At 45.4% G+C, this 144,179-nt stretch overlaps 1 protein-coding gene across 16 annotated transcripts; it reads right to left on the bottom strand.

Annotated features, from left to right (window-relative positions):
• Positions 1-83,569: 83,569 nt before the first annotated feature.
• On the bottom strand, positions 83,570-143,192 carry LOC135897010 (gastrula zinc finger protein XlCGF49.1-like). Of its 16 annotated transcripts, none has more exons than XR_011507489.1 (8): positions 143,001-143,192; positions 116,883-117,320; positions 114,312-114,566; positions 110,958-111,055; positions 108,224-108,442; positions 108,069-108,152; positions 107,901-107,997; positions 90,829-91,651 (listed from the first exon to the last, which is right to left on the bottom strand). XR_011507489.1 is itself a non-coding variant. In XM_070522533.1 (6 exons), exons 2-6 carry the CDS (start codon positions 117,037-117,039, stop codon positions 84,792-84,794), a joined length of 597 nt encoding a protein of 198 aa, XP_070378634.1. In that variant the 5' UTR covers positions 117,040-117,320; positions 136,405-136,683; the 3' UTR covers positions 83,570-84,791. The 16 variants fall into 16 exon arrangements, 2 of the variants coding, with proteins under 2 accessions (XP_070378634.1, XP_065281643.1); XR_011507487.1 differs by lacking the exon at positions 143,001-143,192 and adding an exon at positions 136,405-136,686 and having other exon boundaries at positions 117,144-117,320; XR_011507486.1 differs by lacking the exons at positions 110,958-111,055; positions 143,001-143,192 and adding an exon at positions 136,405-136,685.
• Between the last annotated feature and the right edge of the window lie 987 nt (positions 143,193-144,179).

Here is a 144,179-nt window from a genome sequence, read left to right as displayed (position 1 = left end):
CACGCCGACCCTGAAATGCCCGAGGAGAGGAAAGTCCGCCTGCTGATGCGTGGTGTGAAGGAGGAACGGCTTTTACAGCAGAGCTCACCCAAGCCATTCTGCAGTACAGCCAGACAAGCCACAGGAGGACAACTGCCTACCATCCACAGACGAATGGTCTCACGGAGCGCCTCAACAAGACCCCCGCCGACATGCTAGCAATGTACGTCAACGTCGAACACAAGACGTGGCACGCGGTCCTGCCGTACGTAACTTTTGCGTACAACACGGCGGTGCAAGAAACAACACAGATCACGCCGTTTAAGCTGGTTTACGGCAGGAACCCGACGACGACGCTTGACGCCATGCTGCCGCACGTAACTGACGAAGAGAATGTTGACATCGCTAGCTATCTCCAGCGCGCCGAAGAAGCCCGACAGCTCGCCCGCCTGCGAATCAAGAGCCAGCAGAGGACCGACAGCCGACACTACAACCTCCGACGACGCTTCGTCGAGTATCAGCCTGGCTACCGTGTTTGGGTCTGGACCCCGATACGCCGACGAGGACTCAGTGAGAAACTACTCCGACGCTATTTCGGACCCTACAAGGTCATCCGACGCATTGGCGCTCTGGACTATGAGGTCGTGCCAGACGGCATTTCGCATTCACAGCGGCGCCGCGCACGATCTGAAATGGTCCACGTGGTGCGCCTTAAACCCTTTTACGAACGCTGACGAACTTCGTCATTTTTGTTCTTTTCTTTGCTACGAGTGCTTTTGTTTATTACCTTCGTTTGTTTGCAGCATCGGGTCGATGCTTTTTAAGAGGGGGGTATTGACACGTGTACTTATCTTTATCGGGCGACCACGTTTCGCCGCTTAAAAACTGTAATCGCACAGCGAGGGACGCGCCTGCATGTATCCGACGTTTCTGGAAAGTTATCGATGCTTCTACCCGGCTGTCTGTTGTCGCCGAACCTTGTGTTATCTGATTTCATCGCGTAACGCGAATGGTGTAGAACTTTGTGGAAGGCACGTGGGTCCAAACGATTAGTCTGGAACATTCGATGACTGCTCTATAAAAGCCGACGCGCTTGACCCGCTGATCAGATTTACGACGATCGCCGACTGTGTTCGCCGCTCTCGTGCTTGAAGTGTAGCCTGTTTTGTGGGCACAGGTTCGCCCAATAAAAGCTAGTTTTTGCCTTTCACAGTATTGCTACTGTGTTCTTTGACGTCACGACCACGTGACAATATTGAAAGAAACTTAAATCGCGAAAATTATCCAATGCTCAAAAATTAAAACAAAACACTTTTCACTTCTACGGAAGCTCTCTTGACCTCCCGTTCCAAACGTTTAGGTCTGACTCATACTTTGAGCCGTACCCGAGGTGGTCGCGGTTCGAAAGCTACTCTGGCTACCGAGGAACAACAAAAGGGCTGACACACAATCGGCTCCTTCAAGACGTTATAGTCTCCTGCCAATTTGTGTCCGGGCACCATGCTATCATTACGATCTCGACTGACCGCGCCACGACTCCGAACCCTCTCGTCTCGTATTGCCACCCTGCGCTCTTTCACACATGCTGCACTCCGAAAAGAACAACGGAACGACAAGGAACATAACTGCCCCGTGCCCTTTGTCCGCATCCATGCAGAACATGTTTTTCGGTCTCTTTTCGACCAGTGGCTTGAATGTGCTTCATGCGCAAATGTCGTCAACGACGACCGCACCTTTCTTTTCATTGCGCCTGTCGCCGTCTTTGGCTGCACTACCTTATTCACCGTCTTTCGGTCATTACTGCGCTTCCTTTTACGGCGCTTTCTCTTTGATCTCGCTTTCATGTCGCCTTCTCGTGCCTCGTGCTGGCCGGTACACATCTCGTCAGCCCGGATCGGTCTCTTACCCGCACAGTCCGAGTGATTCTTAACCAGATCACCCCTCTCTTGGCTACCTAGACTGGTGGAGAGCCACACCGATCCCTGAACAATGCAGTTGTCTTCCCTTGAGCTACGGAGCTCGCAGTCCTGCGAACTGCCCTCAACTGCATCGTCCTGCTGCTACTTCTCTTCGGCACGGAGATCTGACTCGACATGGAAGCTCCCATCTGTCAAGTCTGCAGTATTCTGTACCTCGCTAACGACCTCGCTACCATGAGATGCGACGCCCACGTGCGGTAACTGTGCCAATTTGTTTGCAGCTGGCCTAGCTGTCTCTACAGTCCTCTGTTGGCACAGCACCTCATCGCTCTCACTCTGGCCTTTAACAGCCTCTGCTGCCACTAAGGCATTGGTAACTGCTAGCACTTCGAGTTCACTTATGAACGTGCTGCTAATCTCGTAGGTGCTGCTACTTCTCTCGCCTTTCGACCAAAATCTGCTGTCGACTTCCTCGCACTTTCACTGCATCCCGCCTACAGATTTTGCAAGCCTCATTGCTTCTGGTAGGCCTTCTTCCTGAGAAATTCTTTTCCGTTCCTGCCTAGCCTTTTCCTGTTCTTGCTTAAATTCTTCCTGTTCTTGCCTAATTGCTTCCTGTTCCCGTTTTTTGCTTAGAATTCGGTTACCCATTTGTTCGATGAATTTCAAATCATTGTGACTTTCTAGAATAGTTTTACGAATCTCTGATTCCTTCAAGTCCTTATCTACGTTTACCTCGATCTCTTCACACAACCACAACAGGTCAGCTCTCGCTAAACACATTAGGCCCATGGTCGTTACTTTAAGCTTTGGCTCTGCTGTCACAAAATACTTGCTGCGATACCCACGCAAATCAGAATGCAAGTAAAAGATCCCCAGAGAATCAAATCCAAAAACACAGAGAAATTGAAGCCTGGTAAATCTTACAGCCAAAACCAAACGCTTACCCACTGAAGTAGCACCATATCACCAGTCCTCCGCCGTATCCAGTCAGTTGCTAGAGGTGGTCAATCCCAAGTCGCCTCCAACTTGATCAGGATACCAGTCGGTCACCATGTGCCAACGTCCGTCAGCTGCCGTTGCTGTCTCCGAGTCGTATCCGATCTAGGAGCCGTAGGCCGATCCCTCCGCTGCCATTCAGATATTAGATTTGGAGTCAGGCTTGTAGGACAATCGGAGGAACTTGGGGCGACAGGACTAGACGAACAGGGTTTATTTACATTATTTACAGTTTAAACAAGACATACATCGACAATCTAGCGTGACTCCCAAATGGAGCGCGCAAGACGAACATACAGCAAATGAGCACACAGCATGACGACGGGCACAGAGCACGACGACGAGCACACCCTAGCAGCCAACAATCGCTGCTTATAAGCAGTCCGTTCGACATCATCGTTCGACGTCATCGTTCCGCGTCACCATAGACCAGCCGCCTCTCCGCAGGACGGTTCACACACACAGACACGCACACACAAGTTTCAGTGCCCACTCCGAGCAGATGACATTTGCAGCGCGGCCGTCGTGTTATCCATTGTCCTGCGTCTCCGTAGTCAGGTGGTCACGTCCGAACCCATCCGGCACCTCTACATTCCAGAGCTGCCTTTCTCCGTGGTCGTCTCGTGTGTCGGCAGACTGTGACGAATCCTGGGGCCCCCGTACCGCAAAGCACCCTTTTGCCAAGGCGGCTCCCCGTGCCGCAGAGAGACCATGACGACTTGGCAAATTACACAACAATGCACAGGACGCCAAACATGGCCAGCCCTGCTGTCGTCACTGATCCTCCAAACGCGGCGCATGGTCTGTTAGCGTCGTCGTCCTCGCTCGTTCTCCGTAGGGCGCTGCCACCCCGGATTGATCGATGCACCTGCAGCAGGCTGAAATAGCTGCAGGCCGATCCTAACAGTGCGCAGATTTGTGCTGAGCGTCTGAAGAGCATGCGCACCTGTCTACGACGATCCTCGGAATTCAGAAAAAGTTCACGTTAGTAGGCTTCTTTTGCCTGGAGCTGTCGCTATGGTTGTAGCAGCCAACAACTGCGCACAAAGCCATATTGAAGCTGCGAGTGGTTGCGAACCAACACAATGCGAGCTGACAGGCGGCAGTAAGCAAGGAGTGGCCCGGCAGCAGTTTGCAGCAAGGCCAACAGGCGTCTCACGGTGACCAGATGCGACGTCGGTGCAAGCCATGTATTTTTTAACGACGCACGAGTTTGCTGGAGCTGGCCGCGTCTCCTCTTTTCTTTCTTTTTAGGAAGAAATGTTCAGGGTGCTACTTTTTCATCGCTTTAGTCCTTGCACGAAACTATAAATTGGACACTGAATACCTCAACAGATTGCCTGTCTCATTGGGGTTAACTACGACTGTGCACACAACTATTAAAACTTTCTTTTTCTGAAGTGTCTACAGCGATATTCTCTATATATAAACAATATTATTCCTCCGAAGAAGCCTTCCGCATTCTCAGTGAGCGACGCAGCCAAATGAAATGGCTGAAAAACCGATTTTGTTTGGCCTTAAAATTGCACACCTGTTTTTCCTCGAATAATGTCAGCCTTTTCTCTGCAGAACTACATGCAGCACGGAAGCCCCTTCCTGCTCGGGTAGTGATGATGTTTCTGAGACCGCTGAAAGCATTTTGTCAGGAATGTACAGCACACCCCTGTCACCATCAGCAGTTGGAAGTTTTCTGGACACTCCAACTGAACTACCATCACCAGCAACGCCAGCATCATTGGCAGTACCACCAACATTGGTAACCGGGAGATAGTGACGCTTTGAAAGCCAGCTTTGAAAAAGACAGCAGACAAACAGCTTTGAAAAAAACTTTTGGGCCAACTTGAGAAAAGAATGTATGGGAATGAGGCGTTTGGTTTGTCTGTAGGCCTAAGTTTGGATAAGATGCCACGTAAAAGGGCATCAAAATGTAAAGTTAAAATTATGCAGCTCGTTGCAGAACTGGAGAAAGAAATGGATTAACCTGCAAGTCAATTAATGCAGTGTTTATAGCCCCATTTTTCAGTTTTGGTGCCAAGGGACTCGTATAAGAGGTGGGCATGTAGCCTTTGTTTATGCTGATTTTTTATATTTGTTTGTTTTTATTAGTTCTATGCTTTAATACCTCGCTTATCCATACAAAAAATCCGAAATTCTCAATTCTAACATTTTCATTTCTTCTCCAGAACTGCATAATTGCTTGTGATGTGCTGTGATATGCGCGGACTATGATATGCGTAGACTGTGACATGCTGTTAACCAATTGCGATAAAATAGTACAAATATTAACGCTGCAATATTGAACCTAATTTCTACGAAGTACAAAACTGCATCCTTTTTTTTAGCTCACTTCCTTTGTGTACTCAGTGATACTTCATTTAACCATTTATGCCTTGACGGGGTCAGAATCATCCCACTCTTTTCAAGTGCAGATAAATGGACAAGGGTACACCTATGTACCATATTTTAGCACGCTGAATACTCCCCAACAATCAAAAAGACTATTTAGTGTGTTTTAATCTCTCACTAATAGGCCTCCGTGGTGTTCCGAGTGTTTTTACAGGCGCAGGTGTGCTGTTCGACAAGGCTCATACTGGCAGCAAATTGAGGTTTCTGGCTTTTTTTTTTGTCAGACTCAGTACTTCTTCAAGCAATCTTCGAGTTCAATGCAAGCTTCCTTATATGCCAAAAATACTTAGGTATGGATATGTACCACATTTGATGACATTTTACAAAGTGATTGGTACAAGTGCGTACTCCTTTTTTCTACAAAAGCAGCAGTCGAAATGGCTTGAAAGTTGTGTCATTCGATTTCTAGTCAATCGGAGCGCAGTTTTTGCACTAATTTGCAGAACACAACAAAAACAAAACGTAATCAAGTGACCTTTATTTTGCAGACCAAATCAGCAGCAATGCGACAGCAGCTGCTAACTTCACGTACTTAGATGATGGCACTGAGTATAAGCAGATTAGTCCATAAGCCATTACCACGATTCCAGCTAGGTACACCTTTGACCGTAGACAGAAAGCTGATGCCTTCTATTATTTTAAAATTTCTTTCACTTTCCTCATGGTCTGCTGCCTCATTATGACTTTGTATGTATTATATTGCTTCTTCTTGCAATTCCACCTTGCCAAGGGAGTTGTGCGGGCTGAAGCTGCTTTTAAGATCATGCGCAACGTCAAGCCAACACTTGTTGTAAAGGACATGGCTGAAGCTGTGTGGGGAAAAGATGACTTAGAAAAGAAGAGCATCACAGGCATGGTGGGGCCACGAAAAAAATGCCTAGGCGAATTGGCTAAAGAGCCACTGACACCCGAGAAGGTTGCTGTTGTTGCAGGTGAATTGATGAAAAAAAAATATTTAGAAAACGTCGAACTGTTGCTAAGTTGCAATATTTTACGGCCGCCACAAACAATGCCAACAGTTTAATTCACATACACTAGCTTAATTCCAGCTTCCATTCAAGCTTCTTCTAAGTTGTGCTATGACAGCTGTCACTGGAGAGGTTTTAATCTGTTTCTGTTTCTACATTTGCTCTTTTCACAGCCACGCAGAAGCACTGAGGTGCAGAAAAGAACATGGAAGTAGAATCGACTGTAGTAGCGCCGGCTCAAATTGTAATAAAGCCTGGCAAGCTGGACATTGTCGACTATGCATCTCTTGATATATTGAGGCTTGTGGCCAGTTGGCTGCTGCGACCAGCTTGGCACTAACACCTCGGCATATGTACCTACTGGTTCCAGTAGCTACTGGTCCCACTACCTGCTGGGAATTGGCTAATAAACCATTAGAACTGGCCCCAAAGCATCCCAGTTGCAAATTTTCACATGGGATGGCATCCGCGGACATGAAAAAGAGGAAGAATCTGGACTTCGCAAGAAAGCTTGAGGTAATCCGGCGTGTCGAGAACGGAAAAAAGAAGTTCTCCATGGCAGACGCATTCGACATTCCGCAGAGTACTTTAGGTAAATTTTTAAAAACAAGCAGGACATCAAGCAAAAAGCAGGTGAGGAAAGTCCCTCGGGACCGTCTAAGCTTACTTAGGCACTTTGTGGCCCTGGCAGCGGTCCCATTTTTCTACATTAAAACACGATCCGGCATCGCAGAACATTAGCAATGTTAATTATTGAAAACAACTGTGATCACAGTGAAATTAAATGTTGTGCCTGCACTGTGATAAACGTAAATGGTGTTCTTTTTTTTAATGTTGAATGATATGAGCGCATTTGTTGAGAGTGCTTGCCATTTTACATTGTGCTCAGAGAACCGCATTCATTGTTTGGCAGTTTGGCGCTCACAAGTTACAATGCCCACTTCTATTGTCGATTTTTTGGTGTCTCTTGGGCAGACTCAGCGACTTCAGGATGCATTTGACGAGCTGACAGAGGAAGAGTTCCGCGAGCACTTCAGGCTCTCTAAAAGCACTGTGCGGTGGCTCTGTGAACAATTGGAAGTCATGGCCATCAGTGGCCTTTGGACCGGTGGTATCACGACACAAGACAAGGTGCTTTGCACTCTCAGTTTCTTTGCGACAGGGAGCTTCCAAAGATCCTTCAGCTGTGAAGAATTCATATCCATGGGGCAGGCTTCCGTGAGCGAGAGCATTCACGCAGAAGCAATTACTGTGGTGGACCGGCAACTGGGTTGGGTGAGCTTCCCGTTGACACCGGCCGGCAAGGCTAGTGCAAAGGAAGCTTTTGCAGATTGCGGCCGCATTCCCTGTGTAGTGGCCTGTGTCGACAGGACACTCATAGCCATCAAACAGCCTGAAGGACTCAGTTCGAGCGAGACTGCGAGCTTCATGTCGAGAAAAGAGTTCTACGCATTGAATACCATGATCGTAAGCACTCGCGATCTGCCACTTCTTGCACGCTTTCATCTTTTATAGTAGCTTACCAGTTTCATGTAAATCATCGTAGTGTGTGCAATACGGGTATCATGTAACGCATTATTGGTCGTGATCGAGCCTGTTCGGATAGAATTTCTCGGTTGACTCATTTGCTCAAGCTGCGGGAGGGAGGAGCGAGCGGAGACACTCGCCTCAAAAAGATTTGTCAAGTGTACGGCAAGAAACGAAAGCGTGCATGGAACGCGCAGCGAAAGAAAGCAGACGACATCGTGCTGTCAAGATCACCTGAGGCAACCGAGGCAGTTCATTCCGACGACGGCATGCTGCCATGACCACCTGTTGGAGCCAAAGCGGTGCCAACAGTGCTGCTCTCTCCTGGTCCTAGCTGCAGCACCTTCTTGAATAATCCCGTCATCGGATCATCTGGCACTTCCAATGACATTCAAGACCGCGCCGACACGGTATTCTTTACTGCAGAGGAGACAGCTGAGCACATCACAAATGTGGCGGACTTGAAAGAGTCTTTGACACCGCAGTGCACGACTGAACATAAGTTCAAGATACTGGAGGTTCAGCTGGAGAGCTACAGCAAAGAAAACGGCATGGAATTCTCTATTATTGATATGACTGTGATTAACTCATTTTTTTTACTTGTCTGCTCAAAGTGCGGCGCAAGAAGCATGACTTTCTCAAAAGGGAAAAAAAGACTATGGGCTGTGTTCAAAGCTTGTGCTCTCGTGTAACGACTGCAACTTCCTTAAGGGAAGTTTTTCGTCTCCAAGATCATTCGATGATATTGACGCCAAGACAAGGCCTTTAGAAGTAAATTTGCATGCCATGCAAGCTATCAACAGCATCAGTAAAGAGGCAACAGCTCTATCAGACTTTTTCGCAGCCATGAATGTTTCACATCGAGGCCTTCACAGAAGACTTACCAAAACCACATGAAGACTATGTAGTAAGCCTGCAGTGTGACTGCCACGGAATGCGAAGCTGCTAGTGTTGCTTGCGTCAAGGATTTGTATGCGGAGTTGGGCAACGCACCCGGGAAGGTCGATGTTATCTACGACAGCACCTGGTTGACCCGCGGGCGCAGTTCGCATATATGTGTCGGCTGTATAATTGAAATGTATACAGGCTTAGTAATAGACCATGTTGTGTTGTCTAACTTTTGCCTAGGGTGTACCTTGGGACCTAAAGAAGACGATGAAGGACACGCTGCCTGGCTCATCAAGCATGCACTTGCGTGCCAAAAAAATGTTGATTGTAAGGCTGGCCAGATGGAAGTAGAAGCAGCCCTACAATTATTCCAGCGGTCACTCGAGATGCATAAGCTTTGGTATACTACAATGCTTTCAGATGGTGACACTACCACGCCCTCACTGAAAATGCAGTCTACAGCTACATCAAGGTTTCAAAAAAAGACTGCATAAACGATGTGCATAAACAAATGTTTGCCTGCTTATGTACCCTAATCGACAAAAAAAAAAAAAGCTCAAGGTGGGTCACTTGGTGGTAAGGGTAGACTGACTTAAGAAAAAGTCAACATCGCCTCCTACTATGGTTATGCCTTGCGCAGTCACAATCACGATGTGCCAGGCATGCAAAAGGCTGTGCTGGCCACACTAAAGCACATGCACTGACCAAACACCCAAGCGTTACCTCTGCCCTGAAGGCCCCTGAGTCGTGGTGTAACTTTAACAGGGCCATGGCCAACAATGAGGAGCCACCACCACACAAGCGTAGCCTGCCTGACTGTCTGCGAGGCATTGTAGCCTGTGTTTATGCGGCTTAGTGACAAAGCCCTTTTGGAGAGGTGCTGTGACGGGATCACTCAAAACCCAAGCGAAAGCTTGCACTCTGTGATGTGGCAGCAAGTCTCAAAGACACAGCATGCCTCATTACACGGCGTTGAAAGGGCAGTGGCTGAAGCTATTAGCTGCTTCAACCAAGGTGTCACAAAGAGCACTGTGGAAATCGCCGTGAAACTACGCTACAGCCCAGGAAGTCGCTCCGTGCTCCGCCGTCTCGAAAAGGACAACAGCAGGCTTGAGAAGTGAAAGAAAAAGCACATGGACAGCAGTTCGACAAAGGCAAGGCTCGCAAAACGAGACAACCCAGCAAGGGACTCGGCGTACAGTCCTGGCCTGCTGTAGGGCAGTCGCAGTACAGAGCAGTGGAAATTTCTTGGCAAAAGTTCGGAACGTTGTTCATAGCTTTCCTGTCTGTGGAAGAACCCCTTTACTATACTCTTCAAGTGTTTCTTTTGCTTTCTGCGTACTGGAACAGACACACAACATTGTAAATAAAGTTTATCGTGCTAGTTCAGTGGCCAGTGTGCTATTATTTTGAGTGTGCAGTCACATTTAGTATGGCCATTCTTACAAAACATAGAGCTTCAACACAGTGCCATTTGTATTGCTGTAGATTCACTTCAGCAAAAGCTACATTTATTTGAAACTTCAAACGCGTTTATTTCAGTTCGATGTTCTTGCACAACGTACTCAGCCTTACAGGTGTTTTTTCTGGGTTGTTTTTGGCCGAAAATGACAAGGGTAGTATCGTATTCTTATTGAAATGATATGGGGGGTGATGCCATTTTTATTACTCTTGCACCGTCATGAAAACTACATTCCGGTATAGTACTCCCTGCTAATTAGAAAGAAATGTTCATAATAAATGCAAGATTGTTTTGTTGTGCATAACATTCTTCCAAATGAATAAAAATAGCATCAACCCCTACAGTAGACCTTTAGCAATGGTGTCATGCATTTAGTTTTTGGTTTAGCAAGACGGAATTATCAAAAAGCCCAGCAACGAGTTTGAAATAATTTTTGAACTGCTACAGCTATCAAAATCCAATTAAAGATTTGAAATCAGCACGAAAAATTACCCCAGACAGTGGAGTTTATTAAAGATTCACACAAAAATAAGAAAAATATTTTTAGGACTCATCTCCCCCCTTAAATTAGTTTTCTTTTGCCGGACATTTCCGGCGCAGATTATATGCTGCAACAGTAAGAATTTTTTTTCATATTACGTGTTTAGTTATTAAAGCAATACAAACATTCTGCATTAATATATCGTCCCCAATTGAAGGCAAAATTGGCGACGCAAGCTTCTGGGGCTGAGCTCGCTCGTTTATTGACTGTGCTCTCCCTCCTGTTCACACAAATCTTGCAGATGGCCCACTTTGTCATGTCAGAGCCAGACCAAACAAACAGAAAAGAGAGCTGTTTGCGTGATTGCACGTTACGGTTGGTTCCACTATGTACTGAAAGGTGGAGGGAGGCACACATAGCACTTGTCTGAAATGAAATTTGCTTAGCTTGGGTAAAGTGTCCTCAAACCATGTGTCACTCCTCACAAGGCACCTCTGTTACTGATGGGTGGGAGAATAGTATGCTGCCAGGACAGCCGCGACAGCGAAATTGTTCGCCATGAGCTGATCCTCCAAGTACCCAAAAGTTGCTTCTGTGTCAAGGTCGTCGTCGAGTTGTTCTTAACATTTACGCCGGGCTCTCGAGCACAAATAGCCCAGAACTCGCTCATATTCTGTTCTAGCATGACCAACTGCCACCTCGCCGCACGCCACGTTGTTCTGGATTGGCTAGGCATTCGTCTTGGCTGGGCTTGAATTGTAACACTAATGAAAAAAATTTTTGTTTCTGTGTGGAGTAAATATAGATTAAGATTATCTTTTATAGTACAACTAAAGCAATCGCTTTTTAGAAGTTCTTTATTTTAATCTACATTTTCAAAACGTGATTTTAGTCGGTCACCATTCTTTTTCTTAGAGTACACTATGTTTTCCCGTTTAGCAGCGCTTAGCCTAAAGTGTTACTCAAGGTCCCGAAGTGCACTCCCCGTATGTGCACTTAACTTACCCACTTGACAGGGGTACAACACTACATACGTCCCTGAATATGTGCACGTGTGAGTGTGTGCAAACCCGCACATAACATTGGCGTGAATATAAACGTAACCACCCTCGTTTTCTTCCCAGTTGGCCGTCGCCTAGGCAAGTGCGAAAGCCCAAGGCTGCTTTTATGCTGTCACTTGCTTTCCACACGTCATGGGTGCAATTGACAGCACCCATCTGCGGATGCAAACTCCTGAAAAGCACGAAGACGCCTACCTCAACCGCCACTTTTATCACTCAATAAACGTGCAGCTGGTGGTTGACAGCCACTGCCGGATTATCAATGTCGCCGCATGCTGGTCAGGCGGCACTCGCGACGTGCAGATGCTGGTGAACACTAGCCTTGTTTACATGAATGCGAGAGAAGCACATCATATTTTGCGAATGCGTCGCTGTTTACATGTATGCGCACCTAACAGACTGCGTGACTAGCACCATGCAGTGTCAAATTTGGAAAATAGACGCCAACTTCCGGCGCTCAACTTCCATTGGCGGGTGCAAACCGCATGTAAAGTGCATGGCGTCTATCAGCGTAGGCAAATATCCACATTCTCTTTTACGTGGCTGCACTTGCGTGCTACCAGGAACGTTGCCGCCTTATCCAATCCTTGTACCATGAAACGGCAATACGAGCAGCCTGCCCAGCTGCTGACTCAACTCCGGCAGAATGGATGCTATTGGCAGGTAAGAACATGATTTTTTTTTTTCCTGCAAGCTTCGCAATGGTAGTGAAATTGCTCGCGAGCCAGCAACCTTTAATAGTGGCTAGGTACAAGCACTGCCATTTAAACATGAATGCAGCAGCAGTGCTCCATTATATGCGACACAAATTGTTCATTCGCGAGCAATAGCATTAAAACCACTGGCACAGAAAATTTTTCGTGTTCTTCATAGCCTAGGCATGCCTTCAGAAATTAAGTGGTACAGCCTATGTGCGTGTTAACCGGTGCAGCATACTGAAGTAATTCTAGGTGGCGAAGCTGCACTAGAATGGACTGAAATATTTTGTTGATGCCATGGTCTTCACACTTACTGCTCGTGACTGTACCTTATAAGAACGAATTCTAGGTTGACGATATGCTAGGCAGGCTGTTAACACTATTTATCAAGACATCCTTGAGTCCTTGCACGGGAAGCAGATGCAAGCCGAGGCTCCTACAAACAAATGATCATTCAAGAGCGGGCCAAGATTTACGTAATACCAGTTTTAGTTGACACCAGCAAAAGACATGTGCGATCGTACAGGTGATTTAAAACTTGCTGGTTCCAACTCTATGTACTTATCTTTCTCTCCCTTTCTTATACAGTGGTATGCTGTTGTTTGTAACTGAAACATATTTGTTTTACAGGTTTTTCATCAGTGAGTAAATGTACCATGTGGTCAAAATCACGATCTCCCGATTGGTTGAATTGCATAGTGCTTACAAAATTCACTGATGAAAATTGGAGAGAATTTTAGGATGACAAGGGCCTCATTCTATGAGCTTGTGGCTTTTATGGTGCCTTACATGCCACCCAAACCAGGCTGTGTTAGGCCACCTGTGCCTATAGACAAGAGAGTTGCAATAGTCCTATATAGGTTGGACAGCTGTTCAGAATACCGGGTTGTAGGCAATTAAGTCGAAGTGCACAAAACCACAGTGAAAAATTGCACCTACGTTTTGTGGCAACTTGGTGAAGTACCACATGAAGACATTTATGCAGATGCCATCTGCACAGGAAGCTGTAGCCATTGCTGCAAGATTTGAAGCAAAGTGCCACATTCTTCAGATTTTTAGGGGCTATAGACAGGACCCACATCCCAATTACAGCCCCCAAGAACGGGTATCGTGATTTCGTAAACAGGATGTGAACTTCTTACAACATGCTGGCTGTGGTGGAGGATCGGGCCCTCTAAGTGTATTCTTTTGAAGCAATGTTTTGTCATGCGAGCTTAGTAATTCCTACATCCTCTCTTCACTATTATTTTCTTTAACTGAGCACAGCTGAATACAAGTGTGCATACATTCCATGCAGCAGAAATCTGGCTCCAGACAGATTGTCTGTTAATGCATGAAATGGCATATATACATCTGTTGAAGTGAGTTTATTAGCATTTTTACAGATTTCGCTGCATCATGTGCAACGTCCCTGGGTTTGCACATGACTCATCGGTCCCAAAAGTGTTCTGCCCGTACTGCAGAAGTGAAGACGTCTTGCCATGTGGGGCCTGCCCTCACCATTCATGCTACTTGGTGACCCCGCTTATCCACACTTGCTGTGCGAAAGGATACACTGGAACGCTCACAGCTGAACAAGAGTCGTTCAATGTGCACTACAGTTCAGGCCGTAACATTGTGGAGCATGCCTTTGGGAGACTTAAAAGGAAGGTGGCAGATGACCATGAACAGAGCAGATATTAACTACAAGTTCATGCCTACCGTTATTGCAGCAGTATGCATACTGCACAACTTCTGTGAAGAGAGGCACAAAATCGTTGCGGATCAGCGGATTTCTGATGTGAGAGATATTGAACACAACGTCCACATGTAGCCAACAATTACCCCAGCTGACACAAACGCAGTGAACAGTCAGAGACTTCCTGAAGAACTACCTTGTACAAAAGTTTTCTTTGCATTCAGCATCGTGGTGACAGTGAAAGGAGAGGGAGAAGTGTTGCTGGCATATTTTTTTCTAGTCAATAAAACCTGGCCAAAGCCTACTTTTGCTCTTAAACCACAGCCTGAACAAAAATCCATGAATGCAGATATTACCTAGCACACACTGTCCCTGAAGTGTGCTGCAACAGAAATTATGAAGCATGCACTCATAAGTACGAGCTTTGTATTCACGAGTCTATAAGAATCAAGTTAAAATTGCAAAATAAATATTATTGAACATTGGGAGCACAACTTATTGCTACCCATTTTTACTAACAATAAACTGCGAGGCTGCTGAATGTTCCTGAAAGAATATTTGAGATATATACTATCATTGGCAGCATATGCACATATTTGCTAGCTGCAAAGGTAAACCTGAAAACAAGGGCGACGTGCACATACTTGTACACAACTTGATGTACCACACTCGTAAAGTGAATGTCACGTAAAATACTAAAAGGTTTCCATGCCTTCCCAGCATAACACAAGGCAAGGTCACAACCCATGTGCCTTAAACCGCTCAGTTATTAAAAAAGAAACACATTTTTGTCACTGAGTACAATAAATATAAAAATGGGATGGCGCATTATTACGCACTGTGAAAAGTGCGAGTTCTAGCTGTTGTGCGTCTCTCACCTCGCAACACACATTGCCGTTTTCTTTTCTTTTTTTTTGCCATTTCCATTTTGCGGTGCTCGAGCGCAGTTTCTTCACTTTTTCTCTTGTGTGTTAGCTATAATTTGCACTTTGTACTTTTAGATGCTGTTAATATTAGGTGTATTTATCTATTTGTTTGCTTATTTATTTATTTATTGAAGTGTTTGTTTATTGTAAGATTTGTCGTGGGAATGGCCATTGAGAGGAAAAAAATCAACTTTACAGAGAGGGGAATTTGGAACGACCTGGTGACGAGAGAGAGCAACATGCTGGAAAACAAGCGTGCTGATGCGGTGTCCCTAAGCGAGGACAAAAAGAAATGGCAGCAGATAGAAGAACAGTTCAACAGTTAGAACGGAGTCCGCCAGCACACGGAGCATCAGCTACGCAAGTGTTGGGACAACTTGAAAGAGAAGTGGCGCAGGGCAAAAGCCACCGACACAAAGATGCTGTTCTGAACTGGTGAGTTATATTTCCTCTCATCTTGTGTGTCTCAAAACGACATTAGGGAGCAATTAGGGAGCACCGGGTGTCGTCGCATAACCCATGAGCGCCGCGCGTCCATTCAGCCCAAATGGCTCGCCTAAGAAATGCACGGAGCATTCCGGCGCATCTGCAGTGTCACCCGCGCCTGCCATGCAATGCTGTTTTGTTGCATGAAGGCTGGCATGGCTGCGCCAGCCAACGAGACACCAGTGCCAACAGATCAAGGTGAAGAAGTCCGATTTTCAAGTCGTGTAATATATTTTGTCAAACACACATAAGGGGGAATACGGTGTCAGGTAGAAAGGAGCGATACGTCAGGCTTTTGCTTCATGTGAGAAACGCTGGCTAAGCGATAGTATATGAAGACGACAAGTCGGGCCAGTTGGTTAGGATTGATCATAAAGTTCGTAATACACAATATGGACAATTGGAAGGAAAGAACGACAAGCCGTGTTGTTGTTTTCCTTCCTATTGTCCGTGTCTTGTGTTACGCTACTACGAACCTTACGATAAGTGGTGGTAGTTAGAGTGGATGTCTAGCGGATCAGTTTTGAACTGATCCTTTAAGGACCATGCCGTATTTTCATCGAGCAGTATTCCAATATGTATTTCCTTGACTTCATGCTTTTCAGGGGGCGGCAAAGCAGCCAATTCGGTGCTCACAGAAGAGCTGCAGTGAGTTGGCGCCGTGGCATCGCATATGTCAATACGAATTGACAACGCTTTTGACAGCGACCGTGCACGACACGACGTTGCTACCAGTGAGGCCACGGCAGTACTTGCTATGCTGTTGCCATCCATGCAGCCAGCAGCGATCCCTGAAGGCGACGGTAAAATTAGAAGCGTTTTGTCTTTACACGAAAAGTGCATGTTGTTTCTGTTGCACGCTGCCTATATGATTAAAAAATGACTGATGGTGTACAAATATGGTTTGTTTTTGCGATAACGTTATTACGTAATATACACAAAGCATATTTTGGATTTAACATGACCAACATGTTCGCCAGTGAAATTCCTTATCTGAAGAACCTCACGTATCAAGTCTGTTATGTGGGCGTCTTTTATGGCGGTGCAGATGTAAACCAGAATTGTATATAACTCAGAGCGAAGTGATTTTTTAGCTACTAATTTTCTAAAAATGCACTGTAAATACTGCAATTGATGGGAGTTACTGCTGCTCAGCTTGGAAGCTTCCACTAATTGGCTGGCAGGTAATTATAATGGCAAGACGTGGTCATGTTTCAGCACCAGCCTGTGCTGCAAGAAATTTATTGGAAGAGGTTCATGACATATTTGGAAATAAAGGCACATAATAAGTAAACAAGTGGCAAGTTTCTGCAGATGTGTGCATACTGTGATGTTATTGTTCGGCAATGTCCAAATACTCAATTTCACAGGATGCACATGAAAAATTATCTGGTGACAATTAACATGACATATATGCATGCCTTAAACGTGGCAATGGTATACTGTTTTGCAGCTACTGAAATTGCAGACCATCACGCCAACCAGGATGAACCAATCTGGGAATTGGAACCACTGAGCTCTTTGAACGCTGATACCGCTTGAACAGAAATGGAATGTTTAGGCGAACCGGAAGCATCTCAAGCTCCACAAGTGCCTGTGAGCCAGCAGGGCATGAACAGACCTACACGTCCACTGCCTCCACTTGTTCGGAAACATGGCAGCACAGCAAGAACTTCACAGCTCAATATGGAAATTCATGCACGGCTAGAAGCTGTTGCAGATGAACGACTCAACAGGCGGAAGGAGCACCTGCTGTGTATGCGAATTGCGAGGGCTGAGAGAAAAAAACGCAAGGGCATCAATGCGCAAAAACTGAAAAACGCCGAAGCGAAGGCAGCGCTTCTGAAATTGAAAATGCAGCTGCAGACAAAGCAGTTGGAATAAAAATATTTTGTTCTTTGGAAGCAGTGTTGTTTTTTGTTCTTAACGAGAAAAATAGTCGCGAATAATATGCCTGCAGGCTCTGAACCCATCTTCAGTGTCTGGTTGCTATGGCTCATCAGGTGGCATTGATGGACCTGGCTGTGCAGCAGTACCCTGTTGTGTGGCAGTAGGAGGAGGTGCAACAGGAGCTGGGTGAACATAATAATATAATAATATTTGGGGTTTTACGTGCCAAAACCACTTTCTGATTATGAGGCACGCCGTAGTGGAGGACTCCGGAAATTTTGACCACCTGGGGTTCTTTAACATGCACCTAAATCTAAGCACACGGGTGTTTTCGCATTTCGCCCCCATCGAAATGCGGCCGCCGTGGCCGGGATTCGATCCCGCGACCTCGTGCTCAGCAGCCCAACACCATAGCCACTGAGCAACCACGGCGGGTGGGGGAACATCCGGAGGGATGGGGTCACTCAGGTGGCGGCTGAGATTGTCCAGTGCAGCACACACTGTTATGACCAGAACAGATGTTGTCTTTATCTGCAATTTCATGTCGAGGCACGGAAACCTACTTTTCCAAATATCGAAGACCCTCTCAATGGTACACCTTGTTGTTTTCTGGGAGTTGTTGTACCTTTGGAGGAATGCGTATTAAGATTGATAAAAATTCAATCCCTAATCATTATTTTGCCATTACTGTTCAGCTACATGCTTACCTACGCTCCGCAGAACCTTTAGGTTCCTTTAGTGGAGTCATTACATAACGCCTGCAAGCGCATCCCTTGTCTCCCAGAAGCGCACCTTGAACTTCCCCATCCTTATAGCGTGCTCTGGCATGGCTGTTGTTGAATATACGGCTGTCGTGATTGGAGCTTGGCCAACTGGCGACAAGATCAAAAAACTGCAAACGAGGTACTGTGATTGCCTGCAATAAGAGAATATGCAGCTCTCATTAAATGCTTTCATTTTGGCATGCATTATAGCTTTTGGGACCCCTTTTGGACCCCTGTCTCCTGTTCATGCGCGACTTGGGCCATTTGCCCGCACGATCGCTGGGGACACGCAGTTCCAAGCCTTATTTTGGATAGCACACATTCCCCGTGGCCGCTGGCGCCGGTGCGATGCGGAGCCTGCTGCTTGCGCGCACGGCTCACGTTACGCCGCGCATAAGAACAGTGCCTGAGGAGCGGGCCCCTCTCGCCCTCTCTTTGGCTTCTCTCTCCTTCAGCATTGGAGGTGCGTGGGCGCTTTCGCCCGGACAGATTGACTTTCAGTGCTCTTGGATGTCGTGTGGACCCACTTGGTCCCGCGCCTCTCTGAGCAAGGCAGCCCCCTTCTGTGTGGCGAACCTACTCGGAAGAGCCAGCGTGGTGCAGCAGACTTCCTGGGAGCTTTTACTCGTAAACTGCGACTGCTACCCCAGTGCCGTATTCCAGTACTGTACGCACATTTTGTACATAAAAGGGAATAAACCCCCATTCGTTAGTGCCACGGCTGGAGTCGTCTCTACGCCTTGCTGGTGAGTCAGCGAACCCACCGTGGCGCCCCTTTGCATGTGCTGCGTGTGGGGACGAGCTACGTGTCTCCTTAGACCTTAGCTAGCCGGGTCCGGGCACGCTAGCCCGAAGCCCCACATATTTGGCACCCAACGTGGGGCCCGAACCCACTACCCTGAGATTAAGAATCTCATGCCCGCACCAACCTGGCGAAAGCACGCGCTGGACAAAAGGCACAATACGACTGGTCGCATGGAGAGATACATTATCAAGTAGGTGACCTCGTCCTCTGGCGCAATCGTGCTGAGTGACGCAACAAAGGGCATCTCAGCCTATCGGCCAAGTGGTTGGGCCCATACCGAGTGGAGACCAAAATGTCACCTCTTGTGTATAAGCTGGTGGACTTAAACGGTAGACCATCTGGCGGTCCAGTGAACGTTTCTGACCTCAAACCTTTCGTTGCCAGAAGCAGCAACTGGGAAGAGGAAGAGACACAGCAAGCACAACCGAGCAAGACGGTGAATCTCAACTCGCGCACTCGCCGGTATAACTCGTGAAAACGCTCTTAGTCACCGCTTCTCGCTGTTGTGCAGAGGGACCTTAGTCACCGCCGAGCTGGCAAGCAGACAAGTGCGACTATAGCGTGAACGCATGAGTTAAAGCGGAAAAAAGGCACTCATTAGCCGAATACGACGCTTTTTAGTAGTGCGCAGCTTCTGCTGAGGGCCGTGGTAAATCAAAGTGATCTGCGAGCCCGCCGGTGTGAGCTGTGAAAGCGGACCTAGCTGTTGCCTTACTGCTTGCGCCCGGGGAACTTTATCCTGCAGTGGCGCTTGAGTGGCATGAAAGGCACGGTTAGCCTTTCAGCGCTGGCCGGAGGGACGCATGAGGCTGCCATAAGCCCAATATGCCCCTTTCCGTGAGCCTCCTCCTTCCCTCTGGCAGCCGCCTGCAAAGGTGAATGCGCCAGAATGATGCGTGATTGCCAAGTCCACGGATGCAGTGTGACCTTCGTGTTCTGTGTATGAACATTGTCGGCGGACTGTGAGATTTGCTGTTGGTGTGTTATTATCATCGGAGTGCGGATTAGTTGTGTGAAGTGTTAATTGTCAGGCTGGTGCTACACAGACGCCTACAATGAACCCGTCCCAACACGCCTCGAGGACGTCGACCGACTCGTCCAGGTCTCACGGGAGCTGTCGCCGCTGCCGCAGGCACCTCCAGTCGCAAGCTGTTCGGGAAGCCACTGCGGTCGCACTCGCTCCTGAGACCACAGCACGACTCGTGGTCCGATCTAGCACTTCTACCATCTCCGCATCCTTCCAGGTGCGGTCGTTGCCTGAGTCTCCACAGCCAAGTTCCCGTTTGCCTTCACGCCGCCATGTCGCTAGTGGGCCTTCCAATCGGGCTCCAAAGCGCCACTTTGCTTCGTGTCGATGAAACGGTGGAAGGAACAAAGAAAGGTGGAGAATGACATGAACGGGCGAGAGATCCCACGCATCTTTCGTGGCCGCACGGTATCAGCCATGGTCGAGGCCTCGGGCGGAGCAGTCACGGCCCCTGACCCTTCGGCAGTGTACTGCGGCGTCTGCGGTGTGCTGAGGCTGTGCCTGTCCCACGACTCCAGCAGGGTAGGGTGCACAAGCTTCATGTGAGGGGGACAGAGCCAGCTGCCGGTTAGCCCGGGATGGACCCAGCCACACAGGTGCTGCAGAACACGGACCCAGACGTCAACCCTGCCTTGCTGCGTTCCGTTGTCGGTGCTCTTGCCTCGGACCCTGTGTTCGCGGCGACCATCGCAGCAGCTGTCCAGCAGGCGACAGCGCTGGCCCCCCTCCACAGCTCTGTACTTTTGCCGGAAGCCAGAGGCACCAACCCTGCGGGAGGAGTCTCGACTTCGATATTTTCATGCGAGAAAATAAAACAGGTCAGACGTCAGCTTCGCCATTGATTCCGGTCGGCTTCCTCATGGGCCGGCCCGAGTCTTCAGGAGAGGGGGGATGTGGGGACCCCCTTTGGACCCCTGTCTCCTGTTCACGCGCGACTTGGGCCATTCGCCCGCGCTATCGCTGTGGACACGCAGTTCTAAGCTTTATTTTGGATAGCGTACATTCCCCGTGGCCGCTGGCGCCGGCGCGACATGGAGCCTGCTGCTTGCGCGCACAGCTCACGTTAAGCCACGCGCCGCATGTAAGAACAGTGCCTGAGAAGCGGGCCCCTCTCGCCCTCTTTCGGCTTCTCTCTCCTTCAGCATCGGAAGTGCGCGGGCAGTTTCGCCCAGACAGATTGACTTTCGGTGCTCTTGGCTGTCGGACGTGCGGACCCACTTGGTCCCGCGCCCCTCTGAGCAAGGCAGCCCCCTTCTGTGTGGCGAACCTACTCGGAAGAGCCAGCGTGGCAGAGCAGGCTTCCCAGGAGCTTTCACCCGTAGTCTGCGACTGCTACCCCAGTGCTGTATTCCTGTACTGTACGCGCATTTTGTACATAACAGGGAATAAACCCCTATTCGTTGGTGCCACGGCTGGAGCCGTCCCTACGCCTTGCCAGTGAGTCAGCGAACCCGCCGCGGTGCCCCTTTGTGTGCGCTGCGGAGTGGGGACGAGCTACATGTCTCCTTAGACCTTAGCTAGCCAGGTCGGGCACGTTAGCCCGAAGCCCCACAAGCTACGTCCCAAAATACCCTTGCTGTGATGTGAGAGTGCACCATCACTGCAATGGATCAGTAATTCTGGGGAGCTAAACATCCTTGCCATGATAAAATAAGATACTGGCATACAAGGCATACTTTCACTCCATAGCCTTTTAACATGCTTTTGTGAAGTCATGCAGTAGAATAAATCCATAAATTGAAAAAGAAAAACCCTACTAAAATTTTTAAAATTCAGCCCTCGTTCGTTTACAATAGCTGCCAATAAGCGCATTTGGAAAATTGCGGCTAGTGCTCAAAGCGATGTGCCATAATATGTTTTTTGTACACAGAATAGCTTTAAATAATGCTCAAAGTGTGTTTAGGATCCACACGATGACTCGTAATCAGCTTGTGAATGTATTTCGACTAATAATTGTAACATGAACTCTCCACATACTTGCACATTAAAAGAAAAACATCCTCTCCTGCAGCAACGCTCCGTGTTCCATCCTTTACGTGGGCGCCGGCTACAATGGCCTTCGGTTGGCAGGTCCTGACAGTAGCTCGTCAGGATTAAATAAAGTTCATTGTCTGTCTGTATGTCTGTCTCCTGCAGCAAAAGACTTCTGCGTCTTTGCCTCCAGGGCTCTTGATCCTGATGTGCGTGCAGTCCATGCACCCTGTCACACCAAGAAACTTCGCTATGCGATAAAATTCGTCCAAACTCGAGATGCTTGTGCGGCATCGGGGAACTTCACGAGTGCTGGGACCAACGTAGCTGCGATCACCGTCATCACACGTTCAATGATGAGAGACACTGTAGGCTGGGATATGCTGACCAAGTCACCAGTGACCACTTTAAATGTCCCGGCGCTGTAGAAACGGAGGGTCACAAGGAGCAGTAGACCAGCTGGCAATATAGGCCGGAAATCTGTCACTGTACTACGCGATATGGGAAGCAACATGGTAAAAGTCAGAAGAAGCCTAGTCAACAACAACCAACTCATAGGGGAAAGCAGTCCAGTCTAGTAGATGGTACCGTGAAGATGCTACCTGAAGCTCAAATCCACATCGAGACCCCCTGTTTCTGTGGCAACATCGCAGCCCTTTGTATGCAAGAGCCTTTGTATGATGTAATACTAGGGAACATAGAGGGTGTTAAAGCACCGGACAAGCCCACAAGCCGTCTAGCGTGGCAGCAAAAGAGACAGATGATTTACCGACAAGAAAAGAGGCGCCCGGTGCCACCGTAACGAGAGCCCCCCCCACCCCCCCGCCCACAGGCGAAGAGCGCTTGAAAGAAATTCGAGAGGCTGAAAACGCTTGACGCAGAAACTGACCCCGGAACAGTGGGCACATACACCGAGGCACAAGAAAGGGACGAGCCATTACGACACTGCTTGTTGCAGATCGGCAAAAGGCTAACCTGCAGAGATAAGCAGAGCACGATTGAATTTAAACAAGAAAACAAACTTCTGTATCGTACATAGGTACGTTCAGCAACTAGTCGTTCTCAAGGAATATCTCAAGGAATCTCAAGGAAAGCAGTACTAAAAATGGCCCATGATGGGATCATGTCTGGGCATCTGGGAGCTCAGAAAACAAAAGACTGCATCATGGAAGAATTTTTTCGGCCAGGTCTTAGTGCCGACGTTAAGAGCTTTGTGACCTCTTGCGATATCTGTCAGTGCACGACGTCTAAAGGAAGAGTACTGCATGTGCCGCCAGAGGAGATACCAGTCACAGACACTCCGTTTGAGTGGGTAGCAATTGACATTGTGGGGCCCATACAGCCACCATCCAGAAGTGGGAATCGCGATATATTGACCCTTAAGCACGAGACACACGGTGCGATTTCGCGTCCGATTGGACGTGCGGCGCACCAAAACGACATCATATCCGGCTGTTTTCGCGGGATCGGAAAGCTTTATCGGACGTCCGGCATGCGGCTGCCTGGCCAGTTTTTCATTGTGCGACGGCCGGAATGTCGAAAGGCAACAGCCAATGACAGCGCGGATGGCGTGACGTAGCCACCTCGGATTGGGAAGACGGCCATAGCACAGAACACCTATGGCCATAGCAGGGTTTACATCAACGAGTGAGTGAACTTTCGTGTCCAGCGCGCACCCGGCTGAGATGAACCCAATAATACCGAATGAGCTCCTCATATCGCTGGTCCAATGCGAACCAGCTGTGTGGGACCAGAGATCCGACGTGTATAGAAAGAACGGCGCCCGGCTCAACGCCTGGAAAAGGATAGTGCAAGCCCTAGGCCTCATCGTGTCACAAGGTAGGTAGTCGAGTGATTTTTGAGTGCAGTGTCCTCGCGCACTGTGTTACATGGCGCATTTGTTTGTTTTCACTGCATTAGTGTACCATGTTGTCTAGTGCAAGCAAAACACGCAATTTGTTTCATTCGAATCGTTAGCTTCCTGATGCGGCAAGGTTCCAACTGGTGTTGTTGAAGTCACGGGAGCGGTTTTTTCGTTGCGTGGTGTACGTCGAACCACATTTCTCGCGCCTGCAGGGCTCGTGTTGAATGAATCATGCCAGATTATATCTTTCTCGCGCATTACGGCGCTGTACCTTCAATACAACATCACTGATTTTCCCAGAGGAGCAGTAGAGGCCGTAGTAGAGACCGGGCCTGCTCTCCTGGAGAGGTTTCGTTGATCATGCCAGGCTTTTCATATGCTGCTCTCCGTGACCTCTTGAAATCATGTTTAATGATCTGCTTTGAGTTCAATAAACATCCTTCTGCAAAAATATGTGCAAAATGGGTAGGTGTGAGCTGCGGAGTTAGCGAAATGGAAGCACAGCAGCTACATGCGATGTACCTTAGACACGGCGTTATTATAATCTCAGGTGTTTTCCTGAGGCCTCCATTTGCCGGTTACATGTGCCCTCGTAGAGCAGTACCAGTAAAAAATTCAATACATCGTCGCGAAGAGAAGCACCGAGCAACGAAGGTGCGGCGACTTCAACACCAGTCAGAACCTTGCCCCTCATTCCTGGTAGCTCACGCCAGCTTGACCAAAAAAAAAAAAAAAACACGGTTCGCGGTATACGAAAGAGCGAGAAAAAGATATACATTTCAATCAGTGAGCACGCAAGATGTTGCGCGTGACACGGTTGCATGCGTCCGGGCTGCTTGTTTGGAGATGAACGCATTTATCGGCCTCCTTTGCTTGGGGATGGCTGAATGCTGCGCGCGCGTAATGTTTTTGACAAGAATCCAGCTGCATGCGACGCGGCTGTGAAAAACGGAACGAAACAGGATAAGCAATATCTGGGATTCTAGCGTGAATGGCATGCATGTGTGCAGCCGGGCACAGTCTTTCAGAAGGCTCCGTTTGCGAAGTTTTCGGCCGCGCTCATTCGTAAGTGCGCTAGTACGCGATAGTGTTACCTATGTGTACACCTGACAAAAGAGCATGCTTCATGTGGCCGCACTTTCCGCATTGTTCTTTAAATTGCGCCAAATTTTGTACTCAAAATTTTTGAACTTGAGTTATTCCATGTGCACAAATAATGCGAAATTTATTGATAGCTGCAGCACTCAAATCATATGCGGTTGTGAACTTTTTCAGAGAACATCGACCTGATTGTGCGCCGCTGGCGGAATCTGCGCGACAAATTCGCCAAGAAGATAAAGGAGTTGGCCAAGAAGAGCGGAGCAGAAGCAGGAGAACCTGTTTCAAAGTGGAAGTACTTCGACCTCATGCTCTTTCTGAGGGACATTGTAGAACCACGCACGTATGTTTTAAATTCCTGTTCTGCATGAAACACTATCTTGTAAGGGATTTTGAATGCAGAATACGAATGTATACTGTTGTGCAGCATGCGAGTGAGCAAAAGGTACACTGTTAACATTTGTGAAGCCACAGCAGTAGCTGTTAATAACACTTGTCGTTGGGCTAGTTGGTACATGCTTTTTAGCAACCAAAATGATGCAACAAACCAAGGAAGCCAGGTGAAAGGAAAGAGCGTCTACTATTCCCCGATCATGTAAAGAGTTCATACCCTATGATGTGGCCCACTAAACAGTCATTAAGAGAGGTATTGCCTCTGTGGTTTTGTAAGGCGCACTAGTGAGATCCTGCCCTCACAGGATGACAGAAAGCTTTAACAGGTCAACTGGCTTTACTCAGCCGGGTATCTTCGCTCCATCATAGGTGCAGTAGCTGAAACCTTCCTTCAAAAATTGAAAGGAAAAAAGAAGTAACGGCATTGGATGGAAAAAATGCCAATAGCACCTTACGTACGTAAAGTTGCACATTACCTGGAGAAGGTAGCCAATTGGTACAAGGTATCTCTGTCTTCTCTACGCAAAGGAAGCTGTTCGGTCTGTGCCCGCGGATTTCAAAAGCACTCTAGCTATCTATATGTGGTAAGAGGCATGCAAGGCCCCAAGTCACCTGTGCGGCGGGTGTGGTTGACGAAATTCCACTCAGCTGCAGCAAGGTTTACATTGGCCAAACGGGGCGATATGTTAGCGTCAAAACTCTGCAACATGAACTTTCCGTTAAGAATAACCACTCAGGACATCTACCTGTTCACTGTGAATACTGTCATTGTAAGGCAAGATTTCAAAAGATCGCCATTACTGGCAGAAGCAACGAGCTACTGGCATGAGAAATGTTGAAGGCATACTACATAAAAAAAAAATCTGTATTAGCGATACGTCAAAAGTGTTGCACAGTGCTGAGCTTGAATTCTTCAGATGCTTTTCAATCTAGCACATGTCTGATATTGACAGATTTATGGTGGTATGATGCGTCGATCTTTGCTGCGCATGTAAGGCATGGCTATACATTGCGATGTTTTCATGGAGTAAAGTTAGTTGAAAGTGACGCTCTTTCCTTTCGCCTGTCTTGGTGTGTTGCGTCGTTTTCATTGCGAGAAGCAGGGACTATGGCTTTGAATGCTTTCAGTACACACAGGTAATCAAAAAATGCTTTTGTTCTGCTTTTAAATGACATCGTGCATCAGAACACAACAAAAATATACAGGTGATCAACAGAAATTTCCCCAGCAGGCAGCAGAAAATAATGGAAAGCAGACACCGTAGGAATAGCTGACAATTTCTGGTCAAGTTGGCCAGAAAACAGGTACTTGAACTTTCCATCAAGCAAACATTGCGTGTCTGAATGGATGTTTGCATTGTTCAAGTTGTAGTGATTGTACTGCACATGTTTGAAAGTCCCAACTCTCTACTCGGATAGCGAAAACTTACTCATTTTGACATTACAGAATATTCTTATGACCATTTTCCCCCTTCTTGGCTCTATGTGATGCCAAAACAACAATTTAATCCACTTCTTTTTGCCCCACTTAGGACAAGCAACTTGGATGGTCCAAATTCACCAGACGAGGTCCTTAGGGATACTGAAGATGACTCGTCAGCGCTATTTGGTTCCATGCTGCCCCACCAAGGTGCCAACAGTGAAGATACGACAGACATTGAACTCCCACACAAGGAAGACATAACACAAACACGATCATCTACACCGCTTTCAAACATTTTGCCCCATGACCCCGCTCAATCTAGACAGCCTTCCTCCCTTTCTTCACACTCCCCAACACAAACACACGAAGCTGCATCCGCTAATACACACACTACTTTTCAAACAAAGAGACACAAGAGAAAATCTCAAACAGACGCTATGATATCAAGAGTGGATGCCCAGCTGCAGGAGGAAATACTCAACAGAAGTGAGCAATATCTGCTTTCACTAGCACACGATATGGACAGTGTTCCAGTGCAGCTTAGGGGACAGTGTAAGGTGCACCTGCTAGAAGTGCTCCTCCATTGCCAAGCGGGCATCATCCCAACAATGCTTAGTCCCGGAGTGCGGCCACCTTCGCATGATGGAGACACCAATTAATGTGCCTGCACATGCACAAGCTGAATAAATGCATCTAAAAAAACTTGTGTGTGCCCGAATTCTGTCCACAACTTCGGTCCACAATGTGCTAGACACATTGGGTCGATATAGGTAATTAAAACAGTAGAGCTTCATTGTAACCTCAGTATGCAGGCCATAATGTATGCATTACTTATTCATTCCGCCTGCCATACCCATTAGGAATATTAGCATCATGGGAAACACATATATAGGTTACATATAGAACTATAGGAAGTAAATAGATTAAAGCAAGGGCATCTATTATGTGAAATGCAACCAAAGTATACCTGGTATTTCACGTAACTTGAGCCAAGAATTTTAAAAAGGTAGTAATCCGCAGCTGGATGTATGAAAAGGCATATTGCTTGCCGTTACATTCTACTTAATATGAACCATGAAAAATTAACCTTCACTTTTGTATCACGAGTGTTACATTGTAGATGTAATTCAGTAATATCCAATCCATGTTTTTGTTGCAGTGTGTTTTCCTTCTGCATTTAAAGCCAGCGAGATGTAAAAAACAAGTCGATGCACTCACGATATCTTGTTAAGATTAAAAGAATAGCAAGAAACTGTTTGGCTTGTAAAAATCGTTTATTTCCAGCCACAAATTAGTCATATAGTGATTTCAATAAGGAAGGGAAGCTTGAGCGCAGCGATGATGTGGCTGGTGATGTGAGAAACCCTCTGTGCCCCACGATTATCCAACCTTTGGAGATCGAAGCGCCTCGCACACCACGACCAACTTCTTATCGCATACCTTTGTCCCCTTATCCAAACTGAAAAATTTCGTCCAGTGTTACATCAGCTTCGGCACGCAATTCTTATTTCGAAGCAGCCTAGGCAGCTTGTTTTGAAAAACCTATTTTCTCTTAGCGACAGCTGGGTGAGCAGATTGTGCGCCCAGGCATAACATTTCCCTAGTCCCACCAAGTACCTACAAGCATCTAGGGCGCTCGCCATGGAGCTTTGGGGAAAAAGTACCTAGAAACGTGGTACACGCGAGCGACCCTTGGTGGCGCAGCGGTCGAGCGCTGGGCTTGGGCGTAAATAGAAACACGCATGCCGATCAGAGTCGGTGCATGATGCCCTCGATCGAGTTGGCTCAAGGAGTGTCCGAAAAATCAAACGAGAGGTTCCAAGGTGTCCGAACTTTCAGCAGTTGTTATACATTATGGTCTATGGGGAGAATGGCGGTGCCGCGAAGCTGACCGAATAATCGGGCATGTCCGAATTTTCGGAGTCCGGAAAATCGGTCGGCAACTGTATACCTGAAGAGAAATGCTGCAGCCTCTGTTGAAAATTGTGCTCGCGCATAGAAGAGGACGAAAGTGGGAGGGGCGCGCGATCGGCAGGATGCGAACATAAGTCTTGTAATGATGCGTTTGCCATGTTTGGATGGCTCAGCGCTCTTGTGCCAATAAACCCCGCAAACTGTCTTTTCTCGCATCGTATTTCTGGTGCTAAACGACCCAGAAAGCCAGCCGGTGCATTTGCACCTTGTGGCTTCGTCTGGCAGAGACATTTGCAGTCAAGATTGTCGTGGAGCACATCAAGAACAAATGGACTTCTCGCGAAGCATGGATGATTCTAAGGATTCTAAGGATGATTAACAATGTGAATGAGACGATTCAATCCAGACACTTCGACCTTTCAACCACATCGTGTCCTGCATAGCCAGTTAAAGGCGACGAAGTCAGAGTTGTCCATACTCACCATCAACTTGAAATCAAGTGGCGATCAGGCTTCGTTTGTATGTATTTGGCCTTACAGCAAATGTGCAAAAGGCATTCCTTCAGATATCCATCAAGGAAGAAGACAGGGATGTGCTTTGCTTCTTGTGGTTTGAGGAAGTATTGACCAAGAATAAAGCCTTTCCATGGCTCGAGGAGCTCAAGATGACTAGTCCGTCTCTCCTATCAGCTACACAGCCCAAGGAAAGCTATGCGGATGATTTGGTATTTGGCACTTCAGCATGAGGAAATCCTGAACACTAGCAGGGATGAATATGCAGAAGTGGTCAACTAATGACACGCTGCAACAGACACTATGAAAAAAAGAAACACCAATGACGGAGCATATACTAACGAAGGTACTCTGTCTATACCAGAATATGGAAGAAGACACTGTGAACCTTGACTCCATTCTTAAACGCGACAAGTCAAAGCGTTATGGATGTGAACATATGAAGGCAAGTGCAATAGTAGGAGAAATGACATCAGAGGTGCAGAGCAAGATGCTGGAGACCATCAAGCACTGTGCTTTTGCTGTTGCGGTTGATGGAAACAACACTACTGCACAGCTGTACCCAATTGTGGTGACGTACTACGTCGATGAATGCTCTCGCATTGAAAGTAGGTTACTCAGCATTCAAGAACTCCACGGGGAGGCGATGGGAAGAAAAAATCGGGAACCTCGTGTTGAAGACAATGGAGACCTCTGACGTGCCCGTGTCAAACTGCATTGCGTTTTGTGCCGACAACACAAACATTATGGTAGGGAAAAAAAATGGCGTCACCGCAGTCTTAAAGGAGGCACAAGAACACTTGGTTATGACTGGCTGCCCCTGCCATCTAATTAACCTTGCTGCCGAGAAAGGAGCCGCGTGCTTGCCGGCTAAGTTTGATGAGGTTCTTGTGGATATCTTTTATTACTTGGAGAAAAGCTCTAAACGCAAGGTCAAGCTGTCTGAATTTCAAGAAATGCACAATGTAGAAATGCGCAAAGCTTTGAAGCATGTACCAAGTCGTTGGTTTCACTAGGTGCCCCAGAAGTCCTCATCACCGACAGAGGAACGGCCTTTACAGCGGAGCTTATCCAAGCCATTCTGCAGTAAGACAAGGCACAGGAGGACAACTGCCTACCACCCACAGACAAATAGTCTTGCGGAGCACCTCAATAAGACCCTTGGTGACATGCTAGCAACGTACGTCGACGTCGAACAAAAGACCTGGGATGCTGTCCTGCAGTACGTAACCTTCGCTTACAACATGGCGATGCAAGAAACAACGCAGATCATGTCGTTCAAGCTGGTTTACGGCAGGAACCCGACGATGACTCTCGATGCCACGCTGCAGCACGTCACCGAACGAAAGAATCTTGATAACAGCTTGCGCACCTACAGATCAAGAACCAGCAGCATACCAACAGCCGACACTACAACCTCCGATGACGCTGCGGCGAGTACCAGCCCGGCAACAGTATTTGGGTTTGGACCCCGATACGCCAACAAGGACTCAGTATGAAACTATTGGGACAGCTATTTCGCATCCTACAAGATCATCCGACGCATTGTCGAATTGGACTATGAGGTCGTGCCAGACGGCATTTCGTATTCACAGCGGCACCACAATCTGAAGTGGTTTATGTGGTGCGCCTTAAGCCCTTTTACGCACGCTGACGAACTTCCTGTTGTTGTTTGTTTGCTACGGGTGTTTTTGTTTATTACTTTCATTTGTTTGCAGCATTGGGTCAATGCTTTTTAAGAGGGGGGTATTGACATGTGTACTTGTTTATCTTTATCGGGCGACCACGTTTCACCGTCTAACAAAGGTTATCGCACAGAGCAGATGCGCCTGCATGTATCGGAAATTTCTGGAATGTTAACGATGGTTCCATCCGCTGTCTGTCACTGAACCTCGTGTAATCTTATTGCATGTATGCGCGACGCAAATAGTGCAGAACTTTGTGGAAGACATGCGGATCCCAGCGATTACTCTGGAACATTCAACGACTGATGTATAAAAGCCGACGCGCTTGACTGGCTGATCACATTTCGACAAGCACCGATTGTGTTCGCCGCTATTGCTGTCCTTTGAGTTTAGTTTGATTTGTAGACAACGCTAGTTTCACCATTTACCGTTTTGCTTTCTTCACAATACTTTTGATACGGCACGAGCGTGACAGTGAACAAAATTATTGGACAGAACCTTCTGCCAGTGTCTCCTCATTTTAGTTTTACATTTGTATATTTACAGAGTTGTAAATTTACTACCCCCATCTCACATTCAAATCTTCAAGAAATTTGCTTTAAAAAGTCATTTTTTAACGCAGTTTTCGCCCTTTTTTTGCCAGCACTTGAAGGGTAAAGAGAGGTTGTGAAACTTGCTCTAAGTGACCTGTTTTCTGCATTTATCAGCATTTTATAAAGCTGCATGTTAAAGTCCCGTGTTTGTCAAGGCCTTCATTTCTTACCACAGATACTGTAGACCTTTGTTTCATTGCACAAGTACAGCAGTGCAAATTAAATGGGCACAGTGGGATCACATGCAATTACATGGGTAACAGAATCTTGCCTCTTCAAGGGAAAACACCACTCCAGGAAGTAACAACAACCTAGGTGGCTCATGACACTGCAATGTACTTGAAAACTCCTTGAGAAAGGATCTGACCAAGTGCCTGCACTAAGTAGCAGTCTTCAGTTGACTGTGACAAGACACTTGACTGCACCCTTTCTAGGACCTGTTTCAAAGCTCACTGACAGAAGCACACAGAAGCTCACATACTTTATTTTATTTATAGATTTACCGCACTCTCAAGTTATGACAAGTTCCTGTTATAAAGTGTCTGCATATCTTACAGGTTTTTCATATGTGGTCTCCAGCTTTTACAAGATGGCAAAGGGTGATGGCATCAAGCTCCCACATCCTGCACATGCATTCTAGCCTTTCTGGGTGTCAAGTGATACACAAGTAGATCGAGAAGGTGTGCAACAGTCCCATATAGTTGTTATGCGCACTTCCAAGCAATACTTGCAACACTGCTCTGACTAAAGTAACTAGCCACTGTCATCCTTACGTAGCCATAACAATGACAAGTGCCTTGATATAACCTTTGACAGCAACACCTAGGAAAATAATATGGCAACACCAGGTCCAGCAGCACTGTTATTGGTGCACTGTGCACGAGACCACCTATAAAAACAAAATGTGTGCTGACACAAGGAAAGTGATGCACAGTTGTAAAAAAAAAGTGAGTGAGAATTTATTAGCAGAAAAGTAAACAGGTTGGTCTGAGCTATATTGTATCGTGGGGAACGGCTATTTGCAGGGAATTCCACACGGACCCTGCTCTACGCATTCTCTGCAAAGTGAGGTGTCCCCAGTTTACTGCCTTTATCACGATACAGTGCCAGTGTACCTCCACGGGCGGCCCCCTGCTATCATTGCGCATGTATTCGAATGCCTTGCCCCAGAGTATAGCACCCAGGATGAAGCTGGGAGTGAAGATGGCCAATTTCTATTTCACTCTATGAGTCAAAGCACTGCTTTTCATAAAGTGTGACTTTAGAAAGACAAGGCTACCAGTGTAAGCATTTTCAGGTAGCATGGGGACATTTCGCAGACCGCTGCTACTGGTACCTTAGCACTCCAACCTTCACCACCACATGTGTACTGTGTAAGGAGAGACACCAGGGAATAGGGAAGATTTTAAAGCCCTTGCAACGCTGATGAAGTTGTGCTATTAAAGTGGAGGGCGTGAAAACAGTTTACAGTTCTTGCTGCATTTCTCGCCGACAGTGCTAACGAGTTGGGACAGCCACCAATTGGACGGCGGTGAACATGGCCGAGCATTGAGGCAAGTGCAAACGGCTAAGTGGGCTCTGTCGGCTTTGAGAATTAATATTTTCTTCACATTTGGTGTCATTGTTGCATGTTTAATAAAAAATAAAATGAAGGCTGCTTATCCACATACCTTTATGCATGCAGTTACAATGCTACAAAACCTTAGTAAATCGCTGTGTATGACAAAAACAAACGAAAGGCCCTGCTCCATCTTAGTCCATTAACGCAAGTTTCAAAGTGGCACATACTGCTACGCCATGTTACTCAGCTGCAGCTTGAGAATTGATACGACTCACTGTATAGACCTCTGCACTGAGGCTTCCACAGGCACCACCATATTTGGACTACCGCCACCACCTAGCATCTGCTTGGTGGCTATGCCATACTGGACTGTCGTTGCTCAGCCTCAGCCGTCTCAGCGCAGTTGTTGCTATCAACAAACAGACCTAAAAGTGCTGGTTGCTATCTACATCTGTGTTTCTTCATATCTTCGGCCTTCACAGAGTCGTCTTGCCACTTTCATGCCATTCTCACCAGTGTCGAGAGGCATCCGCTACGCATCGAGACAGAAACTTTCCTGCTGGCAGCGGCCGTCCAACTGCACGCAACTGCTGGATGGCGCCGGCAAGCGTGAGCTCTGTGCTGCAGCTGCTTTCACCTATGATTCTCCATGTCTTAAGTCTCCTCAGCATCATTTTGGAGCTTTAGTGCAAGTATCACCAGTCTTGAGAGGTGTCGCTTTACGCATTAAGGCGAATACTTTCCTGTTTTGAGCACCTGTGGCTGCGAATCGGTCTGTGCGATTGCGGAATGGCGTCGACGTCAGCCACTGTCGGCTTGCTGCCTGATTCTGAGGCACCCATTGATATCAGAGGTACGTAATTGTTCAGGCCACCTAGTCATGGCTAAGTGTGCAGAATTCATGATGTTGAATGCAGTCAACATCGTGTGGTGCAATGGTACCGTTACTCGAAATGCGGATAGTGCTCCTAGGATCTTTTAAATTTGTGCGAGACAGTAACGACTGGCTTTTGAAGCTTTGTGTCATTGCACGATACTCATTCGCGATGAGCTGCTGGAATCCATGCTCGCAAAAAGCGATCAGGATCCTGTTTCGCCCACTCTGTGTGACGCCTAAAGAAACTGCTTCAATTTGTTGTAGGTTACAAATTACTTGATGGTTTAAATACAGGAAAAAGCGAAGGGGTGCTTTCGCTAGCAAAAATGCTAGCTTGTGCCTACGCGATAAGTGCTTGGGTTCTAGGTAGCCGATTACGTATATTACGTACTGGATGCATTTCCGTGCGGTAAGGTACTTCACCAAAGCTATAAAAACACACTTACAATGCGTTTAATGTCGGCCGTCTTTTCCTAGCTTATGTGCAGAGAGCACGCGGAAATGCATTCAGACTGTGGATGCAAGTTCTTCCGAACACTGCTGTCCGGATAGCATACGCACTTACTCAAGGTAAACCGCCAACGCAGGGAAACATCGAGTAGTTACCTGGCGTATATGCCTTCCTTTATAAGGCATGAGGTACTGTTACTTTTAAGGGCACGCAGATGAGATTCTTAGATGTTAACGTCAGCCCAGTTATCACCCGATTGTTTTTGAGTGCTAGTGTGCATGTGTGCGTGTGTGCGCATGCTTCCCTGCATCCAAATTTGCTTCCCTGTGAGCACATTTTTTTGTATTTTTGTATTAAAGACAAACTCATTAAAATTGCATACATTTGTTATGGTTTGTTTCAGACAATAGCACATACAGCCACCCAAATGGAGTCACTGCTTGGTCTGAAGACATGCAGGAGTGGCCAAGTGTGAATGCTGCAGACATCATATTCTACCTTGTGAACTCCAAGACATGCGATTTTCAGCAGATGAAAAACTTCAGGGCCCTCAAGTCGTATAATTACTTGCAAAGTGGGTGGGTGGGGAAAGTTCTCACTCACAAGATATCCAGTGACCTGTATTACGTGAAGGGCACGGTAAGCCCATCTCAGTCTCTGAATGCAACACCAAGGACTGCTTGGGTGTGCGTAAAACAACACGGAGAAGTTGTAACAGCTGGATGTACTTGCATGGCAGGGCAAGGAAAAGCCTGTAGCCACATCGGTGCAGTGTTATATGGAGAATAGAAATGACTGTGTCAAAAGGCTACACTACAACTGCCCAGACGTTCGCACAGCCTGTGCGGATAAGCTTAAAATCGCGAAAACGTCGTGCAGTCAATGCGGGAACTGCGCACTTGATAGTCCAGCAAGAGAAGGCAACTATGAGATGCTAGCTACTCTCGCTACTGAGGGCCTGATATCCGTTTCTGACTCTGGTACAGGCTTCCAGTACAAAGGTCTATAGACCAATTGATAATTGTTACAATAATCAGCTGAACTAGCAGAGAATCAAAATCACGTCTCACACATGAGCCATGAACATGGCCACTGTTTCCTACAAATTTGAACTTGGTATCACATACCACTGCATATGGCCCATAAACATGGCCACTTTTTGCCTAGGGATTGGTACACCTAGGATTACTGGTACATCTGAAGTGCAAATACTTCAGCTCACATTCAGGCACTGCATTCATCAAGCTTTTAGTGCCTTGGAGGAATTGCCCCTCTACAGTGTACAAGAATCAATCTATCATGCACCTAACACAACCAGCACTTCTGGATCAGAGCTGTTGAGAGCAGTTGATTGGCTAGCTTCCTCACCTCTTTAACCTCCTATGCTGAATGGATGCTGCCACTCAGTCCAAGGCTCCAGACAGTGCCTGCTCCTGACAGTTAAATATTCCGACATTTTATCATGCATGGATGAATGCATCATAAAGCCACTTTTGCTCCTCCCACGGCTTTTCGCGCTTGGCCGCGGCAGTGCAGCCAAGGCACCCCGTTCCCTTCTTCCCCTTTCTTTGAACCAGGAAGACTCCTATGCTCGGGAGAAACACAGTTCCCCCAATACATGTGTATCTTTCAGCTGACAAGCTTGCAACTGGCCACAACTCAACCCAGTCACAGAGACTGCCACATGCAGTCTCCCTGCAGCACCTGGCCTTTGTGAGCAACTGACCGCACCAGGGCCCAAGCATGGATCCATGCTAGGTGAGCTGAGCCATTATCAGCCTCTAGCATTTCGTCCATTTTGCAGTTTTTGTCTCAGCCATGCGGACCACTCCACCATCATGGTTCGTTTGTTCTCGATGCCACTCTTGGTGTACATAACTAAGGTGGATAAATGCATAAGTTAAAACACTCAACCTGTCCCCCTGGCCTGAACCCATTGAAGTCACAACTGATTGCGAGCTGAGGGTTAGAGGTCATGAATGTTCGGGCTGCTGCGAAAATGCTAGCGAGTGACTGCCGCAATCCAGAGAACGGTCACATACGCACATGCAAATTTGAGTATAATACCCGTATACACTGGTGATGGCAGTTGATTGATGGAATGTGCAGAGTTCAGAAATTGATCTCGGCAGTTTACTTTACTGCACAGGCCCTTGCATCAATTCTTGTCAGGGGCATTTCAGTCTGTAGGAGAAATGTGCAGCCACCTAAGACAGCACTTCAAGGCGCAGTGCGCCCCATCACAACTCAGCATGCTTTACCAGCCCCTTTCAAGAGCTAGATAGGTAGGTGCATGTAGCGAGAACTTTTGAAACAAGAAGGCTTCATAAGCGATGCTCTGACCAAAATGGGAAAGGAAAAGGTGTAGGCTTACTATGTTTGGTCAGGGCATGTGTGTGAGTATGTATGAGGAAATGGGTAGTTACAATTTCTCAAATGCCAAAGAAACAAGTGCTGTCACCGTGACTGAACTCCCCCAATTTTCAAAGAAACATAGAGACTTAAGACATCTTGGAGATGGTCCGCATGCCTGCAACGTTGTCGAGTCGGTCCAACCTTTTCACTGACTGCAAGCGTCTCTCCACCTGGAACCCTGCATTCTGTGCCCGTGTGTAGGCTTTGAGGCAGAGTTTCATGGTGCACAGTCAACTCTCTGCTTCCAGTCCACAGTCCACAGAGCCTGTGTACTACAAAATGCTCTGGTCAATTACTGCACCAATTTTGGAACATGGCAAATGTGGGCTGAATGCCCAACACTGTCACAACGGAGAGAGAGAAAAGTATCTATGAAATGGCAAATCCTGCACTCATAGAAGAGCTGCTGAACTTTTGCAAGTGTTGGCTTTTTGCACAAAAGCCTAACAAGTCTAAAGTTCATTCAAGCGCACTGAAAAAAAAAAAAAGATACTGTCCATGCACCCTGTACAGATGGCAAACCAGCGAAGCTGAAATGTGAGACCCCAGCATTTATGTTGACGTCAATGCTGCTTTAACTCTGCTTTGCGAACTAGCTCAGCTGCAAGAGCCACAGGATCGGCCCGGCATTGCCGTTTGCACTGCGTATCGCAGGCCCGATCTTCTGTCGAGGCTCGTGAGGATGGCAGTAGATATCAGCTAAGACTGTGCTTATTTCACTCTTGTGAAAGCACTCTTGTATCTCAGCATGCAACTTCAATGAATGCAACTGCAGACAAGTTTGATGTGAGCAAGTTCACAGTACAAAGCTCAATCCGCCATGTCTTTGGCTTCTTGGTGTCTATCAGTGCAAGTGAAATCATGTGGCTCGATAAAACGATGTTGCATGAAGAAATGCCTGCACTTCGAGGTCTTTATTGCCACTCGGGCGAAGCCAGCCAGCCAAACATCTGCATTTCAAGACCCTTGAAGCCGGAGGATAGTTATCGTATTCACTTGATTGCAATGAGAGTTTTCTCATGATTTTCATTGCTTGAACTTGAACCTTGCGTTACATTAAAATAATGGCAAAATTTATTATTTAAAAGAAATATGTAAAGGAAGATAGACACAACACCCATTCCTTGGGCAAGCTATTCTATTTTTACATCATCGTCTTCCCTCTGCCCGCGCCCGCAGTCTGAGCGCGCGAGCACAAGTGTGTCTTTATCTTCATTACACTCGGCCACGCTGCTGAAGATAGCTCAAGTGGTTACGAGGGAGCGCTGGTGATAGAAAACCATTAAGTTAAAAACCGTTAAACGAAAGTCATTAAGGCCATCATGTGCTCAACCGTCGCGTGCTTCTTTGCAACGTTACCATTGACAGATAGAGGCTCACCGTTGCACTTGAATAAGCCGAGCTTGACAAAAAATCACGTGCCTTGCGCCTCTTGTCTTTTGCACATCTTTTGTGGTGTCCTGTACGTCTTCCTCGTACAGGCAGGTATTTGATGATTATGACCTTATGCAAGGCCTCCCTCAGCACTGTGTAAATGAGCACGAATTCTGCCAACGACTGCGAGGACATCTAACAATGTGGCTGCAACGAGTCGGGAAGCATCTCCCTGCCACAATCCATGGACAGGTCGGGTCCCTGGAGTGGTAGCGTCGGTGGCTCCGTGCGCCCCGGCAATGATGTGTTTGGGAGCAGTTTCACCGACTGCTGTGGACCGAACGTGGTCTCGGTCTATGGAAGTGCTGGTACAGTGTTGGAAACTGACACAGAGTCCAAGACCTGTGGTGGTAAGAATGGCTTGCATGTGGGGTCTAGAGTGAGGGAAGTGGCGAAGCAATCTGCCAACACCTTCCCGGGTGCAGCTACAGTAACAAGATGCTGCAAATTCTGAGCTCCGCACCATTTTCGCCACAGCAGCTCAGCTGGTGTAGACTGCCGTGTCGAACGAGCAGCGGTGACTTGCTGTGTGTTTAAAAGTTGTGGCAAAGCCGATAGTGCCAGTTTGTGATGCGCCGCCCGGTGGTGGGTTGATGCGGCAGTGGTGGTGGCCAGTACTTCCCACCATCTTTGGTGGAGCCAGCAGCGATACCCGGTGAGCTGGCATTTGCGGTGGAGCAGCCCACAGCTTTCCACAGCAGAAGATCTGACCGCAGAACAGTGCTGGTCGGGCTCATTGCAGGCATACACGAGCGGGTGCAAAACAGCCATCAAAGCTGCAGACCATTCTGCCCAGGAGTGGTACTTATGACCGTCGTACTTGTCCCATGCCTTGGCACCACCTAAAGCCACCCCGCTGCAACCACCCATATCATATCGTCAGGCCACGCATGGTGAGTGCTGAGCGCGCATTGACTACTTCCACCCACAGAATCGGGTCATTATGAAAGCTGTGGAACTCCAGTTGTTCTGAGGCAGCCAGGGATGGTAAGGTTGCAGGTGGGAAACTGGACGCGGTTAAAACAACATAGTTCAGCTGCTGCAACAGCAGCGAGATCATTCATATGACGTCCATCAAGCTACCAGCTGAGCTGCCCGGTGAGCCAGGGTTCACACCAGTGTACCATGAGGTAGTGGCAGCAGCCACAGTATTTGGGCCAGCCGGACCAGTGGGCACGGGAGCATGAACAGCATCCGCTGAGCCAGGACCGGTGGTGGCCGCAGTAGCCAGAAGCATGGCAAGGGGAGCGGAAGCACAGTAGCCGGAAGCATGGCAAGGGGAGCGTCTATGGCAGCCCTCGACAACCCAGAAGTGGATGGGACGTTCAGTTGTTATGTCAGCATGGACAAGGACAAGGCAAGTTCGGTGGTGAAGTCCTGCCGCGAAGTCACCGTGGAGGCTTGGATGGCGTCTCCGAGCAGTAGTGACTGCAAGCCCGAAAGGACTCGGCCACTACGAAGGGTCGTGGACAGAGGTGGATTAGGAGGAAGCTTTAGCTCGGATGCTACTATCTGAATACATGTAAAAGGAGAATTTGTCTTTCTCGGCAACCATTGCACCAAATATGGCGATGTTTGTTGTATTTAAAAGAAAAGCTTAAAATGTATTGACTGCTCGTTTCATATTTTTGATTTCGGTCGTCAATTTTTTTATTAAATATTGGCAAAAATCGAAAATTTTCACAAAACGAAACCTACCAAGTTATCACAATTCTGTGAATTGCATATCATAGTACAGCTAAAGGAGACAAAATTGATATGTTACATACGAATAAAAACATTAATATGACAATACAGCTTTTGCAGAATTCCTTCACACAACGTAACAAATTCACGTAAGATATGAACTGACATATGAAATTTGTCCGCTTTGAATGGTCTAATGGGTGCCGGTTACAGAACCACAATATCTATTCATGATGCAAAGGTACTAATTTGTAAACTTCGTGCTTCTAATTTCTTTCCAACTTTTGAATTCTTGAAAATCTTTTTAACAACAGTCATGCCCTAAACCAAAATTCCACTTGCAACAGTGACTAGAATTTAGCTTTCTTTCTCAAATGCAACAAATTTCATCAAAATCGCTCCAGCGGTTATCTCAGAAAAACTTTCTTGCATTTCACATGTATTTGAATAGGCTGCATCGGAGTTGGGCCAGGGCTAAAGCTTCCTCTTAAAACTCTATGGCTCGCTCCATGCTTCGCGACTACACCATTGTAAAGGACGAGATAGACAACACCCATTCCTTGGGTAACTGTTCCATTTCTGCCTCGTTGTCTTCCCTCTGCCTGCACCCGTAGCCCGAGCACGTCAGCACAGGCGCGTCTTTCTTTTCATTACAAATACTCTAAATTCCACGGTTTTTATACGCTGGCTATCTGTACCTTTATGTCCCCATTCAATCCATAGACAAGACAACCATAGTCAAAATTTATTTTTTGTTGGAATTGATGGCATTTTCTCTCTGCTTGTGACTGGTGTTTGGTTTACGGTGCTTCATTACCCTGTGGCCTTTTGTGCTTCGACTATGTTCAATCGCAAGATTATGGTGACGCAGAGCATTCGGTGTAACGGCCACTTTGAAGGACAAATAATTTTGATGGCCGAGGAGATGGGAAACTCCCCCGCAGCTCGACATCAATGACTTGAGAAATCTCAGTTAGTGGCACCTAGTGTAGTGCTGTCAATGCGAGGCTCTTTGTAAATGAGGGGCCCGTCGGAAGGGCCTCGTAAGGACCTGGCACTGTCCTCGAATGAAGTGATTGTGCAGTCTTTTAAGAAGTACAGTAACTACTTCAGAAGTACTAATAAGAGAGTTTTTTTTTAAATTTTACCATGGCAGATGTCTGCCTCGTATTATATTCCTTTTGGCCCTGGCTGTGTCAACTGACACCATTACACAAAATTTCCTCTAGCCCCTCGGAAACAAAACCAAAACTGCTAATTCTTGGGAGAGTATTTCTTCCAAGGATCCCCACTGCAATCGACACCACCATTGTGGCATTTTTGCAGAGCTGGGAGCCACAAAGAAGAAGCTTGACTGAAGCCATGGGTGACGCTGAGTTGGGTAAGCACCCTTTTCTCGTAAACATATTTCTGTGTGGATGTCAATTTATGCACTGGGATTTTCGGATATTGCATCAAATGTTGGTCTGCAGGCACAGACTTGAAAGGGACAATATTGCATGCGTAGGCGCTTTGTTAGGGCTCATTTTTCACAGGTGCAATTTTGACACCATCAAGGCTCAGCGGTCGTGGTCAGCAGCCATTGAGCGATGACCGGCATTCTGGCCTGCCTGAATTTTGTCCTTAATTTATGCAGGTGCACCTATACCGGCGAGTCTGTTTTACTGTTTCCATCAACGTCAATCCCAGCACCTGGAAGAAACTACCGACCAGCTCTTTTTAGGGCAGCAAAATGGAAATCTGCCCATCACTGAAGGTGAAGATGAGGAGACAAATGATGACGCTGTGAATGTTGAGGAACCAGACAGTGAGAGTGAAAGCTCCCGACACTGAATGCGCAGTAACATCGACCAGTGGTTGGAAGAGAACGCCGTTCATCCCAGTGAGTACAATATTCAAAGGTGACATCTGCGATGGTTTATTACTCAGAGAAGACATGCCATTGCCCTATGGATATTTCAGTCGGTATGTTCAAAAAAATGTGTTCCTTGACCTTGCGCTCAGAACAAATCAATATTCCGTTCCGCAAGAAGGCACATGTGTGAACACAAATGAGAGAGATCAGGCACCCTGTTTCAATGCATTTGGCAATGGGTGTTCTGCAGTACCCCTGACTGTGGGTGTATTGGAAACCGAACACGAAGTCTGACCTCATAGCTTCTGCAGGGTTATTGCGCAACCATTTTGAGAAGTTGCACAATAATTTGTACATTGTTGATGTGAACAACCCCAGCCTAAATGACAGTCTTTGGAAAGCAAGGCCGCTGCTCAACCAGTTTGCAGCACGGTACCACGAACTCCAAGAAGAAGAAAGGTAGTGTACTGACAAGCAGATTGCGTCATTCAAGGGTCACCTCGATGTCAAATAGTATGTAAAAGGGAAGCCACATCCATGGGGCATAAAAATATTTTTGCTTTGTGGGGAGTCTGGCTTTGTTTATGATTTCCTGTTATATCAAGGATCTACGAATAGGCTTGGAGACTACTTGATGCAACAGTACAGCATCACAGGAGCGATAGTTTCTGACCTGGCTTCGAGCATTTCATCTGATGTAGGCTATAAACTCTTCTTCTACAACTGTTTCGCATCACTGCCTTCACTACCTGCATTGCTGGAGAGAAAAATATTTGCAGCAGGAACTGTGAGGCCAACAGATGCGAGAAATGTCCCCTCAAGACTGAAAAAGAAATGAAAAAAAAGGGGGGGCCATGGCTCTTCTAACTGCATGCTAACAAGTGATGGGACAATTGCAGTAACGAGGTGGATGGACAGCATGGCAATAGCAATAGCCTCCAACTTTGTTGCAGTGGAGCCTGAAGATACACTCGCCGCTGGAGCAAAGCAGAGAAAAGCTATTTGGTTGTCACACGTCCAGCGATCGTCAGGGAATATAATCGCAGCATAGGATGTGTCGACAAGATGGACTTTCTTGTTACATTGCACCGGACGACCATTCACTCAAAGAAGTGGACACTATGCATATTTCATTTCATTAACTCGTCGGTCGTTAATGAGTGGCTTGAATACAGGCGTGATGCTGATCTGCTGTGCATTGCGTCTGCACAACATGACCTTCTTGACTTTATATTGTGTATAATTGAGGCACTTTGCAAAGAAGGTGGAAACCACCAGTACAGATTAGGGGAAGGCCTTCATGCTCTCCACTGCTACTATCCAAGAAAGTGAAACATGCAGAGAAGAGACCCGTTCACGATGTGAGATATGGCCAGGTCGGGCACTGGCCTCTGCATGACGACAGCAGGGAAAAGCAATGCAAAATGGAGGAATGTACTGGAATGAGTCGCATATTTTGTGAAAAGTGTAGTATTCACCTGTGCTTCACTAAATCCTGGAATTGTTTCAAGGACTTCCACACTGCCAAATATGACGTTGGTTCAGATTTTGTGCACTGCAGTGGGCAGCAGGAATAAAGAAGCCATTTTCTCATTTCACAACCACTGAGCCTTGATGTCCTAATTTGATGCCACGTTTGTAAATCGATAAATACTTGCATTACTGGCTCAATTTCTTGTTTCTGGTCTTTTGAGGTCCTATCTATAAGGAAAACATGCACAAAAAAATTATCCGACCAAAATAACTCCAGGGCTAACAGGGTATATGGATTCTAAGGTTTCTAGTCCAAAACTTGCAGTTCCAGTTTCGTTGTTCGCCAATGCTATTATGATCAAGACTCATACCGGAGGATGCATCATCGTGCAGTAGTGTCAGTAGGCTGCTGCTTCTTTCAAACGCCGTCATTTTGACCACCCCATTAATCGGCATGCTCACCTAAAGTCTATCTCGCACGATGTTGGGACCGCGAAAGCAGTACCCAGCTGTCTTTAAAAGGAAAGTTATTTTCGCTGCTGAGACCATCAGGACTTGCACCGCAGGACGGCACTTTGGCATCACCGAGGGCTACATTTGCAGTTGGAGGAAGAAAAGGGAGGCAATGTTTTCGTGCAGTGGCCTGAGAAGAAGTTTCCGGAGGCCACAGAATGGAGTCTTTCTCCAGATCGAGGCCAAGGCCGACTAACCTGTGCCAAATGTGCCCATGAGCCTCTATCTGAATCTTGCGAGAACGCTCTACATTGCGCAATGGGGAGCACACCATCTGCTCGCGCTCCTGGCCATCATGGAAGGAGAAATAGATAGTAACAATTAAAGTTAAAGAGAACATATCATTCAAAGAGGCACTAAGGTGGGTATTTAACCTGCCAAAGAATAACTTTGCTGAAGTGGCGTGTCAGGGGGCAGTGCCACAACTGCCCCCAGAGGCGGTGATGCTATCTGCCTCTTCAGCAGCTGCGTCTAGCACTGCTCTGCCATCCCAGGAGGGGCCATTAACCTCTATGCTGGTGGCCTCAAAGGTGTCGTCTCTTCAGAAGAGGCCCTCTCGTCAAACAAACCGCTCACAAGAGCAGCTGTCCAGAGCCCCACAGGAGGCGATGGGTCAAACTCTCAGTCAAACAGCGTCACCAGTGCCTAAGGAGCGGCGAGATTCTCGCGATCGCTCGAAAAAAGAAAAATCCCACAGCACAGGGCCCGACAAGGGCTCTGTAGCCTAAATTTAATTTCCTTAACACACAGCACAAACCTTTTCAATATGGGCGTGCAAATATTACAACAGAACATCAGCGGTCTCCTCGATAACCTTGGCGACGTTAAAAAGCTCCTTTGTAAATATTGTCTGAGGGTTCTATGTGTCCAGGAGACGCATCTGAAATCAGAAAACTTTCCGAAGCAATGTGCCATTTTTCGCAAAGACCGTGACGACGGTAACACCTCATCGGGGGGGTGTCACTATAATAGTGTATAAAGGCATTGCTTGCTAACAGAAAAAACTCTGAACAGCACTTGAAGCAGTTGCTGTTCGAGCGTGTCACAGAGTTGCATGCCCGCGCCCGTCTCAAGATGGCCGCCATTGCTGCAGCAGCAGCAACGCCGCTTGCACGGCGATGGGGAAGAAAGCTTCGTATTGTCCCCGAGCTCGCCGGACCGGTTTGGACACGTGTGTCGCCTCAGCGCGGCGGAGGGACGAGGTGGCTCGGCGAGCGGCAGAGCAGCTTGGAGGGCGAAGGAGCGAGGTCGTGCACCGGGGGACAGCTGAAGATGTGGTCGGCAGGCTGAGATCTCCAGGCCGAAGCCTTCGCCGGTCGAGCGACAGACGGTACAAGTCCGTCAGGATCTTCGGCAGCGAGGTTGCAGCAGCCCGACGCTCTTCAGATCGGGACCTCGGCAAGCACGCCCCAGATAAGCCTCGTGTTCCAGGCCGCTCTCAGAACTTTCCACCGGACTGTCTTTTTTTTATCGCGTTTCATCTTTCGTTTAATTAGCCATCGAGTGTTGTTTCTTATATGTTCTGTTAGTGTAGTGCTTGCCATACTTATTGTCGCGTGTATTTTTCATTTGTGTCGCGTATTTTCATTGTATTTCGCGAGTGTTAATGGTTCCCACGTGGTGGGCTTAGTGTCGCGCGAGTGGCGTCAGGGCGTGTGTTGTGTGACCCGCACGCCTTCCGCGAGCTAGGACCCACTACTGGAAGTTGTATGTTCTTTTTCTTTCATTATGTCTCGCGCATGATTTGATTTTATTAAATTGAATGTGTGTCTTTTACGTCGCCTCCCGTCTCATGCCTCTGGTTCACGGTCGATCAGGCGTGGACCTTATCGCCGGTCAGCAGTCGAACCCTCACTAAACGCACGCGGGGTGGGTTTGTTGTCGCCCCATCCCCTCCGGTTTGGAGAGTGCGAATTTACTCACCACCAATCTTTGACAGAGCGGTACTGTTTGATAAACCAGTTACAGTTAGTAGCCTGGTTTGCTGGGCCAGTTGGCGCATGGTGAACGTATAGGGGGTTCCAGCAAGACCGGACGCAAGCACAAGTAAAAGGAACGGACAGGACGACGCTCGTTGTCCGTTCGTTCCTTTTACTTTTGCCCGCGTCCATACTTGCTGGAACCCCCTATACGTTCACTAGTTACAATTACTTCTTTATACATTCCTCCTGGCTATCAACTTTCCAGAACAGAGTTCCATAATTTTATCTTCTAACTTCCTCAGCCTTATGCAGTCGTAGGAGATTTCAATGCACGTAGCAATCTGTAGGGCAACTCTCAGTGCGATACAAGAGGTCGCCTAATAGAAGGTGTTGCATTTTCCTCCGGTACATGCCTTCTTAATAAAGAACAGCCTACATTCTATACGGCTGCACATAAAACATACTCTTGACCCCCGCATAGTGTCAAGTACACTCATGCCGTACCTATAGTGGGGCACCATTGATAATTCCAACGGAAGTGACCACTTCCCTATAGCCTTCAGTCAAACAAAACAGGATGAATGCTCCCCACATATTCCCTCATGAAAGTTGGTTCAGCTAACTGGGAACTTTTCAGAGAATTAACATACTTAAGCCAGAATGATATTGCCACTTTTAATATAGACGATGCTGTGGTGTATATAACAGGCTTTATAACTGAAGCTGCCCCAAAATGCCTCCGTGACACTACCGGACTGGCAAATAAACGTCACAGGCTGTGGTGGACTGGAGATTGTCAAAAAGCATGGAAAAATTAAAACAATGCCTTGGTATTTGGTTGCAACTCTCCAAATGCTGAAGACCTGATTAATCCAATACTGAGAATGAAGCGGCACCTCAGCCGGTTGCTGAACAACTCGCACTCTCAACGATGTCACTACAGATGCTACTCGAATGTGCCCTCCACTCTCTCCACTCAGACACAGCGAGTTGAATGACTAATACATCCAACTGCTCCAAAGTCATTGAAAAGCGCCAATGTATGCAAGAAGCCTCATACTCTCAATTAAAAGCCCAGGCAAGCGAGCTTTTCCCCTGCCCTCCGATCACTCCATGGTCACCCAACATTGCTGCGAAACATCACAGCATTAGAGTGTGGCAGTGGAAGTGCAGGAGTTTCTGTGCTAAATGGGACGACCTACAATTCCACCTTTAAAACCTTCCCCCCGCCCACCTCCGGAGAAATCCCAACGGTCATTGTCTTACAGGAGACTCTGGTCTCTGTTAATCTAAGGAATTACACCGTGTACAAACACAACAACCAAGCCCAAACTAGAATAACAACCCTAATCCACCATAATTTTACCGCTATTGAGCACCCCCTGGAGGCAGTCGACCTTGAAAGCATCCTACTTGAATTCCTTCCCCACACACGCAAGACCCCCAGCTTCTACATTCTCAACCCCTACAGCCCATTAGAGTGTTGGGCTAGTTGGTACATGGTTAATGCCAGCAAACTTCAAAAAGGGAAATAATTGAGAGGCAGGCATAGACAAAGTGACAGAAAGGTGCCACCTTCCTGTCACTTCGTCTGTGTTTGCCTCTCAATCGTTTCCCTTTTTGAAGTTTGCTCACCTCTCTGTCACTTTGTGTCTGCCTCTCGTTTATTTCCCCTTTTCAAGTTCGCTGGCATTCTCTTGGTATAACCTTTACAGCCCACCTAAAAGTCCTACCAACCCCCCTCATTGAGGCTATGTGCAAAGCCCCTATCCTAAGTTCAGGCAGCCCCCTCCTGGTTGTAGGTGACTTCAACGCCAATCACACCAATCAGCACTACCGCAAAAATTGTCGCAAAGGCAGAGCCATCTGGGACTTTTGTCCAAAATGAAGGCTTCCTACTCCTCAACGGCATTTCCTTCCCCACCTGCATCGGATCTAGTGTCCAACACAATACAAGCCCCGACCACACACTCTCGAAACACATCAGAGACGGTTGCTGAACCAACACCATACACTCCCTCAGTAGCAATCACTATATCCTCTGCCCCGAGTTCAGTTTCTCCCCTCTCATGCCACCCAAACAATGTGCAGCCTGCGTGGTGGATAAGTTTTGCTGACTCCAGCAGATGGCCCCAGACACTGTCGCGAATCTCGAGGCTTGGGCAACCTCGCTCACCCAATATGTGGAAAAGGCAACATCCACCATTCCTGAGCCAGGTGACGAAGCAGCAGCAGATAGCCGACTCCTTCACACATGGGAAGCCCATGCCAGCCTTCAAAAGCGTTGGCTAGCCCAAAAACACAACCAATCCCTCAAATAGCACATAACCCACCTTGTTATTGAGGTTGAGGCACATGCCAGCAATCTTCCTCACCAGCAACGAGGGCAGGTCTTTGTTCGCATGAGCAGCAATCTTGGTCTCAAACACCCGGTCCTCCCTGCGTTTTCTCTTACATCCAAGTCACACAAAGACCACTCAATGCAAGAACGTCCCCTGCATACTCCACCAGCTACCTTTGGAGGACGACACCCTCTTTCAGGCTCTCAGAGACCAATATCTTACCACTACCCCATCCCCGAACCCCCTACCCTCCTACACCGGTGCTCTTGACTCGGCCCTGGACGAGGAAATCTTCACATGCGAGTTCTGGGCGGCAATGCACAGTCTTCGGACAACATCGACTCAAGGAGCGGACTAAATTACAAACAAGGGCCACATTCTGAAACGATCCACTTCGGCGATAGTCATGTTCAATAAATCAACTAGCTGCTTACCCAAGACGACAGCATGCACTACCAACACACGCTGTCGAACGCTTCACAATGCACAAAAGAATGCACCGTGCGAGTGCAGACCAGCTCGGGTGTCCTGTTTTCGAGTGTAATGCCCGCAGTAGGGTTTTTCGCAATGACTACGCTTGGCTATGGCCGCCCTAGGTAAAATAAATAGAAAAACAAAGTGTGAAATGTTTTATTTTAATGAACAAATTGTGCCACAACTCGTGTGGTTGCAAAACACATTTCTGATATTATAAAGCGACACACTATTTCTGTGTCTGTGCGTCAGCCATCGTGCACTGCCAGAGCAACATCGTCCAACTTTTCTCTACTACACTTCACCAACAACCGGTCAGCACCAACCACACAAGCAACATGTTGTTCATGGTGTTGCTGCCACCTGTTCCAAGACACTGTCACTGAAAAGTGTCACTTACACAAAGCAACACAATTCAATCACCGATCAACTATCAACAAATATCGCTGCACAAAACTATGTGCAAACTGCCATCAAAATGTAGTTTAAACTACAAATACTCGTCTCTACCACCAACCAACTGCGAATAGGCGCGTTCATTCACTCAATATATGTTGGGAGCACACAACAACACCGTGTCATCAAATTGACGTAGGCCGAAACTACTAGATAGCGTTACTCTTTTTCCGGTTTTGCTAAAACAGCCAATCAGCACATGACGTTGGCGTAGGCATGGCCAACGCGATAGTATTGCCAGAGTGGATTGTTTCAGGATACGGTCCCAAGATGCTCCACAACCTGGATAACAAATCAATTGAAGCAGTTACGGACCCTTTCAACCAATGCTGGCATGATGGCACACTCCCAGCACAGTGGACTGCATGCCCGTATCACTCTCATTCCCAATCCAGGCAAACTTTTCGAAATCAAGAACCTCAGACCCATCTCCCTCATGTTTAGGCAAGCTCTTCGAACACGTCATCCTTGACAGACTCCAGAGCCATATGGGCGACAACCTTTTCCCCAACACCATGATCGGTTTTTGCCAGTACCTGTCCACCAAAGATGTAATGCTACAACATTCGGAGGATGCCCTGCACCCCCAACCTGCTAAATGCACTCGCGCCATCCTAGCTCTTGACCTAACCAAAGCGTTTGATAATGTACACTATGCGGTCATCTTGGAAACACTCTCCTCACTCCAGGAAGAGTCCTTCAATGCTTTTCTGGTCTCGAAACTCCGCCGCAACACTATGGGAGAGCTTGCTATGATGCCACAGCGGACGCGCAGCAGCGGCGGGAGCATGGTGGGGGCTAGACAAAAGCTGGGCGCTCAAGGAATTTGCTGGCATCGGCAGTTTGTTTCCCTCGTTTCAGCAGACAATTTGTTGATCTGACGGCTAGAAGCATTGTGTATGAGGACACAGGAATAGTGCATGTGAGCGAAAATGCCCAAAACTTCCTGTGTACCATGTTGTCACCGTTGTTGTCGGCTACAGAGGTACGAACGAAAAGGTATCATTGTTTTGTTTGCCTAGTGATGCGATGAGCGGGAGAAGTGAAAACGGGCCATACAACGACAGAAAGCTGGCGGCTTTACCATCGACTCCCAACACGCCAGAGTGTGCGAAAAACATTTTGACACCCCGGATGTTGTTCGAAGCGATAAGCTTATTGTGAAAGGAGACACTGTGTCCTTGCAACGCGAAAAGGCTAAGCTGCGGCCCGGCGCCATTCCTAGGCTCTTCGAATGGCTGCCGGTTTATTTGAGCAAGCCGAAGCCTCGATCCCGGTCAGCAAGGATTAAGTCAGCAGCAAACAGACGTCGCTTGTCGTCATCTGAGTCTGACTCTGCAGAAGAAATTCTACCCTCTTCAAGCACGAAATAACCCATACAACCGAGGCTGGCAGTAGAGGTAAGCTAAACACCTTTTCTTGGCCACACTGCTCATTTTGCCCATTTGTTTGCTGCTCTCAAATGCCTCAGGGGTACTTAAATTGGATTTTGCATCGTTCCGCAGGTGCGACAGTGGCCATCTGTGTGTGCATGGACACAGCCTGTAAAACGGAAGAAGGCATCTGCTCCTTTTCAGAGTTACAGGCAGTGAAGGGCCAGCTCCAGAACACAGCGCAGTAACTCTGCCGGTGCGAGATGAAGCTCGCGAAGATGAACATGTTAGCAAACAGACAAAAAGGAATGGATTAGGTCATTCAGAAGCTGTCTGCTCGCAATAAGCTGATATTTGATCAGTGCTTAATGAAAGTGAATGCGAAGTCTTCAACAGCTCTGAGGTAAGCTACTGAGATGCATGCAAATGCTGTATTACTCGTAATGACCTCATCATGTGTTCTGCGTCCTTCAATGCTTCTGAAGGACTCAGATGTGACCAAAGCTGCATCTCAGCATGCTTATGAATGCAAAATGCATGCTTTACTCCTTTCCTAGGTACAAAAAGGAGCGGCTATATGATTGCTTACTTCTCAAAATAAAATCGACAGCTGCTTACATTTTTCTTAAACAGCTTCCTTCCCCTTCATAACCCTCGCACTCTACGGCTACGGCTACCTGAGAAGCCTCAAGGCCGATTTCGGCTTTGAGGCAAGCTTGTTTGCTGTCTTGCAAGAAAAACCTCAAGAAGTTCCTGAGAGAGAATGCCGAGGTTTGACACCATTTGGAATTAACTTACAGTTCTGTTTTTGAATTAGCAGCGTAACTAAACAAAACATTTTTACAGGTGTGCTCATGTTTGATGAGATGAGTGTGTGGAAAAGTGTTCACGTCCGAGAATCTAATATGTCCTTTTTGAGGAAGGTCGATTTTTCTGAGCCTTGGGACCAGCAGACCACGGCAAGTATGGTGACCACGTGCTCATGTTTTTGTTCCGGCCCTTTCTTGGTGGCTGGTCCCAGACAGTGGGCAGTTTCTGTGCATCTGGTGCTACACCAGGCTCAACAGTGGCAAAATTGCTGCTTCAGTGCATCGTGCACCTCGCAAATGCCTATGCTGTGGTGGACACCATCACATGTGACAATTCTACATCCAATCAATCAGCTCTGAGGTTCCTGGGTAAATATATAATTATTATACCTGCAGTTCTGAGTTGTATAGGGATATAACTGGGCTAACAAGCAAAATTTCTCTTCAGGTAGCAGCGACGACATAAACAACACGAAGAACACGTTTCAACATCCGTGTGCACCATCAAAAGTTGTTTACGTGGCGATAGACCCTCCACATGTATTCAAGTGCATTGGGAACAATGTGCAGAAGGTTGGGAAAGTTTCTGGTAAGCATTAAAGTGCTCACATCTGCACTGCTTGTACTGTAGATTATTATTTCTTCTCATAAAATTTCTTATTGTTTTTGTTGCAGCTGCCCCAAGGTCAAGAGATATTTCATTGCACTGAGCAGGCTAGGCTTCGCGCAGTGCCCAAGCTGACTAAAGTGCACAATGCCCCTAATGCATTTCGAAAAATGAGTGTGCGGCTTGCTTTCCAGGTAAGAAATAATCTCGACTAACTATTACGTCGTAATCAAAACACGTTCCCACAACCTTGGTTAGTTTGTGCCCCTGGAACCAGGGAAGCATGGCGGCCTAAAAATTATTTTGTGCATATTACAGTTGGTTAGTGAAAGCACTGCTGCAGACATGGATTTCTACAGCAAACAAGAGGCATGCGAGAAGTTACATTACTCAACAGCAATGTCAGCCCTCACAAGACGCACGAACAAGCAGTTTGACAGCCTTAATTCTTTCAGGCCTGAGCATGTAAAATGCAATGAACCTGAACACATTGCTGTAATTCATATTACTACTGTATTAATAAGTATTTTTGCTTATGCTGAAATATTATTGACTTTCATACATTGAAGGAGAATACAGCTTGGATGTACGATCGGCAGATGTACATCGAGTCGTTGCCTGTGCAGAGGCGAGCACGTTTTCTGACCAAGCCAATGCGTGCAGCGCTTAGAATAGGACTGCGCAGTACAGTAGCACTAGTCGAGAGCCTCCTGAGCTCTCTTTTCCGCTATGCGCCCATAGGAAACTTCGGACAAGATCCTTTGGACGTAACTGTACTTACATTTTAAGCTAATGTGTTTGCTATAAATTGTTTTCTTCTTCCAGTGCTTCTTTGGGATAGTGAGGCTCGTTACTGGCGATGGAGGGCAGCCTACCCTGAGCACTTCTTATTCAAATGCATGTCTCAGGTTGATGCCCTGGCCATCCTCTTCGACGACGTTTTATTGGAGCCACCAGCCAGCGTTCAAAGTGCCTCTGCTTCAAGCCAAGTGCTGTCACCGAACTAGTGCATAGTGGACTACCTCGCAGGATATGTGACCAAAAAGTTTCTCTCTGAAGGGCTCGTCTCGGCAAGCAAGGGCCCTAATACTTGCCAAGAGGTATCCTGCAGGTGCCGCCATGCCGACTGCTCGGCCCCTTGCAGATTGTAGAGGGCTATGACGAAGAACTCACTGTTAATAGAGTGGCTTGTGCAGGCATCTACATGAACATTGTGAAGAGAGTTCTGTTCGATAATCGCACTTCAGCTGCTGCTGTAGGTTGTGGCTCCCACTATGTAGGCCCCACAGCAGAAATAGTGCTTTTTTTTTCAGGTGCCGTCTGCACTTCTTCACAAGGGAAAACAACAAACTTGCACGGGCAAGTAAGCGCACAGCATGCCCAGCCAGCGGGGGCAAGAAAGTGATGTGCTGAATTGCTTCCTTAAAGGGCCCCTCACCAGGTCTTGCCATTTTGAGCTGACAAGCGCAGAGCTTGCCAACGATCGTGTTTGAAAAGAATTACTTCACTACGTGCCACGGAAAGGCCTGACATTTCAATCCGAACCACGGTGTAAGAATAGGATAGGTGTGCGAACGGCGGCCGCTAAACATGGAGCGGCAGTGCCCAACACTGGTGCATGTTTTGTTCACTCTCCGACAGGTGGCGCGACATTGTTAGGGGCCTACATTGGTTATGTTAGCGCCGCTCGCTCCTATCCCAACGCGGCTCGGCATTTCTTTTTCTGGTGTCAGGCGTGCACATGCGAGTGTGATGGGCAAGAAATGTTTTGTTCCCCGCTGCAGAACGGGTTACAAAGGCTGTACGGAGAAACTGTCTCTCTTTTCTCCACCGAAAGACGAAGAACGCTTGAACCTTTGGCGTCGAGCTATCCCAAGGAAGGATCGAGTCCTTCAGCCGAATGATCACGTCTGCGAAAAGCACTTCGAGCCTCACCTTGTGTCCAAGACCTGGACAGCGCACTACAAAGGACACGTCTTGGTGAGTGCTCCGCGAAAGGCATCGCTGGCGAGCGATGCTGTTCCCACAAGATTTCCCGACTGCCCGGCGGAAAGACAACCGTGGTCGCAGTCGAAAAGAAAATGCGCTTCATCAAAAGATTGTAACGAGCAAGAAGCCTCGTGTAGCAGTGACAGTGGTGGCGTTAATGGGAGCTCGTTTCAAGCGTTGCCGAGTGCACCGGAGCACGACATGGATGCGTTTGAAGAGCAGACATGTGATAATATGCCTCAATCTGCTGGACCTAGCTCATCCCTGGAATCTGCGTTCGCAAGCTTGTTCGGCGATTTACCACGGTCGTTTCTTCCGTCAAAATCATGGGGATACCACCTGCTCGACTTTGGAGAAGTAAAAAGCGTCGTCTTCTCCCAACTGGAGCGCACCAAAGTACCTGTAAGCCGTTTACTGTCAGATGCAGGCCTATCGCCAGTGAGCACCGCATCTTCGTTCGTAACCACTAAAATTGTTGAAATTCATGAAGATATGCTGGCAAACATAACCGTGATGGGCAGGTCAGTTTCAATGGCAGATGTGCACTTTGAAGGTACTTTAACAACTATGGATGACGTTAAGGCTTTCTTAGAGCACGTTGATAAGACAAAACTGTGCAGTGGTGGACCGAGCACTCTGGAGTACCCGCACGCTGAAACAAAATGCGCATATCTGGACAACAACCAGAGATGGCGGCACAAGAGATGCTCTATTGTTCTTGACCCTAGTGACTCGAACTTATTAGTATGTCACAAATGTTCTGGCCTTTCAAACGTCCTGCGAATGCACCAGAAAAGAACAGAAGAAAGAAAGCGCAGGCTTAGGCCTTCAGGTACGCGTCCGTTGACTTCATACCAGAGCAAGGACAAAGTTGCAGCACTGCGTCGGGCAAATTATGCTCTGAAAAGGTCGAAAAATCGTCTGCTCAACCGCTTTAAAAAAATGTCGGCGGAGCTTGCAGAAGCTCGTATCCACATGCAAAAAATGTCAGAAGAAGAACTGGGTGAGAAACTACGCAGAATAGATCTCCCTAGTGCTCAGCTGACTGTGGTAAAGGAGTGCGTAGCAGCAGCGAGGTTCACGAACAAAAAAAGCAGACGGTACACAGAGGATTGGCTTCTGATGTGCTTGCTGTTGCACATACGCAGCCCATCTGCATACTCGTTCCTGCGAGATAATGAGGTGCTCCCCCTTCCTTGCGTTACGACGGTGCGCAAGTACCTGAGCATGATAAGAGTCAGGTGTGGCTTTGACAAGAGGTTTTTCACGGCCTTTAAGAAGAAGATGACCACTAAAGACGATTTTCAACGCCACGGGATACTTGTTTTCGACGAAATGCGCGTCCGAAAGGAAATTCGAGTTCATTCGAAGACGATGACATACAGTGGCTTCACTGATTATGGAGACTCTTCAGAGGCCCCCGACGACCTTGCTGACCACGGGCTTGTATTTACCTTTCGGTCATTTGGCGACAAGTACTCTCAGCCGATAGCTGTGTTTGCAAGCAAGGGCCCCACAAAGGGAGCTGTACTCGCTCAGCTCGTCTTAAAAGCAATATTTTTGCTTGAAGATGCGGGAGCCTTAGTCGACGCAGTCGTCTGTGATGGCGCAAGTACGAACCGTGCGATGTGGAAGGAATTCGGCGTCACTGGAGCATTGCAACATACCCGGAACTACTTCATCCACCCCGTTGATGAAAAACGCAACGTATATGTGTTTTCTGACGCACCCCATCTTTTGAAATGCGTTCGGAACCGTTTGCTTTCACAGAAAGTGTTGTGCGTAAATGGCGATCGTGTTCACTGGGCACATTTTGACAGGCTGTTTATGGAGGATTCTAAACAGCCGGGAAATTTGCGTGTTTGCCCCAAATTGACTCTGTCCCACATCAACCCTTCAACGACCGAAAAAATGCGGGTGAAGTTGGCCACTCAATTGTTCAGCTTGAGTGTATCGAAAGGCTTGGAATTCTACTCGAAGAGAGGCACAAAAGGGCTCGAAAATGTCAAGGCAACAGTAGAATTCACACTAAGGTTTAATGATCTTTTTGATGCTCTTAACCGAAACCATCCAAAGGAAAGCATCACTGTTGGCAGCCGAGATTTGAGGGTCCTGGCCTCATCGTTGCATTGGTTAAATAAATGGGAAAAAGAAGTCGTATCAGGAAAAATCTCAAGAGCAAGTTTCCTAACCGAGCAAACCGCTGAGGGCCTTCGTGTGACTATTTTGTCCGCACTGGAACTATCAAGATACCTGCTAAAGGAGTGCGGTTTCAGATATGTTTTAACAGGAAAACTTAACCAAGACGTGTTGGAACGCTTTTTTGGCATTATCCGACAGGCTGGTGGCCAAAATGACCACCCATCTATGCCCACATTTCTGCAGCTTTACAACATGTTATCAGTTTACAGTTTGATTAAACCCCCTAAATTCGGAAACTGTCAAGTTGAAAATGAATCTCGGCAAGGTGCACCTGTACTCACGCTCAAAGATTTGAAACTTGCTTTTGACGACAGTGTCAAGTCAGAAGGACACCTTAAGCAACTCAAAGAGAAGCTAGATGGCCTAGTTGCTGCTGAAGAGGAAGTTGACCATGTGTTCGACAACTTGCATGAAGCACCGGCAGCTGCAGATTGCATAATTTATTATTTAGCTGGTTTTATATGCCGCAAGTACTTGAAAAGCACAACGTGTGCAAAATGCCGTGAAGGGTTATTGGAAGAAAGCGCACTTCATCATCAGCCGGAAAGCAGCCTTGTTCTGTGTAAAACCAGGGGAGGTCTTTTGCACCCAAAGCGAAGTCTTTTTCAGTTGCTTCATGCAACGGAGATGGAATTCCACAAGCATGCGGCTCTCAGAAATGCCTATGAATTAACATTGGAAAACATGCTTGATAAGTACAAGTTTCAGTTCTCCTGTGCCGACCATAAAGAAGAAGTTATGGCTGGCGTGCTACACAGTTATGTAGCCATGAGAATGAGGCAGTTCTGCAAACAACAGAAATCTGAGGCAAAAAATAAGTCGAAGGAGCTGCGAAAGCTGTCGAAGCTTCAGTAGGTGAAAACTCTACGTTTAATGTGCTGAATTAAATGATGGGCGTCATGAACTTACCCGTGTGCGCGACATGTGTGCCAGTGTCCGGTTTGTTTATGGAACATTAACGCTTGTACGAATAATTCAGTTTATGGCATGTTCTCTGTACATGTCAAATAAATGTCAATCTGCTCAAAACTTTACTGCTTTTGCGTCCGTGGTTTTTAGATGACAGTCGTCCATATGATTGACTCACGCGGAGGAAATGCCGTCAAACCAAGGCTAGGCCATCCTGCACACTAACATCACAACAACCTCTACCAGAACATTCAACTTCAGTTATTAAAAAATGCGGCCTTCGAATAGCCACATTGGAAAGTTGTTTTGCAGTCCATTACAATTTAACTGCGAGCTTATATAGGTTACAGTACACGTAAAACTAGTTTTCGTGCGGACGTTTTGGCATTTCATCATGGTAAGGTCTGTGGTTGGGTCATGTATCGTAGCCACTAATATTTCACAAAGTTCGCTGCAGCGTCAAGGAGCCTGATCAGTATTGCCAACTACCGTTGCGCTGGACTCATTGTGCCATGCTCCTATACCGGCATGGATGAGCGCGTGCACTACATAGCTCCCGGAGAACGCTTAATGTCGTGAAACGTATGCTTCGTTCATCGCAAACAAGTTTCCGTCTCAAGCTCGAATAACATACGCATCTAGTTTACCGTAAGAAGCGAATTCGAACGTTTTATTGACGCTTTTCACATCCGCAATGACTCTCGTCCTGCTTCTCTGGTTCAAAACCAAGGCCCTTGTGTCTGTGGCGCCATCTGCCGAGGGCAAAGCGATACATGCACGACTTTTTTCCGCCGGGACGGCCTTCGTTCAGCCACCTATCCTATTCTTACACCGTGATCCGAACGCAGTTTTCCTTTTCACTCGCGGTGAATCTGCCCGGAGAGGGGCGGTGACGCAGTCGAGCTCCTGCGCCTACGTAATCGTGTCCGCAGTGTGACGTCGCTCGTGGTGACACATGACTTCGAGAATTATTCAAGACAACACCTGTTATCTGTGCGATATGTTGCTTGAATTGACGAATTGAAGTTTAGAGAAACAATAAAACCCACAAACGGAATGTAGGCGTGTTTTTCGTTTTACTTCGCACCGCAGCAAGAGAGATGTGCTTCCACTTCGTCTACCGTGTTCTCACGGTCGTGCGGTCACGTGCGCAGGAACCGAAACTATGCCATTTTCTACCGTTCCAGCGCATGATCATGCTCTGCAATCTGCTTGTTCTGCCGCAGTATTCATGTAGCACTGAATTATAGCACTAGTCATGTCTCCTTATGCACAGTGAGCAAAACTGTGCGCTGCGCAAACGAGACAACAGCTCGCATGCGGTGCGGTCAGCAGAAATGCATAGCACAGGAAAAAAAAGCGAGGAGAAAAAAAAGGAAGACGTATGCATCACATGATCCTCGAGACCTGGTATGGGAAAACGCAGAGAAGGAATTTTGCTTGCGAAGGCTAGATGAGGCGAGCGAAGAGAGTGTGTTGCTTGGCAGTGGAGTCCGCCTGCTGAAATCATGTGTTCGCGGCACTGAAATATTTATATCTCGGCTATTAATGAGCACTTTTGAAAAATTTTTGCGGCAGAACGCTCCTTAGAGGACACGTAAGAACTTCCAGCGTATAACCAAAATTTGCTATGGGGCCTGTGACAGGCCCATGCAAACAAGCAGCAGTTTTTTTTTTTTCACTGCTTTTTCTCAATGCGGTAGATAATCGTAAATATGCATTTTCCTCTTTTCATTCACTAATATGTCAACCATGTTCATTTTTCTATTTTAAACTACTTCATTACAACTACTTCGTAGCTTGCTGCTTTTTGAGGTGCTTTCCACCACATTATGTATTTTGCATTCTTGCTTTGCTCACTGTAAATTTTGTTGCGCAACAGTGTCATGTTCACAAACATATGTATTGAAATGTGCCATTATAATGAAGTTTGTGACACAATGGGCATTAGTGTCTCCTCAGCTTGACATGTTTTGGGGTATCTCGCCCCATGTTATGTGGTTTACATTAAGGGGACAGGGTAAGCGAATATCATGAAAAAATATGAAAGTGCATTCTTTTCTGCATCCTTTTCAGTGTCATACTTGATTTTGCGCAATTTATACCAACCCACAAAAGCATTCTGAAAGCAAAGCGACCAGCGACACGCCCCATTTTACACACGCTCTGTTTCCGTGGCTTAGCTTAATTAATGTTGAAGTAGTTAGGATGGCGACAAGGCAACAAGGAGTCATCCTAACTCCTTCAAAATTACCTGACTCATTGCTGCTACGCTAGTCAAGTTATTCTTTTTTATTCTTTTTTATTACTCGCGCATAGACCGGCTGATCAGCTCTACTAAAGCCACAAATGCATGCTGCCAACGACACGCCTGAATGCTCCCTAATCTCTCGCTCCCCCCGCAGCCTCCTATGCCCTTCATTTTCTTTTCTTGTTCTGTTTTTTTTCCCTCATGGTCTCTTTCTTTTTTCTCCCCACCTTCCCACTCTCCCCCTCTTGTCCCCTCGCCTTAGGAACTACGCTTACAGACATCAGGTGACAGCCTTATTTTCTTTGCAGTCTCTCTCTTTACAACCAGCCGCCACCAACAACTGCAAGTGATGTCGCTTACTAACCCGCGAAATCCAACACGCCAAGGACGACGAGGTGGCCTTTCTGAGGTACCTTACCCTTTTTATAACCTTTATACCACAGTGTGCTACTCCATCCGTCAGCCCCATTCTTGATTCTGGACTAAGTAGTGCAGGTTATTAGCTGTCATTTGCAACTGTTGCCACTTGTTGCGCTTGGATCTGTCTCACATGCGGGAGATAGATCCAAATGTGTTTACTGTATGTACCTTAAAGCAGAACTGACACAATTTGTCTGAGTTTTTTTGCTCTTGATAGCCAACTCCGAAATCAGGGTATGACACCTCAATTCCTCAAATGTTCAACACATAACAAGTAACAACATCTGTTAATGGACGAATTCAAAAAGTGTGATAATATATTTTTTTTAGTGTTTGTTTGCAAGTGATCTCTGTATGTCACAAAATTTGGGGGTTGGTAGGGTCAGTATCACTGATGTGTGGGTGAGTGCAGTAGTCAAAGCTGTATTATGATCGCCTTTTTTGAGAACCTTAGACAACATGATAATAGGGGAAAGAAGATGAGAAGAATGAAGGGGACTGCACGTATGAACAGAAGCAAAACCAAATACCCCATAGGGAGTGTGAGCCACAATTTCTGTGGACAATAAAAGCAGGAGACGAAGCTTATTATCTCTTGGAATGTGGAGAAGTGCAGAGAGAAAAGGGGAAGAATTGCATCTAGCTTTCAGCTAACACTGTCATCATATGGCTTATCAACTACTAGATTGGGTTGAATGCTTTGTGTCAGCAGTTTGTGACCACTACCTCCAATTTTTGTGATGCACATGAGATAACTTGCAAAGAAACCCTATTTCAAGAAGTTGTACTCTTTTAGGTATGCATTTTGTAATTGTCACCGCAAAGAGGAAATAATTTTGCAGTCAAGGAATTTGATGTGACATGTAGTGAGGTGGTCAGAAGTTATCTGATAAAGGAAATAAGTAGGGTAGTCTGAGTGCGTATTGATGACACCAAATTTCTGGCTGTATTTTGCTGGGACGTTTATGCTACTTGAATTTATAAGCCAAATTTGTTGCTGTAGACATGTGCTCAATGCAATGAACGAAATTTTTGTAAGAATGATATACACAAATGACATGAAAGTATTCGCAAGTGATTAAGTGCAATAAAAGCATGCCCAGTACTCCTCTCAGGATATTTACGACACATGGGTGTGGCAATGGTCAAAATGGGGGCCTGAGTAACAATATGGGCTACTGCTGTTAAACAAGGGATGGTATTTTCGGCTTTAATTGCTATTGAAATACTCAGTGAAGTAAACTTCATGAAGTCTAGTATTTTTCAATACTTTCAGCACTACCTTCACCTGAACCTTTCTTAGTAAACAAATGACTTCTCAATAAAGCATCACATGTTCTCAGTACTTGCAAACATTGTTGTCTAGTTATGTCTCTCTGCACTACAGTACTGCTTTTGCAAAGGTAATTAGTTAACTTGTTTTCTAGGTCGCAAATATGGCAGACGGGGAGGATGAAGAGTCCATTGCCGCCCATATAGCTGGGATGTGCAAAGAACTCCACAAAGCTAGCCCGAATCATGAATATTTGTCTGACTGCATGAGGCGGACGTTTGCTGACAGGAGAGGATGGATTGCCTCTGAAATTCCAAGTGTGAAAGACGTGCTGGAAAAATATCCTGCACTTTCCACAAGCGCTATTGTAAGTATTCATGATGGTTTCTTGCCCAGAAAAACAGCTATTTGTTCTTGTATTGCAGGACTCACGCCTTTAAATATAGCTGTACAAGAAATCAAGTATGGTTACAGTACCATCATAGTAAGCATCATAAAGAAATTGAAGGTTATTGCAAAGGAGCATGGTTGACACATGGTATTTTAGGTTTCTTGTATAGTCCTAAAGGTGTGCTGCTGAGAGGGCATTTCTTACTTTTAAAGAAATTATATATACAAAATGCATGAAATGCTTGGAACTCTAGAAAGAAATATACTAGCAAGCCTCCAATTACCTAAATAATTTATTCATTGTTGTTTCCACTAACCATTTTTAGTTTAATTTCCTAGGAGATGTGTCATGATGTCATAATGCAGATGTTTATGATGTTTTTTCATTCGATCCCTTCGGCTCATTTGATCATTTGCTATGCTGCTACTCTACGATCCATGGTAGCTGCAGAGCAGATGACTGAGCAAATTGGAGCAAGCGGCAAAACATCACACTGTTGTTACGTGACCACCTTCTGTGTTGTTGCATCATGACACATACATTTCCGGGGAAGTAAAATGGAAATTGGTTTATGTAAACCACTATTATAGTAAAGTGTACAGGGTGCCCCTAGGCCTGTTAGTATTTCTTCTCATGTTTTCATGTCGACTTTTATGTAGCTAAAAAAAAAATGAGTTTAGAAAATGCCCATGTTAGTACTCCTTTAAAGAGTTTCAAATAACTGCAGAAAATTTGCTATTATTCAGATGCAATTACATGCACTCAGTAGTGGAACGAAAAGTATGTTTTGATTTGTGAAATGATAATCTGTTACAGCTATTTGTTAAATGTCTGTTCTTACAGAAATTTGCTAGATCTTCCCATGGTTATTTGCATTCATTGAAATTCCTTGCAACATTAAGAAGGCATCCGTGTAGTATATTGGAAAGTGTTCTCAATGACTTGGCAAAGGAACTTTCAAAATAAAAATTTGTGCATAAGCAAGAAGGTACTACAAAGAAGGATTGTAAGGCAGAAAAGAAATAAGGGTGGAAAGTTTATGCATGCAAAAAAGTGCGCATGACATCTGCAGTGCTACAGTCCTTTGAATTGTATTATGCGACACCCACAGGAATACTTAGTTTTACTCTTTGCCTTTATATTTTTAGGCTCACTTAAGAGTTTCAGCTGGTGAACAATGCGCAGTTGCTGGAAGCTCTCGAGAAAGCTTTCCAGAACTCCTCATCAAAAATAATCGCTGCTGTCCGGAAGAAGCGACACTTGGACGCGCTCAACAAAGAAATAGAGAACACATTCCTTTTCAGGACCCCGAGTCCAAATACGTGTTTCCGACTGTCACATACCCAGCGGGTGGCAGCATTTTTGATGCCCCCAAGTTTGTCGTGCAGCTCGAGGACGTGGCCACTCCTGAAAGCACCTTGCTGGCGGCAGTGGCCACACTAATTGCCCTCTACTGGGCTTTCGATATTGTTTTTGACTTAAAGGCAAAGAAGTCGCTGGACTTGATTTGCCGGGCCATTAGTGTGGACAGTGGAGTGAGCGCTACACTCCTTGTTCGACTGACTGCAGCACTATTTCAATGAGGAGGCTGAAAATTATATACTATCAGCCTCCTCAGTCTCGAGAAAACTTTCCAGAACGCCGCATCAAAAATAGTCACTGCTGTCCGGAAGAAGTGACGTTTGGACGCGCTGAACAAAGAAATAGCGGACACATTCCTTTTCAGGACCCTGAGTCCATGTACGTGTTTCAGACTGTCACATACCCAGCGGGTGGCAGCATTTTTGATGCCACCAAGTTTGTCGTGCAGCTCGAGGACGTGGCCACTCCTGAAAGCACCTTGCTGGCGGCAGTGGCCACACTAATTGCCCTCTACTGGGCTTTTGATATTGTTTTTGACTTAAAGGCAAAGAAGTCGCTTGACTTGATTTGCCGGGCCATTGGTGTGGAGAGTGGAGTGAGCCCTACACTCCTTGTTCGACTGGCTGCAGCACTATTTCAATGAGGAGGCTGAAAATGTTATGCCATCAGCCTCCTCAGTCTCGAGAAAACTTTCCAGAACGCCGCATCAAAAATAGTCGCCGCTGTCCGGAAGAAGCGACGCTTGGACGCGCTGAACAAAGAAATAGCGGACACATTCCTTTTCAGGACCCTGGCTCCATGTACGTGTTTCCGACTGTCACATACCCAGCGGGTGGCAGCATTTTTGATGCCACCAAGTTTGTCGTGCAGCTCGAGGACGTGGCCACTCCTGAAAGCACCTTGCTGGCGGCAGTGGCCACACTAATTGCCCTCTACTGGGCTTTTGATATTGTTTTTGACTTAAAGGCAAAGAAGTCGCTTGACTTGATTTGCCGGGCCATTGGTGTGGAGAGTGGAGTGAGCCCTACACTCCTTGTTCGACTGGCTGCAGCACTATTTCAATGAGGAGGCTGAAAATGTTATGCCATCAGCCTCCTCAGTCTCGAGAAAACTTTCCAGAACGCCGCATCAAAAATAGTCGCTGCTGTCCGGAAGAAGCGACGCTTGGACGCACTGAACAAAGAAATAGCGGACACATTCCTTTTTAGGACCCTGGGTCCGTTTTCAGTGTATCGCACTGCTAGAGCAAGAAGACATGACAAGGCAGAGCATCTTGCAAGACCCGGTGCTACTCAATCAACTGAAATGGAAGGAACTGGAAGACATTTTGCTGTGTGAAGTTTTTGGTAGCACACGAAGAGACACGCTTTCGGCCAACGGACTTCTGAACGCGGATGCCATAGATGCTGGTATTTTCAGGTCGTATTTCCGATTCGAAAAAAATGATATATCAAGGCTTCATAATGCCTTAAGGATGCCAGCTGTCATCACAACCGCTCAATGTTTGACTGTGCCAGGAGAGGAGAGTTTGTGCATTATATTACGCCAGCTCTCGTACCCCAACAGGCTGTGCGATCTAGAGCACCTTTTTGGTAGACATTATTCAGCTATATCGTCAGTGACAATTATCGTTCTTTCACACACAGAAAGTAACTTCAAGCACCTTTTGAAGGACATGAACAAAAAAAAAAGAGTTCCTGTAAGAAACTTCTGAAAGAGTTTCTGTAAAATATTTTTCTCGCGCCAGGAATGAGAATACCCTGGACTACATCGAGCTAAAATTCAGCAGCTTTCAAGGCTCATATGTTTGTAACACATGTATTTCAAGAAGGTAATAATTATGCTGAGTCATCATCATCAGCCTGGTTATGCCCACTGCAAGGCAAAGGCCTCTCCCATACTTCTCCAACTACCCCGGTCATGTACTAATTGTGGCCATGTTGTCCCTGCAAACGTCTTAATCTCATCCACCCACCTAACTTTCTGCCGCCCCCTGTTACGCTTCCCATCCCTTGGAATCCAGTCCGTAACCCTTAATGACCATCGGTTATGTTCCCTCCTCATTACATGTCCTGCCCATGCCCATTTATTTTTCTTGATTTCAACTAAGATGTAATTAACTCGCGTTTGTTCCCTCACCCAATCTGCTTATCCCTTAATGTTACACCCATCATTCTTTCCATGGCTCGTTGCATTGTCCTCAATTTAAGTAGAACCCTTTTCGTAAGTCTCCAGGTTTCTGCCCCGCATGCGACTACTGGTAAGACACAGCTGTTATACACTTTTCTCTTGAGGGATAATGGCAACCTGCTGTTCATGGTCTGAGAATGCCTGCCAAACACACCCCAGCCCATTCTTATTCTTCTGATTATTCCAGTCTCATGATCCGGATCCGCAGTCACTACCTGTCCCAAGTAGATGTATTCGCTTACCAGTTCCGTGCCTCGCTACCTATCGTAAACTGCTGTTCTTTTCGGAGACTGTTAAACATTACTTTAGTTTTCTGCAGATTAATTTTTAGACCCACCCTTCTGCTTTGCCTCTCCAGGTCAGTGAGCATGCATTGCAGTTGGTCCCCTGAGTTACTAAGCAAGGCAATATCAGCGAATCGCAAGTTACTAAGGTATTCTCCATTAACTCTTATCCCCAATTCTTCCCAATCTAGGTCTCTGAATACCTCCTGTAGACACACTGTGAATAGCATTGGGGAGATCATATCTCCCTGCCTGATGCCTTTCTTTATTGGGATTTTGTTGCTTTCTTTATGGAGGACTATGGTGGCTGTGGAGCCGCTATGATATCTTCCAGTATTTTTACATACGGCTCGTCTACACCCTGATTCCATAATACCTCCATGACTGCTGAGGTTTCGACTGAATCAAACGCTTTGTTGTAATCAATGAAAGCTATATATAAGGGTTGGTTATATTCAGCACACTTCTCTATCACCTCATTGATAGTGTGAATATGATCTATTGTTGAGTAGCCTTTACGGAATCCTGCCTGGTCCTTCGATTGACAGAAGTCTAAGGTGTTTGTGATTCTATTTTCAATTACCTTAGTAAATACTTTGTAGGCAATGGACAGTAAGCTGATCAGTCTATAATTTTTCAAGTCTTTGGCGTCCCCTTTCTTATGGATTAGGATGATGTTAGCGAGACATTGCATATACAGGGTGGCCAGTTTTTCTAGAACTATCTGCTTACTATCCTTCAATAAATCTGTTGTTACCTGATCCTCCCCAGCTGCCTTCCCCCTTTGCATAGCTCCCAAGGCTTTCTTTACTTCTTCCGGCGTTACTTGTGAGATTCCAAATTCCTCTAGACTATTCTCTTAGCAATTATGCTATGTAGGCAGACAAAAACAAGTATGTTTACAAGAAATACCAAACTACTGCACGGCAACATTTTAAAATATAACTCTAAACTCTTTAGAAAAAAAGGGCACTGAAACAAATTTGTTTTCATAATTTGTAGCAACATGTGGCAGGGCAATGTTATTTAATAAAGCAAATGTAGCTATACAATGAGTGTGTATTAATGAATGCGTGATAAAATGAGAAAAGTGTAGCAATGATGAATACTGAACGAAACTTAATTAGGGCTCTCATGATAAAACCAGTTTATTTGCTAACGACTGAAGCAATATGAAAATAGAATTTTATTTTAAAACCTGCAATGACTCCCCTCAGAGCATTCTATGGTTAAATTTTTATTTCAATCTTGCTTATCAGTAATTGTAAATTCAAAGCAAATACATTTCATTTTACAGGACATGTAATGAGGAGGGAAGATAACCAATGGTCATTAAGGGTTACAGACTGGATTCCAAGGGATGGGAAGCGTAGCAGGGGGTGGCAGAAGGTTAGGTGGGCAGATGAGATTAAGAAGTTTGCAGGGGCGACATGGCCACGATTAGTACAGGACTGGGGTAGTTGGAGAAGTATGGGAGAGGCCTTTGCCCTGCAGTGGGCGTAACCAGGCTGATGACGATGACATTTTGCAGGGTGTGTGACTGTCACATTTGTGAGGAGTAATTTGTTAAACGAAATTCTGAAACGGTGCAAGCAGTGCAGGTTGTCTGCTGGGTTGCACACGCTGCAAGGTCCAAGGGTGCACTGCACCGTCGCAGCACCTTGCCTAGCACCCCAGGCAATCGAGGACCCAGTTGCAGGCGGCACAGCTGTACTGCAGAGTATAGGGACCTATGTGCAGAGAAACTTGGCTGAATAAGAATAGACCTGTAGGTTGGTTTACCTTGTGTACTTTGAAACAGCACAGATAATAATAACATGCAAATGTAAAGTGAGCTGATGCAACTGATAAAACTGTCTACTATTGCCTATTTTGTCTTGGTTGCAGTGGTTTTAGGAGATTTCATCATATTCTGAGTGCAAAAACCACTTTATGTTCTTGCAGGTATGCTCCGAACAAGTAAGACATATGAAAAACTAGAAAAGCTCGTCCAGGGCCGTAGCTATTGCATCTGTGGTGATCCCGCATATCCTCTGAGCCCACTGTTGCTGAAGCCCTACAGCGGAACGTCTTCTAGTGGGCACCAGTTGCTGTTCAACAAGGAAATGAGCAAAGCGGGCCAAGCTGTTGAATGGGGTTTTGGCAAGATTGCAAGCTTATTTGCATTTGTTGATTTTCGCAAAAATCGAAAACTGTACCGTCAGCGTTTGCCGCAAATGTATAAAGTAAGTGCTCTTCTGGCCAACTGTCACACCTGCCTCTATGGCTCACAGGTGTCCACTTACTTTGGTCTTGAGCCACCAGCCTTGGAAATGTACCTGAATTTGCAGTGAAATCCCCTAGCCAAAAGGCGACATGATGGGGTACGTGCTCAAATTCTGACTGACGTGCCCAGTCAAAATGCTCTGCTAGCAGCGTCGACTGTTGAGGATCTGAGGATTATATTCAGGCACCACTTATAGGTCCAGCTGTGGTGCCCAGCCAGCATGAAGTTAATTTGCCTGATAGGCGTGTAACTGAACAGACTGGTTCTGTGTAGGCACCTTCACAACAAATGACTGATGTGTGCAGTCCCCATGCTTTCTCCGAAACACCTAGCGGCGTTCTAAGACATGTTGTTAATAGTTTTGAACATCCACTAAATGCCTCAAGAAAAGTGTATGTCATGGCAGACACACGTCATTTATTCAAGTGCATTCGGAATCGTCTCTATGACAAGAAGATCTTGCAAATAAATGGGTGGCTAGTGAAATGGTCATGCTATAATGCACTTATTGTAGCAGATACCAAAAATGCAGCCGAACTTAGGGCATGCCCCAGGCTCACCTATTGTCATGTAAATCCTTCGCATATGCTCAAAATGCGGGTGAAGCTGGCCACACAAGTTTTCAGCAACTCACTTACCAAGGGAATATGTTTCTACGCACAAAGAGGTGCACCTCAGCTTGACAATGTTAAGCCAACTGTGGACTTTAACTTCTTTATGAATAACCTTTTTGATGCTCTCAATCGTCACTTTCCCGCAGAAGGCCTAACGCACTCGGATGTAAAGATTTCCAGGTCCTCGAGTCTGCGTCTTAAGTGGTTAGATAGCTGGGAGCAGGAAGCTGTGAGGGGTGACATTCACAAAGATCTTTTTTTAACACAATCTATAGCCGAAGGCTTGCGTGTTACCCTTAAATCTGTTCAGGAACTGTCAGCATTCCTTCTGAAGGAGTGCGGTTTTAAGTACGTGCTGTCAGCCAAACTGAACCAGGATCCCTTGGAGTGTTTTTTTTTTTTTTTGAAATTTTATTGAACATGACGTATACAATTGGAAAGTATACACTTTTGGGACCCAACAAATTGGTTAATGGGTCCCTACTGATTGTTATTAGGGAAAAACACTTCTATGGCAGCTGTTTCTTTTTTATACTGTAAAATCACATCAAACTGAAATAGCCGAAATAAGTTAAACAAGAAAATACAGTAGTATGGTAAATTTCACAAATGAGATATGTTTTTTCGAACAATTTTCTTTTTTACATCATCAAAAACATTCGCACAGGAAAAGAAAAGAAAAAAAAAGGAAAGTGAGGGCATGTGGAAGCATGCGCAATGTTACGCAATGTTAATAAGCGAATGCTTTAATTGTTTAAGAAATGTATGCAATGTTTTTAGAGTGGTTAGGTCACTATCAAGCTTATTCCTAACTGAGGTGCCTGTAAACTGTAGTGTAGAGCGACCGTAATTAGTACTTACCTTAGGCAATAAAAAACTACAGTGAGATGCGTTTCCAACATTGCGAAGTAAGGGATGGAGCCAGATTGTTGTCAAGGCTAGTTTTTCATGAACTATTTGATGCATGACGGAGGCGATGTTGTATGTTGTCCCAGTAAAAAAAAAAAATGAAACCATTTGAAAATATCAATGGGTCCAACTGGCAACGGCAATTTTGGGCTAAGTGTTATCACCAACAGGACCAATCGGACCAGTTAGATCGGCGAATTGCTTCATATGGAAACCCTCCCTTCCAATTGTGCCAGATGGAGTCTCCAGCAGGACCATTTGGGTAAATCTGAATTGCCACATGGTCCAAATGGAGTTATCAAAGCCATTTGGACAAAATTTAAGTGAGAAAATGTTAAGGTCTTTTGCGTACGAAAATTGCAGATTTCTCTTTTGAGATTTGAAGGTGAGATTCGAGATTGGAAGACACTATTTGGCATTTGGAGGGCAAGTAAATGTGGAACGAACGTAAAAAAAAAAAGAGTGGTCGTTCTATTGATGATGTTAAACAGTAAAAAAAAAAAGGCTTGCACACTTTCATGTGTTTCTTAAACACACAACTCAAACAACTTTTAGGCATAAAACAATTTGTAATTTAGCAATATTGTTTACATATTATATTTCACATCTATGAAATAATTCTTCCTTGGAATTAAATTTTGTTTCAGCGTCATTTTTCCTTGGCGACCGCATGGGACAGCATAATCAACATCAACAGTAGCAACATGTGCGTGTGCAGCAACCATGGCAGCAACAAAAACAGTCGCTGACAGTCGTGCATGCGTGCTGCACTGCATTCTGCGCTTTCTCCTGATCGCCTTGCGTGCTTCGTGCGACCTGCTGACAGCACTATCATCGACGCGTACGTGCGGTACGAAATCGACAAACATTTGGCAATTGTGCCAGTGACAGACATAAAGAACTTCAAGCCCGACAACGACTTTTCAGCGGCTTTTTATATGGTGAAGTGGACGAACGCGGCCAGCACGTGTGCCCACTACCGTGCCAGAATTTTGCAGATCGGAGGTAAGTATTTGCGTTTCCAAAGCTCTTGTAATTATTTTGCATTACTGCACTACACATGAGTGAACGGGTCACGCACACTCGTTTGAGTTAAATGATTGCATACATATATGTATACACTTTTGTGTAATGTAGCAAATATGCATGATGCACTGAACTAATTTCGACAAAAAGGTTTGAAGTGTATTGCGTGAGCGTTTCTTTCAAAGCAAGGTTTCCCTGAGAGCGTTGTGACGGCACTGGTGAAACGTATGAATCACTACGTGGGGGAGAAGATGGCTGACATTGACAGAACAGCGAAAAGGTATACTAATTAGAACACTTTTTTTGCATTTGCTGCTTGAACCTTAGCTATATAAGCCACAAATTGTGACTCTCTTAAACCTGGTTGGACTGCTGCATATTAAAGTTGAGGTGCCTTTTTATTCAATTTCAGCTTGCTAGTGTTGCCAGCTTTTGTGGGCAACAGGTTTTTCAGGAGTCCATACACAATGCTGTCTTTCTTTTTAATCCATTTCTGCAAGTTGTGGCGCGACTAGACCGGAAAGGGGCCATGAACAGTATCCCACATTGCATTTTTCTTGGTAATAAAGCTTTAAATCCTACTTTTCACTTGTTGCCTCATTGTCACATGTAGTTATCATCTTAAGGAAGTAGTGGCTCCTCGTTGTGTGATATATGATGTGAAGAAGAAAAGCATGGGAAAGAGCATTAATGAAGAGATTCTCTTTTTGTGCTGTTCATATTGTTTTGCATCATATTAGATCACAATATATATGAACCACCTTGCCAAGCAACATGTAACAATGTGGTTCCTTATTGCTGTGCCAGTTTGCCAGATTCACACAGCGCAGACTGTGCAGTCAAAAGATAGTTTTAGTATTGGGGACGCAAGGCATTGGGGCCCCAAGCTCTTGGGTGCGTTTGCGTACGCAAGCAGAAACGTGTTATAGGTTAGCGGCCCCAAACGCAAACCACAATGAGGTCGCATGCGCTCGCAGCACCACCAACGTCTGATCGTTGCTGCGTTATCATGTTATAAAATATGAAATGAAGCATATGAAGTAAAGTACATTAAACTCTTTTTATTAGAAGCAGTTAATAGAGAGGTTTACAGCGTCCGGTAATCGGGTAAACGCAGGCTGGGGCGGAGCCATGAACTAGAGCGGCCTGCATGGTGCTGCCACCTGGTGGCGCAAAGCTCAAACATACAAAAACAGCTAATATTGCAGTAACCAAGTGTATTTTACTTTGCTGCGGGTATAAATTGTTGGCAGCAACACAATTAAGCCAGTGCCGATAATTTACACCAGCAGCGAAGTAGAATAGACTTGGTTACAGCAATATTAGCTGCTTTTGTCGATTTGAGCTTTGCGCCGCCAGGTGGATGCACCAAGCAGGACGCTCCCGTTTATGGCTCCGCCCCAACACCCCAACTGCGTTTATCCCAATACCAGACACGCTAAACCTCTCTAATACACATAAAAACGATGTCTGTCGACACTTGGCGAAAGATTTATTAGATTATCTACCCGCTAGCTACTCGTAAGTTCTCCTACACCGCAAGAGTCACGTGGGTAACGTGACCTCTTAGGGGCAGCGATGTTTTCGGCCGCTCCAACAACCCAAGGACGCAAGTAGACGTAGCGGTCTGCGCATGCGCAGTAACGTCGCCCCTAGCTCTTGCGTACGCAAGCCGCTTGCGTCCCCAACACTAAAACTCCCTAAAATCATTTGACCCGTCGAGCGGCTCTATTTGGACCATTTGGTTCCATGCCAATTAGCCCAATTGGTTCTATGCTACCATGTGACCCAATTGGCAACAACCAATTGGTTCTATGCCGAATGCACCATTTCATCCAAATGGCATACAACCAATTGGCCCAATTGTGTACTAATACACAAATGGAACCAATTGGAAACAAGTGGAAATTTTCCAATTGGGTCAAATCGTAAATGTTAACGATGTTCAGAGTTTCAAATAAATCTTCAGTCTTAATATGCATACTGTTGGGTGCTATAATGCGAAGAACTCCTTCTTCAAGTCTAAGCACCGGTGACTTCCGAGTTTTGTATGTACAACCCCAGATTGCTAAGCAGTAATTAATGTGAGAGTGAACAAATGCGTAGTAAAGATTCATAAGTATGTGGGGAGATAAGTATGTGGTATTATAAGACAAGCAGGTGGCCGAATGCACGTCCCACATTCCTGCAGCTTTACCGCATGCTTTCTCTTTATTGAGGCCACTGCAGTTTGGCAACTGTGTAGCGTCCGAGAAACAGCAGTCTGCTTTTCTCACCCTCAGTGACTTTACAGAGGTGTTTAAATCGGCAGGTGTTCAGCACACCGATAACATTCATGTCCTCAAGTAGAAGCTGGATGACCTTATCAGTCAGGAAACCTGGCAGTGCGATGGATGTGTTTGAGCATGACTATTCGAATGCTGCAGTTACGACTGCATTGCGTATTCAGGAGGACTCTGCCCGAACTATTCTTGCACTGTGAGCGGCATGGAGGAAGGAAAGTTTTTCTTCGTCCATTGTGCAGCAGCGACCATTGTTGATCGCGATCGAGAAATCCAATCCGGATCAGCCCCGACTGCGATCAGGAGTGCACGTGTGGCACCGGTACTACACCACATGGATTCACATCCTGTATTACCAAAATCAACCATAAAGCTAGTAATAGTTTGTGCACTTTTTACGTTTACTTATATTGCTCTATGCTATAATCGCGGCTAGGTGGCGTGTGCCGCCGCTCGATTTATAGGGTTCAGCCTGATCCATGCATCCATCCATTCATCTATGCACGGGACAAGGGCGTTTTTGCATTTCGCCCCCTTCGCAATGCGGTGAGATTCTTTTGTCTTAGCCCCGACAGATTCGTAGGCTGACTAAAGACAAAAGCATCCTTACTGAATGACGCTGAAAGACTAAGGCGTAGTTACGTTCGCATGAAATTGATGACAGACAATGAACACAATGGAACGACATACGCAAGACGACAGCCATACCAATGTTAATTTAAAAAGAATCGTGCTGTCGGCATGACAACTACGTATACTGAATGCCGCCACGAATTTTCGGAATTCCCGGCGTCGTCATTGTGGCTGGGGCTTGGTTGTGCCGTAACGGCGTGCTTACGCGCTATTATAGCAGCGCTCACATCGATTTACCAATATAACTCTCAGCGAAAACCACGTTTCAAAACACCACCGCCACTCACCGGCACCGCGCGTGCTGCAGGAGTTTGAGAACGGCGTCGAAAGCTTTCACCAACGGCTGCAACCCGGCGGGTGACATAGTTCAATATGGTCTAATCACAGCTACAACTCTCCACAACCGCACACCAGAGGACTGACACAGAATGCGGATACAATAGAGGAAGCACGTGTAAATGCATGCCTCACACCATGCTCACACTACCGCAATAAAACAATCGTGGATGAAGGAGGGCAACGATGATGATGATAATCTACGCGGCCTTCCATGGCCTTCCTCTTTGCATCGGTGATCAACGAGCGTTCGGATCTGGCACTCATTAGAAAAATCCGGTTAAAAATAAGACAGCATATAAACCCAAAACTAACAAGCAATAATGAAAAAAAACTATTACTTAGCGAAGAAAGGGGAAAAAACACGAAACAAAAAAAAAAAGAAGGGGGCTTTATGCCTGCCGGCACGGAGGAAGGATATGTTTTCTGCCGGATCATCGGCGATTCCACAGATAGCGGCCATCGTCGGAACTATGGCGGTGGCGCACTTACGTAGGGTTGTGCGAACTTTTTTACGCTTTTGGTGCTCATACATAACAAAAAATACGTAAAAGTGAATAAGAATTGTGTAAATACATATATAAGTTAGTGTGGTAATAATATAGCAGTATAAAGCGGTCATCGTCGAAACTTATGATGGGGACGCCACTTACGTACTAGTCTAAGGCGCGCTTTTTGAAAGTTTGCGAACTGCGCGCTCATCGCGCTTCTCTATTAAAACAAAGTATGAGTGATTGTCGTGCTTGGCATGAAGATTAAATCCCTTTTTTTCGTCGGTCAGACTTTCATCAGCAAAGACTGTGTATTTTGAAAAACGGCTCCGTAAGCAATCCGGTTCTCGGCAGCGACGGGTGCGTTTCAACTGGGGAGAAATTTTAAAAATATAAGTGAACTTAAATTTAGATGCATGGTGTAGAACACCATGCGGTCAAATTTAATCCGGAGACCTACCATACTGCATCCCCTATGATCATGTCGTGGATTTTGCACGTGAGCTCCCATATATCCTCCTTAGTATTTAATTGTGATCTTGGACAGATGTACCAGTACGTGAGTGCGTCGTCTACTTCTGAAGCTTTGAAACATATTTATTCACTGTTACATACTAATTAAAAACTCGCCGCTCGTCATAGTAATGAAGAAATGAATTGACTTGACCATTTGTACAAAGAATGCTTTATTACAAGGTCGATCGTCGAAGTTGCTCACTTCGCACCACGGACAGCCGTGTTCACTGTGCCCGCTCGATTTACAACTTCAGGTACTTCCTCGACAGCGGTTTCCGAGCGAAGTTTTTGCATACATCGCTTTTGTCGGTCACAGCGGAGGCGTAGTTTCTGAGCAGGGGCTTCATTAATCGGGAGCACACAAGTTCATCCAATTTTTGGCGGTGCTGGTCGTCACCAATCGTGCATCGCAGAAGGGCTGAATCTATCAGCGCTGGTACAGCTACATTGAGTAGCGATGCCAGGGGCCTTCGGAGATTTGGTGCCTCCGTCAGTGCACTGTTAGTGAACATTCTTAGCGTCTCTAGGACGCAAAGAAGTTCTGTCCTGATTCTTGGTGAGCTGTTGAAGTGGCTGGCTGCTGGGAACTTTGCTTGTTAGTTCACCGCAGTTATCACATTCCATGTGCTCCCTTACCACTCGTGCTATGTATCCGCCCATGTAGGCTGTTGCTGTTACTTGCAGGGTCGACAAACTTGCTGGCACGGTTTGCACTTAGAAGCGCTCCAGGATGTGAATGGCAGCTGAAAGCAGAAATGGACGGTTCCTTGCGTGTGCGAACTGCAGCGGGGAGCGCCTTGCTTTGTACGAGCTCTTGCTCGTGTAGGATGTTGCTACATTCAGGCACGGCTACGATGCCTGTTTTGAGCAGTTTCTCAAGGCCACTCATCGCGGAGCGCACGTCCAATTGGTCATTAGAGCCCAACGTGCCAAAAAGAGATTCGATGGGGTCGCTATTAAATTTCCTTGTCAGCACAAAGCAAAATATTTATTTTGCAAGCAAGTGCCGAACGCAAGCGACCGTGGAGTAGGTCGTCAGGAGAAGCGCCTCGTAGGTTTCTGCCGCGAGAAAGTTGTGCGCGGAAGGCGATCTGTTTTTCAATTCTTCCACATTTTTCAATTCTTCCACATACATGGAAAAAGTTAGTTCAAGCCATTCGAGGCGGCTATCGTTGGGGTCATCATAGTGTCTGACATCGGGATTATTTTGGTGGATGTATTGCGCCGTGTTGCTGGTGCCGTGAAATATGAACCAACGGTAGACGTTCATGAAAGTTATTGTTGGTCCTGCATGCTGCAGCGACGGAGTAGTCGCAGCTGTGACTTAAAAATTGCAAGGCCGCCGTTACCCTTGGAGAAAAATTTTTTTTACAATCATTTCTTCGATGTTGTTCGGGAAGATATGTTTTCTAGTAAGTTTTCTCACGGGTTTAGCGATCAGTTCTTTCTGCAAGTCGTATATTTTCTTCAAGTAACGAAATGATATCTTTCCGTCCGGGCCAATTTCTCTTTCCAAAAATTCAGATCTTACATTTTTCAGGACGTGGCAGCAGTTGAAGCTGCGAAATAAAAGTCCGGCGGGATCAACCGGGTGTTCAATTCTGTAAGTCAGAAATCCGCCACAGAGGTCCCTATAGGCAATCACGTTTATCTTGTGGTTGTCAGCAATGAGTCTGTCTACTCTGAAGCCAGATTCTTCAACGTTCTTGATAACTGATCGCACCAGCTGCGACAGCTGAGAACCAGAGAAACTCTTCGTGAAAAAATAAGACTCTAATCCTGTAATATGTTGACAGGCCATTTATGAGGAAACATAACGAATTTGCCAGCAAGGGCTCTTTCGCTGGGTCGTCCACTTCGCCTACGTCAGCATGGCCAACAAAACAATCTTGGCTCTTTCGGCCATTTTCGTGGTTGCTGGTGATGGTGGATGGTTGGATTTGGCAAAAAAAAAACATTGGTTCGCTCTCTCCCTTGCTCTCTCTTTTGCCATCTCGTTCAATTATTCATTTGCATTGACAATCATTGTCGATGGTTTCTGCACAATTTTATTCAGTCTTGACGGAGTTACAGGTGAATGGAAAGGCACTGTTATTCTGCAAGCAGAATAGCACCTGTGTAATGTCAGCAGCCACCGATCGATGCAGCAGATGGAGGGTAAGGACCGAGAAAGAAGGGAATGTGAGGCATCAGAGCACCAAGCGTCACAAAAGAGACGGTTGATCCTGAGACAAACTAGAAACGACGACAACTGCTTTCAACAGGAAGTCTGCTAGAATAATGAAACTTGATAACATTCTGTTTGGATTACTTGTTGCCAACATATGATGATCGGCCATTTAAACGACGAATACAGGTGTGACATAGCACACTTTTCATTGCAGTAAGCCTGAGCAGGATTGAATTTTTTTGGTCGCAATTGGCTCCTTTCTGAAGGTTGCTGCAGAAACGAGCCAGTTGCGACCAAGAAAGTCAGTCCCAATTGGGTTCGAGGCCTATAGAAAGTGGCTGCATGACACCAGAATTGCACCTGGCCTGGCATGTTCACATGCAATTTATAGCACATGTGCGCTGGTGGTGGTATGGCACATATCCGTACAGGCTCATTTGCTTCCATACTGCTCCGAGTAAACCTTGACATCAATGTGCGCTAGACGCACAGACATCTCTCACTTGGGCAATGCGGCCCTTTAAGGTTAGCATTACCTATAACAGACCACTCCGCAGTGGGAGCAACATTCTGCGCGCAAAAATAAATAAACTTTTATGTGTATGACATAGACTCAAAGAAGCAATAGCATAAATTCCTGCTCTTCATAATCTCAGGAAATTGTCCAAAATGTGCAGAGGTTCCAGATAAGCTTCACATAGCCATGTTTTATATTTCAGATTATTAATATACAGGACCATCTTGCAATCCCCTTTGAGTTCGATATATCTGGGTTCAACTGCATAACGTTATTGCTTATAGTATTGCCGAGTTTCTCGGCTTTGCATGTTTCATGCAATGTTTTTCTATCAAAACACTGTGTCCTGTCTCCAGAGCACTGAAATTAGTGACAGCGTGAGCTATTTGCTCTCTTTGCAATGTCTAGATGGGTCACTGCAAGCATACCGTATTCAAGTGTTTACAAGCTCCATTTCATACAGATATATTACTACCATGGTACAAGAACAGCGAGCAATGCACAGCTACTATTTAGAGTTTAAGAACACAAAACAGATGCTGTCAGATGATGTTGCAGCTAAGAAACTATGCTATTAGAAACTGGCACAAGTGCAGTTTGGGAGACTTTATAAATAATGCGAACTGAAAAACAGGACAGACAGATGACTCTAGCTGCTTGTGCAATGATGTTTTGCACAGTTGACACATTTGCATGGTTGAATCAAAACGAAGCTTCATACAAATATAGTTAAACCTCAATATAATGAATTTGGTAAACTTGACAATTTGCTTCGTTATATCAAAATTATATTCTATGGAAATTCAATCTTTTATGCAAATAAGTATAGTCGCCCATTTATTTTTCTTGCACAGAAGGGGCAGCAAAATTTTCGAAATTATCAGTCAATCGCAAAAAGGAAATTTTTTGAATGATAATAAATTTGATCGTGTGAACTTGAGAGTCGGCGACTAAAGGTATTGTTTCACGTCGTGTCAACGATACCTGCACATTGGCGCTACGAAATGAAGCCAGTCATGCTTTCTCACGCACTCCAGCCCCACGGCTGGTAGTGTCGCCTGCAATGGGATGGCATTAACACGAAAAGCACTGCTCAAGATTACATAACTGCCAGCACTAAATGCGCAGGAAGACAGTGTGCGATGCCACGCCATCTCGGCTCGTGCAGCTTTCCACAGGTGGCAGATTACTTCCAAAACAGGGCTCGCAAGTTGCGTATGCGCTCAGGCATGCCGACAGCCATGCCCAGCCACAGCTGCGCAAGAAAAGGACACTCGCACCAACCTGCCCCCCACTCCCCACCCCCCCTTCTTCCCCAGTCCTCGCACCCGCTTCATTGCACTGCCACGAGCTTGCTCCCCTCCCTCCTTTCCCCATTGTCAAGCGGGAAGATGGCGCTCACCAGGCAGCCCTACTTCTCGGCTCATTCTCGCACGCTTTCACTTGCACCCAAAGCATACAGTGCCCGGGTTCGATAGGATCTTATTGCAGTTGGATTTTATGCAGGATACAATGCTGCTCTGCTTCGGTCAGTCATGCGGCATGCGATTTCCGCCACATGTAATTCAACCATTTGACCATCTGCGTCTGTGGAAGTTCTAATTTATTGTCTCAGTGTTTCCTCATGGCTACAGTGAAATTTCATTATACTGATATTGTGTATAAACAAACTTCGTGTGTATTTGGTTACCCCCCTTCGCATCAAATAGTGAGACGGTCACAGATGATTTCAGTGTACAGTGTACTGTTATAAATCTGTCTCTCTCAATGGACAAGAAGATATAAAAAGTTAAATACTGCATTATATAATGCGCATTCCATTATATCGAAGCTCGTTATATCGAGGTTTAACTGTATCACACTTGAGTTTATGCTGGCTTGGAGATGTACATGTACCCGTCTCAAAGGACTTTGTCACGCCTATGTTGTCATTGTTATATTAAACAGAAATGAACTTTTAATGCACATAGCAAAACAAAATATTAAACTTCAGCAACAATGCACTTTTGGTTTTCAGTAGTAATCGCGAGTTTAATACTGAACACTGTTTCCACTGTTACCTGCTTAGGACTGAGAATAAAGCTCAGTATATATTGCATCATCTTAAAAAAGGTCAAGCAAGAACTAGTCCAGGCTGCCTGCACCCTTTTCAAACCTTGAGCTTGCATTTACAAAAAAGCTAAAAAAGCAGTGTGTATTTGGCATCTCTAGGGTTCCTTCACATCAAATAGCGAGATGGTCACAGAGGATTTCAGTGTATGGTCTGCTGTTATCTCTCTCTGGCTATGAGGAGGCTATTCTCCAAGTGCCTGAGAGCCATCACATGTGAAATGCGAGCACGACATTCCATTCAATGCAGAGCCATCGAATCAGGATTTGGTGTTAGACACTGGCAATATCTTCATCTTGACACTGGGTGAAATGTATTCTGGCCTGTTGTGCACTAGGTGAGGCACACATGGCAACGCAATGAAATCTTTTTAATGTCACTTTCAGAATAAAAGTACCACGAGTTCTTTCGAGTCCCGACATATTTTTTAATGAGTCTCCCCATGTGAATATTCATTCGGCAACTGTTTACACAAAATGGAAATTCAAGAATTTTAGGGCCCATAAAAGTTTCAAGGCATCTAAGGCCTTGAAGATGTGGTTTTCAGAATAGAGGCTTTTCTAGGTAATTATTTCTAGGTAATGCATCTGTATGAACTCTGTATCAGAGAAAGGTGACCAGCAGTGGCAGTACAATTGACATTGTCTTAACAGAACCAATGTAGAAACACCCCGACCCTAAAGGACACTAAAGGCAAATACTAAGTCGACGAGGACTGTTTAAATACCATCCCAGAAACCTCGTAACGCTTGTTTCGTCCAAGAAAAGACTTAGTTTACGAGAAAATTGCATCTGAAGTGTCTGACTACCTGTATCGCAATTCAAGTCTTCCGCCACCCAACCAGGGAATGGTGATAATGCATACTTTGCTGCTGTCGATGAGTACGATGGCACCTGACAGATGGTGGTATGGTTTCTTTTTTTTTTGCACAAAATGCAAATGCGCAGCGCAGCCATGGAGAAATCGAGCCAAGACAGAGGACTGCATTCGCCACTGCAGCTGCTTTTGGTCAAGTGGCGAGGCCTGTTTGGGCATCCCGGAACATCACATGGAAGTGGAATTCTCAGCTACTTGCAGTTTGTGCGAGTTTTCCAAGCCAACGAAACCAGCGCAGCACTAAGTGATAATGAAACTACTGAAACGCAAAAGTACAGGCGGTGCAGAGTCAAGCAAAAACGAAACCTGTTACTTAACTGCCCGGATCGTTGTGGAGGGTTCTTTTTTCGAAAAAATGAAATATAACTAGACAAGTAGCATTTTCATTCGTCTTATATTGCAATGCGATGATGTTTTTACAACGAGTGGTTAAGTACTATTGACAGAATTTAAGTGAGGAGTGCCTTTGTCATCGGGCAAGTACTTGAATATTTTGAGGGAGTCTCTAATTGTGTCCTGCATTTAACTCAGTTTCTCGATTACTAAGGTACTGCTTGTGATAACATTGGCACCTTAGAGATTCTTGAGCATTAATCAATCTTCTGTCACTTTATCTTGACTTAATATTTGTCTTTAGTGTCCCTTTAAGAACTGACTGGTACAATAAATTGCCGGTGAATATCTGTCATAGCAAGTGCATTCAATGACAATAAGCAAAACTGCAAGTACCCTCACTGAAATTTTGTTGCAGCATGGAAAATAATAAAATGCTAAGGAGACTGTAAACATAAGAAAGGGAAAGATTGTTTATAAACATATGAGTGCGATGAAAGTTATTGCTAAATGTGCAGGCAAAAAGAAAACAAACAAATTTAGCAATGCACTAATTAAGCACAGTATATCACATAATCTTTCAGAAAAGAAAATGCCAATTTTTCGTAAGGACAGATTATTCAATTTTTGTCAAAAAATGCTTACATGCACAGACAAAGGCAGGGCTCAAACCGAGTAAGCGAAGAAGAAATGCTCCAACATGGAGTACACATATCAGATCCAACAGAACAGAAATGTGATGGGAATAGAAGACCCCTTATCTTACTTCCAAAAGTACCACTCTGTACACAGATGAATGAAAATTCACGAAGGTACAGCCACTAACAAAAGCTATCACACATTTTACAAATCCTACATAGTGGGGATGTGAATATAGCATTCTTCATCTCCTGGTGATACTCACGTAGGCAGAGAAAGTGGAGAACAAAAGCGTTGCCAAGGCTGCCTCTTGCACCAGTCGCAAGGCTCACTAACAAATGTGTAGGCCTTGTCGAAAGAAACACAGTGACTATGTTACTGACGGGAAATGAATATGAAATGTCCTGTTCACCTCCTGCTCCACTGGTCAAAGCATTAGATAGTACTGCAGCTCCTAACAGTCCTCTAGCACCATAAACTCCTAAATAAAAAAGCAGTATTTGTGCTCCTACAGTCTTTATTTCTTTTACCAAATGCTGTACATAAGATCGTATGAAACTTTGCACAGTATGACTCAATAAAGATCCATATGCCAGCTCAATGTCCTCACACAATCCGCAGCAAAAAGAGCAGATTAGATTCCATGACAGTATGAATCAATGGATATTTGTTCTTTCGTTGAGAGCATCTTAATCCATTCAGATATTTATAAACGGATTGTGTGGAAAAATCATCACTATGAACAAGATGCTACCTGGTACTGATGCAAAAAGCACAATTTAAGATAATGTTTTTCTGTCAATACTCTCTTCAGGAAGGCGAGTGGCATAGCAAGGTGAAATCTTACGCAGACTAATCCATTAATTAGGGAAAATGAGACACCCACCCAATCGTAGCAATTGCAATAAAGGAAACCCATATTTCTCCACCACTCTTTTTTCTCCCCACTTTTCTCCACCTTGTGGGTTCCAGCAGAACTGTTATGTCAGACTAACTTGTCTTTCAGGAGAGAGAGAGAGAAAGAAATTACATAGTCAAGCTACAGTGAAAAATGAGCGCTTCAAATGCCTTCTTTAGAAAAAATTAGAAAATGAGGTAAGCAAGCTCTCCTATGAGTGCATCTATGTTTTTGACAACATGGAAATACTGTTCAGCGCCAAAACAAGGCACCCACGCACTGGTTGTACCTGAGCGTACAAGTTTTTCGCATACCAGAAAGCATTAAAGGGGCTCTGAATCACTAAATGATCATAGAATGACCTCACTGTTAAGTTGCATCGCCTCACGAATCTCCTGCCGCAATTGTTTTCCAAATCCTTCAAGTATAAGAGAAGTTGGAAGTAGTTATTGCACCCGATGAGCAACTTTCTCTTTCCTTTTGTCTTTACTACAGCGCCTTGCCCAAAAGTTCAGCATCTCGGCGGCGAGAGGGATGGTCGCAGAAGCCCGTGGCGGCTGCAGTATACAGTGCCACGCAGCATGCCGTTGCTATCTAGGACGCCACGTGCAGCATGCACAGCTATGCAAGTGTTGTGTGTAGACCGACAGCGCAAAGATGTAATACCTTTTCTGTCTTTTGGAGCTCACAGGCATACGTACATTTCATTTACTTAAGTCAAAGTTAGCAATTATAGCATTAATACTCAGAATGGTCTCTCAATCTCGAACGCAGCCAATAGCTTTTGGTGGGTGCAGCTGCTTGCGATTATTCTGCATGATAACATTGCAGAAGTGAGAGAAAGCGATTTTTCTCTGCATTTGACAAGAGATTATAAATTCCCTGCTTCATGCAGTGTACTACATAATATGTGGCTCACATGTTCACAGGAGCCTCTTCTACAGATCGGCAACATTTTTGTACAATGTTCAAAAGTGCTTCGGGGCCCCTTTAACGCTTCATAATAACTACGAAAGGGAAGTCATCTGCCTGGCTGTAGCATGAAGCTCCAAAGGAAACCTGTATGGCCATCTCAAAGGAAGCTTCACAGTAAATGAAAAATCCACCTTGGTCTGGGATAAAAAGTGCATGCAGTTAGCTTTTCCGGGGCACATGTACCATTAGGCTCTATCGGAAATTTTGCTTAGAAACCAGAACTGTAAAGTGTGAAGAGCATTTTAATGAAATAATTTCTTAAAACTGGTTCCTTATTTGAGGACATAGAAGGAATTCAAATGCCAGGTTACCGTGCTGCCAGGAGGTAAGCTTCACTCCGAACGTAGGCATCCTCTTTACCACAACTAGTGTCCATAAGTCAAATTCCTCTCCTGCCTTTTCCGATATCCAAGACGAGAGACCGCATCACATGTATACCATGAGCCCAGCCTCCTTTTTGATTCTTCTTTCTCTTCCGCCTTTCACATTCAGATACATTCACAGTGGTGCAGATTTGAGACATTGTGGACTAGTGCTAAAAAGGCATGGAACAAGGACAGAAAGCACGCAGCACACAACACCATCTTGTCCTGTCTGCTTCGTGCTCTCGTCCCACGTCTTTGTAACTCGAATTAGCAATGTCTCAAGTCTCGATAATGCATCAACTTCTGTCTCTAATTGCACTAGTGGTTCCGCACATTCTGCTTTTGAAGCTGTACCAAAGTCCCATGCAATACTTAGTCATGTATTTTGGTGTGGTATTGTGCTACAGTCAACGACAGATTTTTCAGGAGCCTGCTTTTCGGACGCCATCGTAGCACCACCAAGTACCCCTTAGAGCGAACCGGAAAGAACGTCTCAAATGTAGGACGCTCAATTAAACCCTTCACCACTTAAATTTTCAGACATTTTGCTGTGTTGCAATGTTGCTGAAATGCCGTGCTTTCAGCACCATTGCTGAAAGCACGGCGAGTCTCATTGCATAATGTCGGGTCAGGAAAGTCAGCTTCGCCGCAATACAGCAGTGTTATGCGATCAAGCATATATAACGTACTGTGGTGAAGCATACCAAAAGTGGAAAAGGGGCCACTGTTAGAGGACAGATGTATATATGTTTATTAATGATTCATGTGCGCACCCGACATTTGCTGTCACAGTCCAAGCACTAAGATGCCTAAAGTTCACTGGCAGGCCTTCGGAGCAATTTTAAATGAGACTGAAAATTTTAGTTCTAGAGGGCAGTAAAAGCCAAGTATTCACAGCCCCTAAGGAGGAAAAAAATTGTATGGTGACTATAATGGCGAGGCATTTAAGCGAGGCCACCTCTAGAGGAAAGGCACACAGGCTTTTAATTAAAATTTGAGCTGTTTTCGTGCCGCGGAACGGTTTCATAGTTAGCTGAATTGTCATATGGCACAACTAATGCACCATGTTTGTCTGTTGGCAATGCCTAAACCTGCTGAGGGGCCATTTAACTTGAAGAATGTTCACTTAGGCAGCAGTATATTTGGGGAAAACCAATAAATCCCAATGGTTGGCCTAACATTCAGAATTTATACTGACTACTTCACTGCAAACAAGTGCTTTGAATAGATGAGGGATGATCGCTTATAAATTTGTTAGGCCTGCACATGAAGGCATATCACATAAATATGGTTAGTGCAGTGTAAAGAATATCAGTAAACAAATGTACCTACAACTTGCTAGATTATGCCACATCTTGGGAAGTTTCTTGGCAATTCAATAAATAACACATCAACACTTGCTTCCTGATGCACCAGAATGCTATGCAACGCACTGTGCAGGTAGGCAGATTCAAAATGCTGTACTCTGCCTAATACATAACGCACACCTACATGGCTAGACAGGGCTGTCGTATGATGCCATGTTTTTATGGCGCTGATGTGGCCGCTTGACTGAGTGGACTGGTAAGTGTTTGTTTAGGGTGGATCTGCGTGAGAAGCTCAGAAAGCATGAAGGGCACTGAAATGGCTTAATGCCTGTGTGGGTGTCTAAATGACTCCTCAGGTTGGATTTGTGTGAGAAGCTCAGAGAACATGAAGGGCACTGAAATGGCTTATTGCCTGTGTGGGTGCGTAAATGACTCTTCAGGTGGGATTTTTGCAAGCAGCTATGAGGGCACAGATGGCAGTGAAATGGACGCTCTCCTGTGTGGACCCTGATGTGTGTTTTCAAATCGAACACTCTTCTGGTTTCGTAGGCACAGAAGTCGCAGCGGTGGAGGCGTCTCTGCTGCAACTTGTCATTCTTGGTAGTTGTTGGAGAGGAGGAATGCTTTGATCCTGCACAATAAAAACAAACCTGCACTTATAAAATGCCAGAATAAGAGCACAAAGGTGCTGGTGCTAATGATGAACCTTTTGTTAGTTCAGTAGTTCTTGAGGGTTATATAAAAAAATACCACACAGAGCACTGTTTTGATTTTCTCAACACTTATATTTCCTTCAGGCACCAATTAATTTCCCCCCCTAGAAACTGAGTTTCAGGACATTTTTAAAGGGAAAATTGTCATCCACCTGAATGTACAACAGTGCAGATAAGTGTTATGCAACGGTTGGCTATTTAGGATACTTTCTGCCTAAATGACACATTTGTTACAAAGACATTTGTACACCATGGCATTTGCATGTGTTACCCATTGTGACCATGTCAGCATTGTCACTCAAGTTTGTGCATTTTACAACAGCCTATGCACTAGTAACACTTGCAAAATAAGTGAAGGTGCAATTATCGAAACAGTACAAATGGTGAGCATCTGGTGTTGAGAGTGGAATGACAAAATAATGCTTCTCTTGGACAATCCTCTATAAGACAGCTGTTAGCAACACAAACTTAGAAACGTGAGCTCAACCCATTGCACTGACAATACAAAAATTACCCCCCTCCTCCCTCTTTTTCAAACAGATGTGTTACCACATGGTTACTGAAATAACAAGCAGCACACTTGAGCAATGAAGTCTTGAAATGAGACCAGATGCCCTTTGTCCCGAATGCATCATTATTAAAAGTATTTTTATACTGGTGTTTTATCATCTCAGCCATTTACTACATACGTAATACCCTGAACACATAGCAATTTGCAATAATTATTATCTCTGCATTGTGTGGTCAGATGCTGTTTCAGCGTTTACACTTGTTTAGTTTCATCATTAGAGCTGTTTTAATCAGTCACCCTTTGCTTTGCTAAGCATAAAAGACATCAATAATTAATAAACAAGTACACGAATTTAGTACATAACCAAGTACACAAAGCAAGTAATACACAATTTGCACCATGCATACAATCAGATTATACACGCTTCGTTGACAACAGACAATGCATGCAACCATCAATAACATTTTAGTAAGATCGAATTATGCATGTGCATCTTGTGCTCACTGATAACTTTAGGTTGTTAGTGGGTGAAATGCAGTCCACGAGAAAAGGATAAATAAGTACATGTGTCAATACCCCCATCTTAGAAAACATTGTCTCGATGCCAGAGGCACAAGTGCAAGAAACTAAAGAACATGCAGTGAAGATAAATAACAAACAAAGAAAAAAACACTCCCCACAGTTAGTTACTGAGGGTAAAAGGGCGTAAGGTGCACAACATAGACTATTTCAGTGAGCTGAAATAGCCATCACCACAGTGGTTGCGAAATGCCGTCTGGCATGACCTCATAGTCCAGTGCACCAATACACTGGATGATCTTGCAGGGTCCAAAATAGCATTGCAAAAGCTTTTCACTAAGTCCTCGTCAGCGTATTGGAGTCCAAACCCAAACACTGGTACTGGGCTGGTACTCGACAATAGCGCCGTCGAAGATTGTAGTGTTAGCTGTCAGTCCTCTGCTGGTTCTTGATCTGCAGGCGGCTGAACTGCCGGTCTTCTTCGGGGCGCTTAAAATAGGTGTCGATGTAGAGATTCTCTTCGTCAGTGATGTGCGGCAGCATGGCATCGAGAGCAGTCATCTGGTTCCCACTGTAAGCCAGCTTGAACAGTTCGATCTGCATTGTTTCTTGCACTGCCATGTTGTAAGCGAAGGTTACGTACAGCAGGGTGGCACCCGTCTTATCTTCGTCGTTGATGTACATCGCTAACATGTCGGCGAGCATCTTGATGAGGCGTTCCATTAGGCCATCGGTCTGCAGGTGGTAGGCAGTGGTCCGCCAGTGACTTGTCTGGCTATATCGCAGTATGACTGGAGTAAGCTCAGCTGTGAAAGCCATTCCACTGTTAATAATGGGGACTCCTGGTGCACAATGTCATAGCAGGATGTTTTAAACGAAAAATTTGGCTACTTCTGCTGCAATACCTTTGGGCAGGGAATTTGTTTCAGTGTAGTGGATAAGGTCGTCGGTGGCCACGACAATCCATTTGTTCCCAGATGTTAACATTAGAAGGGGTCCCAACAAATCCATCCCAATTTGCTGAAATGGTTGGCAAGGAGGCTCGATCTGCTGAAGTAAACCTGCTGGCCTTGTCTGTAGTGTCTTGCGTCGCTGGCAATCATGGCATGCCTTGACATAGTGGGTTACATCGGCGGTCAGGCGTGGCCAACAGCATTTCTCTTACCTTCTTGCAAGCGTACGAGAAAACCTAAGGTGCCTGGCTGTCTGATCGTCATGCAGGGCATGAAAGACTTCTGGTCAAAGTGCTGCTGGCACAACAAGAAGGTAGTCTGTGCAACTGAGGAGAAGTTCTCTCCACTCATTGCTGTTCGGTGAAGCTGTCTGCAGTTATCGTTCCTAGGAAGGCATTGTCATCCAATTCATCTTGTGGTGCCGGGTCAATAGGGGCATACGTCAGGGAGTCAGCGTCAGAATGCTTCCTCCTGGACTTATACACCACGGTGTTGCCGAATTCCTGAAGTCTGGGACTCTATTGTGCTAGGCAACCTGAATGATCCTTTAAGCTTGCCAGCCAACACAAGACATGGTGGTCACTTACCGTTTTAGTGTACGTGCTGTATATGTAGTACCAAAATTTCACCATAGCCCAAATGAGCGCTAGGCACACTTTCTCGGTTGTAGAATGATTCACTTCCGCTTTTGACAGTGACTAACTGGCGTAAGCTACTATGCTTTCAACTCCATCCTTCCTTTGAACTAGCACACCACCGAGGCCTACACTACTCCCATTGGTGTGGATTTCCATTTCAGTGTCTTCGTCGAAGTGTGGAAGCACCGCTGGTGATTGCAACCATCGTTTCAGCTCCTGAAAGGCGGCGTCCTGTCGTGTTTCCCATTTAAAGTCAGCATTGGCTTTTGTGAGATGAGTTAAGGGTCCCTCAATTCTTTAGAAGTTTTTACACAACACCTGTAATAGGCACACAGGCTAAGAAATCTGCGCGCTGCCTTCTTGTCGGCAGACCGCGGAAACTTAACTATGGGAGCTATCTTCTGTGGGTCAGGACGGACTCCAGACTTACTGATGATGTGGCCTAGGAAGAGAAGTTCTTCAAAACGAAAACGGTACTTTTCCAGCTTCAGGGCAAGTCCAGATGACTTGATCACCTCCAGTACTGTCTGAAGCCGCCTCAGGTGATGTTAGAAATTTGTGGCAAAGACTACATCATCATCATCATGTGCTGGAATGTTGCAGGCGCAGAGCGAAGTCCAAATGGCATCACCTTAAACTCACATAGGCCGTCAGGCATGAGAAACGCGATGTTCTCTCGATTCATTTCGTCAACTTCAATTTGCCAATAACCAGGCTTGAGCTCCATCAGTGAAAAGTACTTAGCATAGCAGAGTCGGTCTAATGCATTGTCTACCCATGGGAGGGGGTATATGTCCTTCTTGGTGACTTTGTTCAAGCTAATATAATTGACACACAAGCGCACTTTCATACTTCTTCACTAAGACCACAGGAGATGCCGATGAGCTTTTCGGCAGGTGGATGATGCCATTGCACAGCATTTTGTTGACTTTTTGCCTTATAGCTTCTCATTCTCACATTGACACTAGGTAAGGGCTCTGGCGGAGTGGTCAAGCAGATTCTTTGGGTATTTATTATGCAATGCTTTGCGACTGGTGTTTGCCGAATTTTCGATGACATTGAAAAGGAGTTTTTGTATCGCCGGAGAAGACTTTCGTGCTACTGTTGCTTCCTTATGGGGAGGCTCGGATTTATTTTGAAGACTAGGTCTGGAACTATGATTGTCAGGGTAGACGAGGCAGAATTGGAGAGGACAAATGCATTGCTGGTTTCCACAATTTCCTTAAGGTATGCAATCATCATGCCCTTGTTGACGTGCTTGAACTCCTGGCTGAAGTTCGTCAGGATCACTTTTGCTTTTCCTCCATGCAGTTGAGCCATCCCTTTTTCGACGCAAATATCACGATTTAGCAGTAGACCTTGATCACCCTCGATGACGCCTTCTACGTCTGAGGGTGTTTCGGTGTGAACGGAAATGACACTGCTGAAGCAAGGTGGGATGCTCACTTTGAGCACACTCAAGGTGTAGTGACTATGAGAGCTCTCTGGCGTTATGGCTTGATTTTCAGACAACATTATCGACTTCTACTTCAGGTCAATGACTGCGCCATGTTGGTTCAGTAAGCGCACGTCAAAAAAGACATCTCGTGAACTCTGTTGGAGGATAACATAAGTGGCCGGGCAGGTCCCGTCATGAATGAGAATTCTTTCCGTGCAGATTCGAGGTGGTGCTATTAGGTGCCCTTCAGTGGTCCAAATTTGAGAGCCTTCCCATGCGCTGTCAACTTTGTTCAACTGGGTGGCGATGGGTCCACTCATGATGGATCAGGCAGCTACTGTGTCCGCTAAGGCGGTGACAGTGTGGTCATTGAGAAGCAAGTCGAGGTCAGTGGTTCTTGCACTGCAGTTAGGTCTTGGCGCTGGATCACGGGTGCGTCATGTTGACCTGTGGCTGGAACGTCACGTCATCAGCTCTTCTTTTGTCGGGCTATTCTTTGCTTCTAGGCTTTGTGGGGATGGCGGCGTCTCGTTGATATGTTGTTGACATAGTCTTTTCCCCGTCTTCGACATTGGTGGAGGATGTTTGTCAGTTCAGCAAACAGCAACCGCACCTACATCTGTTGTTGCTTTTAGCTTTCCAGAGATGGGCTGAGAGACCAGCCCCGGGCTGGGCCAGTGTATGTTTGGGGCTGCGGCGACAGATAGCGGCCTGGTAATGTCGAACGGGATGGTTGTGGAGGGCTCCACTGAGTGGTAGCGAGGTAGTTGGCAATATCGCGAGGGTGTCGATCATGCTGTGGGTGGAGAGCGTTGACGGCGAACCCTCATAGTCCTATTTCGCGGTATGGGCACCGGCGGTAGACATGACCTGCTCCTCCACAGTGATAGCAGAGAAGATGATGGTCAGGTCGTGCCAAATGTCGGTCTTCCTTGGAATGCTGCACTAGGCGAATGTCAGGCTTGCTGGCAGCGGTGGCGGTGGATGAAGGAATTGCGGCGCTGCAAGGCCCTTGCGTGGGTGTGGAGGGGGACCATGGCAGTGGATGGCAGTGGGGTCTGCCATCGCTTCATCATCGACAAGCTACAATGGCAACAGACAATGCATGTAACCATCGATAACATTCCAGTAAGTTCCAATCATGCAGGTGCCTCTTGCACTGATGAATAACTTCAATTTGTTAGTGGGTGAAATAGAGTCCACGAGAAAAGGCTAAATAAGTACACGTGTCAACGCACCCTCTTAATATGCATCATCCCAATGCTACAAACACGAGCGCAAGAAACTAAAGCACATGCAATGAAGAGAAATAACACACACACACAAGAAAAGTCCTAGAGTTGTTAGCATTGGTAGAAGGGGTTAAGGCGCACAACATAGACTATTTTAGGCCTTGAGCGGTGCCACTGTGATTGCAAAATGCCATCTGGCACGACCTCATAGTCTAGTGGAGAACAGTGTCGTCAAGAATGAACATCTTATGCCGGCCACATTGACAGCTTTTGTTGAAAGAAACAGAGCCACTATGTTGATGATGGCAGCTGAATACAAAATGTTTTGTGGGTTTCCTTCTGTGTTGGTCAAAGCATCCAGGAGCACTTTACTCAGTCATCACAGAATTCCAGCAATGAGAATTATTCAAAAACAAATCAACACTTGTGCTTCTATTGCCTTCATTTCTTTTGACAAAGGCTGCACATGGAATATCTTATGAAACTTTGCACAGTATGATTCACACGATAAAGGAATCATACTCATCATCATAACCATAATCATCATCTGGAAGCATCCAGGAGTACTTTCTCGCTCATCACAGAATTCCAGCACGGAGAATTATTGAAAAAACAAAGCAACACTTGCACTTAGTTCATTTATTTTGACAAATGCTGTACACTGAATATCTTATGAAACTTTGCACAGTACGATTCATATTACAAAGGAATCATACTGTCACTGCAAAAATTTCCTTGCAACTTGCTAGAGTACACTGAAACAAAAGTTACTTGGCAGTTCAACAAATACCAATATAGCAAAAGTTGCACTTTCCCTAATATACAAGAACACCACACAGCCCACTGTGCATGTTTTAGGTAGATTCCATATTCAGACTACATTTATCCCCAAAAGTACACCAGCGTGGCTGCTGCCTACTCGTCAGCATCATCGTGCTGTATTTCCATATCTTTCCTCAAGTGATTGGCCATCACAAAGGGCTTTGAACAGATGGTGCAGCGGTGTGGTCGCTCGCCTGTGCGGGTCTAAAAGTGTCTCTCGAGGTTGCTGCTTTTCACAAAAGTTCGAGGGCACTAGCGGCACTGATATGGTTGCTTGCCTGAGTGGCTTCACAAGTGATTATTCAGTCCGAGCCTTTGTGAAAATCTCCGAGGGCACAAATGACACTGAAACGGCCGCTCACCCGCGTGAACATGTAGGTGTGTTAACAGTGCCCTTTTGCGAAAAGCTATGAGGGAATGAAGGGCACTGAAATGGCTTCACGCCTTTTTGGACCCCGACATATATTTTCAGCCAGAATAGTTTTCTAGTTTCAATGTAGCAGAAGTCACAGCAGTGAAGGCATAGCAGAAGTCACAGCAGAAGTCACAGCAGTGAAGTCACAGCAGCAGTGAAGGTGTCTCTGCGGTTCGTCTTCGGTAGTTGGTGAGGATGGATGCCTTGATCCTGCATAATGAAAATCAAGCTGCAATTATGGAATGCCAAAATCAGAACACATAGACGTTAGTGCTAATATTGAACCCTTTGCTAGTCCAGTGCCTTCAGGTGAATTTCAGAAAACATCAAACAAAGAACAGCTGCTCAACGAATTATATTTGCTCAATATTTATATATACAATTGGACAGTGACAAGGTTTCTAAAATCCGAATATTTCTTCACAAATAAATGCTTTGAACTCTTTAGGATTTATTAATGTGAAAGAGATAGAGTGTAATGCTTGCATGGGTTGCCACTTTAGCCACATAAAATAGGAATGTTCTCAATAAGTTGTCATGGCAAAGACAAAATGTTCACATCTTTGATAATAACATAAAAAATACACACTATGGAGCAGCAAAGAAATTTCTTATGGTTGATTTCACACTCTGTTGTCTCAGTGCAGTAGCACGATGTGCTACCCATTCGTCCACAGAGTACCCAGTGATCTAGGTAGGGGGGAAGATGGTTAGACACAAATGTACATACATAGGTAGCTGGCCCCAGGAAATGCTCTAAGAATGCTAGCGCATTAAGAGATGCCAACAAGACAATAAAACAGCTTATTTGAGTTCACCAACAATGTTCACTTTCACGACTCCGTAACACTTTTTGAGCGCCACTGACGTACCGATATGTTTTCATGTTTTCGTCCCGCTGTGTCACTGACATTAGGTAGAAATGCGAGGACCCTACCAGGAGGTCATCTGTCATTTTTGCCCTTCTATATAACCAAATTAAACCCTTGTATTCGTTTGCTAATATCCATGAAAAAAAAAAGACCCTATGCTGGAGGTGTGTTACCTCTAAAAAAGCCCAGCACTGAAAGGGCTAGATATGCTGTTAGGACAAACAAAAGGCACCCACATAATCATGTACATCAACAAATGGGACTTTCCTACAAGTGAAGCCACTAACAGCTTAGAAAGAGAACACACAATTAGCTTTTCTTGTTCACTGTAAACATTAATGAATTCAGAAAAATGTTTAAACAGGCAGCAGTTCATGTGGAATTCATTTGTATCAGCACGACCCAACAATCAGAATTTATCACAACCGAACATTTTGCTGTATGCACAGGTCTTCTGAAAGGACTGTTGATGGATGAGCTTTGTTGTGTCTACACATAAAGGAATGCTACATTAAAAGGGTTACAGTAATGCACTGCAATGTCCCTGCAACTTGCTAGATTACGCTGAAGCATGCGTTCAAGTTAATTGGCAGATTTACCAGAACATACTATGCAGATTCCCTATTCAGATTGTGAATAGCACATATAGTACACCTTCATGACCAGTGACCTAGTCAGTGGTATCACCAGTGCTACATTTTCATATTTCTCCTCAAATGAGCAGCCTGCACAAAAGACTTGGAGCAGACAGTGCAATGATACAGTTCATCTCCCGTGTGAATGCACAGGTCATCCTTCAGCTTGGGCCTTTGCAAAAATCTTTGAGGGCACAAACAGCACCAATACGGATGCTTTCCTCTGTGCATTCACTTGTGCACTTTCAGGTCAAGCAGTGTTTCAGTCTAATTGGGGGAGGTATGGTTCATTTTAAAGGCTATTCATAGACAGCACAACCGGCAATATATGCTCACTTGAACATGTCAACAGATAAAACTAGTATTGTAGCAGATGATAGTGTTTTTTTAAATATAAATTTTTAGTAATTAGTAGAAACATCAGTAGCACTCATACAGGGCCAAAATAATCGGTTTTGGGGGCCTCGTGGTGTGCATATTACCTGGCAATCAATTGGTTAATTCAGGCCACCTGGGGTTTTTTAATATGTGCCAAATGAACTGCACGCAGGCGTTTTTGCATTTCGCCCCAGTCGAAATGCAGCTGCCAAGGCTAGGATTCAGTCCCATGTCCTTGGACTAAGCAGCGCAATGCCAAAGTCATTGTGCCACCACAGCGGGTCTTTTTTACTTTTCTCCATCATTAGGGGTGCATAGATTTTGAAACCAAATTGGGTATGAACCAAAAAGAAATCAAATATCGCCAGAAAGAAATAAAATTTTTTTGAATGGCTTTCTAGTTACACAGTACAAGCATTTCATTTTAAATAGAAAACAATTTTGTCCTGGCAATTTAGAACATTGTAAAATTTCTGTGATTACACTGTGCAGTATGAAGCATGCTTTATTAAAAGCACAACATTAGCTGTAACTAAGCAATTCCCTTGCGAACTCGGCAGCTCTTCGGAGCATGTGTGCTCATTCTTTATCATATAAAATATAAAAAGATAGCCTTGTTGGCCAATGATCAGTGCATAACATGACCAAATCAAATACTGATTCGTTGTTCGAAAGTTTCAAATAACTGCGCACCCCAATCAATAATCTGATATGCGACTGCACAACGATAGCATTATTTAAACCCACACATATTTTCCCACAGGTAGAAATGATTTGTATGTGAGAAATGGTAAGCTCATGGAGGGCTGACTGTAACCAATGTGCCGACTACGCTAACGGCCATCTGCACGAATGACTGTTGGCGCAGCCGATTCGTGCTTAGGAAAGGTGGGAGAGAAACGAGAGAGATGCGCGAGAGGCTGGTGGTATCGCGAAGGCTCGTGGCGAGTGTGGCACCCACAAAAATGCTGCGGGTCACTTTTTCCCTTTTCCAGGATTTCGCTTTTATTTTTCTTTCAATGTAGAGACCCTGTAGCCAGAATTAATTGTTACAACCGATATATCGCAGCATGGGGAACAGTGTAGTAAGCAGCTGATTTTACCATAGGACACACATAAAGTTTACATAGGCATAGCTGCTCTTTGTTAAAACCAGCATTGTTCTAAGTAGGTTCAACTATATAACTTAAATAAGCGAAGAATGGACTCGTAGATCTTTATATTTGGCTCATAATGTAAGCTATGGATGAACATTAACATCTCTGTGATGTCAGAAATGACACTGAGGAAGATTACATGGTGTTAGCGCAAGCATTACAATATATCAAGAATAACGCCACATTCAGAAACACACACATTTACTCAGAGCAGCGCAAGGACATAGCAAACAGATTTTTTATTTAACAGATAACTGCTCCATTCCAGTAAAGTATGTTGCATAGATTTTAATCTATTCAAGCAACAATACTTAAGGCAGCAGTCACACTGGTATATAAAAGTTCCCTAAGGTACCAACACTAACCAAAACTGACATCACACATTCTAAAAACGGTGCATAGTGTGTTTGTGTACATAACATGCTCCATCAAGCAGTCACTTAATAGTTTGTAGAGAAAGAGAGGAACCGACATTATATTAGAAAACAACTCCAATGGAAAGCATGAAGGCATGATAGAGTTGATTCTCACTGACTTTGCCTATAGTGTGCTTGATCAGCACACAATACCAAGCGTCACGCCCCTGTGAACTGCACTTTCTCTCAGTACTTTGGTGAAATCCCATCACGCACGAAACTTGCAGGTTTGTATATGCCACAGTCAGGCCAAGTTAGCTTTTGGGTCTATGCTACATTGAATAGTAAAACACCACCTGACATTGCAGTATAAATGCAGCTGGCAGCTGTGGCATCTTTAAAGGGCCCCTCACTCGGGGTGCAAAGCATTCTATAGTGGCTCCTTAGTCACATGTTTGAAAGTTAAATGTTCTTGGTTCTGTTCCTTCGTTGGGTTCGGCTATTCCTGGCTGTTCTGGCGCATGACATGCTGACCTGCTGTGGTCGACCTATGTTTGCAGTTTGAGAGGAGGAACAGCTGTGAAGATTGGCAAGCAGCGCCTCGGTGTCCAATCAATGAACCGATAAGTGCACACTTCTGCAACACGTGTATGCCAGTTGCGTGGCAGCTTCACCTCTAGTGCTTTAAGGGGGCGGAGCTTTTGATTCTGTTGCGGGTGAAGTGGCCTTTGTGCCCAGAGAAGCCATAGATTATCGCATCGTAAGGTTAGGCACTTTAAGTGAGCTGATACTATATTCATAATACAGATTGGCTATTTTAAACACCTTATTTATCTTATTGTTTCACACTGCTCATAAACCAAAGAAATTGAGTTTTACCTTAAATTTCAATAATTACCTTCTGTGTGTATCATGATTTCGGGATAATATGTATTATTGATGATGATTAGAGGAATTTATTGGCTGAACGGCCAGATGTTGCCAAAAACATGAAGGCCATGATAATAGGCTGTCACTGATTTGTGAACAATATTGAGATGTGGATGAAACGTGGCTCTATAATGGCCCAAAAATATTATTTGAAAAGTTTGCAATTATATATCCATTAAAACTAGACGATGATACATGACATAAGCTATGAAAAAACAATGTATTAAGAAGAGGTGATATACTAATATAAGTCACTACACGTAGCACTACTGCCTCACCAGAGCCCTTAAGCACAAGGGCTTGGAGGCATGTGCTATACAAGTCGCTACTATCATAGCAGCCTCTGGTGAGAGGATGGCTACGAATCTTGTGGGCTTATAACATGCAATAAGTCGACAACTTGTAAAAAATTTTAAACTGATTTATGGTAAAAAATTGGCTCTGCTCCAAGAAACAATACAGGATTAATGGGGAATGCGGCATCAGTGTGCTAGAGGAAAGTGCTTATTTTGTTCAGCCTCTGCTTCCCAACACTCCACCAAGATGTGGAGAATGGTCAGTCTCTCGCTACATATATCACAGAGGGGAAGTTCACCACTAGTCAGCAAGTACGAATGAGTATCGCATAGCATGTCCTATTCCCAGTCGACAGGACATGGCATCAGTTTGTCACGCTTTTGTTACCGGAGCCCAATCAAATAAAGTTCATTAGAGGTTTTGCGGCCCCAGATGGATTGCGAAAAGTTTCTCAGCTTATTGCACAAGGAAGACTTCAAGCATGTAGGAGGGATGGTTATGGTTGAATTACAGGCTCTCGTTGTTACAGCTGTATCAAGTTCGTCTGTAGGCGTATTGCCCACTATGCCTGTGTGCTCTGACACACAACATATATTGCTTAGATGTGTTGATAGTACAAAGAGATGAGTAGTGGTCATTGGTTACTAGATTTTTATGTTTCTGTAGGCACTAAAGCTCTTACTAATATTTGGAAGTTTGTAAATACGACAGCTTTTTGCAGTTTTACTGCCTGCCTTTATGTGTTTTACAACCAGCAGTACTCGATAAGACTGCCGTAAAGATGCTCTTCTCTGCCCGCAGAACAGTGCATTCCAAGAGGGATGGCCTGACTTTCACGTACGATACACCATTAGGCGACTTTGACGCGTTGGTATAAAATTCTGGACAGGAGTACTTCAAATGAAGCTAAAAAAAGTGCATAAGGATGTGCATCCCTGAAGCACGCTTTGTAACTTCAACAAATGACGGCATTCTACCAGTTGCCATAACCACAGTGACAACAGCCTTGTTGGAGCCATCAGGAGATGCACATGTAGTGGGATATTCATTTCCTCGCTCAGCTTCCTCACGTGTAGCCAGAAAGGCTTTCCCATTAAAGGTAGGCTTTGAAATATTGTGGCAGACCTCAAATCGTTAAAGGTTTTAGGACATGGGTCTTCAGGATTAGCATACACTTTGAGGAAGTATGTGAAGCATACATATGTTCTTTGCAGATGGAGTGACCACCCACTGGAACCTATGTATAAACGCTCAATAAGGCTTGTTCTGAAGGTACCTGTCACCAGGCGAATACTGAAGTGGTGAACCAGATCCAAAATCTTCAATGCACTTTGAGCGGCAGAGTGACACACTATGGAACCATAATTCAGACGCGACTGTATGAGGCTCCTCTGCAGGTTCATTAAGCAGCCCCTGTCACTTATTCCTGAAAAAAACCTCTCCCAGCTTACTCTCCTACCTCATGTCGTGTGTGGAAGAATTGTTTTTAAACATTGGGCTTTCATATACATGTGAAATGAATGTAGGTTGAAAGACAAGTATGACAGGAAGAAATCTGTGCTGTGTTCAAAGGTAGGCTCTGACCATGAAATCAATACTTGGCTCTGGGACAAGGCCCCTCTTTCTTGTAAAGAGGACGCAGCAGTTTAAAGCGATTTGCCCATGTTGAGATTCTGATCAGCTCAAACTGAATTTGTCGCTCGCAGACTGCGAGGTTATACAATTTAAATCCAATTTGCACATCATCAACATATGCTCAATAAAACACTGTGGGATGCACGAATGTAAAGAGTTCATTTTAGCAATAAAAAGGATACAGTTAAGTATGTCACCCTGCGGTACCCCAGTTTCCTGTGTAAGTGACCTAGGCAGATCATTACCAATTCTAACTTGGAAAGTACGGCGAGAGATAGCTTTTCAATCAAGCTAAGCATGTTGCCATGGATACCCATTTGCAATAGGTCTCTGATAATGCTGTAGTGCCATGTGGTGGCATAGACCTTTTCCATATCGATTTATCATCTTTTCAAAAGCCTACATAGGCAGCTCGTTACCATAGGCGGGCCTTTGCCTTGTTTTAGAACTGGGACAGTAGCCAATTTCCATGATGCTGGAAAGTGTCTGGCTGTCCAAAAGAAGGGTAATTTTGTCCATGTGCACGTTGTCGATTATGTCATACACGATCCTGTCTGCTCCCGGCACAGAGCTTCTGCCGACGTTCCATGCTGCTTTAAGCTCGGTAATGTTGAATGGGTGGTTATATAGATTGTTTCCTCTGCATTTGTGGTCTTTGCAGTGTCTAGCATTCTTCTATTTCTTTGTATTTTAAAAAATGTCTGAATAGTGTGCGGAGCAAGATACATACTCAAAATGTTTACCAATAGTGTCTGGCTGGTCTTCCAACCCCTTTTCTTGATCATTTAAGAAGGGTAGAGGATGTAGTTGTTTTTTTAGCCGTCTGAGCGCATTGCCTGCTTTTGTTTCCTGGGTATACGAATTGATTCCTGAAAGAAACCTCACCCAGCTTGCTCTCATACTTTGCCATTATGTGTGCGTTCGCTGTGATTTTGTCTGTTTAAATTCAAGAAGGTTTTCTGCAGTTGGGTTCACAATGCCCCATGCTCTGTTTTGCCGTTTTCGAGCTTGTCTGAAGCCATCGTTCCAAACGGGAACTCAACTTCCACGTGAACAACTTCTTGTTTGAGGGATGAACTTTTTCTGTGTCAATAATAAGAGCTGTAAAATAAGCCAGTGCATCATCAGAAGTAACAAAGCTTATAAACCTAGTGACAAATTGATTCTTTAAAATGATCCCAATTGGCGGAGGCTGATTTCTACAGAGGAGCATGTGGAAGACGTTAATGTTGCTCTATTATGTTTAACATTACAAGGAAGTGGTCATTACCAAAAGGATTTGTTATTAAACCCCATTTTAAATTAATATAGAAGGAACGTAGAGCCAATCACTAAATCTGTAGAGAAATATGAACTATCAGACATTGTAATATGTTGGCTCTTTCTTGTTAAAGTGACTTGAAGTCAGAAGGAAGTTTTCAAATATTCGGTCTCTTGTGTTGCACTGGGAGCCTCCCCAGAGGTTCTTATGGGCATTAATGTCACCGGTGATAATGCAAGGTTCTGGGAGCTGGTCAATGGGGCTGCAAAATTTTGTTTTACTGAGCTGATAGTTGGCTAGTATGTAAATGGAGCAAAAGGTTGTCAGCTTGCTAAATAAAATTGCTTGCACAGATACAGCCTCGAGAGACATCCAAAGGGCAAACTGTTGGCAAGCAACAGAATTATTTACAGCGATAGCTACAGCTCCAAGCGAGGCAGAAGTGTCATCACGGTCATTACGCAAAATGGCATATTGCTTAAGAAAGTTTGACTCTGTAGGCTTTAAGTGTGTCTCTTGGACACACAATACACTCAGATTAAATATGTGTACGAGTTTTGCGATGTTGTCGAGGTTACGAAGTAGTCCTCTGCCTTTCCACTGTAGGATCTGCGTATCTATATTACCGAAGATGTTTGTGCTGTGTGTCAAGTAAAAGAAGATAAAATTAATTCACAGGGCTCCTTTTGGCCCCGTGATGCGGTGCTTTTATTTTTTAGAGCGGTCGCAAGAATCTCCCTGCTCCTTAAGGGCTGACAGAGCCATCTGGTTGGTTATGTTCAGAGCTATGTTTCACGTGACGCCCTGTTCTTGAGACATGACTCGAAGTCACCAGCTCGGAGATGAATGGCACCTTCTGGGATGGCAGCGTGGCGCTAGCTGCAGCCGCCGAGGAGGCAGATGGCGTCACCGCTGGCTGACTGCGCGTAGGCTACACAGCCGCCGGGGGCTTTTCTGGCTCTGCCCCCTGACGCGCCACTTTGGCAAAGCTGTTTGCTGGCAGGTATGATACCTAGCTCCAAGCCTTCTTGAATTTTTTCCGGCTTTGATTCTGATTATTTCTTCTTTCTTCCAAGATGGGCACGATCGCGAGTATGCAGCATGCTCGCCATCACAGTTCACAAACTGCAGAGTGTTCTTGCATGTTTCAGAGGCATGGTCACAAACACTACATTTAGTGCATGTCTGTGGGCTTCGTACGTTCTGGGAACTGTGGCCGAAACGCTGGAATTTAAAGCATCAAGGAGAGCTTGGAACACATGGTCTGATACGGATATTTAAATAGCCTAACTCAGTTTTCTCGGGGATGATGGTTGAGCCGAAGGCGAGTATTAGATGCTTGGTTTTGATCTCCATTCCATTACGTTGTAACATAATTTGCTTACCATTGATCACATTTTGCTCGCTCCAGCCTTCTAATAGTTCAGCTTCTGTTAGCTCCATCAGGTCATCATCGGAGACAACACCACGGCTGGTGTTCATAGTTCGGCACGGGGATATTCTAACTGGAATTTCACCGAATGCCACAAGGTATGGAGGCTTTTGATGTTGTTTCACATGGTGGAGTTCCAAGAGGAGATTGCCGCTAGCCATCTTCGATGCTTTGCAGCCTGCACCAAGAGCTTCGGTCAGATTTCAACACGAGAAAAGGTAAACTCATTCTTATCGTCTTTTCCAGTTTTCCAGTAAAATTTGAAAACGTCTTCAGTGCACCCTTGTTCATGCGGGCGATCAGGGAGTTTAGAGAAAGTAATGTCAGCCGCTCACCATGGAGTTCAACCAGAGGACGCCACAGGAGTTATAAAAAATATAAAAGTCTTGCAAAAGCCAACTGCACATTTCCACTTAAATTCTAACATGTACAGCTAAGGTTAGTTGCTCCACAGAAGGTTAATTCTGCTGTCAGAAAGATAGGAAGTAAAAAAGTGAAGGCAGGAATGATTGTGAGACCGAAACACGAAAGTTGGAGAGGTTAGAAAAGGTTGTAAAAAGCAACTACCGATTTCCCATGGGTGGGTCAGTTCAAAGGTGCTGTCTACGTGAAGCCGAGGCCAAAGGGGTGTGTTGCCTCCGCCGAGGGCCTGAAGGTCCAAGCAATCAACATTGGCTCAACCCTCAGGATGAACTTTTCTCCACACACGGCTAAGCCGCACAGGGCTAGATGTGGGAGGTTCCAACCTTCATGTGCTCGGGTACATGGTGTTGCAACACACCGAAACAGGAAATGCAGGAAACGGGAAACAGCAGGAAATGCTTGCTGACACAGGCGCCCCTGCGGGGTATTTAGTTTATTAGGTCTAATTTATACTGTACTTTACTTCGCCGAATTCATAAGCGAAAAATCTTTCTCTTTAAGGTTGACAAAAATATTCATAGCAACCTTGCCAAGACTGCGTGTTGACGTGCGTCCTGCACGACCTTTAATAAAGTTTATCCAATCCAAATCTAGCCGAGAGCTTTCTGTATAATTCCTCGCATTAAAGATTCAGAAGTATTGAGAGGCATGCAAATGCCATAACTAAAATTCTAGGAAGCATCCCAAGAAAGGAAGATGCCAAGAGAGAAAAAGTAAGAAGGAGAAGGATTAGGTTTATTGCCAACACTTACAAGGGAGGTTATTGCAATAGGTGTAAGCAAAAGGCGTTAACAATGCTCTCACTAAGCACCGTAATTTAGACAATACTCAAGAAAAGACAGTGCATTCCTAGTGAAGAGAGTTTATTATATTGCTATAAAAAATGCTAACATGCAAGACAATGACAAAGCTCAAACACAGTAATAAAAAGTCTAACAAGGAGTATTATGCAGGGTGTCTACCAAGCTGACATTCCCAAATTCCATGAGTTTTCCAGGTTTTCCTGAGTGCCTTTGCAAAATTCCTAGAGTGACAGAAATTTGACTTATGTCAAGACAAGCTGACACCAAGTCGCTCGATGCTGTCACTCTCTAGTAAGCATGTTTAAAGTTAAGAAAAAACGAGTTTATCCAGTATGAATAGTAAGGAGTAGTATTTTATTTCAAAATAAAACAGAAGGGAGGGGTAAGTAATATTCACAGCGAATAAAATATCTTCGAAAAACAAGCCCATTGCAAATTGAGTAAACATTTTCAAATACGAATAAAAAGAGATGCATGCAGAAGAAGATATCATCGAATATGAGCAATTTCTATCAATTGATAGCAAGCTCATTGCTATGAGGCCTGAACTTTGTCACAAGTGGGATTCTCTCTCAGCAGCTGGAAAGGCAACCTCAATTGTCCCGACATATTCTCAGCCCACACACAATGCCTCATTGCTGCATCTCACTGCTTTAAAGAGTTTATTTTGGTTTGGATGAGGGACACCTGCATCTTGGCGTCAGCCAACACTGTTTTTTGAGCTCGGGCTCCTTCGAAGAAGCGGTCGCGTACCGCATTCCCCGTTCATTGCTCAATGCGTCGGTTATTTCTTTTCTCGTCCTCCTTCCACCGCGCGTTCGCCCCATGGACCGTTGAAGTATACTTTTGGTCAATTTACAGTCAACGTCCAATTTTTCGGACTTCCTAGGGGCCGCGAAAACTTCCGAAAACTCAGGCAGTACGAAAAAATAAATGCGAGGGAAATTGTGGAAGCACACTGGATTGAAAAACAAAAAGAAAAATGCATCAGCCATCCTTCTGCTTCATTGTTAGATAAAGAAAATTCGCTTCTATCATTACATCTTTACCGCATTTTATTGTAGGTGGCTGTTTCATGCACCTTGCTGTTTTTATGTTGACTGGGTGGCTTTCGTCCACATTGTTTTATCACAAGTGTTATATGTACTATTGACGTGCTCTCTTGATCGCGCAGATCTGCGGGTATCATATGCACTATAGGCGTGCTCTGTTGACTAGATCGCGCAGATCTGTGGGTACTTAAGCAGGTGGTTCTTCAAAAATAGAACCAGTTGTTAGAAAGTGCTCGTCCTTGTGTTGCTCCTATTCTTCGTCCCTGTTTGTTTGCGCACAAAAAGCTGTAAGATGAATCTGTTCCAACTAGGCCGACTCGCAGTTATGCTTCAGTTAAACACCTGGAGATTTTGTGTCGACTGCCGTCACCTTAATAGGATTACCAAAAAGGATGTGTACCCGCTTCCATGTATTGATGACATGCTGGACTGGTTACACGGTGCCAGTTATTTTTCGTCAATTGATTTGCGCTCTGGTTACTAGCAAATTGCAGTGGATGAACGAGATCGTGAAAAGACCGCCTTCGTCACCCCTGATGGTCTCTACCAATTTAAAGTGATGCCTTTCGGACTGTGGAATGGCCCTTCTACCTTCGAGCGCATTACTGACTCTCTTCTGCATGGATTCAAATGGACCACGTGCCTCTGCTACCTTGATGACATCGTTTTTTCACTGACGTTTGAGAGCCACCTGCACCGACTCTCAGCTATACCTGCTGTTTTTCAATGGGCTGGCCTACAACTCAATTCTGCCAAATGCCATTTCAGCCACCGCCAAATACAAGTACTTGGTCACTTGGTTGAAGCTGCAGGCGTCCAGCCTGATCCTGATAAAGTTAGTGCCGTTGGTGAGTTTCCACTTCCATGTTTTCCTACCGATGTCCAAAGTTTCCTAGGGCTGTGTTCCTATTTTCGGCGATTTATTCAGAACTTTGAGGAAATTGCTCGTCCTCTGACAGACCTCCTCAAAAAGGACACCACTTTTCGTTGGGGACCTGACAAGGCTGCAGTATTTTCAATGCTTATCCATCGCCTTATTAATCCACCCGTGTTGTGTCATTTTGATCCGCATGCCTACACAAAAGTTCGCACTGATGCAAGCGGCCATGGCATTGGCGCTATCTTGTTCCAACGACAGTGGGACACCAATCACGTGATCGCGTATGCTAGCAGTCTTCTTTCAGCACCAGAGCGCAACTACTCCATAACAGAACGTGAACGTTTGGCCCTTGTTTGGTTCATTGCTAAGTTCTGCCCTTACCTCTTCGGTCGCCACTTCACTGTCGTGACAGACCATCATGTTTTATGTTGGCTATCCTCACTCCAGGATCCGACAGCCTGTCTTGGCTGCTGGGCTTTATGCCTGCAAGAGTATTCATTTTCTGCGTCCTATAAATCTGGGCGGCTACATAATGACGCCAACTGCCTCTCCTGCTATTCTGTCAACCTTCCCGAGGGAATCCGATACAGATACCTGCGTTTTGTCGATCCCAGACTTCTCACGCATCACCGACGAGCAGCGTCGAGACCCATATTCGTGATCCATCATTGAACGCCTTACCTCGGAGCAAAGGACGTTTCCCTCCGTATGTTTGTTCTCCAGGACGGGACCTTATATCGACGCAATACGAGTCCACATGGTGCTGAACTGCTTCTGGTCGTTCCCCAGCACCTGCACTTGACAATACTCGCGCAGTTGCACAATGTGCCCCACGCTGGTCATTTGGGTGTCTCCCGTATGTACGACCGTGTGCGCAGGCGATTTTTCTGCGCCTGGGCTATATCGCTCTGTTCAAAGTTACGTCACTGCCTGCCAACTTTGCCAATGGCGCAAGAAGCCTCCATAGCTCCATTGTCTCTTGCTGGGCACCTTCAGCCTATAGATATCCCCAGTGAGCCATTTTACTGTGTCGGCCTGGACCTCCTTGGCCCATTTCCAACTTCATCCTTGGGCAACAAGTGGGTGGCTGTTGCAACGGACTATACCACGCTTTATGCCATAACGTGGGCCCTCCCTACGAGCTGGGCAACTGATGTGGCTGATTTTCTCCTTCATGCGGTGATCCTACGTCATGGTGCCCCACGTCAGCTACTCACTGAAAGGGGCCACTGTTTTCTTTCTAAGGTTGCCGACGACCTTCTTCACTCTTGCTCCAGGTCCCACAAGTTAACGACAGCCTACCAACCACAGACAAATGGACTCACCGAGCATCTCAACCGTACACTCACGGACATGCTCTCCGTGTACATGCCTGATGATCACCGGGATTGGGACTGCACCTTACCCTTCGTGACGTTTGTGTACAATTCGTCCCGTCACGGTATAACTGGTTGCACTCAGTGTTAGCTACTATATAGCCATGACCCACTCCTGCCTCTTGACTCGCTGCTCCCTTCTGATAATACCACTACCACGTTCTATGCTCACAAAGCCGTTGCCCGTGACCATCTTCTGGCATCTCAAGCTAGCCAGAAGGACCGTTACGGCAGTCGTCGTCGGGACGTTCATTTCAGCCCTGGGTCACTTGTCCTGCTTTGATTACACTCCCGTCGGGTCAGCCTTTGCGAGAAACTGCTGCCGCGATATGTCGGGCCATACCGAGTTCTTCACCAAGTCACCAGCCTCACATATAAGATATCACCTGTGACTTCAACGTCTTCTACCCCACCAAAAACTGATATTGTGCACGTTTCGTGACTAAAGCTCTATAACTCGCACACTGATTCGACACCCTAGGAAGCATCGAGACGATGCTTCTGCTGCCGGGGGTTAATGTCACGTACGAGTTCGTGCCGCTGTGGATGAAAGGGCGCCGTGAAGTGAAGGGTAGGTTGAAGTGTCTCGACGATCGGTAGATGGTGGTACCCTGACCACTGAGCTACAGCCTCTTAACTGTATATAATGTAAATACACATATTTTATTTCCCTGTAACAATGTAATACTGGCAGTAAGCTAATGGGCCTATAAATTTTCAATTCTTTAACGTCTCCCTTTTTGTGGATTAGTATAATGTTTGCATTCTTCCAGTCTTCTGGGACCCTTGCCGTCGATAGAAACTTCATATAAAAAGCCGCCCGTTTTTCAAACACTATGTCTCCTCCATCTTTGATTAAATCGACTGTTATTCTATCTTCTCCTGCCATTCTTCCTCGTTTCATGTCCTGCAAGGCCCTTCTGACTTCATCGCTGGCTATAGGAGGAGTTCCTGTATCCAGTTCCTTACTGTTTCTAATTGAGGTACCCCGACTCCTCTGGGTACTGTACAGATCAGTATAGAATTCTTTCGCTGCTTTTACTATATCTTCAAGACTGCTGATGATATTATCCTGCTTATCTTTCAGTGTATACATCTCGGTTTGTCCTGTGCCACATTTCTTTCTCACCGATTTCACTCTGCGTCCATTTTTTATGGCTTCTTCAGTCTTTCTCACATTATAGTTTCGAATATCCCTTATTTTCACCTTGTTGATCAGTTTTGACAGTTCCGCGAATTTTATCTTATTTCTTGAGTTGGGCGCTTTGATTTTGTCTTTTCTTTATTAGGTCCTTTGTTACTTGGGAGAGCTTGCCTACTGGTTGCCTTGCTACCTTGCCTCCCACTTGAATTGCTGCCTCTCAAGTCAACCTAGTTACGGTTTCATTCATTAGCTCTATGTCATCGTCGTCTCCCTGTTCTAAGGCAGCATATTTGTTTGCAAGTACCAGCCTGAATCTGTCTGCTTTTACCCTTACTGCCTCTAGGTTGTGGTGTATGACCCACATACTATAACCAATATATATTAAAAACCTGAAAGAACTAGAAGGAAATCAGTAAGGTTTATGTATTCAAAATTTTCACAGTTCAATGCACCATCTGAGCTAATGAAAAATAACAGCATCCAACCCCTTGAAACCAGAAGAAAAAGAATGTGTTGAGAATTTCTTTCCTTGCTGATAAGAAATTGGCGCTTTATCCTGCACCCTATGTATCATTTCTAACTACATGCTGCATGCATCATTAGCAATCCAGTTCACTAACCCTTTACTTTGCTCACACTGATACATACAAGTTTTCCTTTTTCCCACATACCATTACAGAGTGGATGCGAACACAATAACTGACAATGCATTGTGTTGCTGCATGTTTTCTTTAGTTGCTATTACTTGCTACCTTCGAATGTTATAAATTTCTGTATTTGATCTGCTTGGATCTGTAACATGATCTGCAGTATGAAATAAATAAAAATAAACGTATCACGACAACAAGGAAATACTGCTAATGTCCAGAATGACGAGGAACCCACATACTGGTCTTACACCAGCACAGTGTTCTTTCCCACCTCTGAACGCCTTAACACTTAAAAAAAGGCAATATGCAGTTAGCTTTTCGTAATACACATGTAAATATCTCTTGAAGGGTCCCCCGCCAGAAATTTTGGCTACACATTGGAACTTAATAGATACTGATCGGCTAGTTGGTGAACCTTGACCATGTGCTTTTTCATGCATGCATGAATGAGTGTTTTTAGTGCACTGCTTCATCAATATTAAGGACTGGAACTTGTAAAGTGCCATCTAGGGAGTGTTTTACAGCCTGCATTTTTTAAAATTGGTTAGTTATCAAAGGACATAAGACGAATTTGAAGTCCTTGTTGCTGTGTTTCCAGGAAAGGAGCGTCACTGACAACATAAACAGAACCTTCACTACAACCAGTGTCCACAAGCGACAATCCTTCACTGACATTTCTGATAATAAAAACGAAGGATCACATCACAAGTATATATCATGAACCCAGATTCCTGTAGTCTATTTATTATTCACTTTTGCTTTTCACATTGTAGTACACTCCCAAGAATGTTCATTTAGGCAGCAGCACGTTTGGAGAAGACCAATAAATCCTGATGATTGGCCTAGCATTCTGAATTATTAATGCCTATTTTACGGCAAGCATGACTATTTAGGGGGCCTAGCTGACAGACGATTCCTTCAACGTCGTTGTGCCTTCACATGAAGGCATACCACAGGAATGTGGTCAGTGCCACAGAAGGACAACAAATCTCCCTGCAACTTGCTACATTATGCCAGAACATCTTGCGAAGTCAATTGGCAGTTCAACAAATAAGAACATATGAACACTTGCTTCCTGAAGCACCAGAACGCCATTCAACGTACTGCGCAGGTAGGTAGCTTCATGATTCTGGACTCTGCCCCATACATAATGCATACCTACAAGGCTGGTGACTTACTTGGGGCTGCCATGGTGCTGTGCTTTCATGTGTACCTTCAAGTAATCGGCCCTCCCATAGGACTTGGAGCAGATGGTGCACTGGTATGGTCGCTCACCTGAGTGGACACGCAGATCATTAATCAGGTTGGATTATGGTTGATAAATGTCATTGTAAAAGGCTGCTCACCTGTGTGGGTGAGCTGATGTCTTGCGAGAGTGCCCTTTTGCGAAAAGCTCAGAGGGCATAAAGGGCACTGAAATGGCTTCTCGCCTGAGTGGATGCGTAAATGACTCTTCAGGTTGGATCTCTGAGCCATAAATGGCGTTGAAAAGGCCACTCACCTGCATGAATGCGCTGATGTCTTGTGAAAGTGCCCTTTTGCGAGAACCTCAGAAAGCATGAAGGGCACTGAAATGGCTTCTTGCCTGTGTGGACCCTGATGTGTGTTTTCAAATTAAACTCTCTTCTGGTTTCGTAGGCACAGAAGTCGCAGCGGTGGAGGCGTCTCTGCTGCAACTTGTCATTCTTGGTAGTTGTTGGAGAGGATGAATGCTTTGATCCTGCACAATAAAAACAAACCTGCACTTACAAAATGCCAGAATCAGAGCACACAGGTGCTGGTGCTAATGATGAACCTTTTGTTAGTTCAGTAGTTCTTGAGGGTTATATAAAGAAATACCACACAGAGCACTGTTTTGATTTTCTCAACATTTATATTTCCTTCAGGCACCAATTAATTTTCCCCCCTAGAAACTGAGTTTCAGCACATTTTGAAAGGGAAAATTGTCATCCACCTGAATGTACAACAGTGCAGATAAAAGTGTTATGCAACGGTCGGCTATTTAGGATACTTTCTGCCTAAATGACACATTTGTTGCACAGACATTTGTACACCATGGCATTTGCATGTGTTACCAATTGTGACCATGTCAGCATTCTCACTCAAGTTTGTGCATTTTACAACAGCCTATGCACTAGTAAGACTTGCAAAATAAGTGAAGGTGCAATTATCGAAACAGTACAAATGGTGAGCATCTGGTTTTAAGAGTAGAATGCCAAAATAATGCTTCTCTTGGACAATCCTCTATAAGATAGCTGTTAGCAACACAAACTTAGAAATGTGAGCTAAACCCATTGCACTGACAATACAAAAATTACCCCCTCCTCCTCTTTTTTGAACAGATGTGTTACCACATGGTTACTGAAATAACAAGCAGCACACTTGAGCAATGAAGTCTTGAAATGAGAACAGATGCCCTTTGTCCCGAATGCATCATTATTAAAAGCATTATTTATACTGGTATTTCATCATCTGGTTTACCATTTACTACATACACACAGCAATGCACAATAATTATTTCTGCGTAGTGTGGTCAGATGCTGCTGCAGCCTTTACACTTGTTTAATTTTATCGTTAGAGCTGTTTCAATCAGTCACCCTTTGCTTTGCTAAGCGTAAAAGACATCAATAACTAATAAACAAGTACACAAATCAATACCGAGCACTAAAGAATTAGATGATGCACACATAAGGTAAACCAGGTCTTGCAATGCAAGAGCTAACTCGGAAGAAGCAATGCAGTCCATCAGTGCACTCCACGGTCATGTCCACTCTGGCGAATACAACTAAGAATGTGCCATAATAAACCATTGCTTTTACCACACACAAGAATAAAAAAAACAACATGCATTGCACAGCACAAACTGAAGCGCACAAGGTATCTGTCTAGTACTTCATACAGTATCTCAATGGTCCACTGGGCTTACGGTGCTCATTAGCCCGCATGTTTATTTTACTCAAGCAGGTCCATTAAGTAAGCAAAGCACAGCTAATTGTTGGTGCTTATCAACGAAAGACATTTGCTGCGAAGTGATTTTAGTGCTTAGAAATTTTCCAACAAGAGGCTAGAACCACTGTGATTCTGGAAGAATCATGATGAGAAATAGAAAACGATACAGGCACATAGTCTGACTGCTTGTACAACAGTATTGCATACAGTGCATTTATCGTTTCGTGGCTGTGAAAATATGACTCTGTACAAATATAACACACAACATATAGCCCATCGGTGCCAGCAGGACTTCTTGTACAATGGACCAATGGAGGAATGAAGTAAGAACATGGGTCATAACACTGTGCTCAAAATTTTAACTATGGTTGAATACGTCATAAAAAGGGCATTCAAAGGCAAAAAATAAATGAACTTCCAAGTGCTATTACTAAACTTCTCTGGAGCAGCCAATAGAATGAAATGCAAAATATAGTAATATTAAGAAAGGGGAAGGATTGGTTCTTTAACAAGCAATTGTAAAGGAGGGTATTTCTACATCACCACAAATAAGCAGAAAACATATAAAGAGTAACTAATACAATCACTAAGTTCAATTATTTACATATTACTCAAAAACAGACACTGGCAATTCGTAATAAATAAAGAGCATTCAATTACTGTAGAACAATGCTTACATGCAAGAAGACACTGACATGAAAAAAAGGAGGCTCCTAGAAGGACTACGCCTATTATATCCAACAGGCAATAAAAATGTGAGATGAATATTTGCATTCTGGAGTATTATGTGCCAAAACCACGCACGGATTATGAAGCTCACAGTAGTGAAGGACTCCAGATTAATTTTGGCCACCTGGGGATCTTTAATGTGCGCCCAGTGCGCAGCACGCGAGTATTTTCAAATTTCACCCCCACAAAAATGTGGCTGCCACGGCTGAGTCAGCGCCACTCAGAGCCCGAGTGGCGCTGGCTAAGATTGCTAGGGCTAGATCCAGTAAACATAAATAACTACCAAGTTTTGGACAAAGTGATAGCCATTGCCACAGCCTAATTGGTAGTGCAAAGCACGCATAATGCTCAGATTGTGAGTTCGGCTCCTACCGGTGACAAGTTGTCTTTTCGTCCACTTTCATTTCCTTTCTTTTTTTAAATTATTTTCTACATACCGATTTTAACCACAGTGAATTTTTCCAATGCGTTCCTTGGCTTCATTGTCTGTTGGCTTTATGTGGTCATGATTAACAAAATCGAGCCCCTCAGTTGCCCTTATCTCTATTCAGACACACCAGTCTTCTAGTTTCAAAGTCACAGAAGTCACACGGACAGAGGGGTCTCTGCTGCGACTTGTCTTCAGCAGTTGTTGGAGAGGATGGATGCCTTGATGCTGCATAATGAAAACCACACTGCAATTACGGAATGCCAAAATCAGAACCCACAGATGCTAGCGCTAATAATGAGCCCTCTGCTAGTCTACCATCTTGAGGGAGATTTCAGAAAAAATCGAATAGAGCACAACTGCTCCGTCTACTGGGTTTGCTCAGCATTGGCCAAAGACCAGATTTCTAAAATCCGAACATCTTTCCACAAATAAAAGCTTTGAACTCTAAAATTTATTAATGTGAGAGGATGTGGAGTGTAGTGCTTACATGGGTTGCTGCTTCAGCGAAATAAAATAGCAATGTTTTCAATAAGTTGTCGTGGTGAAGCCAACATTTTCCTATCTTTGACGAAAGGAAAAAAAAATGCACACACTACAGTGCAGCAAAACAATCTCCAACTGCTGGTTTTGAACCCTGTTCCTTGAGCACAGCAGCCCGATGTATTATGCAGCGTATCTGAGCCCAACGAAGTAAGCTGCTCATTGTTATGAGTAGCATTATTAAAAGTGGGTTTGACTGCATAACTTAAATAAGCGAAGAATGGACTTGCAGATCTTTATATTTGGCTCATAATTTAAGCTACAGGTGAATATTTATCACAATTACCATCAATGGCAATAATAAATTAACATCCCTGTAATCTCACTAAAGTACTCCAAATATTTAACACAACATAACAGAAACGACACTGAAGGAAGATTACATGCTATTAGAGCAAGCATTAAAATAATGTTACCCAAAGGCAGACACAAGGAAACGTATTTACCATATATTTACAAGGAGAGCAAGCAATGAACCGTTTGGACGAAAGCGCATGCCAGATCAAAAGGTTCTTTTTCGTCAAAGCTCTTCGAAAGAAAACTGTCGACTCTCATTACAACGAACTGTGATAATCCAACAAAAAATGCCTGCTTTATCCGAAGTCTAATATCCAAGGCGCCTCACTTACAAAACTTTCGTCGCGATTTTGAACAACTTTATTGCAAAGAGCTAATGGCAAACGTCCAAAAAAAAATTGTAGTTTTGCCCAAAAGGTGAAGCATCGAGTGCAGTAACAAATTAGTAGACAGCTATGCGAAGAAAGGATGGTAGTTTTATCGGCCATTAAAGTTGTAAACATTCGCTTACTAACTAAATTAACAAGCATGGTGTCATGCGCGCAGAGGTAAACAAGGACAAATCTCTCTCGATGACTGTGGAAAGTCACTGTCAAAACATTGGACTGAGGAAGCCTGGAAGCAGCAGCAAACAACTGACCTTCATGCTGTCTCTCGCTTCAATGCAAACTAAACGTCTAAAGCACAGCACATGTGAAGCTGCCGGCACTGGGTGCACATTGTCCACATCGCAGATCGCTTTCAAGATACAGCACCTGCGCAGGCTGTGTGGGCGAGCACTTTGTCCCCATCACAGATCACTTTCAAGATATGGCGGCCACGCCGTAAGCAGCAGCTGCCGGAGCAGAGTAGAGTTTTCGGCCATTTCAATCATTTACTTGGAGCTTGTATGGCTAGCAACGCGCACCTATCTGCCCTTTCGCATGTCTGTGCACAGGCCACACACCGTATCAATCTCAGAGGTAATCTCTCTGTGGCAGAATGCCTTCACATGCATTTTGTGCCTATGCGCCTAATGTTGGCGGTCGCGTAATCTCAAGTCTACGAGACATGGTGCGAAGCGCTCACTTGCATTGTGACTGCGAGTTCGTGGTCATTGAGCAAGATCTGTTAATGTTTGCTTGAGCGCGCATGACACTGATAAAACTACGAATCTTACTTCATGTAGTCTCTGCTACTGCCACCAATGCTCTGCCTTTCTGACAAAATTGACATTCCTTGGGGGGGGCTCTAGACCAACATTTGTATCTCTTTACAGTTTCGTTTTTAATTTATGAGCACAAGATGCGAGCAGTGGGCTCGGTCAGCTATGGCATAAAGATCGACGGGGCTGCACGACGCAACGCATGCAAGTCTAGGACACCGTGAGCCACATCAATGCATTGCTATCGGTGTGATCTGCACCGCACATGCTGGCGCTCATACCCGCGCTATGACAGAGCCCAACCTTCTTGCAATTTGTTCACAAGTGCATACTAACAAGATATTATCCACCTGGAATGCTCCGAGAATTTGTGAAGTTGTTCTTGATGCTGAAACTTAAAAACCTCAAAATAACAAAATTCGCAATATAACAAGGTTTTTTCTCTGCAAGTACAACTTCTTTATGTCGAGGATCGACTGTATCATGCATCACATAATAACACCAAAAGAATGAGTCACAGAAGTGTCAGAAAACTTCCAAAGATACAGCCACTAACAAACAACTGATATCCCAAGCTGTAAATATGTTGTATATAGCAGGAGTGTAAATATCATGTTTTTCAATACCAGTGATGCAAATGCCGATACAAATGCCAAAGAGGGGGAACAAAAAGGTATAATCAACAATTAAATTGTCAGGCTATTAAGGCACAATAATACATGCACAGCCTTTGATAAATGAAAGAATAAACAAGTGCAATGTGGACAAAGGGCAGGAAAAGAAAGTCTCATACACCATGCGCTTATCTCCCTTTTTTCTCTCTTCTTGGCCCCTGCTGTGCACCAAATGTGCACTTAAGTTTTTTTATGCCTTCATGTAAAGAAGTATGACATTAACAGTCTCATCAAACATACATAATCTAATTAAAACATCTGCCCTTCTATTCTCCACTGCTGCCAGTCACAGTTACACTTTAACATGATGAAACACATTATTGAACTCTGCTGGAATATCCTTTAACAAACTTTACAGTGCAGTTTATGACAGCATATAGCCACACTTGGCCTTCTCAATGCACATGAATCTTAACGTGCTTGTACAGCTTATCGCACATGTGTGTATGGTGGCGTTCAATGTGAGCTGCATCCTGGTGCCCGTGGTCAGAGGGGCTGCAAAACTGCACCTTTCGTATGTCGGTGGCACCAACATACGAAAAATTGGTTCAATAGATACCAGTAATACAGACCATCTTTAGTTCAATTTTTGATATGTCGGTGCTGCCGTGCGGTCGTGAAGCACTATAGACCAGGGGCGCCGTGTTGCAGCTCATGTCGAACCTGACTGCACAGTCCCCAATACAATTCTATTTACTCTGCGAGGTTTACCTAGACAGCTCGTTACCTACTCTACATGGTGCCAAGTTCCCATAGTGCCTATTTAGGTTAGTGACCCATCTCACTCTGATAACGGCAGTGTGTGTTTAATCAAGTGGCTGCTCACGTGGTCAAAGGATATGAACTACTGCAGATTGTGTGTGCGCGCAGGTGCGACTTGGAGTTGTACTTCTGCAAAAAGCTCTGAGGGTAGCACCAGTGGCAGCAAAGCAAATTCCCACACGTCTGCTTGCACTTGTGTATGATGAGAGCAGACAGCTCTCATGGTGGTTGCCTAGTCGCATTGATTTCGACAACTGATAGAGGCACTTCTGCTGCAACTATCGGCTCTTGACTACTGCTCAGCAGCAATGACATCTTCCTGTGACAAGAGTTAAGAAAACATAACCAGATGAGCCACACGAACACCACTTTATTGACAACAGAGAAGCTCTAAAAATAAAATTTTCAAATATAATCGAGCACAAATATTTGACAGAATCCACCTCCGAACACCGATTCAAATACCAAATATTTCCAGTTTATAAACACGGAAAAATATAAAGATATTGGTGGCATCTGTTTGGCAACAAAAGGGTTAGTTTACTTATCTGCTACATGCAATGCTGTTACCACCTTAATTTAAGCTCAACTGGAGTTTGTAAGCCAGGAACAAATAAAAGGTGGCCGTATCTATATTGCATCGTGACAATGACAGCAATTAAACAAAGAAGCAGCATGTGTGTAGATGCACGAGATATAGTGGAGCACTTGTTGAAGGAGCTAAGTGCAATATACTAACGCGCCGTCACATCAGTTTGAAGGAACCCAAACATGTTGAGACATGGCAAATGATAAATCACTTCGCTTAAATTGAAATGGCAATTTTGGAGGTTTTCTAAGGTGCAACATGCCTATTTATTGACTGGGAACTACTGCACAAAAAAGTGAGTCCCTTTATGAATTTGCATAAAAATGAGCTGTCTGCACAAAACCTTGGTTGTTGTGCAGACTGTAAGTGGAGACTGTTGGGTTCACTCAACAGTCTCCACTTACATCAATTTTTCTGCCTTTAAACTGAAAAAAAATTGTGTTGTCCTTCAGAGTATTTGAAGAACAAATACATGTATTTGACAATCTTGAACAGTGAATTCCTAAATCTAAAAGAACTGCATAAAGCTATTTGATTGGTATTCAAGATTTCAAATTTTCCCGAACCCTTATGTACCACATTATTTAAGCTCACACTACGCTAATATCAGGCCATTATTCTTTTATGACAAATAAACGAAAGTTGCAGTGGCATGTACAAAAAAAAAAAATCCTTTGCCAGAAGACAAACATGGTCACAGGAGATCATTCATGCATTATTTTTCTCTTTGGCTACATGGGCTAAATAAAGACAGTGAGAGAGTATAATATTTACCTCTCTCGCCTTAGAATCAAATTCTGACGGGCTGCTACTAGCTTTTAATTTGCTTATCTTTCAACCAGCATATCTAGCAGGATTTCTTAGTTATCAGTTTTAAAGTCCTTAGATTGTTTCAACCTTGGTAAATAAATTTTTTTTTTTACTTTTTATAACAGAGGCTACTCAACATTTTTTCAAGGGGAGATGCAGGGCTGAAAGGTCAACTTTTGAGCCTACATGCCAATTTTAACAAATTTGGCAGGAGGTTTTGTCTTCTTGTCGTTAAAACATGCAATAAATTTGATGAACATAGCACAAATATAAGAAGGTTCTGGGTGTCTCATGTCCCATCTGGGCAGGGTCTTGCCCTTTGCCATTCTCTCTATGCAGCTTCCAGTGCAGTAGCGAAGACTAAATGATAGAGAAAGCTGCACATCAGTGCAAAAATTACCTCTAACTTTGCTTCTACTTGAAGGATTAAAAATTGTTTATGGCAGGAGATTCGCGAGGCCACATCCTTTATATTGAGGCCATTCTATGATTAGTTAAAAAAAAGTGTTTCACGGTCCCTTTATTTATTTTTTTTTGGTCCTGTGAACACGGCTTTGTTCAAATGTCTTTCTTCGTCTCTTGTATGTTTGTTTTGTGGGCAATGGTTCTGCAGTCCATGCCGGCAGGCCCCAGTCCTGGCCAGCTGTGCCCAGCAGTGCAAAACCACGACTTAGTGCCACTACTCATGTGTCCATTATCTTTTCCCACAGCTGGCTCTGATGCCATTGGTGCTCCCATACTGCCCCTCCCTCTGCGAAGGTGATGATGGCACTGGCCCACGGTGGCTTGCAGCGACGGCACAGCACTCCCACCTGTGGGTGAACCTTGTAAACTGTTGTACCAAACGTGCATTGGCGGACCAGGCAACGTCTAAGTCTGAAGGTCTTCCAGGAACCCAAAGGCCCTAAACCTGCCGGCTTCTTAGGTGCAGACCTCGCAAAAATGCAGCGGATAATGTGGTGCAGCCTCCAAGTTGTCGAGGTCTTGCAGGAACCCTAAGGTCCTAAACAGTTTCCGGACTCACACCTGGCCTGGTCTTTCTCCCTTACCTTGTTCTGATGAGTGTGCACAGCCGGTCGCCAGAAGGTGCCGGTGTCTGCTCAATGCGTTGCCACTGCACGAAGACCGCACCGCACCACGCAGGTAACAGGAGGGGAAGATTGCAGATTGCCCCCCCCCCCCCCCCCCCCCCCCGACCTACTATAGACAACTGTCCTTGAGCTCCCGCGGTCTCACCAGAACACCGGATTCGGGTCACCATGTACTTCCGAGCTGAGTGCGTGGAAATCTGCACCCTGTACTGTGGAGGAATGCAGCCATTCCCGGAGGTAGTGTGAACGCCATCATGACGATGTTGCCCTTCTCCAGGTGCCACCAGGTGCTGCTGCAGCATGCAGGAGACAACACCGCCCCCATGTTCCACGCCAGGGCCGGTGATGGTGACAGAGGAGGAGCAGGCAGAAGTGCTTCTCAGCAAATGCCAGAGGTGTAGCTCACACTAGCTGGTCACACACAAGGCCTGGGCAGGAGACGCTACTGGCTCTGGAACGGGCGCCACCTGGCTTCGCAATGAGGATGATCCGTCCTGGAAAGCAGCTGGGGCCCCACATTGAGCAGCAATGTGAGCATGGCATGGTCCTGCAGTCCACACCAGCAGACCCCAGTCCTGGCCGGCTGCACCCAAGATTATTGTGAGATTACTGTGGAAGAAGACAATGATTGTCTTCTGCCACAGCTAGCTCCAATGCCGCTCACCGTGCCGGCGCTCCCATATTCATTCCTCGGCAAAAAGGGAAATAAAAATAAGTAAAACAAAACCCAATGTGAACACGTGTAATTCACAATACGGTCGAACTAATTGGTACTGATACCAGTTTTCACAATATGTCGGACATAACAATGAGCAGTCATTGCACTATCAACCTCTGTATGTATTTTATGCCGAAATAAACCGCTTACTACAATGCTCCCATGTCGTGTTATCAATAATAAAAATTAAATGTGGTTACTGGGTGTGTGCACCATAAGGAAAAAGAATGCAACATCCTAGGAGGGAAAGAAAAAAAAATGAGTGCGAAAAGTGCGACTTGCTTCGTTACACTCGCCCCTGTGCCGTGCACCTTGTGACCCCACAGAGCATGCGTGGCATTTCCACTCCGGTCTCACACGTCCTTTTCTCTTCTGCCTTCATCCTCCTGCCGACGTCGCAGGTGTGGGTTGTTCGGCACAAAGGTACAGGCACCAAGTGGCCAAATTTAATTGTTATAGCCATTAATGCAGCATGGGAACATATCAGTACCAAAAACCTCGTTAATACGTAGTTGGCGGGACGTAGGAAAAGTATGCATTGACCGGTAGTACATCTAAACTGAAAACCACAAATTAGTAGCAACTAACCTCTCAAAAGCAAAGAAAAAGTAATGAGCAGCTATTTTCACACTACACAGCTTGCTTTATTTTGAAGCAATAGACCAAAAGTCGAACAGTTTCAGTTGCCGCCACAAAGGCCTTGCGGCAACAACAGCAACCTCAAATTCCTAGAGACCTCGGCAAACTTTGCCATAGGGCTTTCTTCTCGGCAAATTTCTAAGCCTATTCTTCAACTTTACATGAGTTGTAGTTGCACTGTTTAACTATTGTATGCAGTGCAGAGAAAGATATGTTGACAGTGTAACTGGGCTCTCGAATGCGGCGGTGGATGTGGTATGATTTCTCAGGTTTGTTCAGCAGATGAAGTGATCACTGAACGTCCTTTTTACATATGACAAGTTCTGAAGAGTGGCATCTGAGTGGCTTTGGACGACAATATGACACTCACTTGAGAGCCATGCCATAAAGCAAGGAGTCTACTTGCCCCTGCCGTTCCACGGCAACTCTTCTACAGAAAGTACTGCAAAGCAGTTAGGGTCCTTGCATATTTACCAGTCAGCAGTTGTGAGGATCCAGCATGGAGGCTGTGAGAACCGCTGACATGAGCTGCTTCTGGACAACACTTGCAGTAGTTGCAGTAAGTAAAAGATGAGGAATGCAAGGCTATAGAGTGGATGACAATTGGATGATGGCACTTATATGACGATGCTGGAATGATTCTGGAAATGACAATGACAATGGGACGATGATACCAGACTAATGCTGGAATGACAACTGCTAGACAACAACGGGATGACAAAGCTGGAATGGCCACAACTATGTAGTGACCACAAATGCATGACTACAATGCAAAAATGAAAACAGCATGACTGGAACTAACATGGCATGATTATGATGCAGTGACAATGGAATGACAAAGGCATGGTGAGGAAATGACAGTGCAGTGACAATGTCAGAGTGTAGACAGAGGAACAATGATGATTGCCTGACAATGAAGAAATTGTAATGACAAAGATGGCACAAGCATTACTGAGGCCACATGGCTTCTGAAGTGAGGAAGACAAAGACCAAAGGGCTAGTGTCGCTGCTTTTGCTCACGCTGTCACTTAGATAGAACTGCTCGGCTACTCTCTGCACCGGAGCCGACGTGACTGGGATTCCCGCTAGCCGTAAATAAACCTCGTAGCAGAATTATCACAACGGAATGAAGGCGATGGAATGACAACGGAATAATGACAAAAGCATGACAACAGCATACTTCTGTTGGAGTTCACATCAGCACTAACGCACATCACCTGCCAACCATGGCTGCCTTGGTTTGTACTATTTCTGGCGCCTGCTACGACTATGTTCGGTACCATGCAAGACAACAGTCAACGCCCGAGAAATGTGGGAAAGAAGAAACAAAAGCACCGTTAAAAAAAAGCACGCAGAGCAGGACAGGGAAAGGTGACTGCAGGTTTACCCCAGCAGGTTTTGTCGGAAGGCGACGTTTACCAGAGGCTGAAATGGAAAGTTGCCTTTGGTGAAAAGCCTAAAAGGCCCAAACAGTAGGCATTGACAACCACTAGGATTACCTTTTGCCCGAACGATGCTCAGCCACACACAGCTACACCCGGGAGAGTCCGATCACATTTTCTTGGGTCTGTGGTGTCGCAACACACCATACAGATAAAGGCTGCAGAAGCATATGTGGGGTGTGTCACAAGTGGTCTTGTTTCTTTCAATGAATGCTATACACATCACATGCACATTATTGTGCACACTTTACCTAACAAGAGTCTAGTTGCTAATACAATGTTCGTACCTATTTCCTGGCAACATCAAACCTGGCAATGCTTAACATGTGAACCCTCTCGAGTGAAGCTAACTTAGCAGGGTTCTTTGAGGTATTATCATGCATTGCTTGGGAGACCACTGGCCTTAGTGAGGTCAGAATTGGTGAGGCTTCATCATCATCATTAGCCTGGTTACGCCCACTGCAGGGCAAAGGCCTCTCCCATACTTCTTCAACAACCCCGGTCATGTATTAATTGTGGCCATGTTGTCCCTGCAAACTTCTTAATCTCATCCACCCACCTAACTTTCTCCTGCCCCCTGCTACGATTCCCTTCCCTTGGAATACAGTCCGTAACCCTTAATGACCATCGGTTATCTTCTCTCCTCATTACATGTCCTGCTCATGCCCATTTCTTTTTCTTGATTTCAACTAAGATGTCATTACTCGCGTTTGTTCCCTCACCCAATCTGCTCTTTTTTTATCCCTTAATGTTACACCCATCATTCTACTTACCATAGCTCGTTGCATCGTCCTCAATTTAAGTAGAACCCTTTTCGTAAGCCTCCAGGTTTCTGCCCTGTAGGTGAGTACTGGTAAGACACAGCTATTATACACTTTTCTCTTGAGGGATAATGGCAACCTGCTGTTCATGATCTGAGAATGCCTGCCAAACGCACCCCAGCCCATTCTTATTCTTCTGATTATTTCCGTCTCATGATACGGATCCACCGTCACTACCTGCCCTAAGTAGATGTATTCCCTTACCACTTCCAGTGCCTCAATACCTATTGTAAATTGCTGTTGTCTTCCGAGACTGTTAAGCATTACTTTATTTTTCTAGAGATTAAATTTTAGACCCACTCTTCTGCTTTGCCTCTCCAGGTCAGTGAGCATGCATTGCAATTGGTCCCCTGAGTTACTAAGCAAGGCAATATCATCAGCGAATCGCAAGTTACAAAGGTATTCTCCATTAACTTTTATCCCCAATTCTTCCCAATCCAGGCCTCTGAATACCTCCTGCAAACACGCTGTGAATAGCATTGGAGAGATCGTATCTCCCTGCCTAACGCCTTTCTTTATTGGGATTTTGTTGCTTGCTTTATGGAGGACTATTGTGGCTGTGGAGCCGCTATAGATATCTTTCAGTATTTTTATATATGGCTCGTCTACACCCTGATTCCGTAATGCCTCCATGACTGCTGAGGTTTCGACAGAATCAAACGCTTTCTCGTAATCGATGAAAGCTATATATAAGGGTTGCTTATATTCCGCACATTTCTCTATCACCTGATTGATAGTGTGAATATGGTCTATTGTTGAGTAGCCTTTACAGAATCCTGCCTGGTCCTTCGCTTGACAGAAGTCTAAGGTGTTCCTGATTATATTTGCGATTACCTTAGTAAATAGTTTGTAGGCAACTGACAGTAAGCTGATCGGTCTATAATTTTTCAAGTCTTTGGCGTCCCCTTCCTTATGGATTAGGATTATGTTAGCGTTCTTCCAAGATTCTGGTACGCTCGAGGTCATGAGGCATTGCGTATACAGGATGGCCAGTTTCTGTAGAACAATCTGCCCACCATCCTTCAACAAATCTGCTGTTACCTGATCCTCCCCAGCTGCCTTCCCCCTTTGCATAGCTCCCAAGGCTTTCTCTTTACTTGTTCCAGTGTTACCTGTGGGATTTCGAATTCCTCTAGACTATTCTCTCTTCCATTATCGTCTAGGGTGCCACTGGTACTGTATAGATCTCTATAGAACTCCTCAGCCACTTGACCTCATCCATATTAGTAATGATATTGCCGGCTTTGTCTCCTAACGCATACATTTGATTCTTGCCAATTCCTAGTTTCTTCTTCACTGCTTTTAGGCTTCCTCCGTTCCTGAGAGCATGTTCAATTCTATCCATATTATACTTCCTTATGTCAGCTATCTCATGCTTGTTGACTAATTTCGAAAGTTCTGCCAGTTCTATTCTAGCTGTAGGGTTAGAGGCTTTCATACATTGGCATTTTTTGATCAGATCTTTCGTCTCCTGCGATAGCTTACTGGTATCCTATCGAACGAAGTTACCACAGACTTCTATTGCACACTCCTTAATGATGCCCACAAGATTGTCGTTGATTCCTTCAACACTAAGGCCCTCTTCCTGAGTTAAAGCCGAATACCTGTTCTGTAGCTTGATCTGGAATTCCTTTATTTTCCCTCTTACCGCTAACTCATTGATCGGCTTCTTATGTACCAGTTTCTTCCGTTCCCTCCTCCGGTCTAGGCTAATTCGATTTCTTACCATCCTATGGTCACTGAAGCGCACCTTGCTGAGCACGTCCACATCTTGTATGATGCCAGGGTTAGAGCAGAGTATGAAGTCTATTTCATTTCTAGTGTTGCCGTTCGGGCTCCTCCATGTCCACTTTCGGCTATCCCATTTGCGGAAGAAGGTATTCATTATCCGCATATTATTCTGCTTCGCAAACTCTACTAATAACTCCCCTCTGCTATTTCTAGTGCCTATGCCATATTCCCCCACTGCCTTGTTTCCAGCCTGCTTCTTGCCTACCTTGGCATTGAAGTCGCCCATCAGTATAGTGTATTTTGTTTTCCCTCTACCCATCGCTTATTCCACGTCTTCATAGAAGCTTTCGACTTCCTGGTCATCGTGGCTGGATGTAGGGGCGTAGACCTGTACAACCTTCATTTTGTACCTCTTATTAAGTTTCACAACAAGACCTGCCACCCTGTCGTTAATGCTATAGAATTCCTATATGTTACCAGCTATATTCTTATTAATCAGGAATCCGACTCCTAGTTCTTGTCTCTCCGCTAAGCCCCGGTAGCACAGGATGAGCCCGCTTTTTAACACCGTATATGCTTCTTTTGACCTCCTAACTTCACTGAGCCCTATTATATCCCATTTACTGCCCTCTAATTCCTCCAATAACACTGCTAGACTCGCCTCACTAGATAACGTTCTAGCGTTAAACGTTGCCAGGTTCAGATTCCAATGGCGGCCTGTCCGTAGCCAGGGATTCTTAGCACGTTCTGCTGCGTCGCAGGTCTGACCGCCGCTGTGGTCAGTTGCTTCGCAGCTGCTGGGGCTGAGGGCCGGGGTTTGATTGTTGTGTTCATATAGGAGGTTGTGGCCAAGTACTGCACCAGAGTGGCCAATCCTGCTCTGGTGAGGGAGTGCGTTACTGGTTCTGGTCACAGGGATCAGGCCATACTCCGGGCCTGTTTATGCAATTTTATCAACACGCGGCTTTTTTTTTTTGATCCGGTGGAAAATTGCGCGGCACCGGGATTTGAACCACGGACCTCTTGCACGCGAGGCGGGTGTTCTACCTCTATGCCACCGCTGCACCTATCCAGCGGTGGCGTAAGTGCTTTTATGCTAGTAGACAACTCTGCCAACTGGGTCGGTGCAAGAGCCTAGATGGGCAGACTCAAGATGTCTGAAGTAGGCGAAGAACAGTTCTTGCATTAAATCTTTTACCAATTTCCCTTGAACACTGAACTGTCACTGCTCTAGCTCCGGTGAGATGCCAATATTAGGCTCTGCTAAGCTGTGGAAGAACCTACGTCACGCAAACTGGTTGCAGCATTAATCACCAAATTAGGGAACACGCAAACAGTTTAAAGCAGTGCTTGTCAAACTGAGGGTCCTGGCCCCCAAATGGGCTATCTATTAAGGTTCAACTATCACGATCACCTATGACGTCAATGCTTCTCTTAATAGGGTTTAACCTCAAGCTTCAAACGATCCACTTCTCTCTTCACACTACTTCATTTATTGATGCAAGACAGTGAAATTTCTTGTGGGAAGTAGCCATGCAAATAATCTTATTCCTAGGCTACTAAACCTCCCTTTCCTGCCCAGTGTGTCAAAAAAGTGGCCAGACACATGCGATAGTTGTCGTTTTTATGGCTAAACACTTGGATCATATAGGAGGTTAGGAGGCCAAAAGAAGCCTATACAGTGCTAAAAAGCGGGCACGTCCTGTGCTACCGGGGCTTAGCGGAGAGAAGAGAACTAGGCGTCGGATTCCTGATTAATAAGAATATAGCTGGTAACATACAGGAATTCTATAGCATTAACGAGAGGGTGGCAGGTCTTGTTGTGAAACTTAATAAGAGGTACAAAATGAAGATTGTACAGGCCTACGCCCCTACATCCAGTCACGATGACCAGGAAGTCGAAAGCTTCTATGAAGACGTGGAATTGGCGATGGGTAGAGTGAAAACTAAATACACTATACTAATGGGCGACTTTAACGCCAAGGTAGGCAAGAAGCAGGCTGGAGACAAGGCCGTGGGGGAATATGGCATAGGCACTAGGAATATCAGGGGAGAGTTATTAGTAGAGTTTGCGGAACAGAATAATATGAGGATAATGAATACCTTCTTCCGCAAGCGGGATAGCCGAAAGTGGACGTGGAGGAGCCCAAACGGCGAGACTAGAAATGAAATAGACTTCATACTCTGCGCTAACCCTGGCATCATACAAGATGTGGACGTGCTCGGCAAGGTGCGCTGCAGTGACCACCGGATGGTAAGAACTCGAATTAGCCTAGACCTGAGAAGGGAACGGAAAAAACTGGTACATAAGAAGCCGATCAATGAGTTAGCGGTAAGACGGAAAATAGAGGAATTCCAGATCAAGCTACAGAACAGGTATTCGGCTTTAACTCAAGAAGAGGACCGTAGTGTTGAAGCAATGAACGACAATCTTGTGGGCATCATTAAGGAGTGTGCAATGGAAGTCGGTGGTAACTCCGTTAGGCAGGATACCAGTAAACTATCACAGGAGACGAAAGACCTGATCAAGAAACGCCAATGTATGAAAGCCTCTAACCCTACAGCTAGAATAGAACTGGCAGAACTTTCGAAGTTAATCAACAAGCGTAAGACAGCTGACATAAGGAAGTATAATATGGATAGAATTGAACATGCTCTCAGGAACAGAGAAAGCCTAAAAACAGTGAAGAAGAAACTGGGAATTGGCAAGAATCAGATGTATGCGTTAAGAGACAAAGCCGGCAATATCATTACTAATATGGATGAGATAGTTCAAGTGGCTGAAGAGTTCTATAGAGATTTATACAGTACCAGTGGCACCCAGGACGATAATGGAAGAGAAAATAGTCTAGACGAATTCGAAATCCCACAGGTAACGCCGGAAGAAGTCAAGAAAGCATTGGGAGATATGCAAAGGGGGAAGGCAGCTGGGGAGGATCAGGTAACAGCAGATTTGTTGAAGGATGGTGGGCAGATTGTTCTACAGAAACTGGCCACCCTGTATACGCAATGCCTCATAACGCCGAGCGTACCGGAATCTTGGAAAAACGCTAACATAATCCTAATCCATAAGAAAGGGGACGCCAAAGACTTGAAAAATTATAGACCGATAAGCTTGCTGTCTGTTGCCTACAAAGTATTCACTAAGGTAATCGCAAATAGAATCAGGAACACCTTAGACTTCTGTCAACCAAAGGACCAGGCAGGATTCCGTAAAGGCTACTCAACAATAGACCATATTCACACTATCAATCAGGTTATAGAGAAATGTGCGGAATATAACCAACCCTTATATATAGCTTTCATTGATTACGAGAAAGCATTTGATTCTGTCGAAACCTCAGCAGTCATGCAGGCATTACGGAATCAGGGTGTAGACGAGCCGTATGTAAACATACTGAAAGATATCTATAGCGGCTCCACAGCCACCGTAGTCCTCCATAAAGAAAGCAACAAAATCCCAATAAAGAAAGGCGTCAGGCAGGGAGATACGATCTCTCCAATGCTATTCACAGCGTGTTTACAGGAGGTATTCAGAGACCTGGATTGGGAAGAAATGGGGATAAAAGTTAATGGAGAATACCTTAGTAACTTGCGATTCGCTGATGATATTGCCTTGCTTAGTAACTCAGGGGACCACCAACTGCAATGCATGCTCACTGACCTCGAGAGGCAAAGCAGAAGAGTGGGTCTAAAAATTAATCTGCAGAAAACCAAAGTAATGTTTAACAGTCTAGGAAGAGAACAGCAATTTACAATAGGCAGCGAGGCACTGGAAGTCGTAAGGGAATACATCTACTTAGGGCAGGTAGTGACTGCGGATCCGGATCATGAGACGGAAATAATCAGAAGAATAAGAATGGGCAGGGGTGCGTTTGGCAGGCATTCTCAGATCATGAACAGCACGTTGCCATTATCCCTCAAGAGAAAAGTGTATAATAGCTGTGTCTTACCAGTACTCACCTACGGGGCAGAAACCTGGAGGCTTACGAAAAGGGTTCTACCCAAATTGAGGACGACGCAACGAGCTATGGAAAGAAGAATGATAGGTGTAACGTTAAGGGATAAGAAAAGAGCAGATTGGGTGAGGGAACAAACGCAAGTTAATGACATCTTAGTTGAAATCAAGAAAAAGAAATGGGCATGGGCAGGACATGTAATGAGGAGGGAAGATAACCGATGGTCACTAAGGGTTACGGACTGGATCCCAAGGGAAGGGATGCGTAGCAGGGGGCGGCAGAAAGTTAGGTGGGCGGATGAGATTAAGAAGTTTGCAGGGACGGCATGGCCACAATTAGTACATGACCGGGGTTGTTGGAGAAGTATGGGAGAGGCCTTTGCCCTGCAGTGGGCGTGACCAGGCTGATGATGATGATGATGACTTGGATCTAGGAGCAAGAGCACACGAGGCACCCAGTATTTCTCCGGCTGGGTGCATCTTGGAGAAATCACCGTCGATGCAGAAAAATCATGCTTTCTGTGCTTCCCCAGTAGCCATGCCAATACTTCTAGCCGAATTTGCAATCATGCCGTTTTTTTTTTAACGGCATCCTGTTGAAATGCTGACAAACAAAAAGAAGTGTTGGCGATATTTCTTACTTAGACTTAAACGTTACTTAACCTCTAAACAACCTCTGCACAGAATCAAAAATTATTTCCTGCCATTACTTATATCTGCTTTTATTATCATATGCATCAGCCATTCAGTGGCAAACATTTCTGAGCTTTAAGTATGCTTCAAAACTCATCTCCATAAAGCGCACGCTCTTACTCCCTATCACATGCATTCCATAAAACTTGTGCAGAATGCACATAGTTGCGAGTCAAGCACCTGCCCAGTCACTTTTTTTGTCCTGTCTTGTTTTCGTACTCATAGCTTTTAGCTAATACCATGTACCAACTAGCACAGCAGTCCGTTTTATTATATCACATGTTCTCTTAGAAATAGCTAGGTTCCTTCTTCAAAAATGAACATGCCACATGGGTAGTAAATACTAGATTAGATGTTTTATGTTTTAGTTCATGTTGTGCAGTATACTGGATGAGCACAGGAAACCAACAATCCTGGATCATTACATGTCCATGAAAAGGGAAGCAGTATGCAGTAGCCTCACACAGCTAGTAGCTAAGGGAACCTGTGTTTCTCTAAATGCACCATGTCATTTTAAACTGAAAGCATGCAAATGTTTTTAAATGCATAAGCATTTCTATGCCTACCCAACGAGGAAGCCAATCAGTCCATCCGTCAAGCAAGACAATCGCTATAAAGAAATTAATGTATAAAACAAAATAAATTTCAAAGGAAAAATGTTGGCGGTGGTGAGTTTCGAACATACAAGTTTATGCTCAGAAGTCGAGTGTCTTACTCAGTGGGCTAAACAACCATGACTGCACAAGTTGAATATATCTGAACTATATGATAAACGTGTTGTACCAGCAGCACAAAACAAAACGTCTTGTCACGGTCGAATGAAGGCCATCTCTACGACCACATGTAGAGCTGACTTGGAGCATTGTAGACATAAGGAAAATTCTGATTTTCTGAAAATTTAATGTCAAAATGGCCACACCCCCAATGCATTTTAGTGGTCACTGGATGCGCCTTCCGTTGGGGCATTCCTTCACCAACCAAAATGCCACAGATTTCTGAGGGTTCATGTTGATCACTTTGTGCAACACGCACAGATAAACAGTCAATGAGTTGATAAGGTTGACAAGGAGTGATGACGGGTTATATGAGTCATCGTTGTTAACAGTTCGACACTGATGGATAAGGTGTTAAAGAGCAATAACGGCTCATTATGGTCGGAGGAATTCTGATAAGGTTAATAAGCATTGATAAGGGTTGGGTCAAATCATGTCCAATAAGACTGATAAGGCTCGGATCGATTGCAATGATGTTGATACCGACTGATAAGGGTTGTCAAGGCTCGGATTGAGTATGATAAGATTGGTAACAACCAATAAGGGTTGATAAGGGTTTATACTGGTTGAACCAAGTTACAAGATTGATAATGGCACCAAGCTGCATGGAAATAGGCAAGCAAGCTTTATCTCAATCCCAGTCACCATTAATGAGTGCTAGAGCAAATTTACTAGCAGCAAGCCTCCAATGAATGCTTGCCATTTGGCATCACAATGTCCAGCAGTGAGTTTTTGTGACGACCACCACTTTGCTACATTTAAGCAATGGTGTTTCATGGGAAGTAGACAACAAAGAGTAAGGTTTGGTGCCGAGTTAATGAATGTCTCTTTGAATGGACATGAATGGACATGCAAAAGGAAAAGAAATTGCTTCACCAATGACAGGAATATGGCCTATTGTCTGATTATCTGGACAGTGCCAACTTTGTTCAAGATGAAGACTGCCATGTTTGTAATATTTCGAGCATTTATTATTCCAGTGAAACACTGTATGAAGTTTGAAATTCAGGTTGCCATTGCACAAAACAGAAGAGCAGGCCCAAAATATACGGAGTTCCAAGGATGATTTGGTAGCTGCGGTAGTAAAGCACAAAATCTGACACAGACATATATGAGCCCTTATCATTGAAATAGCAAATAAATGACCAAACATGAAGCAAGGTCGACAGAAGTGCGCTTAAAAACATTTCACTTGCTACTGCTTGGCTCATGAGCGACAAGATGCCAGGACAACTTCATTCACATTCGGTGGTAGGTATTGCACATTTGGCACTGGCTGCAGTTCCACTTGGCAAAGTAACTCTCTTCAGCTTTAACAGAATCACGGAGATTGGTGCAAGTGGTGCAGATTTCACACCACTGCAGATACATCATCTGAACAAAATGTAGTTTAACCGAATACAAGCGGAATACTGTGACCAAGGTGTAAGAAGAAAAGGTGAACCAACGACGCGGGAGCCAGTGGGGAGAAACGCGTCTCACTAATGGTGGTGCTTCACGTCTGCACTGCAGCACGGCAGCACACATAAGGTGGCTAAAAAGGCGGGAAATTTGAAAGGGTAAATAGTTATAGCTGCACATAAAACGTGTTGAAGGAAATAAAAGCTAAATGATTTAGTGCGTCTTTCATTCACTAGAATTATTCGAGTTCCTCAGGCGCCGTAACAGACGATAATGTCTCCAACATTGTGGTCGCGTCACTTGTTCTAGCAGACGGCGTTTGACGAAGCCTGGCAGCAGTCATGGAAAAGCGGTGCGGGCAAACAATTTCTTTCTCTCTCTCTCTCTTTTTGCAATGTTTGCTTTACTGTTGAGCAATCAGTCATCCTTGTTCTCAGTAGACGCTTAATAATGGAAATAATGGAAATGAACGAATAAGCAGAATTGCAAGAGAGGGAAGAAGAGAGATTTGCCGTTTAAGCGGCGACGTTGCCTGGCAGAGACAGATCGAACTCGACTATGGGCAAAAAGTTTTTTGTTCTAAACTGCAAAAGCGGATATGACTTGTGTAAAGAAAGTATCAATGTTCAGTGTCCCTAAACAGTCGACTGCAAGCATGGCGGGATGCCATGCAGCGTGAAGACCAAGTCCTGCAGCATGTGCGAGAAGGACTTCAACCCAGTGTGACGAAAACATGGACGGCAGTGCACAGCGAAGTTGTTTTAGCGAGCACGACCCGAAGAGCTTCTTTAGCGAAAGATGCTGTGCCGAGTAATTCTCCTGCTTCTTCACACTTCACTTTTAAAGAACAGTGTTCCGCGACAACTGACGCTTAAAAATTAAATTATGGTGTTTTACGTGCCAAATCCACTTTCTGATTGAGGCACGCCGTAGTGGAGGGCTCCGGAAATTTCGACCACCTGAGGTTCTTTAACGTGCACCTAAATCTAAGTACACGGGTGTTTTCGCATTTCGCCCCCATCGAAATGCGGCTGCCGTGGCCGGGATTCGGTCCCGCGACCTCGTGCTCAGCAGCCCAACACCATAGCCACTGAGCAACCACGGCGGGTGCAACTGACGCTTGCAAAGCACTACCGATAGAAGGAGCAATAGGCAGAAAACACAAACAAAAATGAAGAAACAGAAAGCAAAATGTAGGAAGTCACGAGTTACTGGAGTTGGGAACTGATGTGCCCATAGAAGGCGGCCAGAACCAGATTAGCACTGCGAAAACAGGACACTCTCCAGTTGATGGCAAGTGCAAAATGAAACCTGAGGGCAGTGAAGTGCAACAGCAGGCAAAAGTAGCTGTCATGCAAGAGACAAGAGCTCAAGTAACTTCTCGGGTGGACAAGGAAACATTAGCATAGCAGCTCAGCAGTCTACAAGACCTCAAGAAATTCAAGACTTCAATGCAGCGTTGCATGACAGTAACACCAACAGCATCAACTTCATCACGCTTTTTGAAAATCTGTCTCGCCACGCTGCTTACAATATCCTGGTCCTGCAAGAGGGTCGACATGGCCAGTGTGAGAAACTTAGTTTTTCTTCATCTTGAAGAAGTTTTGACAGCAAGTTCCAGTGGGCCCAACGAGTCTGCTTTGAGGTTTATGAAAATGTACCTTTAAGTCGACGACCAGATGAATGCCCGTGTGATTATTATGGGTAGAGCTACACCTCCAGAAAAACTTGGAATTATGAGTAAGCTGTCAACGCTAAGTGCTTTGAAAAGTTCCTTGAGCTGAATCGACAAGGTCATTGTGTGCAAAGGTGGCCCTGGCAGACGTCTTTTCCCTGACGTGCACTGAAAGAATGCCTACGTCGACGTATCCTGCCACTGGAGGTACAGGGAATGTTCCATGTGGCTAGAACCCAGCGAGAAAACTTGCAGTCGCTGTGAGAGGTTGCCAGATACACTTCACATTCACCACATGAGGCTTCTTGAGAAGAAACAAGAGCACAGGCCGTACCAGCGATTTCATATACCATCTACTGTCATCATCATCATCATCAGCCTAGTTACGCCCACTGCAGGGCAAAGACCTCTCCCATACTTCTCCAACTACCCTGGTCATGTACTAATTGTGGCCATGTTGTCCCTGCAAACGTCTTAATGTCATCCGCCCACCTAACTTTCTGCCGCCCCCTGCTACGCTTCCCTTCCCTTGGAATCCAGTCCGTAACCCTTAATGACCATCGGTTATCTCCCCTCCTCATTACATGTCCGGCCCATGTCCATTTCTTTTTCTTTATTTCAACTAAGATGTCATTTACCCACGCTTGTTGCCTCACCCAATATGCTCTTTTCTTATCCCTTAACGTTACACCGATCATTCTTCTTTCCATAGCTCGTTGCGTCGTCCTCAATTTCAGCAGAACCCTTTTCGTAAGCCTCCAGGTTTCTGCCCCATATGTAAGTACTGGTAACACACAGCTGTTATACACTTTCCTTTTGAGGGATAGTGGCAACCTGCTGTTCATGATTTGAGAATGCCTGCCAAATGCACCCCAGCCCATTCTTATTCTCCTGGCTATTTCAGTCTCATGATCCGGATCCGTGGTCACTACCTGCCCTAAGTAGATGTATTCCCTTACCACTTCCAGTGCCTCGCTACCTATCGTAAACTGCTGTTCTTTTCCGAGACTGTTAAACATTACTTTAGTTTTCTGCAGATTAATTTTCAGACCCACCCTTCTGCTTTGCCTCTCCAGGTCAGTGAGCATGCATTGCAATTGGTCTCCTGAGTTACTAAGCAAGGCAATATCATCAGCGAATCGCAAGTTGCTTAGGTATTCTCCATCAACTTTTATCCCCCATTCTTCCCACTCCAGGTCTCTGAATACCTCCTGTAAACATGCGGTGAATAGCATTGGAGAGATCGTATCTCCCTGTCTGACGCCTTTCTTTATTGGGATTTTGTTGCTTTCTTTGTGGAGGACTACGGTGGCTGTCGAGCCGCTATAGATAGCTTCCAGTATTTTTACATATGGCTCATCTACACCCTGATTCCGTAATGCCTCCATGACTGCTGAGGTTTCGACTGAATCAAACGCTTTCTCGTAATCAATGAAAGCTATATAATAAGGGTTGGTTATATTCTGTAGCTCTCAGCAAATGGCAGCCTTAAGGAGGGCAAGATATGATGATCAGGTGAACAAAAGACTGAAAGAGGAATTAATGAAAGAACGGATTAAAGTGAGCACAATGTCTGATGCAATAGTGGAAGAAACACTTAGCAAACTTGACTTACCACCAGCTCAGCGAGTGCTCATAGAAGAATGCTTGTCAGTGGCCAGAGCCACCACTAAAAGGAATCGGCGTTACACTGTATGATGGCTTATGATGTGCCTGCTTCTCGACATATGCAGTCCAACCACCTACAAGTTCTTGCGAGAGAACGACATTCCGCATCTTCTGAGCGTTTCGACAGCCAGGAGGTACATGAGCATGATTCAAGTCAACTGCAGATTTAACAAGAGATTCTTCGCTGCATTTCAAAAAAAGATGGCCATGAAGGATTCATACCAGCGTCATGGTATTCTTGTTTTCGATGAAATTCAGGTGCGGCAAGAGATGATTGTTCACTCAAGAACAATGACGTACTCTTGGCTCACCGACTTCAGTGAATCTTTGCCATGCAAAGAACAACTAGCCGACCACGGACTTGCTTTTATGTTCCTCTCTTTTGGGCACGTGCACTCTCAGCCGGACGCCGTTTTCACCAGCAAAGGCCCAACAAAAGGAACTGACCTTGCTCGTCTGGTCATAAAAGCAGTAATACTTTTAGAGTGGGCAGGGGCATTCGTTGATGCTTTGGTCTGCGATGGCACTGCTACCAACCACAGCATGTGGAAAGAGTACTCAGTGAGTGGCAAGTTGGAAAATCCCCTCATTTTATTCATCCTCTTGATGATGATCGCAAGGTGTTCAACTTTGCTTGATAAAATGCATTACAAACCTCCTGCACATGCAAAAAATTCTTCAACCTGCTGAAGACCGCATCTTCTGGGCTCACTATAACAAATTACTAATTGCAGACGCCAGCAATCCAGGTTGCTTGTGCGTGTGTCCGAAGTTGTCATCTGCCCACGTGAACCCTACAAATGCCGAAAATATGAGGGTGAAACTGGCAACACAGATCTTCAGTAGAAGTGTGGTTGATGACCTAATGTACTATTCTAAACGAGTTGTTTTTAGACTGGAAAATATGCAAGGAACAGTCAAGGTTACCATGAAGTTCAACAATTTGTTTGACACGTTAAACTGGCATTTTCTCGCACAAGGCATAAGGTGAGACAGCAAGGACTTTTAATTCTTTAAGTATTTCTCCAAATGGCTCGATGCTTGGGAAACAGAAGTGTCTGCAGGAAGAATCCCGAAAGAACGCTTTTAAATGGAGTCAACAGCTGAGGAACTTCGAGTGACAGTTTTGTCTACAATGGAGTTAACAACCTACTTATTCGAAGTCAGCCACTTCAAGTATGTGCTGACATATTGATTCAACCAGGTCATTTTGGAATGCCATTTTGGGTCTATTCACCAAGCTGGGGGTCAGGACAATTATCCTTCTATGCCAACATTTCTCCAGTTGTACAACATGCTGTCTTTTTACAACATGGCAAAGCTTCCAAAGTTTGGCGACTGCAGCATTACAGATGGCTGCGACAATCGTCTTCTCACGCTATCAGATCTCACAACAGCCTTCAGATCCAATGATGGAGAGTCAAGGCTGGAAAAGCTCACAGAAAACTTGACAAGAACGTAGATGATGAAGTGGAATGCTAGACCTTTTTTGACCATGTTCATGCTTTGCCAGAAGCAGCGGACTGTATAGTCTACTACATAACCGGCTACATGTGTCGCGAAGTCTTACTAAAGAACACATCATGCAAACAATGTACCCGTGGGCTGGCAGTCTCACTTGTAAAGTCAGACTGCCCTGAAGCTTCCCTTGTTAACTTGAAGACTAAAGGCAAGCTGATTCATCCCACTATTCACATCTTTTGCATGCTGCAGTCAGCAGAGAGTGTCTTTCAGAAGAATGCTGCAAAATGTTCTGCATACTGCCTTATAAAAGGTGAATTGTTTTAGAAGCACAACTTTTCATTTCCATGCCCTCTGCACAAGGACGATGTGGTTGCATATGTTTTGCACTACTATGCCTCTATGAGGATGAGGCAATATGACAAGCAAAAACGATCCAATAGCAGCAAGTCACACAATTTAAGAAAGCTGGCTAAGCTCATTTAAAACCCAGCTATGAAGAATGCCACAGGAATATGTGTATCCTACATCGATGAACTTTCTTTCTCTTGGTTCGCAAGCAGATTCTATATTGTTTTTCTGTTGCCTCGTGAATGCTGAATAATAAAAAAAAAACAATCAGCATCTGCTATCATGAACATTAAATTAAGGAGCATGCACACATTGATTACACTGAAGGCTATAAATGCATGAAAGGCGCATCATGGTTCATAAGAAACAAGTAGCCTTTGTATTAGTGCTTCATGAACTCTACTTATCATGGAGCCCGTATGCTAAATGCGTAATATTTAATTTTCGTTTGAGTCTACACAACAATGATGGTACAGCTCACTGCATTACCAAAAGCGCTTATATACACGCAGGAGAACGTTGCACACGGTACTTCCCAACACACTGCCTTCGCATGAGAAATGAAAATGAGGACGCAGCATATAGCGACGAAAGATCATCTAAACGGAGCTTACAAACTGAATTGTCAGCTGCTCCAACAATAATGCAGACTGCAAGCACCGCATTGAGCAAAATGTACTTTTTTTATTTAAGAATGCAGCATGCGTTCCAGCAATGTCAGATAACTCTATAAGCTTTTGGAAAATTAAGATAGTAACCTCAATAAGGGAGCGTTAAAACATTACACCCACTCTGAAAAATGCAGGCTGAACTGCGCACGCTCAGGGCATGTCAGCCTCTGCCACCCAGCCTCTTAGTCGCGTGCGCCAACTTGCGGCTGCCCAGCATTAGTGAGATGAGCCAGCTGTTCCTCTTACACCATGACTGTGACCATTGAGGAGAACGTACGTGACAATGAACCAGAGCAATGTGCTTACCACAAAAAGACTACTATAGTATGACAGGACTTGCACAGCATGATATATCTTAAATAAGCGAAGAGTGGACTCACAGATCGTCATATAGGTGATAAAGTTAATTGCTGATGAATATTTGTCATATAGTAAGTGCATTCAATGGAAATATTAAATAATTATCCTAACAGTATCAATTAGGTTCTCTGGGACCATTCAAAACAATAAAATACAAGCGACACTAAAGGGAGGTTACATGGTATTATTAAGAGAAAGAAATTATCAAGAAGAATCAACAATGCACATTCACAAAATGCACTCACTTATGCAGTACACTGAAAATGACTTAGCAAACTGAATTCTTAATGGCCAGTTACACGACTTCTCTTGGAGCATTGAATAAAATAAAATTTAAATATTTCTACAATTTTTTTTCTTGAAGAAAGATTTCTCGAAATTCTGATACAGGCACAGAGCTCCAACTATTTCTGGTTGTCCTATTTATACTGTGCTTTGTTATGAAGCAAAAGAATACCAGTGGTTACGACTATTGTTAAGTAAAAAGAATACACACAGAAGACTAAACTTGTAAATCTTAGATCTTTATATTTCAAGGTTTCGATGTGAGCTACAGAAAATACCACGTGACCCATGGAAGGCCAGAAGCGGAGCAAAGCATGTCCAGTTGTGCAGTGCGAGATATGATTAATGATTATCAAAGTTAATTAATGATTTATTAGTGATTGAACTAAGGCGTATGAAGATTGGTTAAGGTGTATTAAGGAAGGTTAAGGTCCGTTAAGAGGATTAAGGTGAATTACAGCAGACTTTACAAGGTTTTCGCCTTCGCGTCTCTTAGGCGATAGCTAAGGACAACAGGTAATTTTTCCTTCAACGAAGGTGTGGTGACAACGAATTTTATGTGATTCGGTAGATGCCACAAGCATTTACAAACAATTTATAAGAAGTCAATTAGGAAAGTTCAGGGGTTGCAGCGAAAATTTTCCTTTTGAAAGCGAAAGTACAGTATTGAAAAAAACTGATATAAATTTAGTTTGCTACAAGCTGGCCTAAAAGGCTATCGATGCGTAGTCTGCCTGATTATTTTCTTGGAATTGCCTTTCAATGTCCTTTCAATCCCTCGCCCTCATCTTGCTCTTTTTCTTGCTTTCAGGCGAGGTTTGAAAGTCTGCCTGTCTAAATATCCTGGCGTTGCTAAAACGGGAGCTTTCACTTACGCTCCAATAAAGGTGGTTTTTGCGCACCTATACCAAGATGAGTGGTCCACTCCCCGCACTTCTTGCAAGTGTCAGCACGCATGACGAATTTATTGATTAGGGAATCACGCGCAGCGCCCCAGAACCTGACAGCGCTTGCACTCACCAGCGAGGACTCGACCCGTTGACGCTGCGTTCTCAGCTACTGGTTACCGAGGGACTGGCGCTTCTTGCACGGTTGCGACTAAAAGCAAGGCATTGTTACATTAGCAGTGCGTTCGTGAAAGAAACGACGGCTCTCTAGAAAGCAGTAAGCACACACAGAACCGCACATAAACCACTCAGCCTCCCGAACGCGCACGTAGACAAGCAATGCCCGTGATACAAATGTTCGCGCGATCCGCGACTATCGTGACACCTTTGGGACGTATAGTGAACGACTAAACTACTGAAAACATTAATGTAACTACAAACACCGCGTTTATAAATTGTTATGCAAATGAAGACCTTTACATGCTTATAGATAATAAATAACAAAGCAGACACCACAGCGCATAAGACAAACTTGAGCTTCACCACTGGAAAAGCTGGCGCCACCATCGGCGTGACGTGCTAGGAGGGATCACGTGGACATAGCGGCCGCGTCGGCTGCTTCGGGCGCGCCGAAGCGAGCTGAAAACTAGTTTAAATTCCCTCGTACTCTGCGGTCCTCATTTAGTGGCGAAATTTTCCCGCTTCGAGTATCTCCTTCACAACGCTTCAAAGCACTACAATATGTAGTGGCTGCCTTTGAAGGCGCGCAACATGGTCGGCTACTGCTCGGTGCCGCAGGGCCGGACGCACGTAACGGAGGCCGGTGTCAGCCTTATTCACACGTAGCCGCAGGACAAGAAGCTGCGTGAAGCTTGGCTCGCGAAACATAAAACCGGCAAACAATCATCGGCTACAACTCGGGTATGCAGCAAGCACAGACGCGAGGAAGGTTTCTGCTACGGCGCCCGGTCTGAGATGTTCTGAAAACGCGCACTGAGACGCTCGCCCGAGTCCGCTGCCCGACTAATGTCATGACGGTTTGGTCTATGAACTTGTCGATGCTATAGATACTGGCAAGTTCAGTGGAGTGGAAAGGCGGCGGTTAGAAGCACATTTAAAAAAAGCATGGCATATGGTCATGTTTGGGTTATGAATTAATGCACTGGATTACAAAAAAGGAGCAGCGGGAAATTGCACGCTGAGAACACCGATAAACATACAGTGCGACGCAACTCGAGGAATAATATTGAAAGGTCAAAGAATTTAGAAGAAAGAAAGAGTGAATCGTCGCGACGGCACATCACAGTCCCCGTAGGCGTCGAAGTCTCTACAAGGAAATTATTTTTGAACAGCTCTGATAGCGCCCACGCAACAACGGTTGCTTTTATACTGTCAAATGCTCATATTCTGCGGCCTAAAGCTCATGGCACGGTGAGAAAACGCGCGCGCGGAGAAATCGAAACAGTGCGCGGACAAGCATGCAGACGCGCAGTCGGTCGCTGCGAATCTGCGCGATCGCTGCATTGAGGCTTCGTTCTATTACGCTCCATTTAGTTATACAAACACTATAAGAACATATTTCGCAGTTTGCTCTCGGCGTTTACCCACCTTTCACGCAAGAAGCCGGTTCGGGAGACTCCGTCGCGGCAATTAACCGCGCGCAGTGGCGTTCACTGTACGTATTCGGTAAAGAGATAGCGTCTGTAAACGATTGTGTGCTTTCAGTTTGCCCAAGATTATTATTTAGACACTAAGAAACTTCTCTCGTTTCGAAAGTACTTACAAAAATGTCCGGGAGAGCTCGCGCGTGGTGTTTTCAGTGACCGCTGACAGCAAATCCTATGAGGAGCGTGCCACGTGATCCCTCATACTACGCCAGCGAGGCGCTTCCGATAGACGGCGACTCCGTAACTCATCGCCGGAGACGCGTATTTGGCGCGATATTTAAATACCTTGCGCTGGGCACCTGAGGATGCTACATCAGGCTACATTGCGCCAATATTTGCCAAGAATGCTGACATATTTCGGCGTTAACACAAAGAAACAGCATTTTTAGTCGATTTTACCCTTCATTTCCCCTTACAGCGATCCTGAAACGATTTTGGTGATATATTGTACAAGCGTACCGAGTCCTTGAAAGATTATCGATGACGCAAGCTGGGTAGCCAATCGGATATCTTGCCCAGCTTACTACGTCAACTGTGTGTGTATGTTTGTGTGTGTGTGGGGGGGGGGGGAGACTCAAGGTGAGCGGCGCGGCTGTAATCGGCAGCGATGCACATTTTTAAAAGCTTATAATAACTCCCACGCTTTAGCGCGGATCGCTAAATGCGTAACCAACTGTATTCTACTTTGTTGCTGGTGCAAATTTTTGGAAGGAGCGTAATCGTGAACACGTTGTCTTTTTAAATGTTTAAAATGTCTTGCACTTGATTACAGGAATATTAGCTCTGTGTTTGGCTGGTTAAATTTCGCACCACCAGATTCCTGTGTCGTGCAGACCGCTCTAAGGTCGGTAACTTCATCACGAGGTAGTAGCATGGATGAAGGAAAAAAATAAAAAGAAAATGGCGTGGTTGAACGCGGATAAATCAAGTTTGTCGAGTGGTTTTCCTTACTTTGGGAAATGACAGGCGCTGCATGCTTTGAGCCGTCAGCAATTACCGTATCTACGACTGCACCACAAGACAACGCACGGACGCTGCTCGGCGCGGTAGCAGCAGCAAGTGAATTGACCATGCTGCGTCTCGCTTCAACACTGTTAAATACGGACCCTTTTCCTGGCATCACTCGGGTTCACCAGACCACATCCAATCGCCGTCGCACCCAATTAAGGTGCGCAGAAGTGCGTCTGACATGTTCTCGGACCTGTCAGACAAGTTGGCGACCCCCACTCGAGGCGCCGCACGTGGAGCTATAAAGTGCAACGGGAGCCTGGCACGGTTCCAGATAATCTGGGTCCCGAGCGAACTTGTTTTGCAGCTCTGAAACGTCGCTCGAAAACAACCTCCATCCGCCGATTGTGACGGCCCTTGCAAGCCATGAGGCAATGCCGGTGGCAAGTCACCCGTTCTACAGTGGAGCCCTTGGAGCAACTCTCATGCGCCGATTGTGACGGCACTTGCACGGGTGCCTACCGTTAGAGGAAGATGACGACACCTGAGCTCGATGATTGGCCAAAAATGACGTGACCCCGAGACACCGAAGGGCTTAAAAGCGAGAGACAGGGAGCTAAGAGAAGCATTCCTTCATTCATTTCTTTCGTTCTTCTTGACACGGGCCGCAGCGTCCAATTTGCTGCCGGCCATCAATGAATTCGACTGTTAATTACTTTGTTTTATTACTGTAAATAATGTAAATAAACCTCCACTTTTCTTCTCAGAATCCTCCTGAACGTCGGCCAACTCCCGCACTCAACGGCAAGATCCAATAACTGGGTGACAGCGGTGGGATTGCCCTCCAGGTCCAACAACGCGAACTAAGCGTCGAAAGCACAGCGCATACGAAGCTACCAGCACTCGGCGCGCTCTGTCCACATCGCAGATCGCTTTCAAGATATGGGCGCCCACGCGGCGCACGCAGCAGCCGCTGGTATAGTGGCAGGCTAAAGGGCCGTTTATAGTCCGACGTAACGCACGTGCGCGCGCGCGCGCGCACGCTACGTCACGTCGGCGAAAACGACACCTCTATACACCAGAACACCGTGAATTCAAAGGGCGCCGCCATATTCATGAGTGCCGGTCGCGCCATCTATCCCAAGCGCCGCGAAGTAGCAGGCCTGGGCTGCCACGCCGGGAGATGCGACCCGGCGCGATTGCGAAACTTGGGCTTTTTAGCTGGGCGGAAGGCGTGTTTCGCGTTTTTTCTAACCTGTCATTTTCGCTGTCTGGATTCAATCAAACTTCAAGACCTCGTGCAAGTCCACAATGGACACACTGAGTGCTGTGCAGTCTGCAGAAGCGAATACATCGGGTAGGTACGCTATTACGTTTGTACAAACCACGCGCTATATGCTAGAACACCTGTGAGCTTTTTGGCACGTAACCTGTGAAGGAATTTACAGCACTGTATTGGTGCCATATATTATTAAAGCACGCAGAACACTGTCATCTGCACTTTCAGTTTGGTCTTGTTTGTAATGGTCTCTACTGGGTTGGCCGCGCTTGGCAACCAACTGGCGAGGTCGTTTGACTGCCTGGTTAGCAGACGCCTGCCCTTCACCACCTGCACACTGAAAACAAAATAGATGTTATAGTAAGAAGGGCTGTAGTTCTTTCCCATGCCATCACTTTTGCGAAGATATAAAGTCCTCTCAAAATGAAATAGAAAATACACCAGGCCAATTGTATCATGCAACCACTTAAGAGTACAACATTCAGAACAAAATCCTACAGCACTCGAACAAGCAGCATATGATGCTAAACCTGCACTCATTGGAAAATGAGGTACTACAGTAGTTATAATGTTCAACTACATGTGCAGTCAAAGCCCGTATAACAGGCGAGCATGACAGATGCAGGTGTTGTACAGTTGCACAAACCATGACAGGGCACGTAAAATTATCATCCCTACTTAAAGCTGCATCATCAGGACCCCTTTGGTACAAGACAACAACCGCACGTGCATTCCAAGAAATTAGCCCCACCAACTGCAGCTACCTGGTACCAGACCTGTGTCGCTTGTGCGAGGCCATCGGATTGTTGGCGCTCCCTTAGAAAAGAAAACAGTAAAAAAAACTCGTGAGAACGATCAAAATTTTGTTACAAAATACAAGAATAATTAAGCACCTTATTTTCCTCGCCATATGAACGGAAATATTTTGCGCTTTGCCCCGCATAACAGCCCGCACGCAGTTTAGAGCTCAGGAGGCTCAAATGAATTCGTTACGAATGACGCCTGCAACACCAGCTCGTAAAGGTAGGTGCGCTGCAAGAACACCTTCGGCGACGAGTAGTCGTCGTTTACGTTTTTGTGGACGCATGCTACGTGACGAGCAGACTTCGGTTTACTTTCATTAGCAATAACGCTCACCAGCAAGGCCTACAACTTGTCGTTCACACTTAATGGTCATTCCGTGCACCAGCTGCAAGTATCGCTAACCGCAAACTCAACTGTTCCGCTTAACCGTCGGGAGCTCTGCCTGAATGAAAACACGAAAAGGCTTGCCTTTTTGTTATAGCCAAGGCGAAGCACCGGCGCGGGATTCTGCTCTGTAGGCTTGTTGCGCAGAAAGTGCTCGGAGCAAACCTGCGTATTTGTAGGGCGCAAAGTTGAACGTGGCACCAAAATAGACACAGATCGAATACTCACTCGTGCATTTTCACTGGGCTTGGTAGTTATTCCTATTCACTGCAGCTATCCACCGGTGGTGCAGCTTGGCATTCTTCGTTGCGGATGGAAATCGGCGCAGGCTGAAAACACCGCACCTGCACGATTCCCTACGTGTGTTGTGCTCTTCGCAAACAGCGCTAAGCAACCTGCTCCTTTTCCGCTGGTTGTTTTGGCATCCAAACACGGCGCAATGATGCCCAGATGACTTCTTCTACTTTGGATCCGTGTGAACGGGCACATTTCCGCACTTTGGAGCCCTAGAGCTGGCACTTGCCATGTCTACTGGTCGCCGGCGAACACACTTTGGCAGCCCAGTACAAAATAGCGCCGGTCGACCGGGCAACCCGGGTGCGAGAGTATGCGTTCGGTTAGTCTGGGTGCGAGACTAGCGTGTTCTGGTCTATAGTCGGGCGCACCGGCGCAGCTAACATAACCGGCGGCTTCCAACGCGCCCCGGCGGGCCCGGCGCCGATTTGGCTCCGGAGCCATTCGCGCGTCGAAGTCGGCGGAACTCTCGCACCACAATGCACTGCGCGCGAAGTAAAAGGGGCCAACACAACTCCGCAGACGGCTTTTGCGGATGGCGCGCGACTTGGTGAACCTTCTGCGCATGCTCCGAAGATAGCAGCCTACGGCGCGCGCATTGAAGTATAGAGGGGATGGCATCTCGGCTGGCGCAGCGCAACCGACGTAGCGTGACTGACCGCGAACGACGCTCGCCCGCGCGCCGAGAACGTCGGACTATAAACGGGCCTTAAGTCCCCCTTTGACCTTGGCTGAGCTTCGAAGTGTCCTTTCTTTTTGCAAAACTTGCAAACAGCTTTGTTGTAAGGGCAAAATTTCCGCTGATGCTAATCTCGTCCGCCGAGGTGACACAATCTGTGCGCGCCGGCGAGGAGCGTTTCTCTTGATCCCGACGCTTGATTACGTGACTGCCTTCACGTTGGCCTGTGTTTCGCTGCATCAACGGAGACTGGCCCAGATAACTGGCTTTCTCGTTCACGTTTCGCGTTCACGTTCACGCGAGAGCAGCCGTGCATGCAGAAGCGCTTGATCAAGCGTCAAGTCGGAAGTGCGGCAGAGTTGTTCCGATAACGTGCTGTCCAAGAAACCAACAATAAATTGGTCTCGAACGAGTCTGTCCTCGATGGACGCTGAACCGTAGTTGCATCTTTTTACCGTGTTTCGCAACGCGGAATAAAAAGCATCGACGCTTTCGTCTCCTCGCTACGTCTGCTTGTGAAAACGATAACTCTCGTGAACTTCGTTTAGCGGGTGCACGAAATACGAGGTGAACTTGCTTTTAACAATGCTGTACGACTGAACTTCGGCCGACAAGTCGAAAGACGCCAGCACGCGTCGAGCTTGAACACTCATGCAATAAAGAAGCGTTCGTACCAGAACCTCGTCGGTAGCTTGGTGCAGACCTGTAGCGTAGGCATAGTCCTCGAACCGCTCAATCGAGGTAGATAGACCATGCACTTGGGTCGGCGAAGTCGAAGCTCAATGGCTGTTGGAGTCCAGGTACCCCGGCAAACGCAGCGTCCGGCTTGTTCACCATTAGAGACAGCGAACAGCGGCCACTTCTGACACCATGTATACTATGCGGGGTGCTGACAGACGCTAGCCGCGTCTACCCAAGTGACTCGGAGCCGCGTTGACTGAACGAATATGCCACACACCTTTATTCGACAACCACATATATAGAACGCATGGCGCGTAGCACCCTCTACATCTTTCCCCCGAGATATGCACACAAGAAACACTAAACACTTCCCAAGTCAAGTCTTCTCGGAGTCTTGGCTCGACGCCCAAACCCTGTGACTCTCACTCCACAATCATTGGAGACGCGGTGTTGCTGTTATCGTGGCGTCTGTTGCCGTGATCTGCTCTTCGTGTTCCTCGCGGTTTTCACTCCGAGCTGGCTCGTTATTACGCACAAGCAGAGCGTTGGGTGTTTGCACGACGTACACGAGCGGAGCTTGGAGGCTAGGCTGAGAACACACGCCGTATCCTTGATGTCTCGAACCCACACCGTATCTCCCGGCTGCAACGGAGGAAGGACGGTCGCGGCATGACGGCGATCGAAGTCTTTCCTCTGCCGCCTTCTCACCTCTTCGTCTTGGCACTTCACATCGTCTGGCGCAGGCCACTTCGGTTCCAGGCGGTCCAGGCGGTCTTGGGAAGCCTGGTTCGCAAGCTGCGACCCAACAGTAGCTGCGCTGAACCCTGTGACGCCTGCAGTGTCTCTGTACGACAGAAGAACCGGAAAAGGATCGTCTGCTTTCGCAAACAATTCTTTGATCGTACGCACCATCCTTTCCACTTCCCCATTTGACTGCGGGTAGTTTGGACTTGAGGTGATGTGTTGGAAGCCATAGCACTTCGCAAAAGCTGCAAAGGCCTGTGAAGCAAATTGCGGTCCTGCTGCGGGAGTGCCAAAAGGAGCAAAAATGCTTTTGACTGCATTGATGACCGCCTCAGAGTCCGTGCTTCGCATGTAGATGACTTCAGGGTAACCAGAACGATAATGAACCACTAGTAGGTAGCTGTGTCCCTTGTAACTAAACAAGTCCA

The sequence above is a fragment of the Dermacentor albipictus genome, chromosome 7, assembly GCF_038994185.2.
Source record: "Dermacentor albipictus isolate Rhodes 1998 colony chromosome 7, USDA_Dalb.pri_finalv2, whole genome shotgun sequence".
NCBI classification, from domain to species: Eukaryota; Metazoa; Arthropoda; class Arachnida; order Ixodida; family Ixodidae; genus Dermacentor; species Dermacentor albipictus.
Note: the sequence above shows the minus strand (reverse complement) of the source record. Positions and strands in the feature narration are given on the sequence as shown.

Excerpts from the sequence above, each read along its gene's own strand:
- LOC135897010 (XM_065425571.2), bottom strand. The coding sequence starts at position 117,039 with ATGCTGCAGCAGCACCTGGTGGCACCTGGAGAAGGGCAACATCGTCAT. Across the intron at positions 108,153-108,223 it reads ACATCAGCGCATTCATGCAG|GCGAGAAGCCATTTCAGTGC; the intron begins GTGAGTGGCCTT and ends GCATCCACTCAG. Across the intron at positions 91,652-107,900 it reads CAGCACCATGGCAGCCCCAA|GATCAAGGCATCCATCCTCA; the intron begins GTAAGTCACCAG and ends TTCATTATGCAG.